This window comes from Bos indicus, chromosome 2, assembly GCF_029378745.1.
Source record: "Bos indicus isolate NIAB-ARS_2022 breed Sahiwal x Tharparkar chromosome 2, NIAB-ARS_B.indTharparkar_mat_pri_1.0, whole genome shotgun sequence".
NCBI lineage: Eukaryota > Metazoa > Chordata > Mammalia > Artiodactyla > Bovidae > Bos > Bos indicus.
In genome coordinates, this window is record NC_091761.1 from 112537356 (window position 1) to 112680809 (window position 143454).

A 143454-nucleotide genomic window follows, 5' to 3' on the forward strand; every position below is an offset into this window, starting at 1 on the left:
GCTTTAAACATTGAAGCAGTTGTCATTCCTCTTCTGGAACCGCTTTTAAAAGCTACTGCAACCTTTCACTCTTCTGAGAATGGATTGAATTATTTTTTAATCAGCTCAAGTCAGTTTGGTGAATTAGATGTCTTATTACAAATTTCAATAATACTAATTTCGGTCAAAGAATAGTAAGAATGCTCTTCTTATGAGTACTGTAAAATGCCTAAGGGCGAATTTTTTTTAAAGTGATACTATAAACATAGTATTTATAGACTTTCTTAAGGGCCTTCTCCTTCCACCTCCCCCCTCACTCAGAAGTTGCAATAAGCTTTTGACAATCTCTAGTGACATACACTGGCTGCTGACTGCTAGAACTACACTGCAGTCCTATTCCTCACTCAATTCCACGCCCTTTAGGTAAGTTTTCTCCCTCCACTTACAATTCTATTCCATTAAATCAGTCCAGTGGCTATCTTTTTTTAATACAGAGGATATCACATCAGGCAGGAAATAAAAGATTAATTCTAGAGATATTGATACATCAGTTCTATGAACTTATTATAGACAAAAAGAAGTCACATATACCACATACAGTGATATGCACAGCTGATAATTGCCAATTTTTCTCTTGTGCAGGATCTATAGAAGTTTCACAACATCAGATTCTCCACAGAACACTTTCAGAAGAAGCCAACACAAACTTTCACCAAAATACTCACCAAAACAATCACCTTTCGAATCCAAATCCGTCAAGTTCTGTCCACTGCCTGCCGAAACCACCGAGGACACACCAACACTCACTGGAAGCACGGGGTTTGGACTCAGAAACTCGGGCCTGAACTCCTGCACCTCATTAGCTCTAAGTGGGCTCGTGAGTTTTTAGATCACTAGTTCTGAGTTTTTTCCCATAGGATGTTGAGTCAAGAGGACAAAAATAAGTATTTAATACCGTCTGGAGCAACCCAGCAGTTGATCTGCATTTCCCACTTTTTACCTAGTTAAAAATCAAAGGTCAAGTGATTTCATTTATAAAAGTATAAAATATACATAACCCTTATACCATATTGTCATCTCTCCCTAGTATGAAGTATGAATTTCATAAAGCTCAATTCTTCTAAGACTTTCTTTCAAATCATTTCGTGATTATTGTGCACATTCATCTGAGATTTACTGAGTGCCTACACCCACCACATGCCAGACATTATGCTGAGGCATTTCCTCAAGAATCACAACTACAGAAAGAATTTTAAGGCTTAAAATTTTAATTTTCCCACACTGTAAAAATTCCTACAGTTTTATGTATTATTTGAACTGTACTTTACCTGAATATTGAAATTTGACAATTTCACTGTGACTAAAACGTTAAGATTACTCTGAGCTCTTCACATACAGAGTTATTTTGGTGTGGCTTACTGGAGGTTCACTTTAGACCCCAATACTGAGGATCAAATCACTCAGATGACTCATTCACAAACAAACTGGCTATATCTAAAAATTATTAAATGAATGGGGTTTTAAGTTGTTGTAACTGCTCATGTTTCTCCAAGTTAGCTTCATGACCATTATTACTTGTTAATTTTTAGGTCTCCTTTTACTTCTGGCTAAATGATTTGGTACAGGACAGGCATACAAAAAGTAAAGTGTTTCTTTAAATCCAAGATTTAATTTTAAATAAAGCATCTATCCATGTTGCCCACTATAATATGTAAGAAATTCACTGAGACTCCAGAATAGCAGCCATTACCTTCCCTATCACCCTTCCTACTAAAAACTGTGACCAACAAATAATGTTCAGTCGCTTAGTCTATCTGTGACCCCATGGACTGTAGCCTGCTGGCTCCTCGGCCCATGGGATTTTTTCCAGCCAAGAATACAGAGTGGGTTGCCATTTCCAACTCTATCAACAAATAATATAGACAATAAAAAAGTCTTTTAAGTTCCATGCTCATGGGTAACAGCCTTGTCCTGGTGAAGGGGTTGGTGCAACTCATGAAGCTATGAGCCATGCTGGGCAGGGCCACTCAAGACAGACCAGTCTAGTGAATTCTGACAAATCATGGTCCACTGGAGGAGGAAACGGCAAACCACTCCAGTATTCTTGCCGTGAGAACCCCATGGACAGTATGAAAAGGTAAAAAGATATAACACTGGAAGGTGAGCCCCTCCAGGTCGGAAGGTGTCCAACATGCTATTGGGAAAGGTGGTGGTTTAGTCGCGAAGTCGTGTCCAACTCTTTTGACCCTGTGGACTGTAGCCTGCCAGGCTCCTCTGTCAATGGGGTTCTCCAGGCAAGAATACTGGAGTGGGTTGCCATTTCCTCCTCCAACTGGGGAAGAAGGCAGGGTGATTACTTGTAACTCCAGAAAGAATGAAGTACCTGGGCCAAAGCAGAAATGACTCAGTTGTGAATGTGTCTGATGGTGAAAGTAAAGTCCAATGCTGCAAAAAATAATATTGCATAGGAATCTGGAATATTAGGTCCAGGAATCAAGGTAATTTGGACATTGTCAAGCGGGCAATGGTAAGAGTGAACATCGACATCTTAGGAATCAGTGAACTAACATGGACAGGAATGAGCCAATTTAATTTAGATAACCACTGTATCTACTACTATGGGCGAGAATCCCAAGAAACGGAGTAGCCCTCATAGTCAACACGAGTCCAAAATGGAGTATGTGGGTGCAACCTCAAAAACAACACAATGACCTTGGTTCATTTCCAAGGCAAACCATTCAACATCACAGTAATCCAAGTCTATGCCCCAATCACTGATGACAAAGAAGCTGAAGTTAAGCAGTTGAAGAACTAGAACACGTGCACACACACAAAATGTCCTTTTCATCGTAGGTGATTGGAATGCAAAAGTAAGAAGTCAACGGATACCCAGAACAGCAGCAAGTTTGGCCTTTTGAGTACTAAATGAAGCAGGGCAAAGGCTAACAGAGTTTTGTCAAGAGAACATGCTGAGTGTTCGTTAAGAACACTTTTCCAATAACCAGAGAGATGACTCTATACATGGACATCATCAGATGATCAATACTGAAATCAGGTTATGTTCTTTGCAGCCAAAGATGGAGAAGGTCTATACAGTCAGCAAAAACAAGACATGGAGCCAACTATGGCTCAGATCGTGAGCTCCTTATTGCAAAATTCAGGCTTAAATTGAAGGAAGTAGGGAAAGTCACTAGGCCACTTAAATACGATCTATGTCAAATCCCTTATGACTATACAGTTGAGGTGATGGGTAGATTCAAGGGATTAAATCTAAGAGTGCCTGAACTATGGACAGAGGTTCAAAATACTGTACAGTAGGCAATGACCAAAACCATCCCAAAGAAAAATAAATGCAAGAATGCAAAGTGATTGTCTTAGGAGGCCTTACAAATAGCTGAGAAGTGAAAGGCAAGGGTAAAAGGGAAAGATACACTCAATTCAATGTAGAGTTTCATAGAATAGCCAAGAAGAAGGCCTTAATTGAACATTGCAAAGAAATAAAGAAAAACAATAGAATTGAAAAGACAAGATCTTTTCAAGAAAATTGGAGATATTGAGAGAACATTTCATAAAATGATGGGCACAATAAACGACAGCGTGAAGACCTAACAGAAGAAGTAAGAACTATACAAGAAAGATCTTTAAGACCCAGATAAACATGATGGTGTGGTCACTCACCTACAGCCAGACATCCTGGAGTGTGAAGTCAAGTGGGCCTTAAGAAGCATTACAATGAACAAAGCTAGTGGAGGTAACAGAATGTCAGCTATTTCAAATGATGCTGTTACATGCTGTATTCAATACGTCAGCAAATTTTGAAAACTCAGCAGTGGCCAGAGGATGGGAAAGGGAGTTTTCATTCCAATGCCAAAGAATGTTCTAATTATTATACAATTGTGCTCATTTCACATGCTACCAAGGTATGCTCAAAATCCCTCAAGCTAGACTTCAGCAGCGTATGAATCAGTAACTTCCAGATGTACTAGCTGGGTTGCAAAGAGGCAGAGGAGTAAACGATCAAATTGCCAACATTCACTGGATCACGCAGAAAGCAAAGGAATTCCAGGAAAACATCTACTTCATTGACTATGCTAAAGCCTTTGTGTGGATCACAGCAAACTGGAAAATTCTTAAAAGAGATGGGAATACCAGCTTACCTGTCTCCTGAAAAACCTGTATGCAGGTCAAAATCCAACATTACAATCAAACGTGGAAAAACAGACTGGTTCAAAACTGGGGAAGGAGTACAAGGTGCCTGTATATCGTCACCCTGCTTATTGAACTTATATGCAGAGTACATCATCCAAAATGCCAAGCCAGATGAAGCTAAAGCTGGAATTAAGACTGTCAGGAGAAATACCAATAACCTTAGATATGCAGATGCCACCACCCTAATGACAGAAAGCAAAGCAAAGAGCCTCTTGATCAAAGTAAAAGAAAGTGAAAAAAGCTGGCTTAAAACTCAACATTCAGAAAACTAAAATTATAGCATCTGGTCCCATCGGTTCATGGCAAACAGAAGGGGAAAAAGTACAAGCAGAAAGATTTTCTCTTCTTGGTCTCCATAATCACTGCAGATGGTGACTGCAGCCATGAACTTAAATGATGCTTGCTCCTTGGAAGCAAAGACATGACAAACCTAGACAACGTCTTAACACCACTTTGCCAGCAATGGTCCATATAGTAAAAGCTATGGTTTTCCAGCAGTCATGAATGGGTGAGAGAGCTGGGCCATGAAGAAGGCTGAATGCCCAATAATTGATGCTTTTGAACTGTGGTGCTGGAGCAGACTCTTGAGTTTCTAGGGCTCTAAGATCAAATCAGTCAATCCTAAAGGAAATCAACTCTGAATATTCATTGCAAGGATTGTTGCTGAAATTCCAATACTTTGGCCACCTGATGGAAGAGCCAACTCTTTTGCCCACTGATGCTGGGAAAAAGGATGAAATGGTTAGATCACCACCTCAACGGACATGAACCTGAGCGAACTCCAGAAGACAGGGGAAAACAGAGGAGCATGGTGTGCTGCAGTCCATGGGATTGCAAAGAAACAGACACAAGTGACTGAACACGCAGTATTAAGCTTGGGCAACACTAGTATAATCAACAGTTCTCATCTCATGGAGATCATGTTTCAACTACGTTAAATAACATACACAAAGCACTCAGAATAGTGTCTGGCACATGGTGATAAGTTATTACATCACTGTTTAACACCTATATATTTGTTTCTGCTTTGGGGAACAGAAATGATTTAAACTATACCTGACCTGCCTCTTGAGAAACCTATATGCAGGTCAGGAAGCAACAGTTAGAACTGGACATGGAACAACAGACTGCTTCCAAATAGGAAAAGGAGTGCGTCAAGGCTGTATATTGACACCCTGCTTATTTAACTTATATACAGAGTACATCATGGGAAACGCTGGGCTGGAAGGACAAGCTGGAATCAAGATTGCCGGGAGAACAAAACGTCAGAAATGCAGATGACACCACCCTTACGGCAGAAAGTGAAGAGGAACTAAAAAGCCTCTTGATGAAAGTGAAAGAGGAGAGTGAAAAAGTTGGCTTAAAGATCAACATTTAGAAAACGAAGATCATGGCATCTGGTCCCATCACTTCATGGCAAATAGATGGGGAAACAGTGGAAACAGTGTCAGACTTTATTTTTGGGGGCTCCAAAATCACTGCAAATGGTGGTGATTGCAGCCATGAAATTAAAAGATGCTTACTCCTTGGAAGGAAAGTTACAACCAACCTAGACAGCATATTGAAAAGCAGAGACAGTACTTTGCCAACAAAGGTCTGTCTAGTCAAGGCTATGATTTTCCCGGTGGTCATGTATGGATGTGAGAGTTGGACTGTGAAGAAAGCTGAGTGCCGAAGAATTGATGCTTTTGAATTGTGGTGTTGGAGAAGACTCTTGAGAGTCCCTTGGACTGCAAGGAGATCCAACCAGTCCATTGTAAGCATCACTGACTTGATGGACATGCATGAGTTTGAGTGAACTCCGGGAGTTGGTGATGGACAGGGAGGCCTGGCGTGCTGTGATTCATGGGGTCGCAAGAGTCGGACACAACTGAGCGACTGAACTGAACTGATTTTGCTAACCTGAAATGGTTTAATGTTCTTACTGATAGTGTACAAAATACTTATTGCCTGACTATATGCATCATACTGAATACATGATCTACAACTGTGGTACGTTAACTGCTCTCCTCCCTAGACTTGGACAAAAATAGCATTCATGAGATACCAGGTGATAATCAAGGCTATAAGGCAGGCAAAGATAAAACCCTGTAATGCTTATTCAAAATATGTACTTAAAACTGCAAACAAAAACAGCATTATTTGGAATGAACATACAATTATTTTCTAGAACTGGGAACTAAATACTTAGAAAGCTGAGATCATGCAAACTAGTCTCCTAGGGATGCAGACGTAATTGTAAGATCACTGCCTGTCACCTAAGCCTTTCCTGCTACCCAATGTACATTCTGGCGGGCGGAGCATCATCAGTGCTTTGCTGACAAGATTTTTGCCAAGAGAATACACCAGCATCTTTGGGGGTGGTGGTGATACCGGTCTATGTTTACAGTGCTACATGGGTGATTTTAGTATATTCTTTAGCAAGAAATACATCCCTCTCCCACCCCCTTTTAAAATTCACTGACATAAGAACCTTACAATCACAACCACAGTTTATTTTGTGAGGCTGTGTGTTCCCTAATTGCAATGAGTTTTCAATCTTTAAATAATATAACTATATAACAATTCAAAATAAACACTGTCCTGGATTCAAAAATGATAGCAGAGAATTACAATTAAACAAGTGAACAAAGAGTACATCATTTTTGCAGTTGAAAAACTATGTATCCATCCTCCTTAAAATTCTTCAAGTAAGTCACCAATATCTATTCACATCAACAGGATTAAATGAATGGTTAGGATCATTGTTTGAGATTAAGACATTAAAAAACAAAGAAGAAAAACAGCATGAATGACCTCTCCTGAAAAGAAAGCAACGTCAAAATGTATCACTATGAGCTTTATGAACTAAAATAAAGCTAATGCACTAAAACATTTAAAACACGTTGGGTGATCCAATTTTGTTTTTCAGTACAGCATCATTTTCTGACCATTCAACTCAACTGCAATTGACTGAAATGCAACTGAATGCAAAATGGCTGCATTCGCTGACTGTTCAACTGCAATTGAGAAATGTTTTAATGTATTTATAAGCATTTAGAAGCATAGATATCAAACCTGTTCTCCAAAACTAACAAGTGTGTCTCTGAATTCTACATGTGATTTGTATATCCATACTTGAGACAATGACACAAATTTAACTTGACTGATTTTTAATTCAAACCACAACCTAAATTTTTGTTTTAATGTCTCATTTAGACTTCAAATGGAAGTTTTTACATCTTTCATATTAACTTGACAGTATTCTATTCCCTAAAGTTTTATATATATATATATATATCAATCATTTAATTGGAAACTGAGACCAATAAAAAAAAATAATGAAATGTGCAATACCAGTATTTTCTTGTAGATAAACACCCTATCATTATAGAAATTCCAATTGTGTAGTCTGAAAGGGAAACCTTTCATCTTCCCATGTCACACCTGACTGACTACCGCTCAAGTATGGTCAAAGCATCCTGAGAATAATGTTCATGATAGCTTTCACTTGTATTTTAACTCTATCATGCAAAACTGGAAAGCACTGAGAAGAGCAGGCGGCCTGTATTTCTACAACACAAATGGAGACGAAATTAAATGCAATAAGAGCATATTTCCAAGTCTGAAAGGAAAATTATAACCCAAGACGCATGGGGAAAAAATATTGACGTGGAGTTTTTAATCCATATTAGAATTCAGTTTTAACTTGACCATAAATTTAAACAGATATCATCTTCTGAGACATACATTCTAATAAATGTATCAACAGTTTACCATAGTCAACCAAGGGTCAGTTGGTTACTCAAACTTATTAGTAACATTTCATCTTTCTATCAACAGAAATCTATAGTGGTTTGCCCCAATTACATATCTGAAACATTGTCTTATGAAAACAGAATGAAACAAAATTAAATAAAATTGAAGATAAAAATACTCTGAAGTTAAAATAAAGCAAACTATAATCCTTGGCAGATCAGTCAGGTAAAAAATATTGGTGAAAGTTGGAAGCACAGGATAACTGACGTGAATCTTCAGCACAGAGCACATCTTTGAAAACATAAAATGATGACTCTTTGGATTATAAGAGCTAAATATCCAAGAATCATCATGTTTGAAAAATATTGCTTAATCACTTTCCAAATTGCAGCTGTAAGAACTGAAGATCTTATTAAAAAATATTAAGGTAATCATATTTATTGCATCTTTAGAATGCATTCTGAAGCAGAAAATTAACAGTGCATCCCAGCTTCACCAAAATATATATATTTGAGAGGGGGAACCTAAGATATTCAGAAACAAAGTGTAGACCACATGTGCTTTTCAGAAGGGCTGAATTAAATATAACCAGCTGCCAACTTTGTGCTCTGACATACTTGAATTAGTGAGTATATGTATACTAAACTCATTTATGTTTGCCTACAATAAATGAAATAAAACACTGCCCTATACAATCCACTATTAGCAGTGAGTACAACAGCAAAAAATTATTGTACAATTTATACATACTAAAATATTTTCTTTCTCTAGAAATAATGCAGAACAAAACCTAATCATTGTTAAGAATTTGGGACATCTCAAATTACAGTAGGGAAAAATCAAATCAGGGTGTGTACTGAGCCCAAAACAAAGGTTCCTGGTCATAAGGCTATTAGATTAGTAAGTGCAAGTGGTAGAATAAAGCATGCTCAAATTTTATGCTTGGGTCTCTGTATATAATCAAACCTTTAAATTAAACAAGACGAGCTAAAGAAATGCCTTAAGCAGAGCGAGATAACTGGGAATCGTGTCACTGCTTTTACCATTATTGTTACCCAACTTATACAATGTGCAAAGTGCTAAGCAACGCTACAAAAACACAATTATATGAACACTGAAGACCTGGGGAAATGAAATCCAACAATTTTTATTTTAATGAGCTGTATTTTCTAAATTTTGTTTTATTTTTTCCTGTTTTCATACAGTATTGAAAACAAAACTCAGCACATTCACATTTTCCCGAGGAACTGTAAAGATGATCTCTACAGGGATAAACGCTGTAAAGCCTGAAGCTCAATCAACTGATGTTGAAAACTCTCAAAGGGAGTAAAGGCTTGATCTGAATGGTCTAGAACATGTACTGTAATTTAATAGAAGAGATGGTCGTCTTAATATTTAATGATTTAAAAGAACTTCCCAGTCCATGCGAAGAGTACAGTCCAATAATAAATCAAGTTTCTGAACGCATTTTATGCTACATATGTGTATACTTTGCGATCCTCAGGTGTTCGTGCCAAATATTCTCTCTCAATAAGTCCTTCAATACGTTTTTTAATAACAACTGGACTTGGTAAGAATCGAGCCTTCAACTGCTGAGTTACCTAAAAGAGAAGGTTAAAAAATAAACTAATTTCTACCAGAAAATCGGAAACAAAAAATATTTCCATATAAACACACAATTATCTTTGAAAAGAAATTGCACCATTTTAAGACTCAGATCAAACTTCAGTAATTTGATTATGAAAATTAAAAATGATACTACTGAAAACGTCCTGTGTGGCTGGCTAGAACATATCTCCTCATATGAGGATGTAAATGCTCAAATGGATTAGTAGATGAATTGGAATATATTCATATCAATTTATACAACCTTATAGTTTATCCACTTTGAAGCTATAATTTAATGCCTTCTAAGTTACTATCCTAATTCAGAGATTCAAATTCCAGCTCTCTCACTAGCTCTGGGTCCTTGGGAAATTATTAACCTCATTAAGTTGTGTGTATTAAATGAGTTAATAGATGTGATGCAGAATAATGCGTTGTCCCACAGTTAAGTGCTACTGTTAGTATTCTTTTCTTCAACAGCTGTCAGGATTTCAGGTCTTGTTACATCAGTAATAACCAAACAGTAACTCCAGCACAGTAGCTGCAACCTGAGTATACACTCTATATATATGTCAGTTTTATATATATTTATTTGATACTCTTAACCCTGCAAAGTTGGCTGTCTCATTTTACGAAAGTGGAAAATAAGCCAGAGAAGACAAATGATAAGTTGTAAGTAGCAAACAGAACCAGAAGAGATGAGAATCTAAATCTTTCTGATCTTGCCTCCTTCTTTCATGTAAGATCACTTTAGCTACACTTGCAACAGTACCTTCAACTCCCTGATTCCTTTGGTTCTATTCCATAAGCACCCATTCTAGAACACTCCAAAAGCCACTATTCAGTCCTTTACTAAGTTGTAGTTTTTATACCTTTTGTGTAGACCTGGAGTCAACAAATTGCACCCTACAGGCAAATACAGCCCACTGCCTGTTGTCAATTTTTCCTGGAACAGCCACCCTCATTTGTTATCTATGGGTGCTTTCATGCTACAACTGGCCATTTAAAAAAGGCTGCCAATCTCTGCTACAGACTGATAACACAAATTTATAGTATTCAAGTATAGCAAGTTTCCAAGCACCATAAACTCATATCCTGTTTTACATAAGAAAAAAAGTCATTTTCATTTGAAACTCCTCTAACTCCCACCACATTGCACTTAACCAGTTTATCCAAGCATGTATCCACCTTTCATTAGAACCACCCCTGCCTCCTGCCCTGGGTTTCAGGAAGAGGTATTCAGTAGCATTCATTAACATTGACTGCCTGTGCGTTCTCTACACAATTCTCTTGTCTTTCTTTTTCTAGACTTTAGTACATCAATTATCCCTCATCCCTGTTCTTTCCTTTTGTTTTTAAGCATCCTTTCTTTATCCTTAGACTATAAATGCAACACAAGGTGTTCCGTGTTCCCATTTGAAAAAAAACTGTTCAGATGCCCTCATCTCAACACATAATCCTCTAGATGTTCTTCTTCGTGCCCTTTCCCACAAGACAGCATCCCAAAGGACAAGCCACTCACTTGGTGGTTTCAGCTCCATTTATTCTCAAGGCACTGCCACCAAATGCTCACTCTTACCAGTCCAATGAAAATGGGAAAACTAATCAGTCACCTAATTGCCAACACATATTAAATGTTTACTTGATTTGGTTTTTAAATGATTTTCGAAATTACTAACTGACCACTCACCCATAATTCTCTTCCTTTGTCAACATAATACAAAGTCAACTTATAAAAAAGATTTTAACTGACCTGTGGAACACAGCAGTACATACCCACTCCCTTTTCAGTTAAAGAAACCAACCTCTATCTAGACAATCAAGCTAGGGGCCTAAGAGTCACCTCCACTCCTCTTTTTCATTTCCCATGCTGTCAATTTCTCTTCCCATTTGTCTTCATTCGGTTCTCTATCTTCACCCAATACTTTATTCAACCCTAATCACCTCTTTCCTCACTATTTCAATGGCTTCACATAGATCTTACATCTTTACTACAAGCATGTTTGTTTTTAAGGTGTGCACATAATTTGATGCTCAGCTATGTTTAGCTATCAAGAAAGTGCCAGATGTTTAATACTGTGTGAATTGACTACAGTTTTCAAATTTGAAGATTGTATTTTAAAATACAACAGTACTTTCCTAAATTTAAGCTGTTCAAGTAATTTTGCCTTTTCCACATCAGTGCTGTCTGGAAGAGTCCTCACCTCTGCTACTAACACATTGTGCTGCATCTTCTTCCTAGATTTCATTATCCGCACTATAGCAGCTTCTATCTCATGTTTTCTGTCGTCGTCTACTTTCTGCCTTGTTTCTTTCCTTTCTGGGTCGGATTCACCTTGCTTGGCAGCAACTAAAAGAGAAATAAAGACATTTACCATGTGATTATCATGCAAATTTCACACACAATGAAAAATTATTTATAAACAACCTTAACCTAAAAAAATCAATTTCAACCTCTGAATATACACTACACACATACTTCTATTCAAATAAACATACAAAAAGTACCTAATTCAAAGTTTACTGATTAAATTTAATTCTGGATTTTTCTTTTTAAATATTAGGAGCTTAAATTTATAGAGATAATAAAACCAATTTTATTTTTATAGACTAGAATGATTCCTTTCCTAGAAGAAAAATGGAAGCCACATTTAGTTAGCAGTAAAATTATCAGTAAAGAATTTTCACTGCTTGTGACTTCCAGAAGTTAAGTAGTATCTTACCAATATGACTTCAAGTTAAGTCTCACCAAAACCACCTCAAATGGGAGAAACGTGGGGACTTTAAGAGGACAAAAGAGCACGTATTGCCAAGATTTAGCTAGCTAAATTAAAAAATTTTCAAGTATCACCAGAATGTCTCTTAACAAAACTCCATTTGGACACCTCATCAATTATTTAACAATTTCTTGTTATTTATCTTAGTAATTCCTAAATGTCACAATATCACTAATTTGGCTCCAGAATCACTGGGGAGGGTGACCACAGACATGAAATTAAAAGACACTTGCTCCTTGGAATACAAGTAATGACAAACCTAGACAGCACATTAAAAAGCAGAGACATTCTTTGCCTACAAAATCCATATAGTCAAAGCTATGGTTCTTCCAAGTAATCACAGAGAAATGAGAGCTGGACAATAAAAAAGGCTGAGTACCGAAGAATTGATGCTTTAACTGTGGTGTTGGAGAAGACTCTTGAGTCCCTTGGAATGCAAGGAGATCAAACCAGTCAATCCTAAAGGAATCAACCCTGAATATTTTTACTGGAAGGACTGATGCTGAACCTGAAGCTCCAATACTCTGGCCGCCTGATGTGATGATCCGACTCACTGGAAAAGACCCTGATGCTAGGAAAGACTGAGGGCAGGAGGAGAAGGGGGCGACAGAGGGTGAAATGGTTGGATGGCATCACTGACTCAATGGACATGAGTTTGAGCAAACTCCGGGAGATAGTGAAAAACAGGGAAGCCTGGCATGCTGCAGTCCGTGGGGTCACAGAGTCGGACCTGACTGAGCAACTGAACAACAATGTAAACTACATTCCACTCTTGCAGAGTAGTCTTGTCTTACTGTGTTATTCCCCAGTCTTCAAGCCAACTTCTCAAGAATTAAGTATACAAGTTCTTTCTCTTATAATTTGCTCTAATTGAAGTAGCAGAGAAACAAAGTGGTAACTGATGCAGTTTATTTGGTTACCAACAGTAGACAGATGTGAAGTTTCTGGAGTAAAAACTGAAATATTACAAAGAACCACATAAAATATTGCTGACTTAGGCCTGGGCACACCCATGAGACAGCAGACTATAATTCAGAAGATCATTCTGGTGTGCCCATTCAGTTATTTCTAATTAGAATTCCTTGGTTAAGAATTCTACTTTCAGGGTCTTCTCCCAAGTTATCCACAAACTAACAAGAAAAAAAATAAAATTAGATTAAAATGCTCAACTAAAGAAGAAAAATGCTTTTCTTCAATAATTCCATACCATAAGGGGAAAAACAAAGATAAAGACACTGGTTTAAATAGAACTAAAGAAACATTAAAATCACTGTAATGTGGAGCTCTTGAGTGAATCCTGGACCCAAAAAATAAGATCATGAAAATTAGACAACCGTGGACATGCAAATATGGGTAATGCATATAGATGTTTGGAATTTCTAATTAATAATTAATTTCTAGGTCTGATATAGTACAACAATTTTGTGGTAAAATCTTAATTCTGAGATAAGTATATTCTCAAGTATTTAAGGGATAAGTGCTATGATGTTTGCAAATTATGTTATGATGTTTGCAAATTAAGTCCAAACGCTGTAGGAACTATAAACATATATGAACGGAGAGGGAGAATGGGAAGGTAGAAATAAAGGTGCTTAAACAAATGTGGCAAAATTTAATTGAGTATCTATTACAGCATTTTTCACTTTTTCTGCTGATGTGAAAATAGATAAAACAGTGGAGGGAAAAAATTTTTTAACAACTCACTTAGTTCATCTAAATTTGGTCACCTAAATAAATATACTCCAAGACTGTGGATTATGTTTTTAAAAACGTGAGGACAGAGCTCACTCCCAGACCCTGGCATGATATTATGTGTTTAAGAGAAGCATAACAAGGATATTTGCTGCGTAAGTGGGTACGTAAGTATCTAGATGTATCAGGAGAAATATACTTAGCACCAGAGAGAAAATTTGAACTTCCACAAAAATCAGTAAGAGCCAAGATAATCTAAGTACCATTTCAAAAATAAAACATTTTTCTTTATGGAATTTGATAGCTGAAAAGAATTGTAAAAAGGGTCATCTAGTCAAATTTTTCATCACATTTAACTGTATTTCATACTATATACTTAACACCAAAAATTAAAAATCTAAGAAGAAGACTTTTAAAAATAATCATAATACTACCTGACAATATTAGCTGGGCATGATAGAATCTTGAATTACAAAGACATTTATTTAGGATTAAGCAGGCTGAGGCTAGGTAATTCAGATCTGTATCACCACACATCCTTCAAATCTGAGATACAAGTAACTTCTGAAATCCAAAACCTACCTCTGCCCAAAACTGCAGTCTTATGTCTTACACTAGTGAAAAAGATATTTTATTCCACAACCACCCTTTAGCACTGTTCTATTTTTTAACATACATCTGTGTCCCAAACATAGGGATCAATGATATGGTTTACAATGAATAAACAAAGTAGTCATGGCTGTAAAAAGATACCACTTTGCTGTGAAAAAAATATCCTATTTAGAGTCAAAAAGAAAAACTAAAGTGTATATACAAAGTTCTTAAATCAGTGTATTCTGGCAATCAACTGTATACTTAATATTAAAAAAATTTTAACACTATCTTTTATTATTAATATATAAAAATCAGAAAAGTGAAGTCATTTTAAATGCTTAACTTATTTTAAAATACGGTTTTATTACACAGATACATTACATGTATTGGATAAATTATCACTGGGAAGCTCACCTAAAAACCAGGTAGCAAGCAACACTAAGACTTTTAAATATTCAGCAAAGGTGAAGTACCTTTTTGCCTTCTTAAATACATAGAAAATATACACCTTACACTGTTAAATATACAATAGATAGGACGTTTACTGTCATCCTAAAAAAAGCTGAAGCAAAAACTGTTCACAACAGGGTTATCTCTGTTTTTAAATTAGAGAAATCATATGGGTTTTTAAAGTTTTGAAATTTAACAAATATTTATCAGAATATAAACAGCTGCATCTAAAGATTAAATTTTAAATAGATAACTCACAATTTTGAAAAATTTGTACATCAGTTTTAAAAACAGACTTCACTATTTGTTAACCAGTTAAAAACAATTTTTTTATAAGAAAACATTCATAAAATTGTATTTCACTTGCTGAAAACCATATGAAAACAATACTTGTTCACAATATGAATTACTTTTTCAAATGTTTACTGAACTTGGATTCAACTGCATTTTGACAGGAAGATACAATGATAAAAGTCACTTTATCTTGTAAGTCTATGTATCATGCAGCACACAGAAAAACATTACTTTTTAAAAAATAGAAATCCAACATTAAGAACTTCTAAGAAAAAATATGTATGTAATTTTTAAGAGAAAAAGATAATTTCAGATACCTGTTTGAATCTTGACTCTGTGTAGTTTGGATGTGAACTGATCATTAACTGTAAATATGTGACCATTTTCTATCTCCTTTGACTTGGGCTCCTTGGTGAGGACCCGCTGTGTTGGTTTACCACAGGCGAGGGATTGCAGGGCTCTAACAAGTTCTCGTTCAGGGATATCTGTCTCCTGTTGAATTTCCTGAAATTTCACCAGATTAACAGAGTTTAACAGGCCAGATTAACAGTGTGAAAGATTAAAATAGTTAATTAGTAAGTAAAATTGACCAGGCAATAGTTAAGAGAGTTAATTCCATTTAAGAAATAATTCACAACAAAAATCTTTCTATTATGACACTTCACTAAAATCTCACTTATTTGAACACACTAGAGAAAAAGGTGGTTCAAGTCACTGAACATCGAAAAGCTATGTTTTTTCCTGCAGGGATATAAAGCCCAGTCTAAGAATGTCATCCAACAGAGATTAGTAGGGGCCTACTTTAAAATTTAGGTAAAAATAAAGTGTTAACCAACATACTAATGCTAACTTTAGAAATAGTCTACAATCTTCCTCCCAAGTTTATCCATACTACTCTTTGCTTAGCAACTTTTTCCTAGAAATAACCAAAGTATACCATCAAAAATTTACAATCCAAGTTGACCATATTTACTGCCTGTATAACCAAATGAAAAAAAATTTAAATACTTGGTAATTTATATTAAACATGAAAAGCAGTAAATTCATTGTATACTTTTTTATGTCAGTGGGACAGGAAGAGAATTGTACATGTATATGATATACATCGACAGGTACTGCATGGCTCAAGTCTTCACATTGGGATGTATCATTTTGATTCACTGTATAAGGCTGTTTTTTTCCCTCAAATGGAGCACAGGAAGAATGGGCATAAAGACGGTGTTATTTAGACTGTGTAACCGATCTGGAGCAAGTCGTCGTCCTTTCACAAGATCCTGAGGAAGAGTTTTAGGCTTTTTCAGAGCACTACAGGTAGGTGAGGACTGAGAGACATGTCAGTTTTAGTGGTGATGATGCACATCCCTTAGCTTCCAATGATCTCAGTATGTCTACAAACTTTAGACACATCAATGTCAATCCTAGCAAATTAAATACGTGCTCTTAATAAACAATGTTAATTTTAATTATTATGTACATGCTAAAAGTGGCTTATTTATATTATTGTTTAACCAGAGTCAAAGAACCAGAAATGCCTTTTTAGGTAGAAATTCATGTTCCATCAATAAATTGGACAGTGTCAAATCTCTATTATCTCAATAGATCAGTGGAATTTGATTATGATTTTGCATTTGATATGACATATGGAACTACTCTCTTTCCATTCTCACAAATGAATTAGCAGTTATTTCAATTCCATTTATTAGAAATGGCAAATTTATCACATCCCAAACACTTCTGTATTTAACACTCTGTTTCTGGACTCTGTTTTGTTCAAATTGAGTTATTTGTTCACACATGTTAAAAACAATTTTAACTTCGAGTTATGTTTGGATATTAAGACATATTCCTTTTCCTCTCACTGGGCTTTCCCATCTCCAAACCCCTGCCCCTCCTTGCCTATTCTTGTGCATTCTCTTGACCAGACGAATTTTGGGATCAGTTGTCAAATTTCATAGAAAATAAATCTACAGGTTTGGATTGAGACACTGAATTTATAGGTGACTTAAAAAAAAACAAACAAATTCCTTTATAACACATAGCTTTCTCATTCAGATACATTTACCCTTCCGTATTCTTTTCTCTTATTGCCTTTTTGGTTTAAGTCTTGTACTTTCTGTGTTTAGAATGATTCCCAGAAAGATTATAATTATTAAAATATCTCTTTCCTCATGTTATTTTCCAATTAATTCTGATGCAGAGAGAAGGGACTTACTAACAGTAAGTCTGATTTATAGAAAGATTTTTCAACCCCAAATTCTCCTCAAAAAATAATTTCTTAGTTATTATACTTGACAGTCATACTGTCTATAAACTTTGTCAACTCTTGATATTTGTAAATTTCATTCCTTTTTCTTTTTTAGTGTGTTCATTAGGACCTGCAGAACAAGGCTGGACAGTAGGAGTAAAGGCAGGTATAAATTGTTCCTAACCTTAAGGGGAAGGTGTCTAATATTTTAATACTAATTACTGCTTCCTTACTAGATCTCTCATTAGGTACACCTTTATGCCATTAAGGTACTTTTTCTATTCTTAGGTGGCTAAGAGTGCCCCATCTGGAATTAAGAAATCAGGACTGACCTTTCTCATATGCTTTGCGTACATCCATAGACATCATTGATTTTTCTCCTTGAACTGATGTCTGCTCAGTTAATTGTATTATTATTATAAAATCTCAATAGCTCTCTGTTGACAAACTCCTTCTCTGTATTCCAGGAAGAAACCCCACTTGGACAGGGTGGATTATTATTTCAATACACTGCTGAATATAACCTGCTAATAATATTTTATTTAAGATTTGTATATTTATTTTGAATAACCTATAGCTTCCTTATCTTTTTTGTATTTTCCTAGTTCAGTTTTAGTAATAAGGTTATGTAGCCTAAGGTATTTCTCAAGAACAATTTGTGTATTTTGTTTTCTGGTTCAAAGTTCCCAGTATAACTTTCAATTTTAATTTGCTGTGTTAATTCAGATCTTTAATATCCTTTTTTATTGTATAGTCAGTACATATGTGAGGGCTTTCTGTAACAATGGAGTTAACCTATTTCTCCTTGTACTTCCAATCATTTTCCTTTATGCATTGTTATGTCACAATAATGATATAATTTCTCGGTGAAATACCACTGGCGTTTAATGATTGTCTATGTAAATTCTGTCTGACATTAATTCTGCTACTGTCAATAATTAGCTTTTAGTCTCATACTCAGAAATTTTTCAAAAGTATTAATAAAGAACATTCAGAAAAACATGTATTAATATCCATACCTCTTTCAAAAATTAAATGCTAGTTACTAAAATCTAAGGTACAGACTACCATTAAACATATATTTTGGTATTTTAGCTGTTCTACATCACAATATGGACTACATTCCAAAAAATACATAAAAAGAGGAAAAAGTCTCTGCAGCCTGACTACTATGGATTAAATGTGACACTATAATAAATGCTACCTTTTGAAGGCAGTTCTCAAGATGGCCCACAGTGACCTTGGTACGTTTTAATCTTGTGTGGTCCCCTCACTTTACTGGGGTGATGTTAGTGACCAACAAAATAAGGAAGTGATAATATGTGATTTTCAAGGCTGGATCATAAAGGCACTGCAGGTTCTGCCTGGGTCTCTTGGATCACTCACTCTAGGGAAAGTTAGCCACCAAGATACAAGGACAATCGAACAGCCATGTCTGGTAAAGACCACATGGAGAGAATCTAACACCCCCTAAGTTTGGTTAACAGCCAAAACAAACTTTCCAGTCATGTGGAAAAAGGTGCATACCAATAGTATTTTCCAATCCTGACAACATTAGATGACTGAAGCCCCAGCTGACATATTAACATAACCTCATTAAAGATTCCAAGCCACAAGTCAATCAAGCCGCTCCTGAATCCCCAACCCAAAGAAACCACAAAAGATAATAAATTGTTAGTAGCTGTTTTACAACATGAAGCTGAGATTTGTTATGTAGCATTAAATAAAAAATACTCTATTTTATGGAACTCATAAAGAATATTTGAAGAGATCAGCTTCCTTTAATAATTATTAAATACTTTTAACTATCTTTTCTAATATGTGAAGATTTTTGCAAAATAGCTGTCTAATAAAACTTATGCAGCAGACTCTAAGCACACAGTGTGAATGTGTGTCATGAGCCTTTTCACCATTGCCTGGTTCGAGATGCAAGCAGAGGTTTTGGAGCCACAGGAATGGCATTTTACATATGCCACTTATGCTCAGGATTCTGGTTTGACACAGCTAAAATTTAAAATATTAGAGCAATTTTCTACTTAATTTTTCCTTCTACCTAAGTCACTTCTTGTTAAGCCTCAACGATCCCAACCAGACAGGGAAGGAGAAAAGCCTGAACCACTAAAATTACTAGCAATTCCAATAATGGTTTAAGAAAATGCATTCATGATTTTGTTTATCCTATTATTTTTACCAGCTCTTTATAAAGTAGGACTCTGAAAACCAAATCTAGTATTTATTAAGCAGCTTATTTGTTTAAAATATATTATCCATGATAGCTCCAGACTAAAACATCCAAGCTGTTATAGATAATTCAGTTCTACCTGCCTGAAAAGCTTTACAATGTTTGGGTAAGGTACTCAATACTTACTTGAAATCAATAATCTTAGGATTCAATCACATATAATTTTGTGTTTGGAAATTAAGTTATTCCCGAAGTTAATACACACCCGGAAATTTACAAGAGCAAAATCTCTTGGCTTAGCCACTGGCTTAAAACACTAAGGTTTCAAAATATTTCTCTGAAGCATTATCATGTAAAAATAGTCATCTCTGAACTATATTATCATCACATAAAGAGAATATGAGTATTAAAATAGGCCTAGAATTTAATTGTTCATTTCAAATTTAAAACTTCCAATGTTCACCTGTATCTGAAAATTCTTTTTCAATTAAGTGTAAAAATGGCAGTAACTCTACAGCTTTTAAAATATTCATTATCTTTCATTTAAACTTAATTTAAAAATATCACATGATCCTCATTTCAACTCCAACCTACTCATTAAACATATGGGAAAAGACTAACTGAATATAATTCAATCAAATCATGACTTAATGGGAGAAAAAAGTAATAAGAAGTATATTTTTATAGTTACTCTAAAAGAAGAAAGTTGACACTATCAAGATAGTGTAAAATTACCAAAAGGACAGACAGAAACTAATGAAACAGAGATCAGAGTGTGTAAAAATACATACATATGGTCAACTGATTTTATTTTTTCTAAATAAAGGGGCTAAGGTAATTCAATGAGAAAAGAATAGTTAGTGCTTTTGACAGATGATGTTGAATGAACAAGTGAATATATGTGGGCAGAGGAAATAATTCTTAATCCTTCCTATAACCATACCAAAAAAATTAACTTGAAATTGATCATATATCTAAATGCAAAAAGCTAAAACTATAAATCACTTAGAAGAAAATGTAGAAGAAAATCTTTGAAACCACACAACAGCCAATAATTTCTTAGACTATCAAAAGTACAAACCATAAAACAGCGGCTACTGGACTTTGTCAATATTAAAAAGTTCTGCTCTTAGTAAAATTAAGAAAATAAAAGGGCAAATAACAGACTGTGAGAAAATATTCATAGTACATAGAGGTGACAAAGGATCTGTATCCAAACCTTATAAAGAATTTTTAAACAACCCAATAAAGTTATATGAACAAAGAACTCATCAAACAAGACACATTAAGTGGCACATGAATTAACAAAAAAATGGTCATCACCATTAGCAATCAAAGTAAGAAATTAAATTCACAACGAATAGGTATAATTGCACACTAGCTAAAATGGCTAAAATTTAAAAGACTGAGAATATTAGATTTTGGAGAATATGTGGGGCAAGCAGAACTCTCCTACATTGCTGGTAGAAATGGAAAAAGTAAAATCACTCCAGGATGCAGCCTGGTAGCTCAGTGGTCTGTGATGACCTAGAAGGGTGGGATGGGCGTGGGAGAGAGGCTTAATCAAGGGGTAGAGGATCTATGTATACATACAGCTTGATTCATGCTATGCCCCAGAAACAATACAACACTGTAAAGCAATTATACTCCTCAATTAAAAAAATAATCGTTTTCAAAAATTGGATTTGCAAAGCACAGTAGTGCAAAGTGCAAAAAAAATTTAAACATACAGCTCTATTCACTACGATCTAAATTCAACCCAACAATCGAAATGCCTATCAAGAGGTGAGTGGATAAAGAAACCATAACAGATCCATGTAGCAGAGTTATCACTCAGCAATAAAAATAAACTACTGAACTATATACTCAACAACATAGATTAATCTTAAAAATACTAGACTATGTAAAAGAAGCTGGAAAAAAGTGATATGTATCATTTGGTTCCAATTATAAGAAATTCTAGAAACCCAAACCTAATTTACATTGATACAAAGCAGACAACTGGCTGCCTGAGTCTGGAGATACTGTGAGGGAAATGACTGCAACAGAGTATAAAAATTGGGGAAGATATTCTATGGGGGCTTCCCTGGTGGCTAGGTGGTAAAGAATCCAACCGCCAATGTAGGAAATGTGGGTTCCATCCCTGGGTGGGGAATATGCCCTGGAGAAGCAAAGGGCAAACCATTTCAGTACTCTTGTCTGAAAATTTCCATGGACAGAGGAGCCCGGCAGGCTACAGTACACAGGGTCACAAAAGAGTTAGATACAACTTAGTGACTGAACAACCAAATAATATTCTGTATCTTGAGTTCAGTGTTTGTTACAGAGGTGCATATATCTGTTAAAACTCATCAAACTGTGAACTTAGATGGAGTTATGTTTTACTATATAAAACGTACTATTTCAACAAAGTTGACTTAAAAAACCAAATGAAACATGACCCAAGAAGCGTATAACGTTCATAGTTTCATGGTTCCATGGTCCAATTTTATGCTATACATATTTCTCCGATTATATTCTGAAAGGTTATTACTCAGATCCTTTTCAATAATAATTCTGCATTAGATTATTCAAACAAGAAAAAGACTCAAGTAACAACACAACAAGGTAAAATCCACAAACCAACCCATACCTCAAATGTGTATTTTTCTCTATTATTGAAAAGCATTAATATGGTCATCTGGAAAGTGGAGACTTGCAATATATGCTTCCGTGTATTAGAGCCAGTTACTTGTGCGCCTCCAACGCCAACTTCAGATCCATCTTCCTGTTTAATTTTTAAACATAAAAATAGAACCAAGATATAATTATCTTCTGATAAGTTTACCAGTATGCTTGTGAAATAAGCTCTGCATTGCCCAAACCCGCCTTAACAAAATGACAGGACTCATTCCTACATAAAAAAGAAATGTTATTTTAAAAGTGTATATGTATATATATGTGTGTGTAAACACACACACACACACAGTCTTTATTTGGGACTGTCTCATTTTTTCCCATTATGAACACGCTAATGTATCTGAACAAGTAATGAATCAATAATTCCTTTTATTTATAGCTAAAATTTATGGTAATAGGACATACAAGGATAAAACTGGACTTTTAAGATATCACTGCCATTATACTGCCACCCTAAGTAATAGGGTTAGGTTTCTTTTTGCATGATCTGATCATTGTAAGAGATTAAATAATAGCATAGGGTGGAGAGGGGGGAATCTGTCATCCTTAAAGCCTATTGCTGCTCTATGATTTAAAAGTACAAATTTAGTCCTCAATAATTAACATATGAATTATCTTTTCAAAACCTACTTATCTGTTTAATAAAACTGCAGAAGCTAACATGATTATTTAAGAAAAAACCTTTTCCTTAAAAAGAAGCAATCAAGCAAGAAGAATTAAAAGCTGAGTGAGCCTCGGTAAATTCAAAAAAATAGAAATCATTCCAAGCATCTTTTCTGACCACAATGCAGTAAGATTAGATCTTAATTACAGGAGAAAAACTATTAAAAATTCCAACATATGGAGGCTGAACAACACGCTGCTGAACAACCAACAAATCACAGAAGAAATCAAAAAAAGAAATCAAAATTTGCATAGAAACTAATGAAAATGAAAACACAACAACCCAAAACCTATGGGACACTTTAAAAGCAGTCCTAAGGGGAAAGTTCATAGCAATATAGGCATACCTCAAGAAACAAGAAAAAAGTCAAATAAATAACCTAACCCTACACCTAAAGCAACTAGAAAAGGAAGAAATGAAGAACCCCAGGGTTAGTAGAAGGAAAGAAATCTTTAAAATTAGGGCAGAAATAAATGCAAAAGAAACAAAAGAGACCATAGCAAAAATCAACAAAGCCAAAAGCTGGTTCTTTGAAAGGATAAATAAAATTGACAAACCATTAGCCAGACTCATCAAGAAACAAAGGGAGAAAAATCAAATCAATAAAATTAGAAATGAAAATGGAGAGATCACAACAGACAACACAGAAATACAAAGGATCATAAGAGACTACTATCAACAATTATATGCCAATAAAATGGACAACGTGGAAGAAATGGACAAATTCTTAGAAAAGTACAACTTTCCAAAACTAGACCAGGAAGAAATAGAAAATCTTAACAGACCCATCACAAGCACGGAAATTGAAACTGTAATCAAAAATCTTCCAGCAAACAAAAGCCCCGGTCCAGACGGCTTCACAGCTGAATTCTACCAAAAATTCAGAGAAGAGCTAACACCTGTCCTGCTCAAACTCTTCCAGAAAATTGCAGAGGAAGGTAAACTTCCAAACTCATTCTATGAGGCCACCATCACCCTAATATCAAAACCTGACAAAGATCCCACAAAAAAAGAAAACTACAGGCCAATATCACTGATGAACATAGATGCAAAAATCCTTAACAAAATTCTAGCAATCAGAATCCAACAACACATTAAAAAGATCATACACCATGACCAAGTGGGCTTTATCCCAGGGATGCAAGGATTCTTCAATATCCGCAAATCAATGTAATACACCACATTAACAAATTGAAAAATAAAAACCATATGATTATCTCGATAGATGCAGAGAAAGCCTTTGACAAAATTCAACATCCATTTATGATAAAAACTCTCCAGAAAGCAGGAATAGAAGGAACATACCTCAACATAATAAAAGCTATACATGACAAACCCACAGCAAACATTATCCTCAATGGTGAAAAATTGAAAGCATTTCCTCTAAAGTCAGGAACAAGACAAGGGTGCCCACTTTCACCATTACTATTCAACATAGTTTTGGAAGTTTTGGCCACAGCAATCAGAGCAGAAAAAGAAATAAAAGGAATCCAAATTGGAAAAGAAGTAAAACTCTCACTATTTGCAGATGACATGATCCTCTACATAGAAAACCCTAAAGACTCCACCAGAAAATTACTAGAACTAATCAATGATTATAGTAAAGTTGCAGGATATAAAATCAACACACAGAAATCCCTTGCATTCCTATACACTAATAATGAGAAAACAGAAAGAGAAATTAAGGGAACAATTCCATTCACCATTGCAATGGAAAGAATAAAATACTTATGAATAGATCTACCTAAAGAAACTAAAGACCTATATATAGAAAACTATAAAACACTGGTGAAAGAAATCAAAGAGGACACTAATAGATGGAGAAATATACCATGTTCATGGATTGGAGGAATCAATATAGTGAAAATGAGTATACTACCCAAAGCAATTTATAGATTCAATGCAGTCCCTATCAAGCTACCAACAGTATTCTTCACAGAGCTAGAACAAATAATTTCACAATTTGTATGGAAATACAAAAAACCTCGAACAGCCAAAGCTGTCTTGAGAAAGAAGAATGGAACTGGAGGAATCAACCTACCTGACTTCAGGCTCTACTACAAAGCCACAGTTATCAAGACAGTATGGTACTGGCACAAAGACAGAAATATTGATCAATGGAACAAAATAGAAAGCCGAGAGATAAATCCACGCACATATGGACACCTTATCTTTGACAAAGGAGGCAAGAATATACAATGGGTTAAAGACAATCTCTTTAACAAGTGGTGCTGGGAAAACTCATCAACCACTTGTAAAAGAATGAAACTAGAGCACTTTCTAACACCATACACAAAAATAAACTCAAAATGGATTAAAGATCTCAACGTAAGACCAGAAACTATAAAACTCCTAGAGGAGAACATAGGCAAAACACTCTCCAACATACCTCACAGCAGGATCCTCTATGACCCACCCCCCTGAATATTAGAAATAAAAGCAAAAATAAACAAATGGGATCTAATTAAACTTAAAAGCTTCTGCACAACAAAGGAAACTATTAGCAAGGTGAAAAGACAGCCTTCAGGATGGGAGAAAATAATAGCAAATTAAGCAACTGACAAACAACTAATCTCAAAAATATACAAGCAACTCCTACAGCTCAACTCCAGAAAAATAAATGACCCAATCAAAAAATGGGCCAAAGAACTAAATAGACATTTCTCCAAAGAAGACATACAGATGGCTAACAAACACATGAAAAGATGCTCAACATCACTCATTATCAGAGAAATGTAAATCAAAACCACTATGAGGTACCATTTCACGCCAGTCAGAATGGCTGCGATCCAAAAGTCTACAAGCAATAAATGCTGGAGAGGGTGTGGAGAAAAGGGAACCGTCTTACACTGTTGGTGGGAATGCAAACTAGTACAGCCACTATGGAGAACAGTGTGGAGATTCCTTAAAAAACTGGAAATAGAACTGCCTTATGATCCAGCAATCCCACTGCTGGGCATACACACCGAGGAAACCAGAATTGAAAGAGACACATGTACCCCAATGTTCATCGAAGCACTGTTTATAATAGCCAGGACATGGAAGCAACCTAGATGTCCATCAGCAGACGAATGGATAAGAAAGCTATGGTACATATACACAATGGAGTTATTACTCAGCCATTAAAAAGAATACATTTGAATCAGTTCTAATGAGGTGGATGAAACTGGAGCCTATTATACAGAGTGAAGTAAGCCAGAAAGAAAAACACCAATACAGTATACTAATGCATATATATGGAATTTAGAAAGATGGTAACAATAACCCTGTGTACGAGACAGCAAAAGAGACAGTGATGTATAGATCAGTCTTATGGACTCTGTGGGAGAGGGAGAGGGTGGGGAGATTTGGGAGAATAGCATTGAAACATGTATAATATCATGTATGAAACGAGTCTCCAGTCCAGGTTCGATGCACAATATTGGATGCTTGGGGCTGGTGCACTGGGACGACCCAGAGGGAGGGTATGGGGAGGGAGGAGGGTTCAGGATGGGGAACACAGGTATACCTGTGGCAGATTCATTTCGATATTTGGCAAAACTAATACAATATTGTAAAGTTTAAAAATAAAATTAAATTAAAAAAAAAAAAGCTGAGTGAGTTCTTTAATATCCTTGACCTTCCCACTTACAACTAAACATGTAACAGTCTTAAACCTAATTCAACTAAATGAATTCTAAGGAATATTTCCCACTTCAATTAAATATAAAAAACTACAATATGTAGTTTTTTAACTATAGGCATTTTCAACAATATTAAAAAAAAAAACCTTTGGTGTTACAGTGACATATAAAAAAAGTTAAGATTTTAATTAAAATGTTTAATAAAACTTACTTGCTGCCTAGATAACAACTTGGGTATTTTTTTCTTCAATAATTTTTTTAAAAGCTTTTTATTATTTTGCCATTTTAAGGCAAATGACTGATTTTATTTATACCGAGCAATGGAAGTAAATTAAAGCTCACAATTTTACATACAAAAAAGAAGTTACTTTTTTAAAAATGAAGGCAATTTACTAGTGTATTGCTAATTTTTAAATAATCACTTTGGTAACATTTTGCACATTTCACAAATCTTGTTAGCTTTCCTGATTTCAATTTATTGGAAATAAGGATTATAGGAGACTGAGAATTCTGAGAAAGGACTGATGGGTTTTGTATGCTCTCAAATCAATTTGCATTTTATTATCTTAAGCAATACTATCTCAAGTCTAATCTCATAAATAATGTAATTATATTACTTATTCCATAAGGAAGGCTACTGGCATAGTCTTCGTAATGTCAAAGGAAGTTAGTAACTGAAGGAATAGAAGTAAAGAATCAAAGCTGATGTTTCCTTCTTCTAAATATTTGAAACAGGCAGGGAAATAAAATAAATAAATAATTTACCCAAATCAACAAAACTCACTAATCAGTTCTAAGTTATTAAATAAAAATATGCTCAAACTATTAATATTTACCTTTTTAACTGGTCCATAGAAGGTGGCATTGAGATCTGCAGAACCCATGTGATGCTGGAGTGTGAGCTGTCGACCACTGTGTTTGGCTAAGTAAAACCTTCAGCAAATCAAACCAGGTTTTTGAGAATTACACAACTTATTTATTTGAAATTATAAACTTCCAATCTTTAACAAACATTTATGTAAGGGAGACTTCAAAAGCAAAAAAAAAATCTCAGGAATCAAGTTCAGTTCCAATTTTTTATAGAAAAGAAACTATAAATTAAGGGGTGGGGGAAAAGAGACAGAAAAAGACAGACCTAAGAAACTTAGCTAGACAGTAAGTGATAAAAGTAGTACACTAAATACTTTCTACTTGTATATTTATTTGTCCTGGCTGCTGCTCAGCCACCGCAGTTCTTAAGACAACCTTTCTCCATAATTAACCCCAAAACAATTCACCCCCACCTAGTGGAAAACATCAATACAAAATATACTCCTAACTATGCACTAATGCTGAAGAAGGGTATTAGTATTCCTCTGAAAAGAGATTATGCAATTCATCCTTACATATTGAAAGCATAAAGGGTAATAAGATTAAAAATGGAGTATATTCCTCTTCAATCAGGGACACTAACTGCTCCGATTCATCTCAATTCTGGACAATTTGTACTTAGAAATACAAAGTTCGATCTACATTTACCTTCTGAATATCTCAAAAGCATGTCTTGGTGCTGGTGGGATGTTGCACTTTGGTGTGGCTGACTGAGTGGGCCAGTATCCTGTTGTGAGCACCCGGACTGTGAGATCAACACCACCTAAAGATACCTGCAGCAAAAAGAAGAAATTGTCCCCGCGCCAAGTTAGCTAGGATGTGCTATCTGTTGCCAAGCCACTGTGAGAGTTATCAGAGTTATCAAAGTAGTTATCTCCAGGTCCAACAGCCAGCAAATAAAACACATCTTCTTAAAAGTTAGACTCATCCAATGTTTTCCTAATTTTAACTATGGTAAATTTTATTGCTTAAGATGTTTGCTTAGTCTTACTGGTGTCACTGAAATGTACAAAGTTTGAGGCCTTTAAGATTTTTTCCAGATAAAATGCCAAGGGGTCATATCAGTATCATTTTAGAGAAAACTCCAGAATAATACCTTTCATCTCAGTTTTTAAGTACCCCTGCCATCTTAACACAGAAACAAAATATTTCTAACATCCCAATCACATTTCAACTAAACTGACCAAAACTTTCAGGTTTTCACATGTAGCTCACATTCTATCAATCTCTGCATAGGACGCTAGGCCCAGTTCTACACAGTCGGTGCTCTGTAACTATTTGCATGTTTGACTACCTCTATAAAATACATGCTAGCATTACTGTCACAATGAGGTTATTTTTTCCCTTTAAACAGATCTCTTAACAAGATAATTTTTTAAGAAAACAGTAACAAAGCATATCAACAGACATTATTAAGGGGAAAAGCTCCAATACTCTGGGCCACCTGATGTGAACAGCTGACTCATTGGAAAAGATCCTGATGCTGGGAAAGATTAAGGGCAAAAGGAAAAGGGGCAACAGAGGATGAGATGGTGGATAACATCACTAACTCAACGGACATGAGTTTAAGCAAATTCCAGAAGATAGTGGAGGACAGAGGAGCCTGGAATGCTACACTCCATGAGGTCGCAAATAGTCAGCTGAACAACAATCACTGTTCAGCTTTATCATTAAGATTCACAGCTTGTTCCATTTTTATGTATCCTGAATGATTCAGTGAAATTTTAAAAAAAGAAGAACAAGTTTATAAATATCAAGATGTATTCCACATTTAGATTTCTTCATAATTATCTCTTAAATGGGTTACTCCATTTTAAAGAATTGAACCCAGAAACCTTAGATGACACATAGGAAAGATCACAGCAAAGATGCTTAGATGATGAATCGAAGAGGCCTGAGAACTGTTTACACATTTGCAAGCAGGGAAGGGGCACCCAAATAACAATGTCTTTTATCTCTTTTCTCATATCCCCAGATATCTTGCTCCCTAATCTTCCAAGTCTTTCTTCAAAATGTCATTTTTTAAAGGAGGCCTTCTCTGACCACTCTTCCTGGCTACAGTGTTCCTCTACATCTCCTATCACCAGCTGAAGTGTTCTGTAATTAGAAAGAAAGCTCCATCAAGGTAGGGATTCTTGCCTATTCTCTGCTGTATACCCGGTGCCTAGAACAATGCCTGGCATAGAAACAGTGAATTATTTGTTAAATTAAAAAGAGAAAGAACCTCAAGAACTATTGCTCTAATGGTTTGGACATTTATTTCTAGCTATTGTAGTAGTATTTTTAAGCCATTCAGCTTATTTTCAAAGACACTACATGACAGAGACAAGTACACAAAGACAAGGTACTAGAAAAGTCTGTCTGGATACAATTTGTTGATATAAATGAACAGAAATATGACAGCAAGGTGGTTTTCCCGTCCTTATCCCCATGAAAAAAGTAAAACACAGGAAATAATGCACAAATACTTAAATTTCCTTCAGCATAATAAATATGACTTGTCTAAATAAAGTATACTACAAGTATTCAGAATTTTAAGAAAGTACTTGTTATATGACTTCTGAAAGTAAACAGAAGAGTCATTCTATTTCAACAAGTCAGGAACCTTTAAGATAGTAACAGAAATATCTGAGGATTGGTGATGTTTTAAAAGGGCTCCAAGATTTCACAAAGTTCAAGATTTGTTTTTCTCTGTCACTTTTCATCAAATCTTTCTAATGAAAATAAAGGTTTAGGAGACTTAAAGCTTAAGATGCTTATTGTATAAACAATTACAAAATAGCCAGGAATTGTATGCAAATAATGGCTCTACAAAGTGGAAGATGCAACAAGATCAGCAGATATATAACTCTGAGCATCTCGACAAGTACTCTACTTAATGGGTTAACAATTATAAAAAAAATATTCCACCATAAAGTGCAGGATGTATCTGAACAGTCAAAATGAAAGAAGAGAAAATGCACAAACTTCACAGAAAGAAAACAGAAAACAGAATCTGATGAAATGATCGTGTTGAACAATCCCAGTGCAAAAGAATCAGTTCAGTTCAGTCGCTCAGTCATGTCAGACTCTTTGTGACCCCATGGACTGCAGCACACGAGGCCTCCCTGTCCATCACCAACTCCTGGAGTCTACCCAAACCCATGTCCACTGAGTCAGTGATGCCACCAACCGTCTCATCCTCTGTTATCCCCTTCTCCTCCTGCCCTCAATCTTTCCCAGCATCAGGGTCTTTTCAAATGAGTCAGCTCTTTGCATCAGGTGGCCGAAGTATTGGAGTTTCAGCTTCAACATCAGTCCTTTCAATGAACACCCAGAACTGATCTCCAAAGAATGGTCAACAGTAAATAAAGATGGCAATTTTTCAATCAAAAGACCTTCAACTATCATAGAAAAGGTACTTGGACACTTAAAACAAACAAAACAAAATAAAACAAACAAACAAACAAAAAAACAAAACCTTAAGGTGAATGCAGAGTTGAAAAACAGTTTAACAAAAAAGAGAAAATTCTGAACTTCATCATACCCTACTGAAATCTTCTCAAAAACTTCACTGGACTCCAAAGTCTTACTGTAAGTTGCAGCTCACTGAACTTCTGGCAATCACAATACAAAAGCACACTTACAACATACCAGCATCAGCATTGCTATTCTCAGCTCACCCTTTACCAACTCTGAGGATGTCAGGCCCATTTATCCTAATCTTTCACATGAATAAGAATAATGAGGTACAAGAAGCTCAGGTAACAATTATAAGACAATACCATCCTAGGGTAAAGAAAAAGTATTAAAACTCAATAAGCTTGCCTAGGGAGCTTCCTTGGAGGCTCAGCAGTAAAGAATCCGCCTGCCAATGCAGGAGATGCAGGTTCAATCTCTGGGTCAGGAAGATCCCCGGGAGAAGGAAATAGCAACCCACCCCAGTATTCTTTGGAGAAGGCAATGGCAGCCCCCTCCAGCACTCTTGCCTGGAAAATCCCATGGACGGAGGAGCCTGGTGGGCTGCAGTCCATGGGGTCGCTAAGAGTCGGACACAACTGAGCGACTTCACTTTCACTTTTCACTTTCATGCATTGGAGAAGGAAATGGCAACCCACTCCAGCGTTCTTGCCTGGAGAATCCCAGGGACGGGGGAGCCTGGTGGGCTGCCGTCTATGGGGTCGCACAGAGTCGGACACAACTTAAGTGACTTAGCAGCCAGTATTCTTGCCTGAGAAAATCCCGTGGACAGAGGAGCCTGGCTGGCTAGAATCCACAGGGTCACAAAGAGTCAGACACGACTGAGCGATTAAGCAACAAGAAGTTTGCCTAAGCCTGGTATTGTTTCCATAATCTGTAAATGGTTATAACATAACTCTATTTATTAAATATTCAGTGCATTCCTTCAAGTAGGGAGGATAAACTAAGTTGTTTAAGAATAAGAGAATATATTTTAAGAATAGAAAAGTTAGAAAAACAGGTTGTATGGGTGAAATAATTTTTAAAGCACTCACAAATACATATGTTGTCTCTAATGACATTTAAAGAAATGACACCAGCAATTCAGTTATCTAAATGGATGAAAATGCCTATTACAAAAGACTATATATAAAAATCATTTACATAAGTAGAAATTAATGAAGAGTCTCACCCCAGTAGCCTGTAGATGTTGCCTGAACTCATCCATAGTTGTGTTTGAGATGCTCATATCCCTAAACATTCCTTCCAGTTTTGATGTGAATTGACATCCACATTCAGTCTAGAAGAAAAACACAAACATACACAAACAAATGATGGATTCTGTTATGAGGAAACATACAACCTCTTCCATGTTACTGTCATCCTTTCTGAATCTTTCTAATAATAGTTGTTCTATGCCTGTAGGCACCAACTTTAGTGGGATTAATAACCTAAGAATTTTATTTTAAAACGCAAATTTCCAGACTCTGAGATTTTCATAAAGCCAACTGAAGGTAGGGCCCAGAACTCTGTGTTTTTAACAAGAAACACCCATATCAGGTGATATGTGTACAGGTGGCCTGTGGATCACACTGTGTGAAACAGAAGTGTATGTCATATTCCACTTACTGCTTTCCTTGTACTGATCCTCCCCCAGATCGCCATAAATGTATCTGCCTCACCAAGAGAAATTTCAGTACACTGTGAACGTCCCAGAACTTGAACAAATCGCAATACAACTTTCTCTTTAAAAAACAAAACAAAAAAACCACAGGTCCCTCAAAATCTAGCTTTGTTCATTTACAGAAACAAATATTTTAAATCAATTATTTCCCAATTACTTGTTTGTTGGTGCTCAATTATGTGATAAACATTAGTTAAGGGCACTCCATTCCATCCTAAATACACCTTACCTTTAACTTAGAAATCATATTTTTTTCAGAGTCATCAGAAACACTTTTATTTGTAAGAAGTCTCCTTGCCAAGTGTTGCTTATAATAACGTTCAAATACATCTTTTTCTTGCATAAACCTAAAAAGGACCATTGCCTTATCCAATATTGTTTCTACTTCTTGTTCTGTTAGCTGCAAATCAATTAGAAGACAATTAACAATTACATAGCTTTAATTCTACAAAAACAGTATCACAGTTCAGTTTTAAAACAACATTAATAACAAACATAAATATCTGGTTGACCATGTCAGAAAAGAGATCTAACATGAGACAATATGGCCCACTTCCTACAGCTCGGTTCTTACATTCTGAACCAGTGCAACACGAATCAGAAGTTGGAATGGCACTCCACTCCCCAGTGGGCTAACTCTGAAAGGGAGAGGCTGATACATGGCTGGAGGATGACTGAGAATAGCTGAAATTAAATTTTAATCACATAAGAGAATTTTACAGTGCCCTTGTACTGTAAAACATATTGGCCAAAAGACAGTTATTTTTATATGAGCTCATTCAAAATCTAAATTGTTCAAACAGAAGCATAACAATATGTTATATTTCCCAAAGCAAAAAGGCCTCTTGCCCCTAATCTTTTAAATAAGGGCAAGATGATACTGTGGCAGGTTGTATTCAGTTTATATTAAAAATTACGGAAGACTATTTAGATGTGTCTCTTCTATTCGGTGTCCATGGTAATATTCCTCGTTTCTGTTATTACTACCTACTTGCTGCTTTGCCCTTATGTCTCACAAATCCCAAGATGAAGTCAGCAAGACCAATTTACACATAATCCCAATCTGTTTATTTTGATTTTCTGTGCTATAGTGCACTTCCAAGATCCCAGATACATTATAAACACTTGAAATTGAGCTGCCATATATGCTATCAAAGTATTTTCTGATACTTATTCTAGACTAGGTCTTCAAATTCTTGACACTCAAGTACTACTGGATAGATAACCTCCAGAACCAGATAAGAGTAAGCAATATTCTATGTGCAATGTATACCTGTTTTCTAGTTTCTTATTATCACTTATATATAACCCTCACAATCTAAAAGTTTATGGCTGTGTGGTTGTTTCTGACGCCAATGACACATTAAGTGAAATGTCAAAGCACTTCTGACCACTTCAAGCACTTAAAACAAGCCTTTCAAATATCACAGTGCACATTTAAGCATAGCAAAAGTGAAAAGTCAAAGTGTCAGTCGCTCAGTGCTGTCCAACTCTTTGCAATACCATGGACTGTAGCCTGCCAGGTTCCTCTGTCCATGGAATTCTCCATACAAGAACACTAGAGTAGACTGCCATTCCCTTCTCCAGAGGATCTTCCCAACCCAGGAATCGAGCCCGGGTATTCCACATTGGAGGCAGATTCTTTACTTTCTGAGCCATCAAGGAAGCCCAAGCATAGCAAAAGACTTTATATATACAAAATTGTCTAAATTATGTTTTATTTCCTAATGTTACATCTACAAATAAAACAATGTACTTTCAAATGCTTTAACACTTACCCCTTTGACTCCCTTTTTCAGCTTATCATCAATAAATAATGAGAGGTATTCAGGGGACCTGGAGTTGAGGTTGAGAAAATACTCAAAGTCACCCGCAATAGTCTGTTTAAAGAGCCTGTCGTTATTGAACGATTCCTGGAGGAAGCGATCAAACCTACTCTTCAGATCCAACAAGCCCTTCCAAATAAAAAAAGAAGAAAGAAATTTAGGATACATGTTAATATATGTTCTATAAACACCACATGTGTAACTACACACTTACCTTTGACTTCGCTAGTAATAAATGTGTGCACTCAGTGTTAAATTTACAGATTCTACGTTGTTATTTTCGAGCCTGTATCTAAAAGCCTGTATTAAAAACATCAGTGGTGAGAGAAGTATTCTATCTTCCATTTATGTATTACTCTACTGAAGGTGAAACAAAGATCCGTTTCACCGTTTCTCCCTACCTTCCTCTATCTTGACTGAATGGGTGAGCCTAAGAAAATCAGCTTTAAAAATACACACAGAGAAAGCTGACTGTTGATACTAAAACATGAAAAATTTGAGAGCATAATATATTCATAATACTGTTTGAAAGCAAAATATCTTGAAACAAAAAGTCACTAAAACAGTTATTTTTTCTAACACATGAGGGTATATAAACACTAAGGCATACAAAGAAGAACAAACTTTCATTCTTGACACTATTTAAATAAGGTCTTCATCAGATAAGCTAATACATAAAAAGAAGTGGCTGAGTTTGGCTCCCTGATATAAACATACGTACTTTCCAAAATTCCTGAAATATTTACGATAATTACACATATTAACCTACCACTGGAACAATTCAGTCAAAATACATACTACATCACTTTGTAAAAGTGATCTTTTTAGCACGACAAAATTACTTTATGATAAAGAGAATCTTCTGTATTTACTTACCTGGATATAATCTACCGGATTCTTTCCTTCTCCTTCCTCAGAAACAAGGGCTTTACCTTGTTCCCTTAAATAGGAACTCATACACTCACACATCGTTTTCAAACCATTTGGCACACGACTAAATAACTTGTACATGCAAGCAAGGTCTGCAATCAGAATGAACACACAAATTGGCTACATTAAAGATTAAGAAAAAAAAAACTGAATATCTGTTCATGCTGATTTGTGATATTTAAAGAAGCTCCATTATGATAATTTGATGACCCCATAAAAAAACTACTAAAAAACAAAATTGCAGCAAAATGGGGCTGGGATGGGGGAAAACTAGTTAATGATTATTATTGCAACTTACAAAATACATCATACAGATGAGATACTAAGCATCAATAAACGGTTGTGGCAAGTTTTGGTTTGCATGGAAGAGATGTCCAAATAGCATAAGAAACAAAGTCACAAAAAAGGAAAACTGAACTTTTGGGTTCCTATGTAATTTATCCAATATAATTCTAATTTAGAAACTAGTAATACAACAAAACAACTATCAAAAGAATAACTTTAAATTTGGTATGTCCAATTAAAAAAATAAATGTGGTTTAACTGACAGTTAATGTAAAAAGAGGAACTTTAAAAACCAAGAAAAGTCTTACAGGTATTTTTGAAGCATGTCTATCTCAAAAGTTCAATGCCAATAGTGGCAAGAAATAAATTTCATTACACATCATGGTAAAATTCATGTGAAACTTACAGTATAAACTCCTATGTTTTAGTATTTTCCTCGGAGCAATCCCTGGTATTTTTTAGGAGGTGATCTAAGCCAATATCTGTATTTGAAAAACTGGCGTATCTCACTACATTGTTTTTATTTAGAATGAAAATTCTAGACTGCCTTTTACAGAAATAAAAGGTGGAGTTGAGATACTGCTTTCCTGTATGTCTAATGTATCTCTGAAATAAGAACTTACTGGAAGAATACAATGTCAAAACTTTACAATGATATAAAAAAAGGTTTTATAACTGAGAACTTTTAAAAATGGAGTTAGAACAGCACCTTCTAGATCAGGGGCTGTTTTCTGTAAAGCATCAGACAGTAAATGTTTTAAACCATGGATCATATGGTTTTTGTTCCAACTACTCAATGTTGCCATTGTAGCCAGAAAGAAGCCATGGCTAATACATAAATGAATGGTCATGACTGTACTTCAATGAAACTTGATTTATAGACACTGAGATCTAAAACTTATATAATTTTCATATGTAATGAAATATTACTCTTTTGACTTTTTTTCCAGCCTAACTGGTAGTGGGCCAGATCTGACAGGCTGTAATTTGCCCACCTTGTCTGTATTTATAAGAGCAATTTAGATCCTAAAAATACATGGATGCAACTTTTATAAAAAGGGCTTCAAAATTTGTTTCAATGACTTTCAAAAGTTTTTGGACAAACTTTTTTTGAAATGACTTTCAAAATGACTTTCAAAAGTTTTTGGACAAAGTATTCTCATCAACAATGTATGTCCAAAATAATCCACACAGAGCAAATCTTATAGTATCTCACATTTGGTATAAATTATAACCAAGTTGGCCCATGTTAAAAATAAATATTATAAATGCAACAGAAATTTATGGATATGTACTACAGTAAGCTTTTGTTATCAAATACCTCTAACAAAACAGTTTCCAATTTTGTATTCTTTATTCCTATGCTATTATAGTTCTGTTTATATGTTGTATATTTAACTGTATATAAACTAATAAAATTTCATTATATATAATCCACTGTAAATAAATGGATGGCATAGTGGAGAAAGTGAAAGAGAAGAAAAATTATTTGGCAAGCAATTAAATATTATTTGTTTACACTGAAACAATAAAATGATACTATGTGAACTTAATTTCATAGTGCCATATGCATTTCATGATCAATCCAACTAATCCTCTACTCATGGTGGGAAAACACTTTCACTTTCTGATCTATAAGACATTTGGCTTCATAATGGTGAAGTTGCATCTCTGACATATTCTTGACATATTGTTCAAGAGCAGGTCCTAGCATAATTAAGACATTTTGCAATTAGGTTTCTAGTGGAAAGCCAGGAAAACTGAAGCCATGATTTTTAAATTTAATTTAGCATCACAGAAAGCTGCTTACTTGCTGAGAACATTAAGCACTAAACAGAAACTATGGTAAGTGGCTATTCTGATACTCCACCATTTAGGTGCTTATTAAGCAGTTGCCACGTGTTAGATATACTTAATGCCTTTAACACAAGTCTCCATGCAGGCTACAGATACTATAATTCAGGTGTGCTCAATCATCTCTCCATCAAACATTTCCTAGCCTCTTAATCTTCAAGCACATTTAATCTCCCAACTCTTAGCCACCCCCACCAAACATGAATAAGAAAGCATTAACTCAGTAACTAAACAATACATTAGAAAATTGATTCTCATTCTGTTTAAGTAAGGAAAACTGCTTTTCATAAAGTCCTCATCTGCCAGAGATCATTAAGATTGGGGTCATCAAACTATAGCCCATGGAACAAGTATAGGCCACTGCTTGTTACTAAACAGTTCACAAAATAAGAATGCTTTTCACATTTTAAATGGTTGAAAAATAAAAATCAAAATTTTATAAGAATACAAGTTTATTCATTTATGTTATTGTCTATACCTACTTTCTATTATAGCAGAGATGGGTAGTTTACTGTATGGTCCACACCCTAAACTATTTATTCTCTCTCCTTTTAGAAAAAAATTTTGCCAATCCCTGACTTAAGACAATGGGCATCCAGGAGTAGCTTATTTTGGAAAATATCCTTAAAAATGATTTTTGTTTTGCTTTTACAAAAAAGCTTTATCGGAGTGTTTTTAAAAAGTAACTTTCTCTAGCTTAATAAAGACAACAAATTTACATGCAACTTTTCTGGAAGTTAAAACATATATAGAAACATAATCATCTGAAAATACAAGGCAAAGATTCCACTAGAAGAAGAATGGAACAACCTCTCTTCCTACTATCTTTCTTTTCCCTTCTCTTACGTCTTCCTGTCTTTTAAATTATTAACTTAAAAAATTGTTTCACTCCCTACCTAGGAAGTCAAGGTAGGGTCATAGGTCATAGGCAGTATGTATTTCTTTTATAAGTACGTGGCTATAATGTTGCTAAGACTTCACCCAGCACCAGATTTACTTTTTAATACCATGTGCTCTATGTGCTCGTCTGCTCAGTCATGCCCGACTCTTTGCAACCCCACAGACAGTCCACAAGGCTCCTCTGTCCATGGGATCTTCCCTGACGCAGGGACTGAACCCACATCTCTTGTGTCCCCTGCACTGGCAGGCAGATTCTTGATCATTAGCACTACCCTTTTATTACTGTATCAGTGACTTAGCAAGTTCCAGTTTTAATGCGAAGCTTCAGAAATTAAGAATGAGGACAACATAACTGTTCTTCGTAATTTGTCCCAGGGTATTCCCTATCACTTCAGGAAAATAAGGTAAATAGTCAAAAAAAGAGTAAATGTTAGTTATCTCCAAAATGTTTACTTGTAAGCAATACTCCTTTCTCCTTGTTCAGTCTATAACTTAAGAGTTCATCTAAACATGTCAACATGGAAGACACACAAATTTTTGCATTTTTGGTACCCTTATCACAACCAACTCCCCAAAGGAATGCATACAAAAATTTAAGACTGGAACTTCAGACTGTGGAGAGTGTGGATGAAAAAAAGACTCTAAATGCCCTGGCATAAAAAAATAAAGTACAGGAGCAGGTCAGGAGCTCACCAGCCTCATCAACATCATTAGGCTTTATCTTCTGGGTTAAGAAAAACACAAAGTGAGGAGACTGAAGATGAAAGAAAAAATCAGCTATTCAATTCACTAGCAACATCTAGAAACCTTATTAAGTGTAAAGCTTTACTGTAAAATCCTATCAAAGTACCAACAGTGATAAAGTGATCAAACATCATGACTTCTTGAAAACTGATATTCATAATCTTCAATAGAAAAAAAAAAAAAACGAGAACCTGGCAGACCTACAAGAATTTAATTGTTTTTCAATTGCTAACACTTACCTTCTGTCTTGCCATTTTTCAACATATGTACTAGTCCCGAATTCTCCATTTCTACTATAGTTTTCATGTGCTTGGAAATGAGTTCCCTCTCAACCACCTTTACAATCGGCTCTTCAGTTGATTTGTCAAGGCAGTGCATCACTCGTTCTATTTCTTCATTAATTCTAGCTTCTACTTTCTTTATATATACTGAAGCACTGTTTTCTGCTAGAAATTTCTGGCTTTCCATCTGCAAACAAAAAGCATGATTTTTTTCTTTTTTAAACAAAGCAGCAAAATGTGCTTCTGCTTTCAACTCGGTTTCTACAGTGTTTCTCATAAACCAAACTAAATATCCCAAGCGCTATTAACATTTTATATACTGTCTATAAATACTCCTAGCATCAGCATATCCTTTAAAGCATTACATACAACTAAATTAATACATTATCCTTAAGCAGCATTTTTCAAACTTTGCCAGTGTATTCCGAATAGCAGAAAAAGTAAGCATATGCCAGTAAAAGTTGAAACTACACAATGAAGCATCTGACTTCAAGTGAGAGTGAAAAATTATTTGTTTTAATGTAAAATTATGCCTAAAAAGATTCATCCGATTTATCATAGTTTTGCTGCCATACTGGTAGTTACTAAAGTCCTCCTGCCACCCTACTCCCACTCTCAAAGGAATATATATAAAGTCTGAGAAAGAGCTTTTCAATAACTATCAATCTTGTCTGCTAACACCAGTCTTACAGAGAAATCTCAGTAAGTTTTAAATGCTGACCCTGACTTTAACCTCATAATAAAATTAACAAATATATCTAAAAATTATATAATGTTAGACATATTAATATAAATGATATACAAATGTAATAGTATTTTCCATTCTCTTAATAAAAAGTAGTTTGAAATAATTTAAGTTTTTAGGTGTGTGTGATAATGGTGTGATACACATTATCACACCAAACAAAAATCATGGTGAGACAACCACTTCACTATTACATTAATATATATATCACTGTAATATATTTTGGAAACCTGACAATTTTCTACTTTATTTCTACACTGTAATGAAAGAAATTAAAACAAATGCAAATGTAAAAACACTGTAAAAAATATCCAGAACTAGTTGTTGCATTATTAGAAAATAGTTTCCTACATCATAAAATTAGCATTTCATAAAGCATGGTTCAGGCTTACCAGTACAGGCCATAAAAATCTTCCTGATAGGTTACAAACTGATTTTTAAAAACCGTGGCGGGGGTGGTGGTAGGGTGATGTGGGCGGCAGTGTGCAAGTACGTTCGTTTGTTTCTTTACTGGTAAGTGACAGCAAAATTTCAGGAGTCCCACATTTATATACACCCAATGCCTGGAGATGGAGAAGGCAATGGCACCCCACTCCAGTACTCTTGCCTGGAAAATCCCATGGACAGAGGAGCCTGGTGGGCTGCAATCCATGGGGTTGCAAAGAGTCGGACACGACTGAGTGACTTCACTTTCACTTTTCACTTTCATGCATTGGAGAAGGAAATGGCAACCCACTCCAGCATTCTTGCCTGGAGAATCCCAGGGACAGGGGAGCCTGGTAGGCTGCTGTCTATGGGGTCGCACAGAGTCGGACACGACTGAAGTGACTTAGCAGTAGCAATGCCTGGAGAATCCCAGGGAGGGGGAGCCTGGTGGGCTGCTGTCTCTGGGGTCACACAGAGTCAGACACGACTGAAGTGACTTGGCGGCAGCAGCAGGAGAAGGGGACGACAGAGGATGAGATGGCTGGATGGCATCACCGACTCGATGCACATGAGTTGGGGTAACTCCGGGAGTTGGTGACGGACAGGGAAGCCTAGTGTGCGACGGTTCATGAGGTCGCAGAGTCGAACACGACTGAGCAACTGATCTGAACGGCTCTTAAAAATGACCTACTGTAGAGTAATTGTAACTTTCTGCTTATTTTTAAAAAGTTTATTACTGAAATTGAATAGTAAAGTTTTAACTGAGTCTACTTTAGCAGTACTACAAAGCTCCTACTATAAACTGCTCAGATGGTTGAGGCTTTCAGGAAGAATGCCCAATTACCATGACTCTATAAAGACTGTCTTGTCTGTCACAGTACTCAGTCATTGTTATTTCATTACAAATCAGTACTAGTTTATCCTTACTTTTGGCCATTCAGTTGGTTTGGGGTTGTAGATACAGCTGCAAATTTGTATCTTATAATTTCCTCATCAATAGCTTTTAAGACATATAGATGCACTACAGGATCATACCTATTATCTTATCTATATTTACTAGTAAATTACCAAAAGCCTGAATAATGAGACTTCATTGGTGATGTACTGCCTGTGAATTTATGGCAAATTACAGTAACATATAAATATTATAAAACTTAAGGTTATTCCTTAGTTTCTATGTTTTAGAAACATATAAACATAAAATTTGTTAAAGATTTTTCTTTTTGATGGAGACCATTTTTAAAGATTTAATTAAATTCGTTACAACACTGTTTCTGTTTTACATTTTGTTTTTTGGCAGAGAGGCACGTGGGATATCAGCTGCCTGACCAGTGACTGAACCCACATCCCTGCACTGGAAGGCAAAGTCCCAACCACTGGACCATTAGGAAAATGCATATAATTTCAAAAAATCATAAAACAATGAAATCCTATAAAGCAATTATCCTTCAATTTAAAAATAAATTAAAAAAAATCATATGTCTAAGTCCAACCTCTTCGATTTATTTCCAATAAGCTCCTTCACTGGAATGTGAGCATGTAGGGTTGGTGTGCTGAAGGGTATAAAATTTGCATTCTTTTCCCCAATGGGCCTCAGGACATAAAGGTCAAAGTGTTTAAATTAGTAACTATATTTGGTAATCTTAAGAACATCTTAAAAGTATGTATTTATATCTTATACAAATAAATACATAAGATATTTGTATCTTATAACTGATTACCTGAAAAAACTCTGCAGACATTTCCAAAAAAGGAGCCTCAAAATCTTCTTCATAGACTGATCGTCCTTCGAGACCTAATATCATTAACATCTGGCAAGCATTTCTTATTGCGCCTCTGTCAAAAGAAGTTAAACCACTTGATAGTAAAAACACATTAAAGATTCACGTGAAACATGCAACAGAAGTAGCGAGAAAGACTTTCAGAACAACTTTAACGAAAGTGCTCAATTTCCCATAAGCAACCGATTTATAACATGAGGATTTAGAACAATTTTAATTGGAAAGCACACTGTACAGTTATTTATCTCGAGTTGTCCTCATGCTGTTGTAACTTAGAATATGACTTAACAAAACGGGTACAAGTTCTCAGTCATTTTAGACTATGTTCGACATTTTTTTCTTCACATACATTAAAAATAAATGCTAACCAAAAGCCCCTTCAAAAAAAGACAGACAAACATGTTATCAAACAGAAAAAAGAACAAAATGTCAGCATTAAAAAATACACAAAAAATAAAAAAGATTAATGGTTGATTTGCTTCTTAAAGATATATTAAACAAAAGCTTTAGGATGGTTTCTTCTAAAAATAAATGTCTGCTTTTCAGTTAAAATCTAGCTAACTTTGCTAACTGTGACATAACGTTTTTGAGTATTTTTATAACATGCTGCTGCTAGACAAACTTAAAATTAAGACAGTGAATCAATTCTCAAGATATAACCACTAAAAACCTAAACCCAAAGAGTTTAGAAAGACTGTCATACCGGTCTACAACCTCTCCTTTCCGCTCCCTGGCAATCATATCCAATAGCGTCTGCCGGAGATGATCCCTAATACACCCATAGCGTACAACTTGATCTCGGAAAATAATTAATCCCAAATTGTAGACATTCTCCACATTATTTTGTTGTACATATACACGGTCCTGCAGTTAAAAGAAAATCATAATATAAACATTAGTAAACTCTTGCGTACAGAAAAATAATCATTTTGTGTTACAAAAGCAAAGGAAATACAATTTCAAAAGTGGTCAATTTTTCAGGTGAGAAACACTTCAGGCAGCATGGAATTTTCTAGTACCTCCCAAGTTATATAAAAGTTATACATAGTTAAGTATTTACTATTTACAATGGCTACTGAAACAATGGTGATAGGTGAAGATGACCCATTTACCATAAGTAAAAGGGAGGAAAAAAAAGCACTCCACCCAGGGAGAGAGACAAGTCAGCAGAAAGGAGACAGGAGAAAGGTAGACAGCAGGCAGGCAGGTCTTCCCTTTTCCCCAAAGCCATAACCTGCATGAACATGGTTCTTATTTTCCTAAATACTGTACCTGAAGGTGATATTCTTTAAATAAAATCGAGAGCTAAATGAAATAGAGATACATGTGACTTAAGCTGGCTGCTTATTGGTAAATGTTGCTGCTAAGCCGTTTCAGTCGTGTCCGACTGTGTGACCCATAGACGGCAGCCCACCAGGCTTCCCGTCCCTGGGATTCTCCAGGCAAGAACACTGGAGTGGGTTGCCATTTCCTTCTACAATGCATGAAAGTGAAAAGTGAAAGGGAAGTCGCTCAGTCGTGTCTGACTCTAGCGACCCCATGGACTGCAGCCTACCAGGCTCCTCCGTCCATGGAATTTTCTAGGCAAAAGTACTGGAGCGGGGTGCCGTTAAATGTTAAAAGTTCCTAAATGCTTATAACAGAGCAGCATTCAGTATTACATAATTAAAACACCCCTGGCTAATGCCATTTCGGATTATTTACTAGTAGTCAGTCATCTTACTTTCAAGTTCTTACCAGCATGTTACCAGTGTTTCACTTAATATAGCACAGATAATCCAAAATTATTGGTCATGGAAGGCTCATTTTGTGAAATACTTAGAAATCTGTATTTACATCAAGATACACTGAAATAAAACTACTCTTTTTCATTCACAAAAGGATTAGTAACAGAATTCCATTCTGTTCTTAACCAGGATGTCTCTGGGCTTTGGTGGGCCCGCAAACTTCGGAAGTTTTAAAAATTATTTTGTGTTTGTTCATATTAATACGTAAGTATTTTGGGAAGAGTCCATAGCTTTCACCAGATTCTTAAAGGAATCTGTAATCCCCAAACAAGATCCACTAAACTGTATCTCTGAACTTTCAAAGGAACACTGTACTAAAAGCAATACCAAATAAAGTACAAGCTAAGTAAACATGAACATCATATCATAATAGGCATTAAATGGCACTCATCTTTTTTTTTCCAATGGCAGGAAATGACATTTCTGTTTTTATGTAAAAATACAAATATACAAAATGCAAACATATAAAATTATAGTTGTACATAAAATATACATGTACTCATGACCTTTCTAACCAATTTTTATCTAATTTTTTGAGAGTAGTATAGCCTCTCTTCAGACACTAGTCCTCCAACTTTCATTCATCTCAAACAATGGTCCATTCCTACGCTACAAGGAAAGCTGCTCTTTTGTTAATCTTTGGTGCTTACTTTCTACATTTTATACCACATTTTTCAAACTGTGGTAGCAACTTCAGTTAAGTTCAAAATTTTCACCGGTGACTTCAATAAATTCCTGAATTTCACACTTCTTTCCTTGAGATCTTAAATTCTAAGTTTCACCCTGTGCACATCCCTCTTTTTTTAACGGACTCACTTTTACTGAAGCTTACTCATGAACTTCAAGGTCCAACTCTCCCCCACCCTCCAGTATCATCCTGATTCTGGCTTACTTTTCAGCATAAAACAAAACGTATTCAATGAAAACTGACAAAAACCCAGTAATTCATAAAGCAATGAGAATTATTTTTATTATAAAAATAGTCACTCCAATTAAAGCATAAATTATTTATAAATTTTTTTCAATTTTGAACATAAATATCTATGGCACAGAATCTGGACCAAATATAGAATCACTCTTACCCAATGCCACCAAAACCAGTTAACTGATTAATTAAAGTGGTGAAACAGGAAAACCATTACATACATACACACACCACACTTGCACCTTAAACATTTTACTTTAAAACATGTGCGTGTTCACTAAAATACTTTTTATTTGAACATGCGTCCTGTTATTAGAGGTCAATGCTGTCTTTCTCAAATATACTCATTCAATGTAAATTGTCTAGCATTTCCACTTTCAGTTTTATTAAGATGGATCGTGACCAGAGATAATCGTGAGGCAATCTAACTGTAAAAGGCCTTCTAAATTTTTAGTTTCCACCCTAGACTTTTAAATTACCAAATAACCCAATATTTAGCGATTTGCCTTTGTCAAGTCTTTCCAAAACATTCAATCTAGTCTGCCAAATAACAAACTGTATTGTTTTACACACTATTCTACTGATTGACACAATATAAAATTATGTAGAAACAGGAAGTACAATTAGCATAATTTGAAAACAAATACAACTGACTCTCAGTAAGGAAAGCTCAACTGAAAAGAACAAGACAAAGATATACTGAAAAGTAGTGGGATAGCACTGAGAGAATGTCTACCAATCAGGCTTTTCACGGCTAGAGCAGAAAGTACTGTCAATTCCAGCAAGTACTGTCAAGCTTCAATGTATTACATGCCTCTGTAACCGTCAGCACATCTTGTAGGAGATATATAACATACATATACATAATACATATTAGCAAAGTTAACATATGCCTTCTAAAATACCTCTTTCTTAAGAAACCAAATGTTTCTAATTTAGGATAAGAGAAATGTCAAAGAACTAGATCGGATTTTATTGGTTTTGGTGAAAGGCAATTACCTTTAAGAATTACAGAACAAAAGATGCAGCAATGTAACCTTCAGAGTAAATTAAAAGTGTTAAAGTGAAAATTTTTAATGTTCCCCCTTTTGGCTTTATTGTAGTTAATTTATATGCCATAAAAAATTCACTCATTGTTAAGAGTATGGTTCAATAATTCACAGTCCATTTCTATACTGTGTAATCACTGCAATAATCCAGTTATAGAATATAGTTCCGTCACTCAAAAAATCCCTCCAGCCCTTCTGACATTAATTGTCACTATCAGCACCTCTGCTTTTTCTATAATTTCCTTTCCTGGACATTTCATAGAAGTGGAATCATATAATATGTAATCTTTTTGAGTCTCATTTTTTACTAAGCGTTAAGATTGCTAAGGTTCATTAATGTAACACATATTAGTATTTCTTTCCTGTTCAGTGCTGAATAGTATTCCACTGCATGGATATGCCACATTTAGTTTACCCATTTATCAGCTAATGGATATCTAGGGCTGTTTCAGTTTACCAGTTGTTTCCAGTCTCCTACAGGTAATGCTGCTATGCACACTTGGGTACAATCTTCTTGTAGGATGTATGCCTTCTTTTTTTTTTTTTGGATAGATTTCTATGAGCAGAAGTATTGGCCACATGGAAATAGCCAAATTGCTTTCTAAAGTGGACATGTCAGTTACAGAATTCTTCTTAAGATGTCTGGCCCTACCATTAACTGCTGGTTTGATTCTGAGTAAATCATTTATCCACTCTGGTCCTGGGTAACACAAAGGGCTGGTAAAAATACTCTCTAAAACTCTGATTTCCTTTGAAGCTTAACTCTCTGATCAAGGCTTAGCATATACTAGGGATCAAGACATGTATCACTATTACTTCTTTCCTTCTGTTATCCGTCTCCTCTGGCCTGGGTTTTTCCCCTCTCAATCCTAAACACAGTGATGCTATCATTCTATAACCATATGGCCTATGCTATGCTATGCTAAGTCACTTCAGTCGTGTCCGACTCTGTGCGACCCCATAGACGGCAGCCCACCAGGCTCCCCCGTCCCTGGGATTCTCCAGGCAAGAACACTGGAATGGGTTGCCATTTCCTTCTCCAAATGCAGGAAAGTGAAAAGTGAAAGTGAAGTCACTCAGTCGTGTCTGACTCTTAGCGACCCCATGGATTGCAGCCTAACAGGCTCCTCCATCCATGGGATTTTCCAAGCAAGAGTACTGGAGTGGGGTGCCATTGCCCTCTCCGCATATGGCCTATAGAAACTGCTATCTTAAGTCTTCTGGCAAAAAGACAGAAAGGGAGCCTGGTGCAGCTAATAAGCTCTTCAGGTATACTGCATACAGAGACAAACAATGCTTCAGAGTAGGAGAAGCCAGGTATAATGGGACCACATGGCTAGGGTATTCAAGGAAATCACACAAAATTTACATCCATGGAAAATAACTGAGGACATGGGAAATACTGATGCTAAACCCTGTCTTTCAATGTGAGACTGTCAAGGTGTATATAATGATCATAATTAAATGACATAATATTAAGAAAACCTGTTAACCCTGAAATTTGACTATGGATACCAGAGAACTAACAAAGAGAGAAGGAAAACCTGCAACCTTGAGTGTGGCTACTTAAAATGAGTAATACCAAATGGTCATTTATATTGTTTGGTACATGTGATTGATAGCCATCAAGCAAAGTAAAAGCTACACATGCACACATTTAGGTGTTTACATGTGTATGAACAATAACGCAGGCACACATTCACAATAAACTTGTGATCTGAACATGATAAATATTAAAATATTTGCTGAATGAACGTGCTAAATCTTTTTACTGTTTATTAAGCACTATCAGAAGGACTTCAGCCTGTGGGTACACAAGAGCATTTCATAACAGATTCTAATAGGAATCTTTGTTAAAAAAATAAATGGCTAACTTTATGTTAATACAGTATCTATTTAGCTGTAATCATTTAAATCACTGCAGGACTTTTTATTTTGTATATGTGTCTATGTGATATTTAATTTGACCAAAATGTAATTTGTATGAGTTCAACTTCAGTCAGTTATCTACTAGACAGATAAGCACAGGTAGAAAGTTGGTGGTTGCTTCTATTTGACTTTTTAAAGCCAAAATAAATTCCTTTTTAAGGCATTTTGAATTCAAAAATGTTCTGAAAAATCCATGTTTCATCACTACGGAGATAAAACTACATTTAAAATCTCTATGGTTCCCTCTCGGGAACTGCTATTCCTAGGCTAAGCAAACCTTTTCCCCTTAACTGACAGCTTCACCGAGACACCTAATTCACCTCGATACCTAAATACCTAACTAATATATAAGAGGTCAAACTCAGAATGCAAAAGTATTCTCAGATGGTCCAAGACACACTATGCAAAAAGAAAATTTTTTAGGAAAGCTAAATCTATGCAAAGTCAAGAAATGACTGTGTAAGTGGGCTAAATAGTTTCATGGAGTCAGGGATAAATAAAAACAGTAACAAAAATTTGGTAATGAAGTTCAAAAAGTAACTCATACTATTTAATTTACCCACAATAAATGGTTTGGGAAATATTTTCAATCAACAGTCATCATGTCATGAAACAGCCAAGGAAAGAACAAATTATAAGCTCTTTCAGTATCATTCATATCTAGTCTCACCGAACAATGTTTTCTTGTAAGATTAAATGGGTACTCAGGGAGCAAATTCTAACCTTTGGGTAATATTCAAGTCTGAAAACTTAGTACTATAAATATATATACAACATTCCTTTGCCTCAATTATAAAATTTAGGGCAGATCTTCATCATTTTTTTGCTTCAAATTCCAGTAGTTCAGTACTTTCGGTAACAACACTAAGGAACTAGGAGCAGTTATGGTTTAGTACTCGTTTGTCTACACTTCCTGCTTGATCCCACTTATGACCAATGGCAGCTCTTTAGGCAAAGAGCACTTTTTGAATCTAAGTGTATAGCTCTGAAAGTTGGTTTATCAAGTACATTGCCAAGATGGTTAATAAAACTTAATTCTTCTCTCACTTTCACTCATTTTTCTTTCCCACATCTCAAGGCAAGATGACCTATAACTGCTTTCATTTATTTTTTTTACAAGAGAACAGAAAAATAGGAATGTAAATCAGGTTAAAAATCTTTATCAATACTAAATATTTATCCTACTCATAAACTAGAGATAAATCCTGAAAAATTAGACTCATTTAAAAGAAAAGACACACACAAGAAAATACCGCTATAATAACTAGCTACTGTAGGTTTGAACCTACTTTCCCAAATTTAATCACCAGGCAATCTTTTACCAACAAGTTATAAATTTAAGTGTTTTCAAAAACAGGGTTCACTTTCTAACCACAAGTTAAGATGGATTAACACAATGAAGACAGAAATAGAAAATTTAAAAACAAAACAAAACCCCAGAAAAGCAACAAAAAGGTTCTATGGCAGAGTTTACAGTAGGGGTAAAACAGTCTAATCAGAGCAACGGTTGAAGAAGTGTCCCGATATTTTTACAGAATGCTAGTGTCTGACTACATTGCTGAAAAGGCATCCATAAGATATGAAATAGTAAACTGCCCAGATTAATACTTCTGAATTTAACAGAAATGTTACTGGTTAATTCTGGATAAAGTGAATGAAAAAGCACAGGATACAGTGTCCAAAAACCTGGCTTGAAAACTTAGCTGCATAACTAAAGTTCAAAGTCATAATTTCCACCAATATAAAATGGGCCCCAATCTCCCTCTTGGGAACATGAAGGCCGTTTAAGGCTGTGCAGCTCCAAGAAATTCTATTATTTAAAAAAGTCTTTTTACTGAATGTTACAATATTACTTCTGTTTTATGTTTTGGTTTTTTGGCCATGAGGAGTGTAGGATCTTAGCCCCCTGAGGAGGGATGGAACCCACAGGTCCTGCATTGGAAAATGAAGTCTTAACCACTGGAACGACCAGGGAGGTCCCCAAGAAATTCTACTTTACAATAATTCCCGTTCATCTCAAGAACTTTATCTTAGGATATGTGACAAAACAAACCCCTAGTCATGTTTCTCTAAAGCTATATAACTTGCACCGAATCACAAAATAAAAGCACTGTTTCCTACTGCAAAATTTCACCAATGTAATGGTGGGGAATAAAGCAACAACGCTAGAATACTGTCCCTATTAGAACCATACCAATTTTAATAATGTGATTATAAGATTTTTAGAAAAGAAGACCTGTATCAGAGAAGCGATATCATTCAGTGTTCATAAGCACAGATTTATGAGCCAGACAGGCTGTCTTGATCCTATCTCTACCATTTACTAGGTGTGACCTTAACATCTGTGTTTGTTTCTTCAATATAAAATAACACGTATCTCAAAAAGCTATTATCACGTACTTTCACTCTTTGTCTTGAAAGAATACCCTTTATAAAACAAACTCCTTTCACAATAACTATAAAAGTAAGCTACAATATTACCACCTCACAGCCATCAAGATAGTTACTATTAAAAAGGAATAATTATTCAAAAAGATGCATGTACCCTAATGTTCACTGCAGCACTACACGGAAGCAACCTAGATGTCCACTGACAGATGAATGGATAAAGAAGACGTGGTACATATATACAAAAGAACATTGTTCAGCCATAAACCGGACTGAAATCGAGCCATCTGAAGGGATGTGGAAGAACCTAGCGGCTGTCATACAGAGTGAAGAAGTCAGAAAGAGAACAACAAATACTGTATATTCACACACATATATAGAATCTAGAATAACGACACTGATGAACCTATCTGCATGTAGAGCATGAACTTATAGACATAGCAGGTAAAGGAGAGGGTGGGATAATGAGAGTAGCACTGACACATGTACATTACCATGTGTAAAACAGATAGCTAGCAAGAAGTCATTATATAGCCGAGTTCAGCCCAGGAGGAAATATACTATGTATACATACAGCGGATTCACACTGCTGTACAGCAGAAATTAACACAATATTGTAAACCAGTTATACTGCAACTTTAAAATAAAAGGTAAAGAAAGGAAAAACAACAAGCACATAGTGAGAATACGGAGAAATCGGAATTTTTGAATCTTGCTGGGAATGTAAAATTGTTCAGCTGCTATCGAAAAATAAGATGGTAGTTACTTAAAAATTAAGAATAGAATTATCATGTAATCCAGCAATTCTACTGTCTGGGTTTATACTCAAAAGATGGGTCTTAAAGAAATATTCTTACACTCCTATCCATAGCAGTGTTATTCAAAATAGGCAAAGGGTGGGAAAAAAATCCAAGAGACCATTGACTTGCGAATGGAAAAGCAACTGTAGCATATCCATATGACTGAGTATTACTCAGCCTTAAAAAGAAAGACAATTTTAAAAACTGACGTAACACATTTCACGTGTAAAACATTATGACTTCTGTATACACTACAACGTGCTCACCACAAGTTCAGTTTCACCATCTTGCCTTGCCCTCACTCCCCTTTCCCTCTGTTAACCACTAATCTGTTAAGGAAAGAAACTCAGACTCAGATTACAACATGGATGAAACTTCAGTTGCAAAAGGACAAATATTCTATGATTCCACTTTTAAGAGGTAGCTAGAGTGGACTACTTCATACAGTCAGAAAGTACAGTGGTGGAGACCAGGGGACTGAGGAATAGGGTGGGGGGGGATGGGGAGTTACCGTTTAATGGGTATCAGTTTTGCAAGGTGAAATTCTAGAGATGAATGGAGGCAATGATAGCTGTGTAACAGTATGAATGTATTTAACATCATATGTATTTTAAAATAAAACAAACAAACAAATACTGTTTAAAAGCATCAAAGAGCACCAAAAGCCATCTGGATTTGCGGGACCAATGTTCTGGGAAAAAGGCAAGTATACTGAGAAGAGTCCTACATTTGCCTTCACTCATTCCCTTGGGTCATCTGTTGTTCTCACAATACTTGGAGGCCAAGCAGAAAGTCACAGGTGGAATGGCTATCAAGTAGCCAAGGCTTCTGAGGCAAAAGTCTAAAGAAAAGAACCAAAGTTGTGCAAGCAAACTTCACTGAGACGTTTACTGACACATCATCTAAGCATGGATGAGACACCAAAACTCCAAACAGAAAGCAGCGCAGGGAGACTAAGAGCTGAACAGAGACTGCCAGAAGCCCTGCAGTGAGGTCAAGTCAGTGTTATCTTAAGGCGCACTAATGTGGAGACCAAACCGTAAACAACTCAGGCTTCTGACTGAGACCCCAGAAGGGATGGTCTGAAGAAAACAAAAAGGCAAACTAAAAACAGATCAACCTTAACAAAGCCTAAAAGCCAGTTTCATCTAGATTATGGTGATCTGCCCATACTGTGCCTGTCTGCCAGAAGAAAACTGCATTTCCTAAGAAGGAAGGTTATCATCACTCAGGGCCTCCACAAATTTTCATATACAATGTTGGAAAAGTTACCAGGCACAACAAAACAAACACCCCAGGATCCAATGTCTAAAAACTAAGACGAAAAGGCCCCCGGAAGTCAAAAGTATTCTATACTCAAACTATCCAGAAGTGTTTAAGAACAAACCAACGACAAACAAATTTAAGTAAACTGTAAATCAAGGGTCTGTGTTGTAATCTCTAAATCCCTAAAATGATAATAATAAAAGCATATATAAATAATAGTTAATGGGGGAAGGGGGTATAGTAATAAAACATACTTGACTCACCTAAAAGAAGTAAAGAAAACTGAAAGAAAAAAAATCAATAAAGAACAGATGAGACAAACAGAAAAAAGAAAACCACAGCAGGATGGCAAACATAAACCCCAATGTGTCAGTAATCACATTAAACATAAAAGAACTACATGCTTCATTTTAAAAACAAAGATAATCAGATGGGGTTAAAAAGCATGTTACTATTTGGTACTTACAAGTGACACACCTTAAATATAAGCAGACAAAAAGGTGAAAAGCAAACAGTTGGATGAAGTTTGCTATGAAAACATTAATTATAAGAAAGCTCATACTAATACTAGACAAAGTAGTCTTTTAGCAGGAAGTATTACTAAAGATAAAGAAGGATATAATCCTAAATTTATATTCACTGTATAACAAAACTTAAAAATATATAACCTAAAAGGAGAAATAAGACCCAAATCAAATCTGAAGATTTTAATATTTCTTGGTAGTTGATAGAACAGGCAGACAAAAAAATTAGTAAAGATGGGTAAGATCTGAACTTGATTAGTAAATCTGACCAATTGATATATACACAACACTTTCTCCAACAACTGCAGATTGAAAAACTGAAACCAACTGAAATTAAAAACTTCTCTTCAAAGACACCATTAGGAAAAAAGATATCTAGAATGAAAGACAATATCTCACAATACATTTATTATTTGATGAAGTATTTTTATCCAGAACATACAAAGAACTCTCTCAAATTTTTTAAAAAATCAGAAAACCCACATTAAAAAAAAAAGGGCAAATGTGTAGTTTAATTTGTTATACACAAGTGTTCATCATTCAGTCATCTCCGACTCTTTGTGACCCTATGGACTGTAGCCCGCCAGGCTCCTCTGTCCATGGGATTCTCCAGGCAAGGATACTGGAGTGGGTTGCCATTTCCTTCTCCCTGTTATAAATTGTTTTTAAAAAAATTAAAAGGGGACTTTTGAATTAGTGGTTAGAATAACTGCTGTAACTGCTACAGTATCTAATATTTTTGCTGAGTTTCTAAGTATTCTAATAATAATGGTTTTAAATAACTTCTGATGACAATTTTTGTCTAAATCCTTAGAAAAATCACTTCTTTAATGAGAATTTTACCATCAGATTCAAAATTTAAAAATGAGAAAACAGTGCTAAAATTTCTAATATGCTTTCTTAGCTTACACTTGGATCATTGATAAAAATCACTTTTCTTAAATTATAGGCTTGGGAAAACAGGATTATCTACCCAAATGCGACGTCCACATCATAAAACTGCCCAATGACAGAAGAAATTGGAAAAAGAAACCCAGTTGTTTAGAATAGTGTTTGACATATAATACACATTCACAGCATACCTGCTGAGTGAATTTATCCACATAAGCAACAAAGGTGAATAAATGTTAGCTCAACTCTGTGTAAATAAATTATCATAAACATATAAGTGTGTGTGTATGTGTCAGTGTGTGTGAGTGTGAAGTCTCCTTTATTGACAAAGTTTCATCTTCCTTTCCTACACCAAGGTATCTGTGCTCTATGAGTGCACCTCCACAGGACCTACCCATGATGGATTAACCTGCTTGCAACCCACTCCTGTGTTCTTGCCTGGAGAATCCCAGGGACAGGCAAGCCTGGTGGGCTGCCGTCTATGGGGTTGCAGAGAGTCGGACACGAATGCAGTGACGTAGCAACAGCAGCAGCCTCCCTCCCTAAACTCAATGTCATGGATTGCTACATCATCACTGCACACACAAAAAAACAGTTCACAGGGCATAAGTAATCAAAAGTGTTTATGGTTCTGTTAATTTGCTGAAAGGGGAACTTAAATGGATAGCAAGGAAGGAAATCCAAACTATCAAGCCCAATATTTGCTTGTTAATTTGCTGAAAGGGGAACTTAAATGGATGGCAAGGAAGGAAATCCAAACTATCAAGCCCAATATGCTTAACCTTTACAGTACTTATGATGTTGCCCTGGTTTTATTTTACATAAATGCCCAGTACTCGGCTTCTGAACTAACCATAAAAAGACACCAAGGTATTATACTATCAGTCACAAATGCAAAAACTAGAGCACATATGGGGAGCCCGTCTTGTACAGGCCCTTCTTGCAAAAGGAGTAAGTTAAAGAAAAAAAAAAAATTAAAAAGTGTGAAGCTTAACAGCCCAAAAGCCACATCCTATTTTCCTCTAAGATATCATTTTGAAAGCAGAGAAAGTACCAAGAAGACTTTAAACACCTATCTGTGCTCCTCTAGAATACAGCTGTTTTCAAACTTTTCTCAGTGCTCAATCTAGAATACAGTAAAGAAGAAATATTTTTTTGGATCTAAAAAGTACCAAAATCTACAAAAGAAAAGGCAGACTCTCAAATTCTGTGATCTCCATGTTCTCATCCTATCTTCTGGTATCCAAGGACATACAAATCCTTGGTAGCTTTAGCCAACAGCTTATATTATCTCTCAACTTGGTTCCTTGATATCACCTCTGATAACTGTAATTTTCATAATAATGACCAATTTGACACACTCCTTACAGATGCCTAAATTTTCATCTCCCATCTTATCAGGAATCCCTTCACCCACATATTGAGATGGACAGACTTTCAGCTTCATCATTATAAGACCTCAAATATCTCTTGTATTAAAGGTCCTCTTTTTCCTCCCACCTCTCCCTGTGTACATTTCAACAGCTCCTCACTTCAACTAGAACTTCATGTCTACTGATCTCTAACATGGAACACTTGTTTCCTGGGAACTTGTGATTCAATTGCCCACTTCTTAAAATAGCACAGATTGACAACCAACAATTTTAACAATGCTACGATCTTAGAATTATTCCCCGTACCCAATAAGCCAAATTGAATTCGTAGGTTTTCCTTAGCTTTTGAATATTCTTCTCTGAGATTGCTAAGTCCCTCCAAAGAAAGTATGAAGGCTACTGACTGCCGTCACTATACAAACTTTGTGCCAACTTACTTAAATTATCCCCTCACAATTACAGATGACCCACTTAGGTGGCTGACCCAGCACAGGGGATATTCCAAACCTCCCTGTGTGTTAGTTTCCTATTGTTGCAGAACAAATGACCAGCTTCAGTACCTCGTTTACTCTGTAACAGTTCCAGAGTTGACAAGACTGAAAACAGTTTCACTAGAAGAGATTATGATGTTAGTAGCACTGGTTCTTTCTGGAAGCTCTGAGGAGTTTCACTTCCCTGTCTCTTTCAATCTCTAGTGGTCACCTGTATTCCTGGACTATAGCCCCTCTATCTTCAAAGCGCATGACTCCAATCTCTGTGTCTGCCATACTGCCTTCTCTTACTCTGACCCTCCTGCAACTCTCTTATAAAGACCCTGCAGCAGGATAACCTAAGACAACTATCATCTCATGATCCTCAACCTCACCACCTCTGCAAAGTTCCTTCTGCCGAATATGGTGACAACCTCTACGTTCCAGAGATTAGTCGTGGGCGTATCTGGGAGTCCATTACTCAGCCTACCACATTCCTCAGCACCTCACATGATTCTGCGACCAGTAACGACTGTCGCATGCTCTACTTTATTAAGGAGACCATCCTCGCTTCTCTCCTCTTCACAAAGTTCTTCCTACATTCTACTTCACCTCTTTACCCATCCTAATGACTTTCCTAATAGCTCAAAGAAGCAGTGATCCATTTTTAACCTGGGTCAACTCTCCCCCCATGACTTTGAATTTATAGCTTCTAGTCTTTAAGGATAACCTTAACAGAACTGTATCTTTATTATTTGTAAAAATGACTGGGAATATAGATAAATAAGTAAAAATATGAAAGTATCTTGGAAAATCATCACAAAGTTTTATGCAGAAAATTCTATTAACCTTCCACACAATAGGAAATGCTTTTCTATTTCTTTTGAAATGAATTCTAATTGCTCCAAAGCAACCTACAGAATGCCATCCATATAATAGCTATTTTATAGTTTACAGGGGGAGAAATGCATGAATATTAATATATCTGTGGATTATTTTGATAATTAAAGCTATTATATAACCTATAACAAATTTTCTTCATAAAATTACAAAACTTAAAAGATAACATACTAAGTAGCCCCAAACCAATCTTAGAAGTTTAACATGTTAACTTTTCTTAAAGAAAAGGATGAATTAAAAATAAAGCAGATTACAAACTCCAATGCTTTCAGGGACAAAACAGGTAAATTAAGTCTCAAATGTTAGAAAAAGTATAGTGGCAGAATCACATGTTCCATTTTGAGATATGTGTACACTTTTCTTTCCAGAACGCTGAACCTGCCAACAAAGTGTTCAGGGACAAATTTTGACCAATAGCTGCCTCCATGTAACCTGTGATTCCATTTTCACTTTCAAGAGCCAGTGCTTCCCACGTTATCTATACACTGAGGCTGGTGCAGGGCATTTTAGATACAGACATCTCCCTGTCAGAGTAAAAGTCAGCTAGCTGAGGAGGAGGAAGGTGGAAGACAGTGCAGCATCTTCTCTTCTCCCATGAGCCTAAGTTCTAATATTCCAACAGTCAGAGCCAGTCTTCACAGGAAGAAGAAATCTGCCTAGGTATATGTCTTATCTAGCAGGTAAAGTGATCTGATAAGTCTGGAATGAGGGTAAAAAGCTTCATAGAAAATAACGGGGATGTCAATATAAAAAAATTGGGGGGGAGGAGAGGAGTTTTGGGAAAATTAGAAGAATTTATCTTGACTGAAGCTCTGGTTACACATGTGCATACATGTGTCAAAAATAACTTTGTACACTTTAGTTCTGCACATTTCAATGTTAACTGAAATTAATTATACTTTAATTTAAAAAAAACTTATTTAGTTAAGCCCAGAATACTACACATAAAAAGGCAAAACGAAGAGAATGAAAGATGAAAGAATTATACCTGTGGAATATGAAAATACATTATCAACACTTTAACCTCTTTCTAAATCTAAAATTTTGCATTTTTTAATAAGCATTTTGAAAAAAATGCACCATCTATTAAAACACAACGTGTATAGTAATTCTAAGATGTAGTGAGTGCCTAGGTTGTGCAGGAGGCTGTGCTAGGTGTTGGAGACAGAGCCGTGATACAAACACTGTCCCGTCCCCACCCCTCCCAGTCCAGTCTAGTGAGGAACTGAGGCTTTAAGCACTTGTTAGTAATGATAAATACTACAAAGAGAGTAGCGCTAGGTACAATGAGAGCAGCTGGGGCCACGGGCAGTACAAAGCATGTAGCAAGGAAAGCTTACCAGAAATCTAAGCAAAGTCTTAAAGGATAAGAAGAAACACATGACAAAAGAGAGGAAACATTCTGCAAACACTTCCCGACAACACAGGTATGAAAATTCCAAGATGAGAGAGAAGGATAAGAGAGAATCATGCACTTTAAAGTAATAATTCTAGGAACCATGTGAAAAAGAAGAGAGGAGAGCATGGTTAATGTTCTATGACTAGCTACTGAGAAATCAAAGTGCTCTGGTCTTGAGTGGCAGATATGAAAATAGAGAAATTACACATTCTAGAAATATATGATGTGGGAAAAAAGGGAGAAGAAACTGACAAAATAATTCCCAGGTTCCTGTCATGACCAAATGGAATAACACTGATTATGAGCTCACTTGGAAATGCCAAGTTTGAACTATCTCTAGACAGTGAAGGGAGCCACTAGCTAGATCAATGAATTTATGAGTCTGAATCTCAGAGCATGAGACTGGAGAGATAAGGTGAGAATCATTTACACAAAGGCACTACAGAGAGTCAAGGTAAGTAAAAACCATGTACCAGGAGAGGGAAGCCTAGGGTAAGCCCCAAGAAAGGCTCTATTTTAAGGGGCAAGAAGAGAGAGAAGAGTGACTGAGAAGAAACAGTCAGAAAGGCCAGAGGTATACCAAGGGAGTACTTGATGACAGAAATTAAGCACTCAACCATGCCAGAATAATAGTACTCAAGCGTGCCAATGCTGCTGGGAAATCAAGGCAAGTGAGGATTAGCAGTGCGCTTTGTTTTCAGAGATGTGCAAACATGGTGATCCTAGTAGGAGCAAGACAGAACAGAAGAGCTGAGGTAGAAGCGTGACTGAAACATACTCAAAATGAATGGTGGTGGTTTAGTCGCTAAGTCGTATCTGACTCTTGCGACCTCATGGACTTGCCCACTAGGCTCCCCTGTGCATGGGATTTCCCAGGGAAGAATACTGGAGTGGTTTGCCATTTCTTGTTCCAGGGGATCTTTTCGACTCAGGGATCAAATCTGGGTCTCCTACCTTGCAGGCGGATTCAAACCGATGAGAAAAGAGAGAAGCAAGTGTCAACACTTCCTATGAGACATTTAGCTGTGAATAGCAATGGGAGATCCTGGGTGGCAGTGGAGGGGGTCCAAGAGAAAATTTAGTGGGATACTATTCTGAGAAGGGGGAGAAAATAGAGGGAAACTTGCAGACTCAGAGGCAAGAGATGAATACAGCTTCTACCTGATGCTTTCTCTTTCTCTAAAAGGCAGATGAGATTGTTTATTAAGAGTAAGGGGACCAGCAGGATAGCAGGAGGCTTGAAGAGAAAGAATTGTTTCAAAATGGTAGAATGAGCTGACTAGAGACTTCTGGGCAGTGTGGAAGGTTGATAGAGGACGTTCACGAAAATGGACACATAGTATGAGGTTTCCCAAGTGGGGTTTCTACCAGCAGAAGCCCAGGGAAGGCAAGTGGCTGGGTTTATCCAGGGCTGTTACACTACTAGATGGATTCGATGAAAAGATGAAGGGAAATATTACTACCAATTTTTACTGAACACAATACTGCAGTCCAGGCCATATAAATGCTTCACATGAAGGGCTCCTTTAAGCCTCACGGCTACTCTACCCATGAGTACAATATTATTTTCATTTTATAAATGAAGCTAAGGAATAATAATTAGTTCCCTGATTATCATAATTAGCTCCCTGACTACAGTCACGTAACAGCTAGGATTCAAAGTGTGAGATTTCTTTTGTGCCCCCACCAACAAAAAATGTGGTGTGTGTGCTGAAATAAAATAGAAATTCTAAAAAATCACAGAGTATAAAGAGTAAGTATATATTATTTCAAAATACTCATCAATAGAGCAATGGACTATAAAATCACAAGTGATTTTCTATCTCAGTGTCTGTGTTGAAACTCAAAGACTCAACAAACTGGAACTTAAAAAAGACAGTAGTAAGCGAAGTCATTTCACATTTAAATCCTAAACATTATAATATGTTTTCACAGGCTACCTCATTTACCTCAAAATGTCTACACTGCGATCACTATTGTGAAAAGGAAAATGAGGCTCAGAAAGGCTAAATAATCTGCTAAACCTTTTCCCAAAACCCTGAAAAATGAAGTAGCCCCTCTTTGATGCTCTTGCCAATCAGTTCAGTTCAGTCACTCAGTCATGTCCCCACTCTTTGTGACCCCATGGACTGCAGCACTCCAGGCCTCCCTGTCCATCACCAACCCCCAGAGCTTACTCAAACTCACGTCCATAGCATCAGTGATGCCATCCAACCACCTCATCCTCTGCCACCCCTTCTCCTCCCGCATTCAATCTTTCCCAGCATCACAAATCCTGGGGTAATAGGACTGATTGAATTCACTCAGCAGAACAAAAAACTTTATAGTTCTTTGATCTCACTGGAAATTCTTTTCAAAGACTGCCTCATTCTACCAAGTAAAGAAACTAGGATACACTCTCACCATTACAACTAATAATCAAAAACTAAAGAAACTGAAAATAAAAATTCCAAAGCAGAGAGTAAAATCTTAGAAGAAAATCATTAAGTACAATTCCCAAACATAAGTTCAATTCCCAAGCACAAACACTGAAGAAACAAGTTATTGGGCTTGGTGACTCTGCAGACACAATAATTAAGCTTGACGAATCTTTAATAATTGTATTAAAAAAAAAAACCTGACAGTTTTTAATCTCCTTGAAAGCTATTAAACAGTCTAGCTCAAGTCAATGTTTTCCTAATTGTTCTGATCAACAAGGTATTTTTTTTTGAATGATAAAAACAAAAAAGTTATACGTGAAAAAGGGAATACATATCTGAAGAATATATATACACATATGTGTGTGTGTGTGTGTGTGTGTGTGTGTGTGTGTGTGTGTGTGTGTACACATGTACACATATACACACACATCCCTAGAGGAGAAAATGGCAACTCACTCTAATATTCTTGCCTGGGCAATTCCATGGACAGAGGAGCCTGGGAGGGCTACAGTCCATGGGGTCACAAAGGGTAGGACACAACTGAGCACACACACATACCACTGGGAGAGACAGATGGCAACTATTAAGAGTACAGTTATTACAAAAAAAGTTGCATTAATACGGTAACTGAAAACATAAGGACATTAGGGTTTAAAAATCTGCAAGAGAATATTTAGCTTTCATCTCTCATGTTGTCACTCAACTCCCCTTACTCAGAGATGGGCTTTTCAGTATTTCCCATATTGAAGCGTAAGTGCTTGATTACATCTTTTCCTTTCTAATCCTTAAGTATACGAACTAAGATTTTATTTATATAAGCTAAAGTTGGCCCTTATGACATAAATGGTATTAAAAAAAAGAAGAAAAGTTTCCCACACCGAGTTGCACAATCTAACTAAATGTGACAGAAATAAAGACAATGTGTTTTGAAATGCTTAACTTAAAAACAACAAAGCTCTACTTACCATATACATTAGTATGTCTCTAATCATCACCATAGCTGTCTGATGATCATTCCAAGCTTGATTTAGCGTTTGAAGAAAGTTGTTATTCAATGAATTTAGTACATCTTCTCGCACCTATTAACAGAAGGGTTCATTACAGTTTGTTTATACACCTAACGCACACTCATATGTATACGTGCACATTATCTGTTCAACAAAATAATGAAGTGAAATCTTCGATTTTAAATCAAAGAAACATGTTACAGACCAGTAGAAATATTTTAAGCTATAATATAACCTATATACAGATAACTAACAAAACATGTTTTGTACAGTCCAGACAGGTCTCTTGACCTCCAGAATCATAAAGCAATCTCCTGGGCATTTCTCAACCCTCCAATGATGTAACTTGTCAGCATAAAATCCTAAAGACTTACAAAAGAACTACAAAGGTGCCACAGAACTGGTCCCAGGCTCTATCGCTCCAGTTAAACCTTCTACTACACTACCCCTCCCCCATCTTTGAAAAATGGTCAATAATACTGACTTTGGAGTCAAACTACCTGGGCTTGAATCCCAGTTGATTAGGAGTGCAACCTTGGGTAAATTATTTCATCTCCGTGCTTCAGCTGCCTCATATCTAAAACAGTATCCATTTTATAGGACTGTTTTAAGGACTGAATTACCACTTGAAATACACATAAGACAGTGCCTAACACTCAGCAAACACTCAACAAGCATAAAATACATTAACTTAATGTACTCCAGCTACCACAAAGCTGCATACTGCAAATGTGCTCTGCCATCTCCTCTGCTTAGTTCACACAGCTCACTCCCCTCCTTTTCTTCTACTGAAGTTTAACCTCCACAAAAAGGTCTTTCCTGACTATCCTATTTTAATAACAATACCTCTACTTCTTCACCCTGCACTTTATTTTTCCTCACAGTATTTGTCACTAATTACCAGTATATTACATATTTATTTCTTTACTATTGCTCCATTGCAGCAGGGATTTTCTCTTCTCCGTGTGTACCTCCCACATCTACAACAGTGCCTGGCATATAAAAGACCCTTTATTTCATACCCACCCTCCAATACCATGATTCACCTCCAACAAGGTATGTTCTTTCACCATTTCCGCCTTTGCATAAAGTTCCTTCCAGTCTGAAATACCCTTTAAAGGCAATTCTGATAAGAATTCAGGAATTTTTTTCCACAATCCACAAGTATATTCACACCTTCTCCAGTAACAGGTTACTGCCCATTACTTCTTCCTGCTATGTTATCAGTTCAATGGAAAAATTCTTTGACTAGGAAACAGAATCTAGACTCTGGTTTTGGCTTCGTCATGAAGTACTGCATCTGTCCTCTAAGTTCCTATGACACTTTGGGACTATTAATGCCAGTTTTTCAAATCCAACCAATCTTCCACGGTCCACCTCAACTCTCAGTAACTCCAGCCTAAAGAGACATATTTTTTTTTTTTAATCTCTAAACATTCTTCACCACAGATAATCTACAGCAATGGTTTAACTTTTTCAGGCTGGAAGAATCTGAAGGCACAGAACTTTCTGACACCTAAAACCCAAATTATAAACACATGTAAATCAAATGTCATTGTGTATTAGAACTAGAATAAAGTGATTTTAAGTGCCAAAGATTAAAACACACACACGTTATTCTGAATACATGGGAGAGAAAGCTGAATCTGAGAAAACTGTAATTTATTTTTTCTTACATGTAGAGGAAAAATAGTGGGAGATTTTTACTGGTGGGACAATTAATCTCTTCTACCAAACACACAATATGAAAACCACTAGTCTATACCACATAATTCAAAATTTCATTATATACTCTTGTTCACAAGACTCAGCTACTTGACTTTAAATATATCACTAAGAGATTACTCTATAAATATGTTGACAATATTAAAAGTGATAAACACCCATGTCAGTTGACAGTACTATGTTAAACATTTTCATGCAAAGTGGTAAAACATCATATTTCAAGTAATTAAGTCTACCACACATCATATGCAAGCTCCCATATGCTAAACAAATTAAAAAACCCAGCAAGCTGAAAATGTACCTATTTACAAAATTCTTCATCAAGCTTCATATTCTTTCACTGACCCTCTAAACTCTGAGTAGCAATTAAATTAAAATCATGACAATACTAGAGAAACTGTATTAGACATTCTAAACACTGGAAAATCTAGAAATTAATCATTTGAAAGGATTTAAGTGAAAATATTCCCTTTCTTATAAAATCAAGTTATATGTTAACTCTATTTATAAAGTCATTCTGATTTTGGAATGCAAAAACATGTTTGGTATATTTGCTGAATAAATGAAAAATTTACCTATTAAAAGTTATAAAATAAGGCATGTTTTCTAAAACCACTAATTTATACACTAAAAATATTATCAGCAAGTATAAGATACTGCCTTTCAACAATATTAAAATGTAACCAACTAGCACAGTGTGTCAGAAATAATAACACTACTTTATTTGCATTATACTTCAAAAAATTATCCTGACAAATCAGTAATAGTGAATTCTACTTAGCAGAAAGGAAGTTGCTATTAAGAGTTAATTTTGTTAATACTTATTTTTGAATGATCACACACAGAGATGACTAAAAGATGAAAGATAAATGCCCTTAAATATACTTGCTGCAATCATCTCTTATTCAGATCACTCTATGATCAAGAAATTGTTCCTTTAAAACTGTTTCCGAAAAGGATCTTTGTACTGATACATGAAAAGTGAAAGATTATTTGTCCAAACTTACAATAAAATGGTAGAAGGAGATGAAAATTTAATGTTTATGAAGATCAAAACAGGCTTTTTCAAGACTAAGCTGGCATATAAAGCAAAATACACATAAAGTGACAAAAGATTTAACCTTTATCTTACAAATTATTAACATAACAATACAGAAAGTTTAAAACAGAAAGTGGGGGATATGTAACATTATCAATCTCACACCCTACCAAAACCATAGTTAGTTTTTGCACTAGCAAAGGCAAAGGGGAAGAAGAACCCTGAAATAAAGGTGGTACCAGAACCAAAGGGTCCTACCAATCATATTGTGACCCGATCCATTACTTAAAAAATCTATATGAACATTATGCAGATGAAAAGCTGTAATGTGAAGAATGAGATGATGAACAAGTTTAATAAGATCATGGAAGCTGAGAGCAGGATGATGCACCAGCTGTGACAAGAGCCTAAAGTAGTAGCTGAAAACTGATGACTTTGCAAAGCATCTAGCCTTGCAAAGGAGAAAGCAAGACACAGTAATTTAAAACAATAAATCATAAGCCTGGCAAAGAGACAGAATCCCATAGAGACTAAGAGATTTCAATCAAGAAAATGAAAAGATAAGACAGACTGGAAGAAAATATTTACAAAAGACACATACACCTGATTCGATTCAATTCAGTCACTCAGTCAAGTCCTACTCTTTGCAACCCCGTGAACCGAAGCACATCAGGCCTCCCTGTCCATCACCAACTTCCGGAGTCCAGCCAAACCCATGTTCATTGAGTCGGTGATGCCATCCAACCATCTCATCCTCTGTCACCCCCTTCTCCTCCTGCCTTCAATCTTTCCCAGCATCAGGATCTTTTCAAATGAGTCAGCTCTTCGCATGAGGTGGCCAAAGTATTGGAGTTTCAGCTTTAGCATCATTCCTTTCAAAGAACACCCAGGACTGATCTCCTTTAGAATGGACTGGTTGGATCTCCTTGCAGTCCAAGGGACTCTCAAGAGTCTTCTCCAACACCACAGTTCAAAAGCATCAATTCTTCGGCACTCAGCTTTCTTTATAGTCCAACTCTCACAGCCATACACGACCACTGGAAAAAACCATAGCCTTGACTAGACAGATCTTTGTTGGCAAAGTAATGTCTCTGCTTTTTAATATGCTATCTAGGTTGGTCAATAGATGGGGAAACAGTGGAAACAGTGTCAGACTTTATTTTTCTGGGCTCCAAAATCACTGCAGATGGTGACTGCAGCCATGAAATTAAAAGACACTTACTCCTTGGAAGGAAAATTATGACCAACCTAGACAGCATATTCAAAAGCAGAGACATTACTTTGCCAACAAAGGTCCGTCTAGTCAAGGCTATAGTTTTTCCAGTGGTCATGTATGGATGTGAGAGTTGGACTGTGAAGAAGGCTGAGTGCCGAAGAACTGATTCTTTTGAACTGTGGTGTTGGAGAAGACTCCTGAGAGTCCCTTCGCCTGCAAGGAGATCCAACCAGTTCCATTCTGAAGGAGAGCAGCCCTGGGATTTCTTTGGAAGAAATGATGCTAAAGCTGAAACTCCAGTACTTTGGCCACCTCATACGAAGAGTTGACTCACTGGAAAGCTGGGAGGGACTGGGGGCAGGAGGAGAAGGGGACGTCAAAGGATGAGATGGTTGGACGGCATCACTGACTTGATGCACATGAGTCTGAGTGAACTCCGGGAGTTGGTGATGGACAGGGAGGCCTGGCGTGCTGTGATTCATGGGGCTGCTAAGAGTTGGACGTGACTGAGCAACTGAACTGAACTGAGGTTGGTCATAACTTTCCTTCCAAGGAGTAAGCATCTTTTAATTTCAATACACTTGATAAAGGACTGTTAATCAAAATACACAAATAATTTCTAAAACTCAGTAATAAGAAAATAAACAATCCAACTTTTAAAACTGGCTAGACCTGGACACCTCACCAAAAAGATATTCAGATAGCAAATACGCATATAAAAAGATGTTCAACGTCTGAATTAAAATAATGGGATGCCACCACACATCTATTAGAATGGCCAAAATCCAAAACAAGGACAACGACAAATTTGGTGAGGATGCAGAGCAATAGGAACGAACACTCAATCACTGCTGGGAGGGATACAAAATGATACAGCCACTTGGGAAGACAGTGGCAGTTTCTTACAAAACTAGACATACTCTTACTATGTGATCCAGAAAATTATGCTTTCCAGAATAAACACCAAAGGAGTTGACAACGTATGTCGACATAATGTTTATAGGAGCTTTACTTTAACTGCCAAAACCTGGAAGCAAAGAAAATGCCCTTCAGTAGGTGAATAAATAAACCGCAGTACATCCAGACAATGGAATATCACTCAGCACTAGAAAGAAATGAGCTATCAAGCCCATGAAAAAAAAAGATGCAGAGGAACCTTAAGTACATACTACAACGTGAAAGAAGTCAATCTGAAAAGGCTACATACAATATGATTCCAACCACATGACATTATGGAAAAGGCAAAACTAAAGAGACTGTAAAAAAGATCAATGGTTGCCAGGGCTTAGGGTGAAAGGAAAAATGAATATGCCGAGTACAGAGGATTTTTAGGGCAGTGAAAATATTCTGTATGCTATTGTAATGGTATTTCATTATACAGTTGCCAAAACGCATAAACACCACCAAGAATAAACATCATGTAGATGATGGACTGTAGGTGATAATGATAAGTCAGTGTAAGTTCAATACTGTTCGCACCACTCTGGCAGGGATGCTTGTGGTGAGGGAGACTGTACATGTGTCAGTGGACATATAGGAAATCTCTATTACCTTTTGCTCAATTTTGCTGTGAATCAAAAACTGCTATAAAAAATAAGAGTCTATCTTAAAAAGCTTCTCTGGTAGCTCAGATGGTAAAGAATCCACCTGCAATGCAGGAGACCTGAGTCAGGAATATCCCCTTAAGAAGGAAATAGCAACCCTCTCCAGCATTCTTGTCTGGAGAACTCCATGCACAGAAGAGCCTGGCTGGCCACAGTTTGATGGGGCCACAGAGTTGAATACAACTGAGGGACTAACACACACACAAAAAGTCGGGGACACACACACAAAGTCGGGGGCCCACACAGAATCTAAGAGAAAGAGAATCTGGGTATTCTTGTTTTTAAAGAGCTACCCAGGTGATTCTGATATAACAGCCAGGATTAAGGGACCAATGACTTAAAGAGCCACACCAGCTATTTTTGTTCCTTCCCTTTGCAAAAGTTCCTCAGTATGAATGTTTTTATATAGTTATAATACCTATATGTGGTTCTAAGTCCTGATTTTCTTAAGCCACTGTTAAAATTCAACATTAACCTTTACTTTAGGAGACAAGTTTCTTGCTTTATCATTTCCAAAGCACAATAATTCAAAGAAAAAGGGTATAGCAGAATGAAATGTAAGGAAAAAAATATTATCTGAGATTTAAACAGTTTTCAACCTAACACCAAAATCATGAGCTATAAAAGACAAAAATGATAAAATGGGCTCCATCAAAATTGAAATCTTTTGTTCTGCAAGTACTGTTAAAACAATAAAAAGACAAACTATTGACAGGGAAGAAGTATTAAATGACTTGTACCAAAAATAAAAACAAAAAACCCCAAAACTCTTATAAATCAATAAAGAAAGCAAACAGAATTTTTAAATGGGGAAAAGACTTGAACAGACACTCAACCAAGTAAGATATAAAAAGGCAATCTGGCACATGAAAAGATGTTCACCAACATTAGGAAGGAAGGAAAGGCAAATTAAAAGCATGATGAGATACCACTACACACATCCATTACAATGGCTACAATATTGACATTACCAAGTGCTGGCAAAGATTCTGAATAGCTAACTTTCATACATCGCTAGTGGGAATACAAAATGGCACAATCCCACAAGCAGTCAGGCAGTTATCTTACGAAGTTAAATATACACTTACCACAAGACCCAGCAATCCCACTCCTGGGAATTTATCCTAGAGAAAGGAAAACATGTATCCACACAAAAACTTGCACAAAAATGTTCACAGCAACTCTATTCACAACCAGAAGAAACTATACAACCCAAATGTCTTGCAATAAATAAATAAGTAAAAGGATAAGCAAACTGATACACTGATAACAAGAGTATCACCCAGAAATAACAAGGAACAAACTATTGATACACACAACAGACTGGTTCAATTGCAAAATAATTATGTGAATGAAAGAAGTTAGTCTGTATGATTCCATTTATACAACATTGTTGACAAAACAAAACTACACAGACAGATCAGTGGTTGCCAAGTATTAACGGTGGAAGAAGGACGTGACAACAAAGGAAAAACAAATTTTCTGGGGCTGAAGGATATTCCATACTGACTGTGATAGCAATTACATAAACCTATACATGGGAAATAGATGGAGAAACAGTGGAAACAGTGTCAGACTTTATTTTCCTGGGCTCCAAAATCACGACAGATGGTGACTGCAGCCATGAAATTAAAAGACGCTTACTCCTTGGCAGGAAAGTTATAACCAACCTACAAAGCATATTGAAAAGCAGAGACATTACTTTGCCAACAAAGGTTCGTCTAGTCAAGGCTATGGTTTTTCCTGTGGTCATGTATGGATGTGAGAGTTGGACTGTGAAGAAGGCTGAGCGCCAAAGAATTGATGCTTTTGAACTGTGGTGTTGGAGAAGACTCTTGAGAGTCCCTTGGACTGCAAGGAGATCCAACCAGTCCATTCTGAAGATCAGCCCTGGGATTTCTTTGGAAGGAATGATGCTAAAGCTGAAACTCCAGTACTTTGGCCACCTCATGCGAAGAGTTGACTCATTGGAAAAGACTCTGATGCTGGGAGGGATTGGGGGCAAGAGGAGAAGGGAACGACAGAGGATGAGATGGCTGGATGGCATCACTGACTCGATGGACGTGAGTGTGGGTGAACTCCGGGAGTTGGTGATGGACAGGGAGGCCTGGCGTGCTGCAATTCATGGGGTCGCAAAGAGTCGGACACGACTGAGCGACTTTTCTGATCTGATCTGATACATGGGTTAAAATTCACAGAATCGTACATAAAAATTAAAAGGCTAATTTTATTGTATATTGATTTTTTTAAATTGCAACGTTTATGTTCTCAAATTGGGTCTTGTTTCCTTATTGTATAAGCTATGATGCCACAATTATTATTCATAAAAGCAACCTGAATGCCAAACAATGAAGAATCATTATTTTGAGTACACCAACCTTTACAGAGGCCTCTGCAATAATTCAAATGGACATACTACATCCTCCATTTCTGTGAACACAGCTTTCCCTGTCCTTTTTATTACACCCTCAGCAAAGATTAAAGTGGATTAGTAAATCAAAACAAAACCTTTATTTTTCAATGCCATAATAACGTAAGTTCACTGTGTTCAATGATAAACTGACATCCAAGTTGTAAGAAATACATTCTCACATCAATCAAATTACTGGCGAAGGGAAGAAGGTGGAAAGGGTAATGACAGGAGAGGGCAGCAGGTAGGAGCATGAGTGGGAGCTCAAAGGACAAGGAGGCTGCCCTTGGGCCAGCAGCTCATGGCTAGAGAGTTGAAGGATTATTAATAATCTATACATTAACTCCCCACCCTCTAACACACACACACATATTTATTCTTAATCATTAATTAAAACTTTTTCATGCTCTAAAGTTTAAATGCCTGGGGCAAATCCCAGCAAGCCCATCCTAATATCTAGGTAACACCAAGAAATTTTATCAACTAAAAGTAATAACTAAGATTTTAATTCTCAACTTTACTGAAACGAGAACTAAGCCATATAATTAATGATGATATGGAATACTGAGAAGGACTTTCTTCTTTAAAAAATCTTCAAACTCAGGACAAAACTTAATTCCAATATAGATAAACCTATGAAAAATACGGACATTTGTATTTGACATTATTTTCCACTGAAACATACACCATGTATTAAAACATCAAAAGGTACATGACTAATATGGTTCATGTGCTTAAAAAAAAAAAAAAAAAAAAGAAAGAAAACATTTAAGGATACCACAGAGAGACTATCATGTGACTTCTTAGAAATCTGTAGCATTTCAGTGTTCACTCAGGAACTAAAGAATCAAATTTGTATTTGCAGACAGTTACCCAGGGCAGTTACAAGGACTTTGATCAAGTTACTTAACCTATACATTCTGTAGTTCCTCTTCCTGTAATATGACAGGTTGATCAGATCAATGGCACTCATGCAATGCCTTAGAACCATTCCAGGGTGGGCTGTTTCCCCTAATTAATATCATTTATACCAGTGACTATGCCGAAGCCTTTGACTGTGTGGATCACAATAAACTGTGGAAAATTCTGAAAGAGATGGGAATACCAGACCACCTGACCTGCCTCTTGAGAAACCTATATGCAGGTCAGGAAGCAACAGTTAGAACTGGACATGGAACAACAGACTGGTTCCAAATAGGAAAAGGAGTACGTCAAGGCTGTATATTGTCACCCTGCTTATTTAACTTCTATGTAGAGTACATCATGAGGAACACTGAGCTGGAAGAAGCACAAGCTGGAATCAAGATTGCCGGGAGAAACATCAATCACCTCAGATATGCAGATGACACCACCCTTATGGCAGAAAGTGAAAAGGCTAAAAGGCCTCTTGATGAAAGTGAAAGAGGAGAGTGGAAAAGTTGGCTTAAAGCTCAACATTCAGAAAATGAAGATCATGGCATCTGGTCCCATCACTTCATGGGAAATAGATGGGGAAACAGTGTCAGAATTTATTTTTGGGGGCTCCAAAATCACTGCAGATGGTGACTGCAACCATGAAATTAAAAGACGCTTACTCCTTGGAAGGAAAGTTATGACCAACCTAGATAGCATATTCAAAAGCAGAGACATTACTTTGCCAACAAAGGTCCGTCTAGTCAAGGCTATGGTTTTTCCAGTGGTCATGTATGGATGTGAGAGTTGGACTGTGAAGAAAGGTGAGCGCCGAAGAATTGATGCTTTTGAACTGTGGTGATGGAGAAGACTCTTGAGAGTCCCTTGGACTGCATCCTAAAGGAGATCAGCCCTGGGTGTTCTTTGGAAGGAATGATACTAAAGCTAAAACTCCAGTACTTTGGCTACCTCATGCAAAGAGATGACTCATTGGAAAGGACTCTGATGCTGGGAGGGACTGGGGGCAGGAGGAGAAGGGGACGACAGAGGATGAGATGGCTGGATGGCATCACTGACTCGATGGACGTGAGTCTGAGTGAACTCCGGGAGTTGGTGATAGACAGAGAGGCCCCACGTGCTGCGATTCATGGGGTTGCAAAGAGTCGGACATGACTGAGCGACTGAACTGAACTGAAATGAACTGATACCAGTTTTGTGTGATTTTAAAAGTAGGGTTTTCCACTGTTTTAAAAATATAGGCATACCTTGAAGATACCATGGTTCTGATTCCAAACCACTGCAATAAACTAAGCATTGCCAACAAAACAAGTCACACAGACAGTTTTTGTTAAAGCAAGTCTCATGAATTTTTTGGTTTCCTATTGCATATAAAACTTATGTTTACATTATACAGTAGGCTATTAAGTGGGCAATAGCATTATGTCTATAATAAACAATGCATATCTTAATTTAAAAATACTTTGTTGCAAATAAATGCTAACATTATCTGAGTCTTCAAGGTGTTATAATCTTGTTGCTGGTGAAGATCTTGCCAAGGTGTTGATGGCTGCTGACTGATCAGGGGTGACTGGTGAATGCTGGGATGGCTGTGGCAATTTCTTCAAATAAGATGACAATGAAGTGTGTCACGTGAATAAACTCTTCCTGTCAGGAATGATTTCTCTGTAGCATGCAACGCTGTTTCACAGCATTTTACCAACAGTAAGAAGTGGAGTCAGTCCTTTCAAACCTGCTTCATTAACTAAGTTTATGTAACAAATCCTTTGTTGTCATGTCAACAGCCTTCACAGTATCTGTACCAGAAGTACATTTCATCTTAAGAAACCATTTTCTTTGTCCACCCATAGGCGTCCCTGGTAGCTCAGCCAGTAAAGAATCTGCCTGTGATGCTGGCGATGCAGGAGACGTGGGTTCAATCCCTGGGTCGGGAAGATTCCCCTGGAGAAGGAATGACAACCCACTCCAGTATTCTTGCCTGGAGAACGCCATGGACAAAGAAGCTTGGCAGGTTACAGTCCTTGGGGTCACAAAGAGTTGCACACAACTGAACCACTAACACACTTTAAGGTTCCAATTGTAATTCTAGTTTTTCTGCTACTTGCACCACATCTGAAGTTACTTGTGAGCCCTTCAAAGTAATCCAAGGAATTAACCTCTTCCAAACTTGTGTCAATATTGGTATTTTGACCTCTTCCCACCCATCAGGAATGTTCATCAGAAACACGCTGAAGAGGGTTGCCATAAACCTTCAATTTGTAAAAAATGCTGTCATCTGCTAAGTGCAGTAAAGCAAAAGCACAATAAAACAAGGTGTGCCTGAGACTGACAGAGCCACTGGATACGCGCTAAGTACCTTTTTCTTGACTCTAAATTTCAAAGCACACTGCTTGTTTCACTTGATGAAACCAAGTATTTACAAAAATATGAAACATTTACCATGATCAAAAATAGCATTTAAGTTCTCACAACATTTGAATTTTTCAGAGCCCTGCGTATATAATCTGGGAACTTATCGTTTTACAGATTTTACCAGTTATATAAATCCTGTTTTTCCTAAAAATGGACTACCCTGGTGGCTCAGTAGGTGAAGAATTCGCCTGCAACGCAGGAGTCACAGGATACACAGGTTCGATCCCTGGGTCGGGAACATTCCCTGGAGAAGGAAATGGAAACCCACTCCAGTATTCTTGCCTGGAGAATTCTATAGACAGAGGAGCCTGGTGGGCTACAGTCCAAACGGTCACAGTCAGACACAACTAAGCAAGCAGGCAGGGATTTCCTAAAAACGTCATTAAAAAATAATTCCTGAAGATCTCAAAATATGAAGTGATGTGATATAAACCTATCAATAAACATGGCTTAATATATAAGTGAATCTCAACAGAAGCCAAGCCATAAAGTGTAGAAGATATCTCTCCTAATCTGATGCATCCTTTGAAAAAATGCTCCACAGCTTTTCCCCTTATGCAAAGATTCTTGATCTAAAAGATTACATGGTAAATAAAGGCAACACAGGAATACAGATGCTTTTTAAAAAGCCCATCTGCCTGATTCAAATCATAGAGCTGACATCAGGTAGATGTGTGACCCTGAGACTTCATTTGTGTGAAAATGATAGTGTGTGTTAGTCACTCAGTCATGCTTGACTCTTTGCGACCCCATGGACTGTAGCCAGCCAGGCTCCTCTGTCCGTGGGATTCTCCAGGCCAGACTACTCGAATGGGTACCTGTTCCCTTCTCCAAGAGATCCTTCCAACCCAAGAATCAAACCCAGGTCTCCCACACTGCAGGCGGATTCTTTACCAAGCCACCAGGGAAGCCCAAGAACACTGCAGTGTATAGCCCATCCCTTCTCCAGTGGATCTTCCCAACCCAGGAATCAAACTGAGGTTTCCTGCATTGCAGGTTGATCCTTTACCAACTGAACTACCAGCGAAGCCTTCATTTGTGTATCAGTTTTTATAAAACAGCACTTATTTCAAGGAGTTATTGTGTGGATAAAATGAGTCAACATGCACAAAATACTTAGAACAGTGCCTAGCCCACATTAAATGCTACATAAGCATTTGCTTCCATTACAATATTACTTGTGTTACATTATTTATAAAATTATTGGAATCTTGCTGAGAGTGTCGTCTGCACAGGGTAGAATCATGGTCAATATCCTCATTACCACATTCATCATCTGTAAGCTTGACCCACTGAATCATAATCTGCATTTTAACAACATGCTCAGAAAATTTTCTGAAACACAAACACACATACATATACATTCACATATTTTATACACTGTTGATTCTCAACTCTCCATTTCCACTTGATTACTGCTTTCTTTCTCTTCTTTTAAAGAACAAAATCTCTCCATAACTAGAAGGAATTACTTTACTTCATATTTTGAGGAGTTCATAATGCAGCCAACCTCCATTAAATCTGATGAATAGATATAGCTAATTAAAAATACATATAACAAGCTTAAGACTTGTATTTCAAAGCAAACTTCTACTAATGGTTGCTTTGTTTAGTCGACCAATCGTGTCCAACTCTTTGCAACCCCATAGTCTGCAGTATGCCAGGCCTCCCTATCCCTCACCATCTCCCAGAGTTTGCCCAAGTTCATGTCCATTGCGTCGGTGATGCCTTCCAGCCATCTCATCCTCTGATGCCCTCTTCTCCATCTGCCCTCAATCTTTTCCAGCATCAGGGACTTTTCCAATGAGCCGGCTGCTTGCATCAGATGACCAAAATAGTGGAGCTTCAGTTTTAGTGTCAGTTCTTTCAACAAGTATTCAGGGTTGATTTTCCTTAAAACTGACTGGTTTGATCTTGCTGTCCAAGGCACTTTTCAGGAGTCTTCTCCAGCACCACAGTTCAAAGGCATCAATTCTTTGGCGTTCTGTCCTCTTTACAGTGCAGCTCTCACAACCACATGTGACCACAGGGAAGACCATGGCCTTGACTATATAGACCTCTGGCAGCAGAGTAATGTCTGTGTTTTTCAATACACTGTCTAGTAGGTTTGTCCTACTAAAGATTAGGAGAATTAATTTTTACTTTTGTAGATACTTTAAGAATTCACTAATGACAAGAGATTCCTGAATGGAATAAAATCCACTGCCCTTTTGATATCTTCTAGATTCACAGTACTGTTCTCATTATCTTCACTTATTTTTAGGATAAAAGTTGGCCACCTTTATCAGAGGATTTAAACCAGTATCATCAAAACTAAAGACAGCCATTTCAGGGAAATGTTTTTTTGACCACTGTCAAAAGATTCTTCTGTAAGTTTACTAATGTATACATAGTTATTAACTAAGTTTAAGAATTTCACAAAGTGTCCAAAATGAAGGTCTTAATTTAAATGGATACATAAAATTTTTTCCCCCGAGCTGACAATTCTAATATTTAAAGATTAGTTTCAACAAGCAAGCAGGATGTTAGGCACCATGGGGAATATAAAATGCACTCACTTAACAATCTCTACAAAGGAGGGTAGAAGGGAGGAGCTTAATATTAGCATTCATATGACCTCAATACAAAGTAGAATTCAATGAACAGTACTAAAGAAGTCAAAGCAGGGGCACATGATGCCTATTAGGACAACAGGTTTTCATAGTTTCATAAAGAAAATCTGCTACATGTTAAAGAAGATTTTAAAAAAACACCTAAATCTGGGATTAAAAAAAAAAAAATACATTCTTACTTCAAAAACATTCTTCTTAAAAACTTTAAAATAACACAACTTGGAAAACCAGGATTTAAGGATGAAGTCATGCCCTGAAAAATGGTAGCTTTTTACCTAATGGATGGAAAGGAAAACAAAGAACAAAGCAGTATACCACAGGACAATATGATTATCATTTGTCAAGTACTTCATTCCCAATGTTTAAGAAATACATTAAATACATTACATTAAATACATTAAAAGCACCAGTACATTATAGCATTAATGCCATAGTTCAACTCTGAACAACAGGGACACTGACAAAACAAATAGTAAAACATATACAAAGTATGGCAATAAAGCAACTACCCTCTCCTAGGTATCATGAAGAGAAAAAACACAGTTCTGCAAGATCACACAATCTAGAGTTCCCACCAAACTGACAGACTCCTGACTCAAGAAATCAAAGGTAGTCAGCCCCAAAACTAAACTGCACTTTAAAATGGTGAAACACTGCTTTATAGTAGTTAAGATTCAGTAACGAACTTGGGTAAGCAGAAGTATTACTTCATATACAGAAGACAAAACAGATGTCAGCGGTTCATACGGTTCATAGATATAAACCATAATGGCTTCCATTTGACTACTAGTGTTCTTAGAGATTCATTTCAATAGACAATTATTGATGCCAAGTATATGGAGAGCAGAAGACACAAAGATGAATGAAACAGGCCCTAGCTTAATAAATATTAAAAGAACATCACTAGAAAATACAATCAAGATTATGAGCACTGAGCTCACAGAATTTATAGTCTACTCCACAATTTAAGTAGGAATAGCTGGTGTTTAACATGGGTGAACTTAACTAAATAACACTCTAAACTTCGCTCTTCCCCAGCATTTCTCTTTCAATCCTTTTAAAGTAGAAACTACTCAATTTCCTACCCGCCTCATATTGTGACTGCTGTCTTTCTGATTCTCCATTAATCCCTACTCCTCACCCTATCCCTATCCTTAATAATCTCTATCATCCTATTTATATTCAAGTCATTCTTTCCACTCCTATTCCTTAAGGGTTTGTACACCTAGCTGAGAGCCTTCCTCTTCTTTCTGACTGTCAGTGTCACCCTAAGTGACTCTAACATTCAGTGGGTTCTTAAGTTTCTTCCAACAACTTTAAATTTAGAAAAAAGGACAAGATGGCACGAGAATGAAAGATAAGTAGCAATGAAGGACTGAAAATGGAACTTCTATTTAAACATTTTACTCCATCTTTTCCACTTCAGGCTTTTTGAAGATTAAAACCCAATAGCTCCTAGCACCCACAGAATAAAAGCCAAATCCCCTACAAAGTTAGGCCAGCTAACTTTATCATTCTCATTTCCTACAAATCCAAGTGAAGTCCTTTATGTTCCCTTTAAACTTATACTGGTCCACCATACTATGCTCCTACCTACCTACCTTTTTATTTATTCATGCCATTTCCCTTACTGAGATTATCTTTTGCCTATGTTTAACATGATGAATCTTCTATAATACTTTAGGCTCATCAAACATGACCTCCTCTTTCTACTTTGCCCTGAATTCTTCAGGCAAAATAATTCCCCTTCAAATCTGATTACCTCACTAAAACTGGGAGGTGAGGTTTCCTGCTGATAGGCACTGTGTCTTAATTCTTTTCTGGTGGGTAAGCCACAGGAGAGACTCAGTATCTATGGGACCTCTGAACTTTGCTAATGAAAATCTTATTCCCTAGTGTTTCTATCAATGTCCTTTTTAATTCACAGCAATCACTATATTTACGATATATTTTGTGCATACAATGCTATTTAAAAGGTGCTTCTACATCCATTTATATTTCCCTAGAAAGGAAAAGCACCAAAAGAACTTTATTATAAAAGCTAAGTCTACTTAAGTAAGTGGCCTACAAAACAGTCTAGAGCTTACCATAAAATTACCAACTTCATTCTCTCAATTAGTACCACTATATAAACATTTAAATTTACCTATGAATAAACATAGTATTTAAAACTCCAGTTCTTCCCATTCTCCCTCTAAAGATGAGGAGAAACATTAATAAACTGAGGAAGTAGTTTACATAGAAACATCATTTTCAGCAAAATAAAAGCAGTAGCATATGTTATTCTACAAAGAGAATTTACACACACACACACACACAAAATCAACAGGAAGTCACTTAAAAATTGAAATTATTCTCCTTCGAAGCATCATTTTTCCTACCTGAAAAACAGAGTGCTTAGAACTCATCAGGATTACAAGGCACAGATTCAAGTATATAAGTCTGTAACCTAAGTTTCAGAAAGATGGAGACCTTTGATTTAACACAAATGCATAGCCCAGTGCCTGGCATTAACAGGTCCTCAATAGGCAGTTTTCTGAATGAATGAAAAGTGAAGAGGATGAAGCTCCTCTTACTCTGCCTTCCTCACACTGATTCCATCAAAGTAAGACATTATTTGAAGAACAAGATAGGACTTTGAAAACCACTGGAATAAATATTTCTTTTAGCAATAATAAACTTTCTAGTAGAGTTGAAAAGTCAACATCTTTTCTGTTCAGCTATTTTCCTAAAAGAACTAACTTTTACAGTACAGAAATTAGTTTTTATAAACTCACTTATGAGGCTATCTTACTATTATTACTAAAAAGTAGAAATTTGGGGAAAAAGGAGGAAATTAACCTTAAGGCAAATCTAAGAAACTTGTTATTCATAACAAGATTAGGATAATAAAGTTTTTTCTATATTAAAACCAAAGAGTTTCTCCTGACCTTAAGAAACAATTAAAAATGGAAAAACTTTTATTCTAAACATGTATTATGGCACATGAAAGGACAACAGTAAACTCAAAAACTATCATTTTCCTAAGGAACTAAAATTATCAAGGTACATAATCATTATATAAATTTAATGCTCATTCAGGCTAACTAATTCCAATCATTTTATACATTAATAATCTTAAGTTCAGAAAAATTTAGTAATTTGATTCAATATTTAGTGGTAGAATCAGGTCTAATGCCTCATTCTCCCTACTTTCTATCCAGTACTTTTTTTCACTGCATCTACTTCTAAATTATTTATTATTAAACTATTATTATTTATTATTACGGAGTTCTTAGCAGTGTATAGAAGAAAAGCTAAGTCCTCTGTAGAGACTTTCTATGAACTTTGATACCACAGAACCCTAAACCATTCTCTTACCTTCCAGGCAGAAGGTGCAATGTAGAAACAGGCACTACTGATTTACATGCAAACTCTCTCTCTGCACATTATATCAGTAACATCCCTAAGTCCTATTTGGGAGAACAAATGGACTTCCTATATCAGAGGACAAACATTTTACACTACTGTATGATGGCTCTGTCAGTTAAGACTTCGGTAATAGTGTCCCCTGTAGACAGTACTGTATTTCTATGATTTTTTTCAAGTGTCTTATAAAATCAAACTAAAAATGAAATAAGATCAACAGGAAACAGAAAAATGAAAGCACAGATATCACCAGAGGTTCAAAAACTTAATTCAACTGAAACAAAGAAATCATCAGATATGCCGATACTGGCACATTTCCTAGTCAGAAATTAACTAGCTTAACGTGGTCAAATGAGTATTTGTGAAAGAAAAAAAAAATTAAAGAACATCTTCAGATGCTGCTGCTATTTCATTAATACTTATAGGAGAAATAAAAGTTCAGCAGATTCACTTTTTAATTCTTTAGCATAATCAACTTGAATACATGTTTTCTGGAATATAATGTAGAGAACTGGCTATATTTTGAAATAACAGTTAATCTTAGATATGGGACCACTTTAAGAGACTATATGAAGCTCTTAACAATTACCACAGAGTTATTGTTCACATGACTCCAATTTCCACCTAACCATGTTTCAGAGTCCAAAAATCTGTCACATTAACACTGACCTCTCACTCTGACCTTCCCTCCTCTCCTCACTTTTTGAATCAAAGCACATAAATATAGAGGTTTTTTCCCTGCATCTGTGCCCAAGCTGCAAAGCACTTCTTAAAAAAAAGGAAAAAAAAAAAAAAAGGAAGAAAGATAAATCATACATTCAGGCCAACTCCCACAGAGATATCTTTTCCCTCACTTGCCAATTCCTTAGTATATTCCCCACAGGAGCTACTCCAAGCCTCTTCATCTCATTTTCAGAAGATACACTGCTTAATTATTAGATTTGCAGTAGTTTTAGAACTAAAGCATCTCAAAGATACTCCTGCCAACTCCTTGATTTTAACCATAAATAAACCAAAAACTAAAATTTAAAGGACTACAGTTTTATAAACACTGAGGCAATATTCATGAAACTCCACATGCACCCTCAATTTCAGCATCTTCATCCATTCATTATGCCTCAGGAGCAGATTTATAGAAAAGTTAGGGATTCAGCCTGAAGCCACACTGCTTGAATACTGTTTTCAGCTAGGATACTTACTAACTTTGTGAAAGTGAAATGTTAGTCGCTCAGTTGTGTCCAACTCTTAGTAAACCCATGGGCTGTAGCCTGCCAGGCTCCTCTTTCCATGGAATTCTCCAGGCAAGAATACTGGAGTGGGTTGCCAATCCCTTCTCCAGAGGATCTTCCTGATCCAGGGATCGAACATGGGTCTCCTCTATCGCAGGCGGATTCTTTAGAATCTGAGCTACCGGTAAGTCCCTAACTTCGTGTATCTGGACAAATAACCAACACTGTGTGCCTGGGTTTCTTCATTTTTAAACAGAGGTAATAATAGTAGTATCTGGCTCCTTGTGTTGTGACCATTAACTAAGTGAACACATCCAAAAGCACTAAAAGTGGACCTAGCACATAGTAAATGCTAAATAAGACTTAGCTGGGATCATTATCATCATGCCCTGTGAGAATCTGCTCCCCTTCTACCTTTACTTCTCCACTGTTCCATTTCACATTCCCTTCATATCCAAACTTCAGCTGCTCCAAACTTCTCTTCTACAGCTTTAAACAAACCTCTTCCACTCTACTTTTGTTTTTTTGATGCCAAGATTCTTAAATTAGTCTTCATTTCTCACACCTGTTTACCATAGTTTGCTTTTGAAGATTCATCCCTCAGCTCTGGGATTTTCGTTTTTGAACTCCCAACACATATTCCTCAGTGCAAGCTACCAAATGTCAGATCTCACTCTCCAGTTCTGAGTTCCTGCCAAGCTCCAAACCCACCATATCTCTACTTGGACACCTTATTATAATCTCTCACACAAATTTCCTCACATGTAAAATGGTTTCTAAGTTGACTTCTAACTATAAAAGTTTCCAATATTAACCTAAAGCAAAATTTTTCATCTCCTCTACCCATTCTAAATCCGTTTTCCACCGAAGTTCACAATAATTCTTTTGGTAGCACCGTAATTCTCTCCCAGTAACTAAATTTTATCTTATTTCAGAATTGTTGACATCACATTTTTAGACTATCATCTTAATTAGCTTTTTCCAGGTCTTCCTCTGTTTCTAGCACACACATTCCCTCAATTCTACTTTATATCACTCTCATCTTAATCTTAAAATATTCTGTCATATTATCATCCACTTAAAAACCTCCAATAAACCTTCATTGTAAAGTTCAAATTCCTTAGCTTGGCATTCAAGTTTTTCTCCAATCTATTCCCAAATCAACTCTGCAACACTACACTCCACTAATCCCCATGAATTGTTACACACCTCAATCCAACTCTACTTACCACCAAGTTTATTTCTGTATAATCATGAGACATCTGACATCCTGGAAACACCTGCTGCATCGTTCACTTATATTCGAAATTTTTCATGGTTCAGTTCAATTTCATCCTTTCCTATGAAATGTTACAGCCCACGGTAGTATCTCCCTCATTTGAATAACTAAGCCATTTATTGCCTATACAACTCATTTGCCCTTTAATTATGTAATGCCACACACTGTTATCTAAATATGTATATCATCTCTCACATCAGAATAAAAACAAAAACAAACCTGGAAAGGGACAGCATCATATCTGTTTGCATCTACTACATTTTCTTAGAAAGTTGTACAGTTAGGCACTTAACAACAACAACAAAAAAAACTACTGAATGAATGAAGAACTTAATCCCCTTGCTTCATGAGACACTAGCTACCTGCTCATGTAATTCCATTTAAGAGAAAAGAATTACAGAAGAGTAGAAATATAAAGTGATTATTTTGTAACCATTGTAGAAATAATGATTCATGCAAGAATCATCAATGGATGCTAAAACCATCACATGAAAAGTTTCTTGGGGAACAGGATATTTACACAGTCTCAAAATATATCTGAACAAATTACTTATGAATTACAAAGGGAAAAAAGGTACCTTCACAGTGGAGAAATCTGGCGGACACCAAGTGATCAAAGTTAACATCACCAATAATGGGATAAACTGACATCATGTGCCTCCTGATGTGTTGCACTGAGGACACAACATCACTTATGTATAATTCCTGCCAAAAACGCACAACCTGAAACTAGTCATGAGGAAACAATCAGACAAACCAAAAACCGAGGGACAATCTACAAAACAACTGACCTATACTCTCAAAAATGTCAGTGTGCTCAAAGACAAAAGCAGGCTGAGAAATTGAGTGAGTGATCCTGGATGAAGATCCTGGATCAGGAAACATACTGCGATAAAGGACATCACTGCCACAAAGGACACCGGTGAATCTGAATGTGGATCATATTAGGTAATAGTTTTATGTTCATGTTAAGCTGCCTGGTTTTAAATATTGTTCTTTGGTTAAGTGAGAGAATTTCCTTGTTCTTAGGAGAAATATTCCAAAGCATTTGAGTGTAAACGGATCCAAAACTAATTCTCTGTCTGGCAATAATAATAATACCAATAATAGTAATAACAAATACCAATAGAAAATTGGCTAAAATGTGGCAAAATCTTGACAACTGGTAAATCTACAATATAAAGAAATTATTGTACTACTGATGCAACTTTTCCATTTTTTTTTCAGAACAAAATTTAAAAAACAAATACCCTAATACCACGCAAAAACTCTGAGACGTTTTTATTTATCTGTGGTATTTTACATCTTATCTGACAATCTTAAAGCAGGACATACTTATAGTGGAAGAGTCTGCTTTATAAAAAACATTTGTTCTAAAAAAAAAACAAATACATCTTTTTGGAACCAAAGAACCATTTTATAATGTTAACACTCCAACACTAATTTATCTTAAAAAATTCCTATTCGTTGTAATAAAACTCAGTTAAAATGAATAAGGCCAATTTCATTTGTAAAAAGTCTTAGACATCATTTTTTAAACAATGTAGTCATCTTACTTTCAAATATACAAAGACGACAAAACTAAAATGGGCAGATAAGCATTTTAAAGAAAATGATAATCTATAATTAACTTATTCATAAACAACCATATGTATATTAAATTTATTTCTGAAATTATACTTATCAAAGATCACAAATTCCACCTTCCCTTAATTATCAAAAATTCTAATTTAGCTGAATATAAGTTTTTAAGTGAGGTTTTACAACATTGCTACTATTATTTCTATAGGCTTCCTGGAACCTTTAAAAATAATTCTTCTAGGTTCAATACAGTTAGCAATAGTCCTTTAAAAGTTGGATACCTTATTTATGAGATGTTCGGTAACAACTTCTCTTAGTCCAGTGTAGAGCTTTTCTCCATGTTTATGCAAAACCATTGTATATGCATTTCTATAGAGCTCCTCAAAACTAAGACCACTGTTATTCTTACGCTGGATTTCTTGAATTGCATTTTTCAGAAGGTCCCAAATGCTGTTTACATATTTTTCATCCATGGTCATCTGTAATATCCAAAAGAGAGAAAGAGACAAAAAAAAAGAAAAAACCAATGGTTGAAAATCTTTCTGTATTTGTCCATATAGTAAATATTTTATTATATGATTATGATTTGTCCACATAGTAAATATTTTATTATGATTATGATTACATATCTCTATGACTTACAAGGATGCTAACAATCTATTTTAACAGAAATAATTAAATTTAAAATACATTTAAAATAGTTTTTAGAGCTGAAAGAAGCAATTTTAAAATATCATTTTAAGACCTCCCTCCTTCCTTATCTGCAGCACAACCCTCCACTTTAAATAAAATCGTAATTCCAGATGTTAATACTTGTTTTAGCCAAAAATATAGGACGTCTTTTCCCTAAGTTTATTTAGTAGATACAAGCTCATATGTTCCTTGATGAAAAAACATTGGGGACATGAACACTATTTTCCTCTCCTGAAGATCTGCAGAGCTCCTTAGCAAATTAAAGATGAGGAGATCTGCAATTAAAAAACAAAACAACAATAAATCCACACATTTTCTTTGTTTAACCTAGTATTCTCTCATTTTCCACCTTTCCCAGTTTAGATTCCATGGTCTGTCATTTCTGAGCCCTGTTGCATACACCCATAAATAACTCGTCTCTTTCCCCCACTTCAAAATACTTGCCATTCTACACCCCAACTGCCCACCTACCCTCACAGGCACTCACAAAGCTGAATGTAACTACAGACATACATATATACAACCGTATTCAATCCATCTCAATTTAAATTCATAACCACAAACCATATGTGGGCCCTTAATACAATCCCACGGTTCTACTTTTCTAGTCTAACTCTACTTTCCTAGATGATTTTATGCTGTCTCCTCCATCCTCAACCCTAGGATAATGACTTGCTTCCTGTTCCACTGAGAAAACAGAAACAACCTGAAGAGAGCGTCATATCCACTAACCTATATGACTGTACACCAACATAACCTGCTAGCTCTTGTGCTTGAAGTGCCAAGTTCTTATACTCAAATTACAGCACAGGTACCAGAAACAGACATCATCAAGGGACTTAGAAATGCAGAATTTCAGGCCCCATCCCAGACCAATGGAACTGTATCTGCAGTTTAACAAGCACCCCAGGTGATACCTGTACAGAACAAAGTTTAACAAGTATTACTCTAGGTCCATCCCAAGTCACCTATTCATGGACCTCCCTATAGCAATCTACCTTTCCAGCATCATCAAAATTTTCCTCTGTGCTAAGTAATTTCCATCTGCAATTTATATCCTCAGTTTCCCACCTTAAAAACAAATCCTCACAATCCCACATATTTCTCCAGCACCATCAGAAAACCTTTTTTCATTTACAACACAATCACAGAGCTAGGGAGAGGACTTCTATATCTATTATCCCCAGGTCACATTTTGCCCACTGTATCTTGAATCCATTCTAATAAGGCTTTCATATCTACCGTTTCACCAGCCCAGGTGGAGCTAGTGGTAAAGAACTCTCCTGCCAATGCAGTAGACGTAAGAGATGCAGGTTCGATCCCTGGGTCGGGAAGACTCCATGGAGAAGGAAACAGCAACACACTCCAGTATTCTTGCCTAGAGAATCCCTTGGGCAGAGGAGCCTGATGGGCCACAGTCCATAGGTTCGCAAAGAGCTGGACACAACTGAAGCGATTTAGCACACACACACACTCCACCATTTCACAGAAACTACTCTACAGAAGGTCACCAGTGACCTTCCACACTGCTATTTCTAACAAAGTCTCACTTCTCATCTTACTTGACCACTCTGGTAGCAATTCAAAGGCCCAATTATTCAGATTGATACAGATTCCTCCCTTGCCTTTCAAGCACTACCATCTCTTGTTTTTCTTTCTATTCCACTCGCTCCTATTTTGCCAGCCTGCTTACTGATTCTTACACATCACCACAACCTCCAACTCTTGTCAGAACCTCTTATCTATCCAAACTCAGTTTTCAGGTGAAGTTAACTCATCTGGTCTCCTGGCTTTAAGTCAACCTCAAAATTTACATATCCTGTTGGGAGCCACCCTCTCCCACCAACCACTTAATACCAGGTTCCCATATCCAGCCCTCTAACTCAATACTGATACTTGAAAATCTACTAAGGGTCTCAATCACATCTAGAACAGAATGGCTAATCTTTCCCCCTAAGTTGGCATCCCTACAGTCTTCTCCAGCGAGAAGACATCCACTCCATCTTTCCTGGTGCTAAGGCCAAAAAGTTTGCAGTCAGTCCCCTTTAGTCTATCACCTCACTACTAATCCAAGAGGAATTTCTGTTGTCTCTATCTTCAGTCTTCAAGATGGCAGAGTAAAACGATGTGCACTCATCTTCTGCTGCAAGAACTCCAAAATTGCAACTTGCTGAAGAACAATCATCGACAGGATAATGTTGAATCCCACCAAGAAAAGATACCCCCCACATTCAAGGGCAAAGGAAAAGCTCCAACAAGACAGTTCAGTTCAGTCGCTCAGTCATGTCCGACTCTTTGCGACCCCATGAATTGCAGCACGCCAGGCCTCCCTGTCCATCACCAACTTCCGGAGTTCACTCAGACTCACGTCCATCAAGTCAGTGATGCCGTCCAACCATCTCATCCTCTGACGTCCCCTTCTCCTGCCCCCAGTCCCTCCCAGCATCAGAGTCTTTTCCAATGACTCAACTCTTCACATGAGGTGGCCAAAGTACTGGAGTTTCAGCTTTAGTATCATTCCTTCCAAAGAAATCCCAGGGCTGATCTCCTTCAGAATGGATTGGTTGGATCTCCTTGCAGTCCAAGGGACTCTCAAGAGTCTTCTCCAACACCACAGTTCAAAAGCATCAATTCTTTGGTGCTCAGCTTTCTTCACAGTCCAACTCTCACATCCATACATGACCACAGGAAAAACCATAGCCTTGACTAGACGGACCTTTGTTGGCAAAGTAATGTCTCTGCTTTTCAATATGCTATCTAGGTTGGTCATAACTTTCCTTCCAAGGAGTAGGCATCTTTTAATTTCATGGCTGCAGTAGGAGGGGCAAAATCAGATTCAGAATCAAACCCCATACCTGCCAGAGACGCTCAGAGGGCTCAAACAAAATCTCGTGTGCATCAGGACCCAGAGACCCCAGAGACCGAGCCAGACCTGCCTTTGAGTGTTTGAGTGTCTTCTGAGGAGATTTGGGTCAGCAATGGCCTGCCACAGGGACAGGGGCTCTGGCTGCAGCAGACCTGGGTCATGCAGAGTGTGATGTTAACCCCTCTCGGAGGAGGGCGCCATTAACCCCATCACAGAGCCGCCAAGCAGATGACCCACAAACTGCAGAACAATTGTACCAAAGAAATTCTAGCAATGTTAAGAAAGTTCTAGGACCCACAACAGACTCCCTAATCTGGGGATCTGGCTAAGGGACTGAGAACGCTCGGGGAATTTGACTTTGGAGGCCAGTGGGATTTGATTATAGAACTTCCAAAGGACCAGGGAAACAGACTCCTGGAAGGCACAAACAAAACTCTGTGCACGCCAGGAGAAAGGAGCAGTATCCCCACAAAAGACTAAGCCAGAATTGCCTATGAGAGTCCACGAGTCTCTGGTGGAACCGTGGGTCAACAGTGGACTGTTGCAGGGTCAGGGACACTGAATACAACAGTGCATACACAAGTCCTTTTGAAGGAGGTCACCAAGACTGTAATTGCCCCTACCATAGTTTGGCCTCAGGCTAAAAACAACAGAGAGGGAACACAGCCCAGCCCATCAACAGACAATTGGATTAAAGATTTACTGAGCATAGCCCCTCACCAATACCTTCTCCCACAGTCAGTCTCTCCCAACAGGAAGCTCCCACAAGCCTCTTATCCTTATCCATGAGGGAAGACAGAATGAAAGACAGACACCACAATCACAAAAAAATAACCAAACTGATCACATGGACCACAGACCTGTCTAACTCAACGAAACTATGAGCCATGCCATTTAAGACCACCCAAGAGAGATGGGTCATCTTGGAGAGTTCTGACAAAATGTGGTTCGCTCGCGAAGGGAATGGCAAACCACTCCAGTATTCTTGCCTTGAGAACCCCATGGACAGTACAAAAAGGCAAAAAGATGGAGCAATGAAAGATGAACTCCCCAGGTCAGTAGGTGCCCAATATGCTACTGGAGATCAGTGGAGAAATAACTCCAGAAAGAATGACAAGACAGAGCCAAAATGGAAACAATGCCCAGTTGTGGATGTAACTGGTGATGGAAGTAAAGTTCCATGCTGTAAAGAACAACATAGCATAGGAACCTGGAATGTTAGGTCCATGACTCAAGGTAAATTGGAAGTGGTCAAACAGGAGACAGAAAGAGTGAACATTGACATTTTAGGAATCAGTGACTAAAACGGACTGGAATGGGTGAATTAATTCGAATGACCATTTTATCTACTTCTGTGGGCAAGAATCCCTTAGAAGAAAAAGAGTAGCCCTCAGAGTCAACAAAAGAGTCCGAAATGCAGTACTTGGATGCAATCTCAAAAACGACACAATGATCTCTGTTCATTTCCAAGGCAAACCAACCATTCAATCTCACAGTAATCCAAGTCTATGCCCCGATCAGTAACACTGAAGAAGCTGAAGTTGAAAGGTTCTATGAAGACCTACAAGACCTTCTAGAACTAACATGAAAAGAAGATGCCCTTTTCATCACAGGGGACTGGAATGCAAAAGTAAGAAGTCAAGAGTCACATGGAGTTAACAGGCAAGTTTGGCCTCAGAGTACAAAATAAAGCAGGGCAAAGGCTAACAGAGTTTTACCAAGAGAATGCTGGTCATAGCAAACATCCTCTTCCAACAACACAAGAGATAACTTTACACATGGACATCACCAGATGGTCAATACAAAATCAGACTGATTATATTCTTTGTAGCCAAAGATGGAGAAGCTCTACACAGTCAGCAAAAACAAGACCGGGAGCTGACTGTGGCTCAGATCATGAACTCCTTATTACCAAATTCAGACTTAAAATTGAAGAAAGTAGGGAAAACCACAAGGCCATTCAGGTATGATCTAAATCAAATCCTTTATGACTATACAGTGGAAATGAGAAATGAATTCAAGGGATTAAATCTAATAAGAGTGGCTGAAGAACTATGGATGGAGGTTCATGACACTGTATAGGAAGGCAACAGTGATCAAGACTACCCCCAAGAAAAAGAAAGGCAAAATGGTTGTCTGAGGAGGCCTTACAAATAGCCAAGAAAAGACGAGAACAAAAGGCAAGGAGAAAAGGAAAGATATACATACCCATCTGAACGCAGAGTTCCAAACAACGCAAGGAGAGATAAGAAAGCATTCCTCAGTGATCAATGTAAATGGAGGAAAACAACAGAATGGGAAAGACTAGAGATCTCTTCAAGAAAATTCAGATACCAAGAAAACATTTCATGTAAAGATAGGCACAATAAAGGACAGAAACAGTATGGACCTAAAAGAAGTAGAAGATATTAAGAAGAGGTGGTAAGAATACACAGAAGAACTATACAAAAGAGATATTCATGACCCAGATAACCACGAAGGTGTGATCACTCACCTAGAGCCAGACATCCTAGAGTGCCAAGTCAAGTGGGCCTTAGGAAGCATCACTACAAACAAAGCTAGTGGAGGTGATGGAATTCCAGTTGAGCTCTTTCAAATCCTAAAAGGTGATGCTGTGAAAATGCAGCACTCAATATGCCAGCAAATTTTGAAAATTCAGCAGTGTCCCTAGTGGCTCAGACACAGTAAAGCATTTACCTGCAATGTGAGAGACCTGGGTTCTATCCCTGGGTCGGGAAGATCCCCTGGAGAAGGAAATGGCAACCCACTCCAGTACTCTTCCCTAGAAAATTCCATGGATGGAGGAGTCTGGTGGTCTGCAGTCCATGGGGTCGCACAGATGGACACGACTAGATGACTTCACAGCAGTGGCCACAGGACTGGAAAAGGTCAGTTTTCATTCCAATCCCAAAGACAGGCAATGCCAAAGAATGTTCAAACTAGTGCACAATTGCATTCATCTCACATGCTAGCAAAGTAATACTCAAAATTCTCCAAGCGAGACTTCAACAGTACGTAAACCAAGAACTTCCAGATGTTCAGGCTGGATTTAGAAAAGGCAGAGGAACCAGAGATCAATTGCCAACATCCTTTGCATCATCGTAAAAGCAACAAAGTTCTAGAAAAACATCTACTTCTGCTTTAATAAATACACCAAAGCCTTTGACTGTGTGGATCACAATAAACTGTGGAAAATTCTGAAAGAGATGGGAATACCAGACCACCTGACCTGCCTCCTGAGAAACCTGTATGCAAGTCAAGAAGCAACAATAAGAACCAGACATGGAACAACTGACTGGTTCCAAATTGGAAAAGGAGTACGTCAAGGCTGTGTATTGTCCCCATTTCCTGTTTTTTCAACCTCTATGCAAAGTACATCATGTGAAATGCCAGCTGGGTGAAGCTCAAGCTGGAATCAAGATTGCCAGAGAAGTATCAATAACCTCATATATGCAAATGACACCACCCTTAATGGCAGAAAGTGAAGAGGAACTAAAGAGTTTCTCTTTAGTGAAAGAGAAAGAGCAGAGTGAAAAAACTGGCTTAAAACTCCATATGCAGAAAACTAAGACCATGGCATCTGGTCCCATCACTTCATGGCAAATAGATGGGGAAACAATGGAAACAGTGACAGACTATTTTCTTGGGCTCCATAATTACTGCAGATGGTGACTGCAGCCATGAAATTAAAAGACACTTGCTCCTTGGAATAAAAGCTGTGACAAACCTAGACAGCATATTAAAAAGCAGGGACATTACTTTGCCAACAAAGGTCCATCTAGTCAAAGCTATGGTTTCTCCAGTAGTCATGTATGGATGTGAGAGTTGGACTATAAAAAAAGCTGAGTGCCGAAGAATTGATACTTTTTGAACTGTGGTGTTGGAGAAAACTCTTAACAGTCCCTTGAACTGCAAGATCAAACAGTCCATCCACAAAGGAAATCAGTCCTGAATAGTCATTGGAAGGAATGATGCTGACGCTCCAGTGCTTTGGCCACCTGATGGGAAAAAATACCTCACTGGAAAAGACCCTGATGCGGGGAAAGACTGAAGGCAGGAGGAGAAGGGGATGACAGAGAACGAGATGGTTGGATGGCATTACCGACTTTATGGACACGAGTTTGACCAAGCTCTGAAAATTGACTACGGACAGGGAAGCCTGGCATGCTGCAGTCTATGGCATCACAAAGAGTCGGACACAACTGAGCAACTGAACTGATCTTCAGAATGCATCCAAAACTAAGTCCTCACTTCTTCCCCTGTTACTAGCCTAATCCAAACCACCATTATCTCTCAGATTACTACAACAGTGTCCTAACTGGTCTGCTTCTGCTCTTGGCCCACTATCATAAAGCAATCAGAGTGACCCTTCTGAAAAACAAGCCAAATCATGTCACTTGGTTGCTCACAACTCTCAGTGGGTGACTTCTCTTGGAGATAAGAGTCCTAAACACTATCCTACAAACTCTTACTCGACCTGACAGTCTCTGTGACTTCATCTATCCTTCCCCCTTGCTTTCTCTGCTCCAGCCCTATAAGCCTCCTTGTTATTCCTTGGAACATGATAAACAAGTTCACTTCAAGGTGGTTTTTGCTATTCTCTCTGTCTGGAAATGGTCTTCCCCCAGATATCTGCATGTCTCATCCCCCTATCAAACACAAACACTGCTCAACCTTTAATGAAGTCACCTTAAAATGAAGTTTTAACTGTCTACTCTAAAGCAACAGCCTCCTCCTACTTGCTGCTGTTGTCTCCCACAACAACATGCAACCCCATGGACTGCAGTCCATCACGCTCCTGTCACTGGATTTTCCAGGCAAGAATACTGGAGTGATTTGCCATTTCCTTCTCCAGGGGATCCTTCCTGACCCAGGGATGGAACCCGTGTCTCCTGCATTGATTGGCAGGCAGATTCTTTACCACTGAGCCACCAGGGAGGCCCCTCCCTCCTACTAGTGACCATCAAATGCCAACTTCACATTATCTCTTTTCCTGGTCTCTCTCTTTCCAGTCAAATATCAGTTCCATGAAAGCAGGGATTTTCCTCACTACTGAATAAACTCAGCCATTAAAATAATACCTGGCATTTAACAAGCACTTGTTGATAAATTTTCTACTTATCTCTGACTTAAGCAGCCCTTTTCATGCCATATAAAACCTACAAGTTCTCTGTTCACAACCAGGGAAACACTACATCAATTACTCATCTGACTCATGTCTACTTCTGACTTGAAATGAATAAGATACTGAACGAATAAAATCCTCTCCAAAGAGAGCTGTAAGAAAATTTGGAGGTGATGGATATATTTACTGCATATACTGCGATCTCTTCACAAATGAATACTTACCTCCAAGCTCATCAAATTGCATACATTTAATATGTACAACTTATCTCAATAAAGAGATTTTTAAAAAGACATTAAACAAAAAAAGAAAAAAGAATCCTCTTCAAGTCCTGTCCAAAGGGTATGAACGTGAAAAGAGGAAGGAGTAGGTAGGTAGGCAAAACAGTTTTTTCAGTCAAACAATTTCAACTCTCAGTCAAGAGGATTCTTAGGCAGGTAACTCAAACTAAGTCTTATTATTCTAATCTTTTCTGGAGAGTTTAAAAAGGAACTCTTTAGAAAACAACAACTTTCTTGTTTCTCAAACCTTATTCAAATCCAGGTCTATCAGAGACTTCTCTGAAACAGCCTTAAGAGACTTTACCGTTGTATCTAAAGTACAACCTAAGGGCGGCGGCGGCTGCTACCGGCACACTAAGCGCGGCCGAGAGAAGCTACCCCACGTCCGAGGTCAGGGGCAGAAGCCAGGAGGACCCCATGCCCGAAGGGCGGCGGCCAAGAGGAGTTACCCGACATCCGAGGTCAGGGGCAGCAGCCGAGAACGCCAGGCTGCGTCGGCGCAGGAACGGCCTAGAAGAGCTACCCAACTCCGAGGTCAGGGGCAGCAGCCGGGAGGAGCTACCCCACGTCCAAGGTCAAGGGCAGCAGCCGCCCCAACGCCTGAGGCCAGGGGTGGCGGCCGGGAGGAGCTGCCCTACGCCTGAGGCCAGGGGCGGTGGCCAGGAGGACCAACAGAACCTCCAAGGAGCTGTGGCTGCGCAGGCACAGGAGGGCCTTGAGGAACTATCCCACGCTGAAGGTCAGGAAGGGCGGCGGTGAGGAGATACCCCTCGTCCAAGGGAAGGAGCGGCAGCTGTGCTTTGCTTGAGCAGCCATGAAGAGATACCCCACGCCCAAGGTAAGAGAAACCGAAGTAAGACGGTAGGTGTAGCAAGAGGGCATCAGAGGGCAGACACATTGAAACCATACTCACAGAAACTAGTCAATCTAATCACACTAGGACCACAGCCTTGTCTAACTCAATGAAATTAAGCCATGCCTGTAGGGCAACTCAAGACGGGCGGGTCACGGTGGAGACATCTGACAGAATGGGGTCCACTGGAGAAAGGAATGGCAAACCACTTCAGTATTCTTGCCTTGATAACCCCATGCTGCTGCTACTGCTGCTAAGTCACTTCAGTTGTGTCCGACTCTCTGCGACCCCATAGACGGCAGCCCACCAGGTTCCTCTGTCCATTGGATTCTCCAGGCAAGAACATTGGAGTGGGTTAACATTTCCTTCTCCAATGCATGAAAGTGAAAAGTCAAAGTGAATTTGCTGAGCCGTGTCCGTCTCCTAGCGACCCCATGGACTGCAGCCTACCAGGCTCCTCCGTCCATGGGATTTTCCAGGCAAAAGTACGGGAGTGGGGTGCCACTGCCTTCTCCATGATAATCCCATAAATAGTATGAAAAGGCAAAATGATAGGATACTGAAAGAGGAACTCCCCAGGTCAGTCAGTTCAGTTCACTTCAGTCGCTCAGTCATCTCCGACTCTTTGCGACCCCATGAATCGCAGCATGCCAGGCTTCCGTGTCCATCACCAACTCCCGGAGTTCACTTAGACTCACGTCTATTGAGTCAGTGATGCCATCCAGCCATCTCATCATCCTCTGTCATCCCCTTCGCCTGCTCCCAGTGCCTCCCAGCATCAGTCTTTTCCAATGAGTCAACTCTTCACATGAGGTGGCCAAAGTACTGGAGTTTCAGATTCGGCATCATTCCTTCCAAAGAAATCCCAGGGCTGATCTCCTTTAGAATGGACTGGTTGGATCTCCTTGCAGTCCAAGGGACTCTCAAGAGTCTTCTCCAACACCACAGTTCAAAAGCATCAATTCTTCAGCGTTCGGCCTTCTTCACAGTCCAAATCTCACATACATACGTGACCATAGGAATAACCATAGCCTTGACTAGACAGACCTTTGTTGGCAAAGTAATGTCTCTGCTCTTCAATATGCTATCTAGGTTGGTCATAACCTTCCTTCCAAGGAGTACGCGTCTTTTAATTTCATGGCTGCAGTCACCATCTGCAGTGATTTTGGAGCCCAGAAAAATAAAGTCTGACACCGTTTCCACTGTTTCCCCATCTATTTCCCATGAAGTGATGGGACCGGATGCCATGATCTTCGTTTCCTGAATGTTGAGCTTTAAGCCAACTTTTTCACTCTCCTCTTTAATCAAGAGCCTTTTCAGTTCCTCTTCACTTTCTGCCATAAGGGTGGTGTCATCTGCATATCTGAGGTTATTGATATTTCTCCCGGCAATCTTGATTCCAGCTTGTGTTTCCTCCAGTCCAGCGTTTCTCATGATGTACTCTGCATATAAGTTAAATAAGCAAGGTGATAATAAACAGCCTTGACGTACTCCTTTTCCTGTTTGGAACCAGTCTGTTGTTCCATGTCCAGTTCTAACTGTTGCTTCCTGACCTGCATACAGATTTCTCAAGAGGCAGGTCAGGTGGTCTGGTATTCCCATCTCTTTCAGAATTTTCCACAGTTTATTGTGATCCACACAGTCAAAGGCTCTGGCATAGTCAGTAAAGCAGAAATAGATGTTTTTCTGGAACTCTCTTGCTTTTTCCATGATCCAGAGGATGTTGGCAATTTGATCTCTAGTTCCTCTGCCTTTTCTAAAACCATCTTGAACATCAGGAAGTTCACAGTTCACGTATTGCTGAAGCCTGGCTTGGAGAATTTTAGGCATTACTTTACTAGCATGTGAGATGAGTGCAATTGTGTGGTAGTTTGAGCGTTCTTTGGCATTGCCTTACTTTGGGATTGGACTGAAAACTGACCTTTTCCAGTCCTGTGGCCACTACTGAGCTTTCCAAATTTGCTGGCATATTGAGTGCAGCACTTTCACAGCATCATCTTTCAGGATTTGAAATAGCTCAACTGGAATTCCATCACCTCCACTAGCTTTGTTCGTAGTGATGCTTTCTAAGGCCCACTTGACTTCACATTCCAGGATGTGTGGCTTTAGATGAGTGATCACACCATCGTAATTATCTGGGTCATGAAGATCTTTTTTGTACAGTTCTTCTGTGTATTCTCGTCACCTCTTCTTAATATCTTCTGCTTATTTTAGGTCCATACCATTTCTGTCCTTTATCGAGCCCATCTTTGCATGAAATGTCCCCTTGGTATCCCTAATTTTCTTGAAGAGATCTCTAGTCTTTCCCATTCTTTTGTTTTCCTCTATTTCTTTGCATTGATCGCTGAAGAAAGGCTTTCTTATCTCTTCTTGCTATTCTTTGGAACTCTGCATTCAGATGCTTATATCTTTCCTTTTCTCCTTTGCTTTTCACTTCTCTTCTTTTCACAGCTATTTGTAAGGCCTCCCCAGACAGCCATTTTGCTTTTTTGCATTTCTTTTCCTTGGGGATAGTCTTGATCCCTGTCTCCTGTATAATGTCACGAACCTCATTCCATAGTTCATCGGGCACTCACTCGATCAGATCTAGGCCCTTAAATCTATTTCTCACTTCCACTGTGTAATCATAAGGGATTTGATTTAGGTCATACCTGAATGGTAGGGGCCCAATATGCTACTGGAGATCAGTGGAGAAATAACTCCAGAAAGAATGAAGGGATGGAGCCAAAGCAAAAACAATACCCAGTTGTGGACGTGACTGGTGATAGAAGCAAGATCCGATGCTGTAAAGAGCAATATTGCATACGAACCTGGAATGTGAGGTCCATGGTTCAAGGCACATTGGAAGCGGTCAAACAAGAGATGGCAACAGTGAATGTCGACATTATAGGAAAAAGCAAACTATAATGGACTGGAATGGGTGTATTTAACTCAGATGACCATTATATCTACTACTGCAGGCAGGAATCCCTCAGAAGAAATGGAGTAGCCATCATGGTCAACAAAAGAGTCTGAAATGCAGTAGTTGGATGCAATCGCAAAAATGACAGAATGATCTCTGTTCGTTTACAAGGCAAACCATTAATTATCACAGTAATCCAAGTCTATGCCCCAACCAGTAATGCTGAAGAACCTGAAGTTGAATGGTTCTATGAAGACCTACAAGACCTTTAAGAACTAACGCCCCAAAAAGATGTCCTTTTCATTATAGGGGACTGGAATGCAGAAGTAGGAAGTCAAGAATCACCTGGAATAACAGGCAAATTTGGCCTTGGAATACGGAATGAAGCAGGGCAAAGACTAACAGAGTTTTGCCAAGAAAATGAACTGGTCATAGCAAACACCCTCTTTCAACAACACAAGAGAAGACTCTACACATGGACATCACCAGATGGTCAACACCGAAATCAGATTGATTATATTCTTTGCAGCCAAAGATGGAGAAGCTCTATACAGTCAACCAAAACAAGACCAGGACCTGACTGTGGCTCAGATCATGAACTCCTTATTGCCAAATTCAGAATGAAATTGAAGAAAAGGAAAACCACTAGACCATTCAGGTATGACCTAAATCAAATCCCTTATGATTATACAGTGGAAGTGAGAAATAGATTTAAGGGCCTAGTCTGATAGATACAGTGTCTGATGAACTATGGAATGAGGTCCGTGACACTGTACAGGAGACAGGGATCAAGACCATCCTCATGGAAAAGAAATGCAAAAAAGCAAAATGGCTGTCTGGGGAGGCCTTACAAATAGCTGTGAAAAGAAGAGAAGGGAAAAGCAAAGGAAAAAAGGAAGGATATAAGCATCTGAATGCAGAGTTCCAAAGAATAGCAAGAAGAGATAAGAAAGCCTTCTTCAGTGATCAATGCAAAGAAATAGAGGAAAACAAAAGAATGGGAAAGACTAGAGATCTCTTCAAAGAAATTAGAGATACCAAGGGGACATTTCATGCAAAGATGGGCTCGATAAAGGACAGAAATGGTATGGACCTAACAGAAACAGAAGATATTAAGAAGAGGTGGCAAGAATACACAGAAGAACTGTACAAAAAAGATCTTCATGACCCAGATAATTACGATGGTGTGATCACTCATCTAAAGCCACACATCCTGGAATGTGAAGTCAAGTGGGCCTTAGAAAGCATCACTACGAACAAAGCTAGTGGAGGTGATGGAATTCCAGTTGAGCTATTTCAAATCCTGAAAGATGATGCTGTGAAAGTGCTGCACTCAATATGCCAGCAAATTTGGAAAACTCAGCAGTGGCCACAGGACTGGAAAAGGTCAGTTTTCAGTCCAATCCCAAAGTAAGGCAATGCCAAAGAACGCTCAAACTACCACACAATTGCACTCATCTCACATGCTAGTAAAGTAATGCCTAAAATTCTCCAAGCCAGGCTTCAGCAATACGTGAACTGTGAACTTCCTGATGTTCAAGATGGTTTTAGAAAAGGCAGAGGAACTAGAGATCAAATTGCCAACATCCTCTGGATCATGGAAAAAGCAAGAGAGTTCCAGAAAAACATCTATTTCTGCTTTACTGACTATGCCAGAGCCTTTGACTGTGTGGATCACAATAAACTGTGGAAAATTCTGAAAGAGATGGGAATACCAGACCACCTGACCTGCCTCTTGAGAAATCTGTATGCAGGTCAGGAAGCAACAGTTAGAACTGGACATGGAACAACAGACTGGTTCCAAACAGGAAAAGGAGTACGTCAAGGCTGTTTATTATCACCCTGCTTATTTAACTTATATGCAGAGTACATCATGAGAAATGCTGGACTGGAGGAAACACAAGCTGGCATCGATTGCCGGGAGAAATATCAATAACCTCAGATATGCAGATGACACCACCCTTATGGCAGAAAGTGAAGAGGAACTAAAAAGGCTCTTGATGAAAATGAAAGAGGAGAGTGAAAAAGTTGGCTTAAAGCTCAACATTCAGGAAACGAAGATCATGGCATCCAGTCCCATCACTTCATGGGAAATAGATGGGGAAACAGTGGAAACGGTGTCAGACTTTATTTTTCTGGGCTCCAAAATCACTGCAGATGGTGACTGCAGCCATGAAATTAAAAGACGCGTACTCCTTGGAAGGAAAGTTATGACCAACCTAGATAGCATATTCAAAAGCAGAGACTACTTTGCCAACAAAGGTCTGTCTAGTCAAGGCTATGGTTTTTTCCTGTGGTCATGTATGGATGTGAGAGTTGGACTGTGAAGAAGGCTGAGCACTGAAGAATTGATGCTTTTGAACTGTGGTGTTGGAGAAGACTCTTGAGAGTCCCTTGGACTGCAAGGAGATCCAACCAGTCCATTCTGAAGGAGATTAGCCCTGGGATTTCTTTGGAGGGAATGATGCTGAAGCTGAAACTCCAGTAGTTTGGCCACCTCATGTGAAGAATTGACTCACTGGAAAAGACTCTGATACTGGGAGGGATTGGGGGCAGGAGGAGAAGGGGATGACAGAGGATGATGAGATGGCTGGATGGCATCACTGACTCGGTGGACGTGAGTCTGAGTAAACTCCGGGAGCTGGTGATGGACAGGGAGGCCTGGTGTGCTGCGACTTATGGGGTTGCAAATTGTCGGACACGACTGAGCGACTGAACTGCACTGAACCGAACCCTTATACAGAGAATGCCATCCATGTGAAATATAAATAAGATGTGACTTTTTACAACTTTGCACAAATAAAGGCCACAAGACAATGTGAGAATGATGGCCTCGAACAGTCCATACATGTGCAATGTGGTTTTCTTAACAGTTTGCCGACAGTATATATAGAGGTTACAATAAAGCAGACTAAGACACCATTCCTGAGGTTAAATCCTGAACATATAAAGAATGTTGAAAACACTTTCAAAGAAAGAAAAGTTAACTGTGGACTGAAAATGCCAGAGATAATTATACTGCTAAATAAAAGTTCAGCAAAACCTTAAATGATCTTTTCAGGCTCTGTAACGAAGACCCCATGGAAGCTAAAAAAAACATACACGAGGGTCTCTACTCAGCATGAATTACTAAATTTTCTATTAGAAAGTAAAGTATTTTTAACATATTTTTAGTATAAAATATAGAAGTTACAAATATAAACTAAAATATAAACAAGTTTCAAATATTGTACAAATACTCTTAAAGAATCATTTCTCACACATATAAATTATTTTAAAATCCAAGATGTTATGTTTATTTTCCTCAGTATTTGTGCATTATAGGTACAAGTGGAAGACACAGGACAAAATGTTTCTTCTCATGATTGCTGAAGCATAAAAATGCTCAAAGACGAAAATAGACCCAGAGAAGTTAAATGACTTACCCAAAAATCACAGAGCTGGAATCAGAATCCATATTTTCAAATCTAGTCCAAACCACTGGACTCACCTACCATTCCTCTGTGCTAACTAAGTAAAGCAGCAGTATCAGTAATCACTGACAATCCTGGTAAACACGGTACAGTATATTATTCATAGCAGAGAACACAGATTTTGCTGCCCACCATGCAGTGGAAACAGTGGCTGACTTTATTTTTCTGGGCTCCAAAATCACTGCAGATGGTGACTGCAGCCATGAAATTAAAAAGACGCTTACTCCTTGGAAAGAAAGTTATGACCAACCTAGACAACACGATAAAAAGCACAGACATTACTTTGCCAAAAAGGTCCATCTAGTCAAGGCTATGGTTTTTCCTGTGGTCATGTATGGATGTGAGAGTTGGACTGTGAGGAAAGCTGAGCATCAAGGATTTGATGCTTTTGAACTGTGGTGCTAGAGAAGACTCTTGAGAGTTCCTTGGACTGCAAGGAGATCCAATCAGTCCATCCTAAAGGAGATCAGTCCTGGGTGTTCATTGGAAGGACTGAAACTCCAATACTTTGGCCACCTGATGTGAAGAGCTGACTCATTTGAAAAGACCGTGATGCTGGGAAAGATTGAGGGCAGGAGGAGAAGGAGATGACAGAGGATAAGATGGTTGGATGGCATCACCGACTCAATGGAGATGAGTGGGTGGACTCCCGGAGTTGGTGATGGACAGGGAGGCCTGGTGTGCTGCGGTTCATGGAGTTGCAAAGAGTCAGACACGACTGAGTGACTGACCTGATGCCTAGATTTGTCATGGCTTTGCTAAATGCATAAGCCACACAACCTTGGGCAAAATTACATAACTCCTCCAAATCTTTATTAAGAGGTTTCCCTAGTGGCTCACTGGTAAGGAATCTGCCTGCTAATGCAGGACATGTGGGTTCGATCCCTGAGTTGGGACGATCCCCTGGAGGAAGAAATGGCAATCCAGTATTGGAGAATCCTTTAGACAGAGGAGCCTAACAGGCTATAGCTATAGTACACAGAGTAGCAGAAGAGTTGAATATGACTGACTAAATAACAACAAACCTTTATTTCCTCACTTTTTAATAACAACATCTATCTCAAAAGACTATCATGAGGATTAAACGCAAATGTTGGTAAATTCTGCCCAGGCCAAGGCACAGTATAGCCAGCCCTCCGTATCCACGGACCTCACAGATACAGAGCAGACTGTACTCCGGCATCTTATACAAGGGACCAGAGAACCCTCAAGGGCTTCCCTGATACCTCCGCTGGTAAAGAATCCGCCTGCAATGCAGGAGGCCACAGTCTGATCTCTAGGTTGGGAAGATCTGCTGCAGAAGGGATAGGCTACCCACTCCAGTATTCTTGGGCTTCCCTGGTGGCTCAGCTGGTAAAGAATCCACCTGCAATGCAGAAGACCTGGGTTCAATCCCTGGGTTAGGAAAATCCCCTGGAGAAAGGAAAGGTCATCCACTTCACTATTTCGGCGTGGAGAATTCCATGGACTGTATAGTATAATCCATGGGGTTGCAAAGAGTCGGACAGGATTGAGCGACTTGCACTTCACTGAGCACCCGCAGATCCTGGTATCTGCAGGGGTCCTATAACCAGTCCCCTAAGGATACTGAGGGACTACTATATAATCCCTCACATGCTGACCATCAGTGACAGGATCTCTTGAACTCTCATCTATGGAAATCAAATGTCAGGGAAAAAACAGTTTTTCAAGCTTAGCAAATAAACAGCTAAAACAGAAGTACCTTAAGAACACAACTGTGATTCTGAAGCCCAAGAAAATAAAGTCTGCCACTTTTCCAGTGGGCTTTAGTCCATGAGGTAGCAAAAAAGTCAGACACAACTTAAGGGACTGAACAAGAGCACAACTATGCTAAATGCAAGTCAATAAAATGTAGCCTTCTTTCAAAAACAGTATCCCCCTACTTCATATCTCCTATTCTTCCAGTGTCATTTACATGATTTTAATCCCCAGAGCTCTGTCCTTGGTTCTTCTTTTCACTCTACACTGGGTCTGCATGCATTTCCATTTATTATAATGGTTACGACTACTATGAACACTTTCAGGATTCTAAAATGTACAAAGTTTTAGACCAGCAAGGGATTCTGAAGTCCCCTAAAACCACATAGAAAATTTTGCAAAATTTTGTGTGTATACTTCTTTTCTGGATGGTGAGTCAATAGCTCTTACCAGATTTCTGAAGAAATTTGGTCCGTATCTCAAAGAAGATAAATTAGTGGCTTACGTGTTAATTGCTCCCAATCTATACTGCCAGCCCGGCAGTAACCCCAAAGTCTAAACTATGGTATTCAACTACCTGCTGGACATGCCCAACAAAATCCTCCAGACACAAATCAAATTTATCATGTCCAAACTTTCTGGTAAACTCACTCTTCAAACCCACCCAAGTCTTCTTTCTATATTCTCTAGTTCAGTAGTGGCCAACACAAACCACCTAGTTATACAAGCTGGAAGCATAAGCCTTAACTTGTCTTCTTTCCTCTCTCTCATCCAATCATCAAGGGCTACCAACGTCAGGCTCAAGAGATTTCTCAAACATGCTTCCAATCTTTCAATCTGAATACTGCTGCCCTAAAACTTTCTTCTAAATCACTGCAACAGTCTTCCAGGCATCATGAAATGAACTCTAATAACCTTTTAGAATCTATTTTCCTCAAAATCCACCCTTTAAAATAAAACACTTGAGCATCATGGCCCTGTTCAAAACCCAGCTCCTATTAGCATGGGTGGGGGGAGGCAGTGGCCCTTTTAAAAGCGAACACAACACTTGATGATCCAGTCTATGCCTCCTTCTGGAACTTCATCTGTCACTCACTGCAACCTATCTTACATTCACTTCCTGCACTGTCACACCTCCCTTCCACACACCACCCTCTCATTCTTGATACACCCCTCTTCTGCCTCTTGATATCTTACATAGCTTCTGAACACAGTTCAAGTGTCACATCCTCCAAAAATCCCTCCCTGAAATCCTCAAGCAAAGCTAACAACTCTTAACTTTTTCACAACACTCAGGTTATATCTATCACTACACTCATACTACTCCATAATTATCCATTTGCGAATCTTTTTCCTCCATTAGACTATGAGATACTTAACGGACTGTGCAGCATTTTTCTTCAATGTCACTTAGAAGGCCATAAACAAATGTCTGGGGAATGCTGTTTTATCTATGTTATACCAACGCAATTTTGAAAACACAAACATTTGAATTTACTAAGCACAATGAAACAGAAATATTTTGATGTGCTTATGTAATAGTGTAATTTTAATTTTAAAATAATCAACTATCTTTTTTCAAATAATGTACAAGCAAAGGATTCTCAAATTTCATATATCAAGTATTTTCATATTTTCCCATTCACCTAACTAAATGCCTCAGAAGGATGTTTAATCATTAATTTTATTAATTAACGTTAACTAGGAGAAGAATCAGAGAAGGCAATGGCACCCCACTCCAGTACTCTTGCCTGGAAAATCCCATGGACGGAGGAGCCTGGTAGGCTGCAGTCCATGCAGTCGCTAAGAATCGACACAACTGAGCGACTTCCCTTTCACTTTTCATTTTCATGCATTGGAGAAGGAAATGGCAACCCACTCCAGTGTTCTTGCCTGGAGAATCCCAGGGACGGGGGAGCCTGGTGGGCTGCCGTCTATGGGGTCGCACAGAGTCAGAACAACTGAAGCGACTCAGCAGCAGAAGCAGCAGCAGGAGAAAAATAGTGGATAAAAAAGCTCTTCAGGAGGAGTCCACAACTACAATCTTCCTCTAAATCAACTAAGTCCAAAAACCACACACCCAAGGAAATATGCTTCAAGTGCAGGTTCCTACATGCTTTGGTCTTGGCATCAGTGAACATGTCAACAACAGCAGCTAGATAACTGCACTGGTGATGAATTGATGCATGAATGTCTCACCCATCTTTGATAGAGAACACAACTTTAACTGTCAGCAAAAGTTAAAAGAACTAAATGTTAAACTCTGAAGTCATCAATGTTAACCATTAAAAAACACCAGAATCATTTAAAAGCCCTAATACTTTAAAGTAATTTTCCAAATTATTTGAGTAGAATTTATCCCATTGGAGAAACCGACTCACTCAGGTTGCAGTAACTGCAAATACACTCAGGAAGGAATGTGCTAACAATGCTTCAGCAAAACAATAAAATGCACACACACACACACACACACACACGCCTATATACACATTTAATGTTTGCTAATTTTAGGTATATGGAGCTTCCCAGGTGGCTCAGTGGTAAAGAACCTGCCTGCCAATGGAAGAGACATAGGTTCAATCCCTGTGTCGGGAAGATCCCCTGGAGTAGGAAATGGCAACCCACTCCGGTATTCTTGCCTGGAGAATGCCATGAACAGAGGAGCCTGACAGGCTACAGTCCATGGGGTCACAGAGTTGGACACAACTAAGCGCACACAATTGCAGGAAGACACTGCATGCTTCCCCAACAAGCTCACGTTACAAAGTGGTCAGCAAAATAAATTCATTTAGCAAGTAAAGAAAGGTTTAGTGAGACCTCTTAGAAACCAAATTAACACTACTTTTTAAAAGTAACCTTCAAACAAATAAAATATTAAAAAAAGAAAAGAAAAAGAAAAAACGGACTTCCCTGATTGTCCAGTGGTTAACACTAGAGCTCCCAATGCACAGGGCATGGCTTCAATCCCTGGTTGGGGAACTAAGATTTCACATGCCGTGTAGCCATAAATAAATTTTTTTAAGTGACCTTTAAAGAGTAATAAAAAGAGAAAAGAAATAAAATAGTGAACTTCACCCCCTTACTGTACCCAATCCAGGATTATAATGTCCCCGCTAGTAAGCATAAATAAGAAAAATAACACTAACAGTCTCTTTTCTTTCACAAACATCTCTGCCTTTTCATCTACATTAAAAGATATAAAAGCATAACCTTCAAAATGCTACATTTAAAAGGATGTCAGTCTATTATATACTTACACATCTTGAAGATTCTGTAATTACTGAGAGCTGGAGAACTGCAGCATGAGCCAATTAAAACTAAAATGAAGAAAACTGTATTCTTCACATTCACTACACACAGAGGACAAGAAGTCTTTAGTCCCCTGTGAATAATTTTCAACAAGAAATTTAGAACAGGGTGGGTGGGGGGAAAGGGTGAGAATTTCAAATTCCAGGCAATTCAGAATGACACAGCTAGAAAAAAATAAACAAGGAAAAATGCTTGATTTTAATTTTGAGCTTCAGCTTCAAAAAAAAAATGTTGTTTTGGTACAAATATCTGAGGAATGGCAATATTCTAGACAAATACAACTAAAACTATAAATTTTGTAAGGACATTCCCTCCCAGATTATAAGCATCTCAAAGTAATATCAAGCCTGTTCTCTTATTTTACCGTATCCTTTTTAAAACATGTCATGACGCCTAGATAATTTGAAGGCAGTCCCGTTAAGAGTTAGTAATAATGATGAATCTTATTTAATGACCCATAGCTCACACAACGACTTACGATGTCTAAAATAATCCCATTTGCTCATCACTTAATCTTTAAGTATCCTCAACCACAAAAAAGATAGTCAAAGATCCAAGCTTTGAGGAAAACAGCGCAGTGGGACACACTCAGACTTTGGGCAAGTTATTTAAACTTTCCAACTTCACTTTCCTCATCTGCTTGTAACAAGAGAAATGGGAAAAGGTGGTATATTGTGTAGCAATTAACAAAGTTTGTGAAAGCATCTGACATATAACCCTTGCTCAATAAATTTCTTTCTTTCCTACAAAGAAACAACACACAGCCTTCTGTGCTGGAATTGTGCTGCCAAAAGTAATGACTGATGTCAAGGATGGAAAGAAAGATTATCAATTAGAAAAGCACAGTAGCCTGAAACAATACTATGAAATTACAAATTAAGTCTGACCTACACTCAACTGGCATCTAACATCACTAAATTACAGAACAGTAACATTTATAATGAGAAAGCTAAATCATCAACAGAAGGTTCAATTATTATAATCCGCATTTCAGTTCTCAACATGAGTAGGCTGTTCAAAAATCAATTTAAGATTTTGAAGTAATTTCTTTCAAAGGCATAGGTTAAGTTTTCAGATTAGCCTGTAAAGTTCAGTTAAGTCACAACTGACGAGTATGAACAGTATTCTTTCAACTGTTATCTGTCAGTGATTTTATGTGAAAAAATGTATATCTAACATTTCATAGTCTGATAATGACCACAAGATGCAATTGTTACGTATTCTCATTGAGTCAAGAAGTCTGTCACTATCCTATTGGTGCTACTTCTCTGATAAAGATATGTTACTTGGCATCCTAAAACATCTTTTATCCCGAGAATACAATATTTATATTCACTAGAACTCTTCAAAGACTCTCCTTGTTGAGAAAATTAGTTATTACACCTATAAGATCAACAATTTAAAATAAAAACATTTCCTATTTTCTTAATATACCATTAAATCCCAATCATTAACAATAAGAGGTCATGAGTATAAACTAGCTCTTTAAACATCTATCTGGAAAACAAAAATAAGAGAAAAGCAAGAATCATATATTTTGGATGGAATCTCAAAGTAGTAGTAGCAATGCTTCAGACAGAAATACTTCATGTCTAAATGCATATCTGAGTTTCCTATTTCTACCCTACAATCTAAAACTATGAATTTTAATTTAAAAATGATAATCCTTTGTTCTCTGTAGCTTCATCTCTAAAGTTTCTCTTTTTTTTAGTGGGTAAACCCAGTTTTTCTAAAACTATGATAACGTGTGGGCTTCCCTTGTGTCTCAGCTGGTAAAGAATCCACCTGCAATGCCAGAGACCTGGGTTTGATCCCTGGGTTGGGAAATAATGCGTACAGCTGTATAAACTGTTAGACAATAACAAATTAGTTTACACCATTATAAGCTACACATGATCCAAAGAGGGAAAAAAAAAAAAAGTAAAACAGTATAAGCTGCCACAGTTACTTAGCTTTGTCTTTGAATGACTCTAATTATAAACCACATGTGATAATGCAAAAGGCCTAGCTCATAAAATTATTACAAAAATCTGACAACACATCTCAAAATTTCTCTAAAACTGACACAAAAAGAAGTATATAAGAACATAATCAACTTTTCCACTCCTTCATATTAGCATTTAATCATCATCACTGAAACATACCATTCTTATTCTAAAGAAATTCTAAAGCTGAAAAGACAAGTGACATTTGCAACATCACAAAATGTTCTAGGGCACAGGAGAACACACCAGCATTCAGTTTCTAGACTGAAATTTTAAAAACAGAAATGAGCCTAAGGAAACCCCAATTTAAAATCTCTTAATTTTACAAATGAAGAAACTGAAGCTAGGGAGTTTATCCAAAATTATTCAGTTAGTTAAAGCAATGAAGGAATCCATGTGTCCTAAGCTAAGGATCCTTCTGTTCAGTTCAGTTCAGTTCAGTCAGTCATGTCTGACTCTTTGCGACCCCATGAATCGCAGCATGCCAGGCCTCCCTGTCCATCACCAATTCCCGGAGTTCACTCAGACTCACGTCCATCGAGTCAGTGATGCCATCCAGCTATCTCATCCTCTGTCGTCCCCTTCTCCTTCTGCCCCCAATCCCTCTCAGCAATTTTCCAATGAGTCAACTCTTCGCATGAGGTGGCCAAAGTACCTGAGTTTCAGCTTCAGCATCATTCCTTCCAAAGAAATCCCAGGGCTGATCTCCTTCAGAATGGACTGGTTGGATCTCCTTGCAGTCCAAGGGACTCTCAAGAGTCTTCTGTTAAACCATGTTAACCCAAATCACCTGAGTGTCTGATACTACAAAATCAATTAATAATTAATAGGCTAATATTAACACCGAATTATCAAGGCTATATGCTTTTTTCTAGTTTGGCCTAGAGAAAAAAGTTTTTAACCAGAAACCAGGCTTTTAAGTCATGGTTCTTCCGTAAATTCAAGACATGAGTATCCTCTGGGTAAATCACCTTCTCCAGTTCTCCACTTCCCCATCTATTATGTAAGATCTAGAACAGATTCTCTCTGAAGTCTTTTTAGCTTTTAAAGACTAAAATTAAATATGAAAACAATAGGACCAAATTAATTATTAAGACCAGAGATCTTTTCAAGAAAACTGGAGATATATTTCATACAAAGATGGGAACAATAAAGGACAGAAACGGCAAGGATCTAACAGAGGCAGAAGAGATCTGCTTCCAAGAGGTGGCAAGAATAAAGAGAAGAACTGGACAAAAAAAGGTCTTAAGGACCCAGATAACCACAATGGTGCACTCACTCACTAGAGCCAGACATCTTGGAATGTGAAGTCAAATGGGTCTTAGGAAGCATTACGACAAACAAACCTAGTGGAGGTGATGGAATTCCAGTTGAGGTATTTCAAATCCTAAAAGATGCTGTTAAAGTGCTGCTGCACTCAATATGCCAGCAAATATGGAAAACTCAGCACTGACCACAGGTCGGAAAAGGTCAGTTTTCATTCTAATCCCAAAAAAAGGCAATTCCAAAAAATGTTCAAACTTTCATTTCATGTGATAGCAAGGGAATGCTCAAAATCCTTCAAGCTGGGCTTCAATAGTACATGAACCAAGAACTTCCAGATGTTCAAGCTGGATTTAGAAAAGCCAGAGGATCCAGAGATCAAATTGCCAACATCTCTTGGCTCATAGAAAAAGCAAGGGAATTCGAGAAAAACATCTGCTTCATTGACTATGCGAAAGACTTTGTGTGGATGAGAACAAACTGAAAAATTCTTCAAGAGATGGGAATATCAGACCACCTAACCTGCCTCCTGAGAAACCTGGTCAAGAAGCAACAATTAGAACCGGACATGGAACAATGGACTAGTTCAAAATTGGAAAAGGAGTACATCAAGGCTGTCTACCGTCACACTGCTTATTTATCTGCAGAGTACACCATGTGGATTGCTGGACTGGATGAATCCCAAACTGGAATCAAGATTGCCAGGAGAAATCTCAACAACCTCAGACATGCAGATAATACCATTCTAATGGCAGAAAGCAAAGAGGAACTAAAGAGTCTCTTGATGAGGGTCAAAGAGTGAAAAGGCTGGCTTAAAACAAACATTCAAAAAACTAAGATCATGGTATCCAGTCCCATCACTTCATGGCAAACAGATGGGGAAAAAGTGGAAACAATGACAGATTTCATTTTCTTGGGCTCCAAAATTACCGCAGACAGTGATTGCAGCCATAAAATTAAAAGACGCTTGCTCCTGGAAAGAAAAACTATGACAAACGACACATACTAAAAAAAGCAGACATCTCTTTGCTGACAAAGGTTTATGGAGTCAAAGCTATGGTTTTTCCAGTAGTCATGGATGGATGTGAGAGGTGGACCATAAAGAAGATTGAGAGTCCAAGAATTGATGTTTTCGAATGGTGGTGGTGAAGAGAACTCTTGAGAGTCTCCTGAAGCTGTCAATCCTAAAGGAAATCAGTCTTGAATAGTCATTGGAAGGACTGAGGTTGAAGCTCCAATACTTTGGCCACTGGATGTGAAGAGCCAACTCACTGGAAAAGACCTTGATTCTGGAAAAAACTGAGGGAAGGAGAAGAGGCAAGAGAGGATGAGATGGTTGGATGGCATCACCCACACAATGGATATGTTTGAGCAAACTCTGGGACACTGAAGGACAGGGAAGCCATGTCCTCTACAAAGAGTTGGACATGACTTAGCAACTGAACACTGCTCATCAAAATACACTTCTTTCATATCTCATTTGCATATGGCATGAAGAAAAGCAAACTATTTTAAGTATCTGATCCTTGTACTCCAAAATTCATACACTCTTTAACCTACTTCTTAGTATATTCTGAGACACAAAAAATTATATATAAAGGTATTTAAACACATTCCAGTACTCTTGCCTGGAAAACCCCATGGACAGAGGAGCCTGGTAGGCTGCAATCCATGGGTCCCTAAGAGTCGGACACGACTGAGCGGCTTCACTTTCACTTTTCATTTTCATGCACTGGAGAAGGAAATGGCAACCCACTCCAGTGTTCTTGCCTGGAGAATCCCAGGGACAGGGAAGCCTGGTGAGCTGCCGTCTATGGGGTCACACAGAGTCGGACACGACTGAAGTGACTTAGCAGCAGTAGCAGCAGATGGTAAAGCATCTGCCTCCAATGCGGGAGACCCAGGTTTGATCCCTAGGTCGGGAAGATTCCCGGGAGAAGGAAATGGCAACCCACTCCAGTATTCTTGCCTGGAAAATTCCATGGATGGAGGAGTCTGGTGGGCTACAGTTCATGGGGTTGCAAAGAGTAGGACATGACTGAGGGACTTCACCTTCACTTAAATACATTAACTTCAAGGAATCACTTTTTAAAATGTTTAACAAGATAAATTTCTAATAACTGAAAAAAGTTTAAAAATGTGTACTATGAATCTTCAACTTAAAAAGAAAAGTGTTAACTTAGAAATACATCAACTAATGTATCTTTCTTATAGGCTATTATTTTGACTGCTTTATTAAAGTCAATACACACTAGGACCCCCTTAATCAATATATACAGTCAAATTTTACTGAACAACATAGGATTCCATTGAGTCAAAGTTCTTATAACTTGTATGTGAGAGGTACACACACTTTGAATCTAGTGAGGTTTAAACTTGCAAAAGCTCCTTCCAAGACTTGGAAACTAATTTTAAGTTCTTTTTATAAAGAGAGTACTGAAGTGTATAAGCTTCAGGGGCCCTGGATTAACCCCTGGGTAATCATTTAAATGGCAAGCTTAGAATTAACTTCCCAATATATTCCTATTAGGAAAGTAAATATCAGAAACTAGTAAATTTTTTTTTAAAACCAGTACTTTTATTATATATTGCAAGGCGGTTTAGTCGCTAAGTTGTGTCTGACTCCATGCGACCCCATGGACTGTGGCCTGCCAGGCTCCTCTGTCCATGGGATTTACCAGACAAATATACTGGAGTGGGTTGCCATTTCCTTCTTCAGAATCCAGCAAGTTTTTGACTGAATATAATTAAGGCAGTGTGATGTAATGGAAAGAACATGATTTTCTGAGTCAGATACACCTGGGATTTGAATCCCAGCTCTGCCCTTCCGTAGGTGTATATGTAATACACATTATTTTACTGGAAATGGCAACCCAGTCCAGTATGCTTGCCTTAAGAATCCCATATACATAGAAGCCTGGCGGGCTACAGTCCATGGGGTCGCAAAGAGTCGGACACGACTATGCGACTTTGACTTCACTCTGAGCCACAGGACAGATTTAAAACAGTTCAGTTCAGCTGCTCAGTCATGTCCAACTCTTTGCGACCCCACAGACAGCAGCACACCAGCCCTCCCTGTCTGTCACCAACTCCTGGAGTTTACCCAAACTCATGTCCATTGAGTTGGTGATGCCATCCAGCCATCTCATCCTCTGTCGTTCCCTCCTCCTCCTGCCCTCAATCTTTCCCAGCATCAGGGTCTTTTCTAATGAGTCAGCTCTTTGTATCAGGTGGCCAAAGCAGTGGAGTTTCAGCTTCAACATCAGTCCTTCAGAAGTAACATCTAAAGATTGTTGTGAGGATTTGAGATTATAGTTCAAACAGCCTAAATCAGAGCCTAGCACAAAGTAGACATTCAACACAATGCAGTTATTAATCTTATAAAGCAATTTCTCATACTATTAAACTGAAAAGGAGAGGAGGAAGAGTTTTTCATTATTACTTTCAAGAGGATAGGGAGAAGAGAAGAGGCTAAGTATTGCTCAGTTAAGAGCTGCTTTAGATAAGAATGACTTGCAATCAGGATGTTAAAGCATTCCTCTTAGAAATGATGGCTTGCTTTTACAGAAAAGCATCTCTAAGGAATCTTGTATTTTCTTAAAGTAGGTAAAAGATATCTCTTTGAAGTCTTTATTCATTTGCTTAGCTGTAACCTTTCTCATCTAAAGAGCAAACTCAGCTCCAAGCCCTACTCAAAGTTCACTTAAATAAACGGAAGTCAAATTAATAAATTTTAATTATATTTTCAACTTTTAAAAAAGAAGGAATGTTTTCTTGTAGCAAAAGGCTCTGGACTAGTGGTTAAAGCAACTTTAGACTGTTCTCAATTTCTCATTAATGGCAGCAACTTAGGAAAGTAGGACTCTCAACTTTAAAAACACTGGATTGGTCACTGATTCTAAAACAACAGAGAACTTTTTAAAATGAAGTCTTCTATACAAAGAACAATACAAAAATGGCTCTAAATGGCTAGAGAGGGAGATTTCTGAAGATACCTACTCCACCCCTCTTAGGCTTCCTGAGTCCTAGGGCTTCCCTGGTGGCTCGGATGGTAAAGAATCAGCCTGCAATGCAGGAGACCTGGGTTTGATCCCTCGGTTGGGAAGATCCCCTGGAGGAGGGAATGGCAACCCACTCCAGTCTTCTTGCCTGGAGAATCCCCATGGACAGAGGAGCCTGGCGGGCTACTGTCCACGGGGTGGCAAAGAGTCGGACACAACTGAGGAACTAAGCAGAGACCCTGTAAGAGTTTGACAATAACTGTTCTACATTAACACACTACTCTTATGCTTGAAAATACTAACTTTATGATTAGAAAATGATTTTAGCAGTCTCAGTGATGTTACTGTTTATTAGCAAGCACTTTCTAATATTATTTTTATTCCTCACAATTAATCTGTGAGAAAGATTGCTATAGTGCCCATCTAAAAGATGGGCAAACGAACTATAAAGAGTCTGTCAGCTCATTCACTCAACATTGTTGGTTGCTACTGTAAAGCACTGACAAAGATCAATACAAAGAGATCTGCTGCCTTCTGTAAAGAAAATCATATTCTAATACAGGAGATACTGACTATTCTCTGAAGATGGGGCTATGAAAGGAGATGGAATGGTAGTTACCATGGTAGAGAAGACAGAAAAAGGAACATCCTACTTCTCTGAGACCCAAGGGAAGGAGTTGAGAATAAGTAAAGATACAGGTTAATGAATGAAACTGCAAGAGATCAAAGCTGAAGGTACTTACACAAGATAACTTTGGTAGTTACATTTCCTGAAGAAGAGAGATAAGAGAATTCTCAATAAAGAGCTTGAGGACAATGACTAAAGTTTGAAATAGTTCAAGCAGGAAAAAGGGAGCCAAAGCTCACAGGGACACAAAAAATTGCCCAGAGGCACTGAAAAGTCCAGCAAGGTTAGAGCCCACAATCTTGTAATTTTCTCCAGGAGTACCCAATAGTCTTAAAAAATATGAGCAGTGAAGACAGATGAATGGAATGGTTCAAGATGCTTTTTGCTGATATTTCTGGCCTTACCCTGGGAGACAACAGGAAAGAAGTGGCAAATGGTATCAGGCCCCACATCCTGGGAGAATGAAAAGGGTCTTCTTGAGATCCCACAGCACATTTAATGTGAGAAGAAAACAAGCAACACGTAGGATAGAATAATTCAATAATAACAGGTTGGATTTATTTATAGTGTTTATTATGTGCCACTTGTAAGAACTTTGTATGTATTAACCCTATCCTTACAACTGCCTTACGAGGTAGGTACTACTGTTTTCTTCTCTTTTACAAAAGAGAAAACAGACAGAGGTTAAGTGATTTGCTCAAGTCCTATACCTAATAAATGAAGGAGCTAGGACAGACTGTAGTATGAAGTTTTAAGATTTCTAAAGTAGCGGATAACAAGTTTCAAGACAGAGTGAAGACCACAGTAATAGAGAAGAGGCCAGATCTGTCCCATCGTTACCATTTAGTGCCAGTAGGAACACGTAATAAACATGTATTAAAATAAATAAATGAATGCCTGCCCACACACACTGGATAAAGTTAGTTTAAACTAGAGAGAATATCTGTGAAGAATGCATGCAAGTCTTCAATGACTGAGGGAGCATGTGGAAGAAGTTAGGAGACAGTCACAGGAATCACTCAAAGAACGGTACAGAAGGGCCAAGCCGCAAGAGTGATAGATGTTGCAATCATTAGCATCTGGGCCCAATGATTCATGGATTATAAGGAAAGAGGACACCTCAATTCAAGAAGATAAGCCTGTATCCTCAGGTCAAAGGTAAATTACAGATGAAAAGAGGGTGAAGAATTCCCAGAACAGGTAGAGATGACAGATGGTAGTCAATCTGCCGTGAAAGAAGGGCCTTACCAGCTATGGTTAACTGGCTGGGAGGAAGAAGTCATGGTGGAGGGAGTAAAATGTAGAGAAAGCTCGTGAACAGAAAAGACTAGGCTAGCAAGTAAGTCTTCCGACACGCAATCCAAAGTAACTGCTAATACATACCTACATCTTTACTTTCAAGTCACTGTTTTAGGAGACTAGGCTAACTAACCTTTAAGGAAAAGTGCCACATGATCAGTAATGACCTACAAATTAAGGCTTCACTTACAGCTGAAAGAGTTCAAATATTTTGGAATACTCCCAGAATCGACTTAGCTAAGTCATTGATTACTGTGGTTTGGCTTCAAGGACTAGTTTCTCATTTAATCAATCATTTCACTAACCATCCACACTGTGTCTAACACTTCAAGATTGAAAAGGGGATCTGGTATAAACTTTGGGCAGGAACCATAACCTAGTTCATGAGTGAAAAAAAAAAAAAAAGAGGGTGGAAGAAAAGAAGGAAGGAAATAAAAACAAAATGTACTTTTAGATAAACACTTAATGTACATATCTGGAGTAGGAAATGGCAGCCCGCTTGCCTGGAGAATCCCATGGACAAAGGAGCCGGCGGGCTACAGTCTAAGGGGTCACAAAGAGTTGGGACATGACTGAGCGACTAACACTTCCTTTAATGTACATATTAGAATGTACACACCAAGTGAGTGTTTACTCCTTCAATAAAGTTATCCCAGAAAGGTTATACACTTACCCCAATGAGTAACCATCACTATCGTATTTTCTCTTTTCAATCTACCCCCACCCCACAAGAGCCAGTGGCATTCTTTTCAAACACCCCAGCAGTAACCAAACCCATATACTTTGAGACTGATTTCTTAATGTGGTCCACAAATTGAATCTATAAGCTTCTCAAAACCTAAGTTCTAAAAATTTAAGTACCCAAAACTGGCAGCATCACTAAAATAACTGTATAAATAAAATTACTTGCAAAAATAACCTTCAATTTTAACATAAATTGTGGCATGAGTGCTCACTTAGTTGTGTCCAACCCTGGCGATCCCATGGACTGTGTAGCCCACCAGGCTCCGCAGTCCATGGAATTTTCCAGGCAAGAATACCGAAGTGCGGTGCCATGCCCTTCTCCAAAACTGTGGCAGAATCATGACTAAATACTGGTATAACAATTGTTCACTGTATGTTAGGTCCAGTTCTAATGCCTGACTCTCTTTATCTCACAACAGCCATGTAAGACAGGCCCTACAACCTCATTTTACAGAGGAGAAAACTGAGGTTAGAAGTGGTTAAGTAACGTGTTAAAGGTCACACAACTAGAAAGAGGCACAGCTGACATTTAAACTCTGATAGTGTATGAGCCCACACTCATGCTCTCTAGTCTTTTTACTTTTTAGTCAGGTTTCTAAACCTATGCTGAATACTCAAATGTGAAACTAAATGAAAATTCCCTACAGACTATCCACGGTTTTATATGTAGGCAAAGAAATAAAAATTAAAACATTCAAGTACTATTTTTTCACCTATGAAATTAAAGATATCTTATCTAAGACACTGTTACAGGGTAGAAGTACAACCTTGAGAGATATAATTAATTCCTACAGCCTTCACTTTAGAGCCAGACTGCCTAGGTTAAAAAGAACCTTAGGTTCTCGTACTTCCAAGCAAAGTGACCTTAAGCAAATTACTTAACATCTCAAGACCTCTTTTGTAAAAAAGATGATAATAGAACCCTATAGAGTTATGCAAATTAAATTAGTTTACACATGCAAAGCAGAGAGAGCAGTGTGTGGCACATTATAAGCATTCAGCAAGTGGAACTATTATTATTCCTACCTTTCTGGAGGTCAATGTGGTTGGTCAATGTATCAGTTATGTTGAGTCCAGTAATTCCATAATCATAAGTGAAAAAGTGAAACTGTTTAGTCCCTCAGTCATGTCCAACTCTTTGCAACCCCATGGACTGTATAACCTGCCAGGCTCCTTTGTGCATGGAATTCTCCAGGCTAGGAATACTGGAGTAGAGAGCCATTCCCTTCTCCAGGGATCTTCCCTACCCAGGGATTCAACCCAGGTCTCCTGCATTGCAGGCAGATTCTTTACTGTCTGAGCCACCAGGGGAAGCATTCTTTGTAATAGAGAAAGCATGTATTCACTGGAATCAATCAAACCTGTCAGCAAGGAAATGGATAAGCCAAAGTACTGCAGATTCAAAATCATGTTTTTGATATATTTAACATGGAAATAAATATATATAGTACAGAAATAAAATTAATGGAAATAAAATAAATATAGTAAGATACTGTATTTAAAAGGCAGTATATAAAAAGATGGTACCTCAATTTTACTGTGTGCTTACACATGTATGAAAGATTATAAGGAAACACATCAAAAGGTTAATACAGCTTACTTCCAAGTGGCAGGGTTACAGGTGATTATCTATTACTTTACTTAGAAGTTCAGATACTTATTAAGTTTTCTATCATGAATATGCATCACTTTTACAACTAGAAAACCTACTAAAATGAATTCATAGCTTTGCTAGACTACAACTGAATAATTTTCACAATATACTTACAGACATTAACTGTAATTCATGTTTCAGCTCAGTGATTACTTACTAGTAGCACCTTTTTTGTTGACTTTATAATGATAAACAAGAACTATTATGAAAGTTCCGTTATTTAAAGCTATAAATTGTCCAATAACTTTTTTTTTTGGGGGGGGTGTAATTAGTTTATTTAGGAAATGATCCTAAGAAGCACAGTGAGCAAGTGAGGAAGTGAGATAGGAAATGAAGGAGAGACAATGGACGGAGCATGAATGACATTTCAGATTTGGGTTCTAGAACTAGGGCTCAGTTCTGTTGGGGGCGAGGTGTGAATAGTCTATAAAGGGCATACATCACCTTGTCCCACCTAAGGGCAAGGAAGCTGGGGCACATATCCACTAGCTTCCTCCTCCCCTGGGCTGAGGGATGCTCCTCTGCAGTGGCCAAGGATGCCAGGACCAGAGAAAACCCTGAGGCACAGAGTGGCTGAAAGCCATTGGCCTGGATGTGACCTGTCTGGAGGTGACCTCCAGGATGGGTAGACTATGAGTGGGCTGTGGACAACTGTGGCTACATAGGCTGTGCCTTCTTCCTTGCTGTATCCTTAGCACCCAGGCAGCGCTTGGCACATCATGGATGTTCAATAACCACTAGTTGAATGAGCAGATGGATAAATGAAGAGCACATATGCACAAATACAGCTTAATGGTTCCTCAAATGCTGCTCAGTTGTCAAAAAACTTTTGCGACCATTTGAAACCAGCTCAAGTGTCAGTGACAGTGGATATTAGTGGGCAGGGCAAGATAATCTGCTTGCGGTTTGAAGTCCTTGACCAGAGTAGGTGGGAAACAAGCAGCAGGGCCATCAAGTCCAAAAGAAAGGGAAGCTCCCTATAAAGCACCTTGGAAATCATAAAGTGGATGTAAACCAAAGATGTTATTGTATTATTACTTCTTTTCCTGGGTGTTCCTGGGCACAGGGGATTCAGAACCCCACTGAGGTGCCTGTTGTTATGAAACTTTGGTAGTTAGACAAGTCGTAACTATTATATTGAATCACAATTTGCCTCCTAATTGCTCATTAGTTTCCAATGGCTTCAAATGACACTTCATCTCTGTTAACTGTGGTTCGGTGGCTCACAGTTTCTGTGTGTTATCGTCCTCACCTGTAAAGTGCCTATGATAACACTGCATAAGACCTGGACTCTGCCTTTCAACCGCATCATTCAAATTCAGAACTTTTATAAAAATCTAGCAAAACTTCAAAATTTTGTTTTGCTGTTAAGATTAACAGATAATTTTTTTTCGAATAACAGCAAAAAATTATCTCTGAGGTCTCCCAATTTATAACACAATGAGAAGATACACTATTTTTTCTAGCCTTAATTATATAATCTTGTTGAAATAGAGAAAACACTATTATTACCTAGCTGCATTTAATGAATGAAACTTTCTCTATTTTGTTTGAATGAACTTATTGTGTGACTACTGTATTATTTAACAAGTCAAATTCACACATTATACTCTATACTATTAAAACTGTTTCAAATTCAGTAACTTTAGTACTAATAATTTGGTAGTAATAATTTTCTTGGCTCCTCAGAACTGCTTTCTAAGATAATACAAAATAGACACTTTGTAACTACTTATCTTTTTATTTTTAAGCTTCTAAAGCCTGTGAGGTACTAACTATAACAGCTGGCTGTCCTAAAACCATTATAGAAAAAAAAAAATCAGTCTAAGTGAAAGCAATACTTTAATGAATGCTATATCTCCATAACATCCCTATAAGAAAATATTAAAGAATAAAAAACAAACCAAACTTGAGAGGTTAATTCCGCACCCTGTGTGATTTGCAAAACTCTTATTCAATCTCTCTGTATGTACAGTCCAGGTGGTAAATAAAAGAAACCTATTTTGAACATTAAAGCTGTTCCCTTAAATCTAACAAATATCACTACAGCTAGGAGAAACAAAAACATTAACTTTCCCTCTTGTCCTTAAATTCTTGTGCTCTTAAGTATTTAAGAACATAACAAATGAGTATCAGTCATTCTGTGGGTTCCATTTAACAATAACTTCTCTTATTGTCCATGCCACACAGGTGGTGCTCATCTAGAATTACTGCATGCACATCACAGACAGAGATTCCTTATCATGATTGACGATGCTTCTATAAACCAGTAAGTGAAACCATTTTCAGATCACATTCTAATGAAAATCACTTTCACAATTTGTCTCCTAAACTCTGAAGTCTAAGTCAAAAAAGGCAAATCAGAGGAGACCAGTATTCCCATTCAACCATATCCCCTCCAATACAATCAAGCTTTTCAAGCCCATGTGGACAAACAACCCAACTACAGTACAGACGGTGAGGAATGACTATTATAAAGATAAGAACAAAAAGTTCACCTGACAGCAACTAATCCTACAGAGTGAAACACATGGCAACAGTAAGGAAATAAGGGCAGGAACTTCTTGGGACAGCATTCTTTGGTCCAAAGCCACAGAGTTTCCAGGAGTTTCACAACTACAGCTTCCTTTCTTAAAAAAGTGTTGTGTCACTTGCTGTCATTTTGGGTACCAAAAAACTCCGAAAGATATGAGATGCTATATATTTTGTCCACTGCAGCAAAGTTTACAAACTGGAATAAAATATTTCCTCCATCGTCAATCTGTTACATACAGAAAGTTCTGCATTGTTTTCCATCTTAAAAAGAACCAACTTCTCAGAACCTGATTTTATTGATGAGACTACAGCTGGGGTAGGTTTACACATTTACAAAATATCCTGTACCATCACTTACTATTTTGTAAAGATAACAAAACAATCTTCAAACATATTTTTACACTGTTTCACCGATCAGTTTTATAAAACACTTTGAAAGGAGTATTTGAGGCCTCTGCTTACACTACAATTTCCCTTAGAGTAGCTGTTTATCTCAAATGGTAAAATATAGTAGTTTTGCACACATGAATACACAATTCCATATTTTCTTTATGGAATAACATGCATTTATTACTTCTGACTTGCAATCCATGCAGACTACAGTTAGGTAAATGACTGCTAACCTGGAAGGAAAAAAAAATTCTGAAAGTCTGTAAGTATTCATTTACCAAATAATCAGTGAAATATCACACCACTGAGGTTTTATGTAGCCATTCTTAATGAAAGTTGAAAGAACTATGATTTTTAAATTTATGTATTAAAGAAATGCAATGGTTCTCATTGTAGGAACTACTTATGAGTAATGTTAATACCCATGAGAAAATTTAAAACTCTTAGACACTTTTAAAAATTAGCAGATACTAAGTACTGAATATCAAACACTAGCTACTTGCAAACTTCATTTAAGGATTTTAGACAAACTTAAGAGGGCAACAAATTACAGATAAGAAAAGGCCTACATTAGCTCATGACCATAATGCTCCTGAAAAAAAAAGTCAGTTTCAGTGCTGTATGGTAACCTGTCACATACTCTGATACTCTTTAGCTAAAAGAAGAACAAAATTCTCTCCCACAGCTTCTTCCCAACAGTACAAGATCCAGAAAAGAGGGATATTGTTTTCTGAAGCTATACTGATACATCCCAAGACCCCAGAACAGTACCTGGCACACAGTCCTCAGTATTTCCTAAATGAATGGAGTGGAAGAACAGGTAGGGACAGGCAAACCAAGAGATCAAAGAGTTGATTACACATAGATAAAGACAGAGCTGATTAATCAGAATATCCACAACAGTGAGTTGATGTCAAGTGTGAGCTATTTCACCTTTTAACAATAATCTGTATTAGAAGTCAGACTTCAAGAATAGCAAACTTTTCTTAAAAATGTATAAAATTATTTTAAATTCTGAATAATTCTAGATTCTGCTCACTTAGTAGGAACTGATTCAGTAGGAAAACTATCCCTACTCACGAATTCATAAACCCAGTTCATTGTTTATCATTATAAAGGAAAACGTGCAAGTGAACTTCATTAGTGCTCTTCTGTCAACATTTCTTACTTTCTTTGTACTTTCTCACGATTACTTAAGGAAAAAAACTTCAGAAATTAAAAATCCCTTTAATGTGCATTAAAACATCTAATTCTCCTGATTATATCCTACCTTTATTTACGTAAAGTCCCAAGAGTTTTCACATAGGCATTAACATTTTTCTTATTACCATCTGGGAATTCTGCATCAGGTGTATTTTTTCGAAAGAATTCAGGGAGGTCCTCAAGTTTTCTAAGTCAGTTTCTTACTCAACTAGGACAATTATATTAATCTCTCCACTAAAGTGCGAACTACACTTTAGAAAAAGCATGCTTTAAGAAGTGAATACAAACCCTCTCTTCAATGCCCCCCACCACACAATATAATGTGCTTGTGATTCTAAGACAGGAAACCACAGCTTCTTCTCTAGTTTTCCTGGTTTAAAATCTTCTATTCAATTGCTAGTTTGTCCACCTTGACGTCTACTTGTTACAGAAGCGGCCATGAGCAAGTATGTCCAGTTTCTCTGTCCCAAGAGTACACTCTAATTGCTTGCCATTGGCTATCTGATTCAGATATGACATCCAAAGTTATACCCTGTAATACTAAACACCGCAGGGGTATGACTTAATTTAAGGCCAAAAAAGTTTCTAAACAAAAATACTTTTGCTGTCACTAAAACCTAGAGTAAAGCAACTCACGGTGGTGACTACTTATTCTTTTGGGCTTCCATGGCTAAGAAATGAAGAACCAATCGTCCCATTTGTTTTCTCTTACTTCCCCTTGAGTGGCTAGGCCATTCCTGCACAGGAGAGTTTGTAAAGTGCATTGGAAGGTTGCGGATGAAAGATTCTGTAAACACACCGACGTTGTTAGTGTATTACTACAGAGCATTACGCGGAACGTCTGTCAACGCGTCGAGGGTAGGTGAACGGCAGAGCCCTTCCTGGGGAGGGGAAGAGCGGGAGAGGTCCGACCTCGGCATCTTTTAGCAGGCCATCCTTTAGGCATGGTGATTTTTTTTCAACTGCTGCGAAACCTCACGTGAAAAGTTACACACACGCCCCACACCGGGAGGACGTAGACGGTCCCCGTCCCTGCAGGGCTGAGAGCCCCGGGGACCGAGCAGGAGCGGGGTGCTAGGGGTTGGGCCTACACCCCAAGAGCGCGGCGAGGTGCCGGGACCGGCAGAGGGGCCCCGGCCGCAGCCGACGCCCGCGGGGCGACCGGAGGCGCAGCTCTGGGGCGGGAGCGCGGCGCCGGCCTCGGACGCCGGGGGCGCGGGGAACGGCCCGGGAAGGCGGCCGTGCCGGGGCCCCGCGCCGCCCCGTTGCCGGGAAGGCTCGCGCCCCGCGGCCGGCGGCGTGGGGGATGGGAGGCCGGGCCTGCGGCCTGTTGGGGGGAGTTCAGCCCGGGCCTCGCGTGCGGCTGTCGGCCGGGCCCCCAGACCCCGGGTCCCAAGCGCCGAGAAGAGACTCACCGGAAAGGCCCGGATCCGCATCTTGGTGTCCTTCCGGCTGCCCGTGCCTTTGCTCAGATTCGACATGGTGCTCGTCCCCTCCCCGGCGGCGGCTTCGGGTCGCACTCCGAGGCGCCGGTGTCACATTTAAGGCGGGCGGGCAGGCGAGGGGCGACGCTGGGGGCGGCGGCGGCGGCGCGACCCCCGGGCTGGGCTGGGGAGCTGGCCGGCCCCTGGGCGGCCGCGGCGGGGGCAGCGGCGGCTCGGTATCCGGCGGCTCGGGCTCGGCTGGGGGACTGCGCTGGCGCGGCGGCTCCGCGGGGTCCCCCTCACGCCCGGCTCGGCTCCCTTTATCGCGCTCCTCCGCGATGGCGGCGGCGGCGGCGACGGACAAACATCTCACTGCGCAGGCCGAACGTCCTCCTCCTCCTCCTTCTCCTCCTCCGCCTCAGCGAGACGAGATCCGGCCCAGAGGGTGGAGAGGGGAGGAGGGAGGGAGGAGAGCCGGAGAGTGGAGAGATTGGGGGGAGGGGGGGTGGGAGGACAGGAGGGGGAGGCGGGCGGCCGCGGCAGGAGGAGGGGGACGCTCAAGTCTCGCGAGAAGAGGGCGAGCGCGCTTTCCCGGGCGGGGCGGGGCGAAGCCTGCGAGTGGGAGGGGGCAACGGGAGAGGAGGAAGGGAACGGGGATTTGGGGAGGTGGGAGGGGCCAGCGGGGAGGAGAGGTAGGAAAGGGGCGGGACTGAGGAGGGAGGAGTGAGCTTACTTTTTGAAAGGGGAGCGTTGGAGACCGGATCCTGGGTGAAGGGGCTGCTGATTGGTGGAGCGCCGGCGAGGGGGCGGGGTCCTGTTCACGTGGACCGAGAGGGCGGGGGAAGTTCCGAGAGCCGGAGCCGGACTGTAGTAGGCAGTGTTCGGCTCTGCTTAGCTGGGCCGACCTGGATGGGCTGGGCTAGAGCGGGAGGAGGGTAGTCTCGGGGTGGAGCGTAGGGTGCTAGGTGGATAACCACGTCCTGAAACTGGTTCCTGTGTTTTTCTAGGGCATGTGGACTAGGGATGGATACTTGACCAGAAGCCAGAAAGTTGAAAGAAGAGTTTGTGCAGGAGTTATTAATATATGCAGTGTCAGAAAGTAGAGTCCTCTATGCCTAACAAGGTATTCGGATTGGATGTGCACACTCCAGCTGTCAGGATTGAGGGGTGGAAATCCATAAAATTTCCTTAAACTGCACAAGCTCTTGATTCACTATTGTCTGAGAGACCTAGAACTTACTAGTATTAAAATTTGTATTTCTTTGCCATTGAAATAACAGCTCCCTTAACGCAGTGCAATATTTTGGTAAATGGTGTTAAATATAAAATAGAATGATAGAAACCTAACCTTAACCTGCCAAATCATTTTTACCATTTCAAGAGTATGATACATTTTGAAAGCCAAAATTTTTGTCTTTCATTTCAGTTTGCTGATAATTTGGGGGAATAAAAGTTTGGCATTGCGTTCAAAAAGTCTAGTTTGATTCATCAGTTTTGCTTTTCATTATGAATTTTACATCCTAATTTACTTCTTTGTATTGTTATATTTGGATTTCTGACTGCAGAGGAATATGTGAGTTCCCACTAAAGTTTACGATATCATTTTAAGTAAGAACCTGTTGTTGGAATGAATATTAATAGAATATTAATACTTTTAAATTTTATTTTTAATGCCTTTTTTAAGATGAAGTTTAAATCTTTTTAAGCATTTGGACTCTGGGGGTTTTTATATTATTTTTTTTAATAAATGAACTGGAATATACCTTTTTGATTTGTTCACTGTAAGGTTGGATTTTCCCTAAATTAACTTAATCCTGATAACTAGATTCACCAGTGTTGTGCTTTCACCCCTTACTTGGTTGAAATGCCCCATTGAAAACATTTTCTTGTTTTGTTTTCTGGTATTTGCTAATAAAACAGAGCTTAAGAAACAAGGATATTGCTTGAAGCAATATCTATGTAAATACTGAAGCTAAAAATATGTCAAGAATTTTGTTGATAAGCTAACAATGGGAGGGACTCTGATTTAAATAATGGCAACCCACTCCAGTACTCTTGTCTGGAAAATCCCATGGATGGAAGAGCCTGGTAGGCTACAGTCCATGGGGTCGCAAAGAGTCGGACAAGACTGAGTGACTTCACCGTACTAAAGCTCAGTTGGTAGAGAATCTGCCTGCAGTGCAGGAGACCCCGGTTCGATTCCTGGGTCAGGAAGATCCCCTGGAGAGGGGAAAGGCTACCCACTCCAGTATTCTGGCCTAGAGAATTCCATGGAAACTCCATGGGGTCGCAAAGAGTCGGACACGACTGAGCCACTTTCACTTCACTTCACATGAGTCTTGGATAGAAGTTTATAATCTATGTGCTGATTGAAACTTCATTTCCATAATCATTAGATGATACTAACAACCAATGTTTTTGTATTGGTTGCAGGGTCAGGTGGCTCAGTTTCTTTCTAATGTAAGAAGACTGCTCTGACCAAGGGATCATCCAGGCGAAAATCCTGGAGTAGGTTGCCATGCCCTCCTCCAGGGGATCTTCCTGACCCAGGGATCAAACCCACTTCTGCATTGCAGGAGGATTCTTTTTTCACTGAACCACCTGGGAAGCCCTTCTACTCTCACTGGATGTATTCTGTGTCTTTAGGGGCAAGGGCTAGGCTGTTTGTCTAGAGTTCCTTATCTGTGAAATGGAGATAAAAAGAATGTTTCTTCCTTGGGCTACTCAAATTTAGATGATAAATACATTTTTTAAAACCCTGAAAGCAGTGTTCAGCACAAAGTAGTCACTCAAAACCTGTTGGCTGCTATTATCTTTGGTAATTAAGGCCCAGCTTATACTGTCTTCCTTTATTCAATATGTAGGTTTCTTTAAGAATGCTGTATGCTTTTACAAAATGAATCTTACTTGGATTTCAGAAACCAATAAAGTAGTTTTTTCAAACATTAGAGAACCAGTGTTATTTGGCAAGTAAGAGTATTAAAGGGCTTCCCAGGTGGCTCAGTGGTGAAGAATCCCCCTGCCAACGCAGGAGTCACAGGAGATGCCAGTTTGATCCTTGGGCTGGGAAAATCCCCCAGAGAAGGACGTGGCAATCCACTTCAGTATTCTTGCCCAGGAAATCCCAAGGACAGAGGAGCCTGGCAGGCTACAATCCATCGTGTGGCAAAAGAGTTGAGCGCAACTTAGCCAGTAAAACAGCAACAACAAAGAGCATTAAAAGAAAATAAGTAACCGGAAGTATAGACTAGCTTCATTATTTTATTTTGCTTTTTTATGTATTTTAACCACAGAAATGGAGGAAGATCAGTTTGTGAATGAAGAACAGTTCTTTAGAACAATACATTGAGGTGATTTTTCTTCTTTCAGTGTGAACCTGAGAAAACACCAGCATTAACACCACACTAAAAGCCAGCATTTAGGAAACCCCCCTGCATTAAAGCATATATCCATGTAATTGTGAATCGTATAATGTCCTTTTGTTTTGTGAACTCAGATTTTCATATTATGGTTTTACTTAAGCAAAATTTAGCTGCATTTAGAAGAATCACTCTCTACTGTCTCCCTTTAGGTTGTTAACCACAAAGACCCAGAAAAATTCTTAAAAATGAATTTGTCTGCCACTGCCATAGAAAATTCTACTGCTCATTTATTTAAGAAATATTTATTTAATGGCTGCCATATATCGGGCGGTAAGGTAAATAAGACAGATGAGACCTACCATCACATAATATATAGTCCTTCCTCCCTCCGCCATCCCCAAAACTTGGAAACGACAGGTCCACGCTGGATTTGGCAATAACTTTTTTATACACTGTAGTCCAGAAATCAGAGCTTTTCCTTCCTAGAAAATAAACATCCTCAAAATGCCTATGAAATACCCTCTAAAGCAGCAGTAGGCCCCTAGTCCAGTCGTGTTCCCTGCCCTGCAAATAGCAAATGAACTTTCAGGATATTCCTTTTTCTGTCAACTGCCACCTGATCCAGCAAAGAAAGGAGCGCGGGACTAGGAACCAACTAGATGTTACATGCCTGCCAGTTGGTATTCCCACTTATGCTGACCGTGTCCTGACACAGGAGAATTGTGGCCCCATTTCCATTTATTTGCAGGGAGCACGTGCAGTCAGAGAAGCCAGGAGGCTGAGTGGACCAGCCTCTTTTCTACATCCCAGTCTAGAGATGGGCAGTACAGACTGTGAGAAGCCAGTGAAAGGCAATAGCTTCTTCTTGGCCATGAATTTCCAGGTATCCAGGATACCAAGCCACATTAATCACTGCATCATACCTAGTGATTTGATTCTGCAGATATTGCTTATTAAAACAGCTGACAGCCTACCAATTTATTTGGAAAGATCTGCTCATTGGCTTTAAACAGCAAAGGCTGTGTTAGGGGAAGATGCACATTCTTCAAATTGGAAGGGAAAGATCTGTAGATATTATCACGTCCTTGAAAAGAAGGGCTCAACCTACTTTCTTCCTTGTCTCCACCAGGCAACTAGTAAGTATTGTAGGCCATTAAATTTGTACATGTTTAGAGCAGTAGCATTCATGTTTGCTTTATAAGATGACATGTCATAGGAGTATTGGATTGACAACATAATCACAGACATAAAAACTGTAGATCTTTTCTACTTTTTACTGTTTTTTTATATGTATATCATCTATACAAGAGCATGTAAGACCTATGAGCATAGGAAACAAGTTACATCTTGAATTAAAATCTTAAATGCCCGTTGTATCATAAAAACCCATCTCAATTTTTTATCACATGTCATGCTAAACAAAATCATCTCACTGGAAGCTCTGGAAATCTTCTAGTTAGCCTGGACAGTGTTCTGTTTACTCCACATTTATCCAGTAAATTAATATTTTGAAAATAAAAATGTCTATATATACAACCGACAAACCTAATTTAACAGAATACATATTCTCAATTAAAAATTATAGGCATCGTGTCAATGTAATTTTATTTTGAAGACAAATAATTTCCTCTTACTGATAACAGTAACTATATCAAGAATCCTCTGGGGGACAATTATGGATATGTATTGCTCTTTCTTTCGTGATGAGTAAAACGCATGTTGAAATTTATAACTCTTCAGCTCTGTCTTTGTGAAGTAAGTTAATTTTGAAGATGAGATAAAATGCAGTTCCAAAGGACTATAAATGTAAATAGTCTAAATTTTATGCTACATTTAGTAATTGTGTGAACTATAAATACAACAGTCAACAAATAAAATAGTATTATCTTTCAATTTCTTCAATAAACTGTTTTGAGTTCACAGTAAACCTATATTCTTTATTGTTACATTTTCAATAGTGCTGGTAGAGATGAAGAATTACCGTTAAGAAACTTACAGATTATTGTTTTAAATTGTTGGGGCCGATTTCTAGCCCCAAGTTGATATAATCAATTAATTCCCACCAATAAGTTGATTTGAAGTTAGTTACTGGTATCTGAACCTCCTGGTTCTTGAATGGCTAGTTTTGGGGCAGACAATCCACTGAATGGATGGTTCTAAGAAACGGACAATGTGGACACCCTGTTAAGATGAAACAGGCAACTTTATATCTCACCCAGGTTAAAACCTTGTAAAAATTTTTCATGTGTAAGAACTTTAGATATTGTCCTTCTCTGCTAAGGGACTTTGTTGAGAAGTGCTTATCTCTGCATGAACCTTCATTTTTTGGGGAAAGTTGCTTTAGATGCTCATATTGTTAAGGCAGTTTCACGCTATTTTATTAATTTTTATAGTTATGTTTGTGCTTGTTTGGGGGGTGGTACTTCCTATTAGCATCTCCTGATTTCTTGTTTTAAAGGATTCAACTGTTGAGTGTGGTCTTGGTGGGTAGTGGTGTCCATTTCCTATCGCAATAGCCAAGGGGGCCTGATGCCCACTTTCCACTGCCCAGCTCAACATGGGGATGTATTATGTAGACTCAGGCGAGTGGGCCTTCTCCTTGAGTTGGTGGCTGAAGGACACAGGGACATTTGGTGGGCATACGGGCAGTGGCAGTGGGTGGCCTAGGTGCCTCCCACTGAATGACTTCAGTGTCATTTCTGCTCTTCAGCTTTCCAGAGATCCCTGGGTTCCTGCTTATTCTCCAACCCTGATCTTCCCACCTCCCTGGCCTTTCTGTGACTCCTAACATGCTTTCCCCAATTTCCATTTTCACTTAAAATAGTTAAAGTTTGTTTCCACTGTGTATCAGTCAGGGTCCTGGCAAGAAACAGATGGCTCACTCATACAGGGAAATTGAGGCGAGTTTAATTCAGAAGTTTAATTCAGGCGACTATTTACAGAAGTGTGGGCAGATTTAGGGAGTGACCACAGGATGATGAAGCATCTCAAGACTAACAACAGAAGGGAGGTTTGCATCCCTTCCAGACTAGAAGGGCTATGAGAAATGGCAACCAGAACCTGGAGGCAGAATTCTCTCTGAAGCCTTGGAACAGGGCTGTCTGAGAAGCTGAGACCTTAGGAGAGGACCCAAGCTGCTGGCTCAGTAGGGAGGCAGACGGGAGAAAATACCCGAGCCTTACTCTTCTCCTTCCTCCAGATTTCTGGCTGGTAACCTCCATTGGATGAAGCTAACTGGAAGCCAGAAGGCAAGGAAGCTCATTAATGGATCCCATAAAGGTTAGCCTTCCTGAACACAGAGCAGAATGGAGAAGGGAACAGGGAATATCTGTGTAGAGTTCTTGTGAATAAGACTTAACTGATAAAAATAAAATACACATTTTTTTAAACCCCTTCATGTAGTTGTAAAGTCTGTGCACAATAAGGAGATGCCTCGCTGAGGAGGTCAATAGAAGTGATATCCAAAGCAGGTGTGCTTGCAAGGGCTGTCATTACTTGAAGGAAGGAAACCTATTTCCTTGATCAGAAGTGCCAATTGCCCTCTAAACTATGCAGCTGTGAGTCTGTGTTTCCCTCGGTGGTGGGCAGGACCCTTTGGTCTTTTCTAATTTGTATTAAAACTATCATATAGGGTTTCCTGGTGCCTCGGTGGTAAAGAATCCACCTGCCAATGCAGGAGATGCAGATTTGATTCCTGGTCCGGGAAGATCCCACGTGCCACAGAGGAACTAAGTCCACGTGCCACAACTCTTGAGCTTGTGCTCTAGAGCCCGGGAGCCACAACTCGGTGAGTCCCAGAGCCTGTGCTCTGAAACAAGAGGAGCCACCACAGCGAGAAGCCCACGCAGCACAACGAAATAAAATTATTTTGAAAACCTATCATGTAGACAAACAGTGATTGCATTACCTATACACTAAAGTTTTAAACTATGAAAGAAAATAGCACCGTGGTTAAGCATGCCCATGCTGGAATCAGAGCACCTGGATTCTAAACCAAATTCTGCAGTGTATCAATTTTTGTTGTTGTTCAGTCACCTAGTTGTGTCTGACTCTTCGAGACCCCATGAACTGCCACATGCCAGGCTTCTTTGTCCCTCACCATCTCCTGGAGTGTGCCCAAGTTCATGTCTGTTGTAAATGTACCATTTATTTTCATCAGTGAAATCAGGTTAATAATAATACCAGCTTGACAAGGCTAACATGAGGATTAAGACAAACAGTGGAGGTAAAGTATTTGGCACAACACCGACATGAATTGTTCCATGATTAATTTCTAACCCTGTGTTTTGACTTTCATTCCTGCAGCCACCAGTATCCGGTTTGCTTGATCCTTTCCTTGGTGGCACCAGTACCATCAGCACTTACACAGTAGCCTTTCTGTCATCTGTATCTGGTTACCTATACTACCATCACCCTGTCAATCATATCACTTTCCAATCAGCTTTCATTTTCCCTGCAACTTTCACTTCTCTAGGCCTATTTCCTAGCTGTCTCTTACCTATGAACGTTGCTCCCAAGGTATCTGTCTTCCCAGGGAGACCCAGGAGCAGCAAGTCTTCTAAAACGACTGAAAAGGAGAAACAATGATGGGAATTTTGCTTTGACTTTCCAGTCATGTCAAAATCTTCACTAACTTTTATACTATTAGGATATCCTTTCTGTAGTTTAAGATTTGACTTTACCATAATTCTAGGATTAAAACTGTAAATCTACTATGCTTATTTTAAGGGCTGAAAATGGACTTGGAAAAATAAACACACAAAGCAATATAACCCTACTGTCCCTTGTCATGGTCTGTCTTATGCTGTGTTCTTACCTTCCAAAGCATACAAAGCACAAACCTTTGGTATATACATTACACGTGGTGCAATTCATCATCATTTGCACTTCCGCTTTTCTCTCTCCACTGCCATGTCACTTTTGCTGTGCACAAGAGAGCAGCAAGGCTCGAACCGACATCCTGACAACTGAAAAATTATGTCTCATGTCAGTGTTAAGTACATGACAAATTAAATTAATCCTTAAGCTTTTTGTGTTCTCATCACTTTTCACCTTTATTATATTTCAGCACATGTTTTTAAATTTTCATTTAATCCTAATACTTGCCAATAATATTAACAGAATGCAAATTTAAAAGGCGTTCGTGCTTAGTCGCTCAGTCGTGTCCAACTCTGTGACCGTGTGTACTGTAGCCTGACAGGCTCCTCTATCCGTGGGATTTCCCAGGTAAGAATACTAGAGTGGGTTGCTATTTCCTTCTCCAGGGGATCTTCCCAGCACAGGGCTCAAACCCACATCTCCTGCATTGGCAGGAGGATTCTCTACTACCGAGCCACCTGGGAAACCTCAGTTTAAAAGGAGTGGATAGAAAACTCCCCTTGACACTCTTGCATTGATTTAATCTCAGATAACAACTTCGTCCTTAAGGTTTTGATTGAAAGTATGATGCTATATCGGAGAAGACAATGGCACCCCACTCCAGTACTCTTGCCTGGAAAATCCCATGGACGGAGGGGGCTGGTGGGCTGCAGTCCATGGGGTCGCTAGGAGTCGGGCATGGCTGAGCGACTTCACTTTCACTTTTCACTTTCATGCATTGGAGAAGGAAATGGCAACCCACTCCAGTGTTCTTGCCTGGAGAATCCCAGGGACGGGGGAGCCTGGTGGGCTGCCGTCTATGGGGTCGCACAGGGTCGGACACGACTGAAGCAACTTAGCAGCAGCAGCAGCAGCATGATGCTATATTAAAATCTAAAGTATTTTTATATCTATTGATAAGTAGGCAGTTCTTTCCATAATTGTGTCCAGACTTTTAGAAGTAATAGAAATGGTCCACAAGACTCTCGTTTGATCAACTTATTCACCATCAATTTTTGGTGCATTTACACATCTACCATTTGAACTAATGTAACAAGTGACCATTCGTAGGAATGGGGAAGGATTATGAATGAATTGATTATGAGAAACATCACTTTTCAAAACAAGCCAGCACACTCTCCTTTATAGAAATACCTGGCATATGGTCTAAACTTAAAGAATATTAGCAGTTATCAAGTGGTTATACCAAAGCCAAGGAACAATTATGGTTGTCCATAAAAATAGTACACTTGAGGAGTTCCTTGGTGGTGAAGTGGATAAGAATCTGTCTACCAATGCAGGGAACACAGCTTTAATCCCTGGTCCAGGAAGAGTCCACTTGCCGCGAAGCGACTAAGCCCATGTGTCACAACTACTGAGCCCATGAGCCACAACTACTGAAGCCTGCCTTCTCTATGACCCATGAACCACAACTAAGGAGCCCCTGTGCCACACTATTAAGCCCATGTGCCTGGAGCCTGTGCTCTGCAATGAGAGAAGCCGCAGCGGTGAGAAGCCCACACACCACAGCTAGGGAAAGCCTGCGTGCAACAACAAAAACCCAGCACAGCCCAAAACAAACAAATAATATATAAAATTTTAAAAAGTAGTGCATCTGAATCAGCCAAGTTAATTTTGTTGCAAGTAAGAGAAAACTCAACTCAGACAGGCATGTGCAACAATCAAATCTGCTGTCTCACATAGCAAGTCCAAAGTTAGCATGGGTTCTAGGTAGGAACATCAAGGCTCCAGTCCAGCCTGTGACAATCTTCCTGGCCCTGGTCTTGGACTGATGGAGAGGTGGCTGCAGTCACCTCTGTATCTCTATGTGTGTCTGTATCACTTACAGACACAACAAAGTCAACAGAGCAGGAAGGAGAGAATTGTCTCTCTGTGTAATGAGCCAGAAAGTGTTCCCAGAAGCAGGAGACTCTCTTGTGGCTCATTGGCCAAGACTAGATTACATGTATATTTTAACCCACTCAGTAGCAAGGAGAGTGACCTTAGTTTATGCTAATCATTGGGGTAAAATGGATTTTTGGAGTCAACTATTAGTATAGAACACATTTATTTATCTGTGAAGAGAGTCTACATGGAGATTAAGGAAAGGGAGTGTGTGTGTGTGTGTGTGTATGAATAAAGGGGCATGATCTCAGGCCTCAAACTACAATGAAATGAAAGGATAGCTCTCAAACACAGAAAAGGAAATCGAAGAGAAGTGTATCACAGCCAGGGATCCACAGAAAGATGTTGCTTGTTTCAAAAAGATGCCACGGGCATGCACATGTACGCAGACACTTTCACACTTCTCTCAGGGGTCACAGGTTTCTCTTTCAGAGGTACTGAAGAAACCTTATTCTCTGCTCCCTGTTTTAATGGGATCTATAGATCAGGACCATCACAGGCAAATGCACACAAGGTGGGTGCCCACACAGAGCAACATGACAGGCAATGGAGAGGCCTCTCCACCCTCCAGAATTCTCCCCTCAAAAACAAAGGAAATGAAATGCACAAAAACACAGAGAAATCAAACTAGCCATCTGCTTAGATGGACAAGGAAGCTAGCTAGCCATGAAATATGGAGAGAGTTTCTGTGCTGTCTCTCCAAGCCCCCGTGGTACCCCCTTCTCAGCCCAAAGACATCAGTTTCACTACTGTATGCTGCTGCTGCTGCTGCGTAACTTTAGTCGTGTCCAACTCTGTGTGACCCCCATAGACGGCAGCCCACCAGGCTCCCCCGTCCCTGGGATTCTCCAGGCAAGAACACTGGAGTGGGTTGCCATTTCCTTCTCCAATGCATGAAAGTGAAAAGTGAAAGTGAAGTCGCTCAGTCGTGTCCGACTCCTAGCGACCCCATGGACTGCAGCCTACCAGGCTCCTTGGTCCATGGGGTTTTTTAGGCAAAAGTACTGGAGTGGGGTGCCATTGCCTTCTCTGACCACTACTGTATAAAGCATGCCTACAGGTTTTTTCAAAAAGTAATGCTTTTTCTAGATTCCACATATATGCATTAATATATTTGTTTTTCTCTTTCTGACCTGCTTCACTCTGTATGACAGACACTAGGTCCATCCATGTCTCTACAAATAACCTTATTTCATTTTTTTAGTGGCTGAGTCAATATTCCATTGTATGCATGCAGCACGTCTTCTTTGTCCATTCATCTGCCGTTGAACATTTAGGTTGTTTCCATGTCCTGCCTACTGTAAATAGTGTTGCAATGAACATTATGGAATCTAGAAAAATAGTACAGGTGGGTATATTTCCAGGGCAGGAATGGAGATGCAGACTTAGAGAACGGACATTTGGACACAGGCAGGGAAGGGGAGGGTGGGATGACCTGGGACATTAGGATTGACATATACACACCGCCATGTATAAAATAGCAAGTGGGAACCTGCTGTAAAGCACAGGAAGCTCAACTTGGTGCTCTGTGATGACCTGTGATGATCTAGAAGGGTGGGATGGGTTGAGGGGGGAGGGAGGGAGTATATGTATACATATAGCCGATTCACTTCACTGTACAACAGAAACTAACACAACACTGAAAGCAATTATATTCCAATTAAAAAAAGAAAAAAAAACATCGAAAAAGTAAATGTCTATGGGAATTAGACTACATTAAGCCACCAACACCCTGGCATTAATTGTTACATCACAGAAACTAAGTGTACCTGAAAACAAGCAAATTTCCTAGATGGATAGCATCTTTAAAAAGGGAGATACAACTGCTCTATCAGTTTGCTTAGATTTCCAGTAAGACAAGCATGTCTATGTAAAACACATGAGAAAATAATGTGATGATGAAATTCAAACGTGTGTCCTACTTGAACCAATATATGAGGAAGAAACCAGGAACTAAGCCTGTCAGGAGAGGGTCGGTGGCCCTCTGGGATCTCCTCTTTCCCTGGCTTGTCTTCCAAGGGGAATCCTGGGATTGTGTTCTTTACCCCATTTCCTGCTTATTGGTGAGAGACTGGCTCCTCTCCACACTACAATGGAAATTAATCAATATTCCCAAGAATCAACTATGACTTTGGGATCACTTTAGACCCTCCTAAGGGAGTGAGTGGGCTTTCCTGGTGGCTCAGTGGTAAGGAATCTGCCTGCCAATGCAGGAGACATGGGTACGATCCCTGGGTTGGAAAGATCCCTTGGAGAAGGAAATGGCAACCCACGACAGTATTCTTATGTGGTGCTAGAGGTAAAGAACCCACCTGCCAATGCAGGAGCCTCAAGAGATGAGGGTTCAATCCCTAGGTCAGGAAGATACCTTGAAGTAGGAAATGGCAGTCCACTCCAGTCTTCTTGCCTGGGAAATCCCATGGACAGAGGAACCTGGCAGGCTACAGTCTATGGGATTGCAAAAGAGTCAGGCATGACTTAGCCACTAAACAACAACAAGGGAATGAATAGGAATGTGAGAACTTTGTATCGGGATATTTAGCTCAGAAATGTTTGTACTTCATTGATGTCAAAAGGTTTTTTAATCATTCTGGAGCCCTTCTGGCTCTTGATCCTGTCTTTACTATTTGATAGCAAAGGTGTGTGTCCCCCAAAGATGTAAAGAGCCAGGGTAACAAGGAAGCTTTCCTTTGGGAATAGAAGTTCGTACTTTATGTTTAGGTCAGATCGATTCTTGATCTATTGTTGTTTTGTTTGCTTGATTCACTAACTTCCTAAGAGTAAGAAAGTATCTAACCTTTAGAAATTGTGAATCACTATATTGTACATCTGTAACATACAATATTGTACATCAATTATACTTCAATAATAAATAGATTAAAAATATCTAAAGTATAAGTTCTGGATGTTCTGATTCAGATTGCAAAGGAGAGGGGGTTACCGTTGATTGAACATCTACTACATGTCTTTCACAGAGAAGGCAATGGCACCCCACTCCAGTACTCTTGCTTGGAAAATCCCATGGACGGATGAGCCTGGTGGGCTGCAGTCCATAGGGTCGCTGAGGGTCGGGCACGACTGAGCAACTTCACTTTCACTTTTCACTTTCCTGCATTGGAGAAGGAAATGGCAATCCACTCCAGTGTTCTTGCCTGGAGAATCCCAGGGATGGGGGAGCCTGGTGGTCTGCCGTCTATGGGGTCGCATAGAGTCGGACACGACTGAAGTGACTTAGCAGTAACACATGTCTTTCATGCCTCAGTTTTGCCCACTTCTCTTGAAAGCAACCCTGTGCAATTCCGTTTTACTAGGATAAAATGATGAAGAGCTCTGGATTCAAACCCAGGTACTGCACTCAAGCTGAACGACCTGGGCTCTCCTACAGAAGAAGATAGTAACCTACCTCATGAGATTGCTCTAAAAATTAAATCAGTTAAGGAATCTTCAACACTCTTGGTTCAAGTTTAGACTGTGCAATAATAAGAACTTAATAGAAATCTGCTCTTGTTTTATTGTTTTTCTTATTTTACCTATCAGAAAGTCGTATCTCAAAGAGATTATGTAACTTGTCATATCCGAGAGAGGTTATTTGCCTAAGGTCACTGCATTAATAAATCATGAGAGAGGAATTCGAGCAATTTTTTCTAATTTCAGGTTTGTCCATTTCTAGAGTCTGCATCTTTCACAAATAGTAAATTTTCCTGCTGAATCATCTATTTCACTGCTCTGTTCCACACAGGATAATAGGATGAAGCTCCCTAAAATTTGGAGAGTGGAATTTTTTTTTTTTTTTGTATCTTCCTTAGTGATCTGTACTTAAGGGCCCTAAGTGGATGTTGCCAAATGCTGAATGATGGAGAGTCCATGCCTAAAACCCCCTTAGGGGTCTTACTGACAAACTACAATTGACCCCCTGTATCCAAGGTTTCTGCATCCAGGGATTCAGCCAATTAAAGGAATGAAATAATTTTGGCGAAAAAAATTCCACCAAGTTCCAAAAAGCAAAACTTTGCCACACATTGCAATTATATTTGCACTGAATTAGATATCCTAAGTAATCTAGAGGTGATTTTATATACACAGGAGGATGTACATAGGTTATATGCAAATACTTCACCACTTTACAGAAGGGACTTGGGCATCCGTGGTGGTCCTGGAGCTTAATCCCCTTTGAATACTGAGAGATAACTGTATTTTGTTGCCATTCTCAGTGATGACCTGAAAATGTAATAAGATTGCTGTGATCTTTACTCACAGACCATCTCTATGTCTTTTAAGATATAAGTTAGCTAGGAAAAATTGTTTTGCTGAGTATGTTCTTCACATGGTAGAGAAAAGAACTGAAGTTTCAACAGAGATTTTGGAGTGAAATTCATTTCTTTAGCTCACCAGAATGTATAGATAGATAGATGAGACGGTCCCAACTGTGATTATGTGTTGCTTTTTTCATTAACAGTACTGGAATGTTTTTGTTTTCTGTCCAGGGTTTACTTTCTACATCAATTATATTATGAGAAGAAGTAGGTGTGAATTATAAAATACGCTGAGCAGGCACATGTTAGAGGATAATTTTGTTGAAATCTTTTTTCTTGGAGCACACATAAAAAGACTAAGATTGTCAAAACCCTTCCTTTGGTAGGGGATCTCATCAGTCATTGTCCACATTGTCCCCATAGTGTTACATGTGGGAACTATTGAGTTAGGTGCTCTGACATGGTAGAATCAAACAAAAGCTGGAGAACCAGAACATGACCCTTGTCATCATGCTAATTTTATTGACTTGCAATATTCATTGTCTTTTCTATTTTCTGAGGTTTTATTACATATTTATAGGTTTATTTCCTTTTCTTCTTTCTAAAAATCAAGATATAATTGACACGGTAACATTCTATTTATTTTTGGTGTCCAATATGATGATTACTGTGAAATGATCATCACAGTATGTAGTTACAAATTTACAATTTTTTTTCTTGTGGTGGAACTTCTTTATGTTTTAAATTACAAATGGATATACCAGATGGATTTGGATTTATGACACAAGATCAAACTGAAAATGCCCAAATCAAACAATCAGCAAAGAGAAACTTGATATGGTTCAGCTGACCTATCAGACAAGCTTGCTCTTTGATACCAGGATTTTGAAGGCATTTCAATGCATTATATTATGGGTTGTAGCAAATATAATTGGCGATTTAACTTGAGTATTTAAGTCACCACAAAAGAGTTGACTTGAAATATTTAAATCACCCTGGAATATAAGAAGAAATGCATCAGATCAGATCAGTCACTCAGTCGTGTCCGACTCTTTGTGACCCCATGAATCACAGCACGCCAGGCCTACCCTGTCCATCACCAACTCCTGGAGTTCACTCAGACTCATGTCCATCGAGTCAGTGATGCAATCCAGCCATCTCATCCTCTGTCGTCCCCTTCTCCTCCTGCCCCCAATCCCTCCCAGTATCAGAGTCTTTGCCAATGAGTCAACTCTTCGCATGAGGTGGCCAAAGTACTGGAGTTTCAGCTTTAGCATCATTCCTTCCAAAGAAATCCCAGGGCTGATCTCCTTCAGAATGGACTGGTTGGATCTCCTTGCAGTCCAAGGGACTCTCAAGAGTCTTCTCCAACACCACAGTTCAAGAGCATCAATTCTTCGGTGCTCAGCCTTCTTCACAGTCCAATATGCTATCTAGGTTGGTCATAACCTTCCTTCCAAGGAGTATGCGTCTTTTAATTTCATGGCTGCAGTCACCATCTGTCTTGATTTTGGAGCCCAGAAAAATAAAGTCTGACACTGTTTCCCCTGTTTCCCCATCTATTTCCCATGAAGTGGTGGGACCGGATGCCATGATCTTCGTTTTCTGAATGTTGAGTTTCCCTATATGTAAAGTTTTACCCCAAGTGGGAAAAAAAGACTCCCAAACAAAGTCTGGATTCTATTTAACAATAAGCAGGCTGATATTTTTTGGGAGAGAAGTGTACTGATGTTTCCCATAGAATATGAACTGCATTAGAAAAGAAGCTTTGGTGGATGGAATAAGTGGACAGATAAGTGATAATATAAATATCCTTGATAATCATGGCAACCCACTCCAGTATTTTTGCCTAGAGAATCCCCATGGACAGAGAAGCCTGACGGGCTACAGTCCATGAGGCCACAAAGAGCTTGGACATGACTGAGCAACTAAGCACAGCACAGGGAAATGTTAATTGTACGATCCAGGCCATGGTTGGATAGGTATTCATGGCATATTTCTTTCAACCTTAGGTAGATTTAAAATTTTTCAATAAAATGTTAGAAAAAATATGAATGTGTGGATTAAATTACTTATTTTGTTGTTCAGTTGCTAAGTCGTGTCCAACTCTGCGACTCCATGGACTGCAACACACCAATCTCCCTTGTCTATTGCTACGTCCGGAACTTGCTCAAATTCATGTCCATTGAGTCAGTGATTCTATCTAACCATCTCATCCTCTGCTGCCCCCTTCTCCTTTTTCTTCAATCATTCCCAGCATCAGGATCTTTTTCAGTGAGTTGGTTCTCTGCATCAGGTGGCCAAAGTATTGGAGCTTCAGCTTCAGCATCAGTCCATGCAATGAATATTCAGGACTGATTTCCCTTAGGATTGTTGGTTTGAGCTCCTTGCAGTCCAAGGGACTCTCGAGTCTTCTTTAGCACCACAATTCAAAAGCATCAATTCTCCCATGCTCAGCCTTCTTTATGGTCCAACTCTCACATCCATACGTGACTACTGAAAAAAATTGCTTATAGTCAGATTTAATTGAAGAGTCCAAAAAATGTATGTGTTATAGGAAGTCTCACTGTAAGTGAACTTGATACATTAAAATGTAGAATTAATGGTATTGACTACAATTTATTGAGTGCTTAGTATGTACAAACTGCTTAATAAGTATTATCTAATTTTGTAGTTGTTCTTTAGTTGCTAAATCATGTCTGACTTTTTGCAACCCCATGCACTGTAGCCCACCATGGTCCTCTGTCCATGAAAATTTCCAGGCAAGAATACTGGAGTGGGTTGCCATTTCGTTCTCCAGTGGATCTTCTAGACCCAGGGATTCTGAACCCGTCTCCTGCATTGCAGGCAGATTCTTTACTGCTGAGCCACCAGGAAGCCCATTATCTAATTTAATATAATACAATTACTATTTGAAGTACATATTATCATCCTTATTTCACAAGTTAGGATAAGATATAAAAAGGTTACATGACTTGCAGGAAAGTGTATATCCAGTAAGCGACACAGTTGAGAGGCAAACCACATAAGTCATTGCACTCCAGGAAAGGCAAATCTTTTATTATTAAAGTTAATTTATTTGGCTGCGTCAGATCTTAGTTGTGGCTTGTGGGATCTTCATTGCCATGCGTGAGATCTATTCCCCTGACCAGGGATTGAAGCTTGGCCCCCTGCTTTGGGGGTGTGAAATCTTAACCACTGGACCACCATGGAAGTCCCCAGGAAAAGGACATTTAAATTAGAGACGTTTAGAGATTATATTTTCCCGTTCCTTTGTAAAAATGACACAAAGGGGATGTAGCACTAGAATCCCAGAATTTCTACTCTTTGATCAAGGTTTTTGCCACAAGTCATAATATCTCTCAAGGTACAGTTTTTTTGTTTTTGTTACAAAATGGATTCACTATAGGATTCCTTTAAGTAACAGATTTCTATAATGTACTCCAACTATCATACAATGTAGCAGAATTTGATCTGTGTACTTTTTTCAGGTATTGTATATGTCATAAACAGCAGCACCAAGATGCTATGAACCGTATGTCCAAAAAATGTAAATTCCCTTGAAGTTTTGAATGCACTGAAATTGTGCATACTTCCCCGGTGGGAGAAACACACAAAATTCTAAAATAAATATGTATTGCATCCATCCATTTGAATGAAAATGCTATCATTCTGATAACTATGGATTTTTTTTTCACAGTTTAATTCCAAATTCATGTCGTTGTGGGATTTTTTTTTTTTAAGCAATGACTGATTTATGTAGTGCAAACCACCAAAAGGAAAAAAAAATGAATGTAGAAAAGGGAAGTTGAGCATCAAAAGACAAAGAGGGCATATTTATATCCTCTCCTCCACTTGTGTTCCCTCCAGCTTATGTCTTCAATTCTGCTCCCAAAATTCTGCCATGGGAGTGTGGCAGCACTGAGGAAATGAAGAGACTCACTAAAGCTTTCAGGTTTTAAGTTCTCAGCAAATGTTCATCTGCTCTAGTGCTATTGGTCAAGTGTTTGGCAGTTTGGAAATAAGAAATCCTGGGTTTAACCTCTGGGCCCACCACTCACTAGAGGAGTATAATGAAGCTCTTTATCTTCCAAGTCATTTTTCCGTCAGTCATAAAATAACTACTTACCTCACAGGATTATTGCTGGCATCAAAGGAAAATGTGTTTATACTTTGAAAAGTGAAAGTGTTAGTCGTTCAGTTGTGTCCAACTCTTTTCAATCCCATGGAGTGTAGCTCCCCAGGCTCCTGTGTCCAAGGGATTCTTTAGGTAAGAATAAGTGGAGTGGGTTGCCATGCCCTTCTCCAGAGGATTTCCCTGCCCCAGAGAGGGAACCCACGTCTGCATTGCAGGCAGATTCTTTACCATCTGAGCCACCAGGAAAGCCCGCTTATACCTTGAAAACAAAATGACAAAACCATAAAAACTAAGACCATGCAATGAACAGTTCTTAAATTTTGCCATTTGTTTTTGCCATTTTCTGTAAGGCATAATTATGTTTCCATTGTGTGATGAAACTAGGAACAAACTTTTGTGATTTCAGAACAAAGAAGACAGTTCTTTATGGGTGGCTTGCATAGCTGCGCACATTCAAGTGAGACGCTGATATCCTCTGTTACGGACTATCTTTTCAAAGATTTTAGTATAGGTAACAGCCTTGAAAGACAGAAGTAGTGACTATCTCTGGAGCAAAGAACAGTCATGTTTATTGTCCTGTATAAAAGGTTTGGGTTTTCTAACCTCAGGGTCCTTTCTCTCATAACACAGTCCTCTGTGTGTGTAGTTATCCATCTGGGCCTGTTTGTGTCATCCTGTGAGAAATGGACCTTGGGGAGCAAATGCAGATTTTTTAGCTACTATCATTGCTGTATATAATAGAACAGAGCTCTTGTTTCTGACCCAGGAGTTTTGTGTCTTCTGTCAGTCTTCATGAAACTGCTGTTCAGTCACTAACTCATGTCTGACTCTTTACAATCCCATGGACTGTGGCATGCCAGATTCCTCTGTTTTCCACTGTCTCCTAGAGTTTGCTCAAACTCATATCCATTGAGTCAGAGATATTATCTAACCATCTCTTCCTCTGCCAACCCCTTCTCCTTTTGCCTTCAGTCTTTCCCAGCAACAGGGTCTTTTCCAATGAGTCAGTTCTTTGCATCAGGTGGACAAAGTGTTGGAGTTTCAGCTTCAGCATGAGTCCTGCCATTGAATATTCAGGGTTGATTTCCTTTAGGATTGACAGGCTTGATCCTTGTTGTCCAAGGGACTCTCAAGAGACTTCTCCAGCACCACAACTTGAAGGCATCAGTTCTTCCATGCTCAGCCTTATTTCCCTGGAGAAGGAAATGGCAACCCACTCCAGTATTCTTGCCTGGAAAATCCCATGGACAGAGGAGCCTCGTGGGCTACAGTTCATGAGTTTGCAAACAGTCGAACATGACTGAGCAACTGAGCACACCAGCCTTCTTTATGGTCCAAATCTCACATACATACATGACTACTGGAAAAACCATAGCTTTAACTATATGGACCTTTGTCAATGAAGTGGTATCTCTGCTTTTTAATACACTGTCTAGGTTTGCCATAGCTTTCCTCCAAGGAGCAAGCATCTTTTAATTTCATTACTGCAGTCACTGTCCTCAGTGATTTTGGAGCCCAAGAAAATAAAATCTGTCATTACTTCCACTTTCCCCCCTTCTATTTACCACGGAGGAGGGCATGACAACCCACTCCAGTATTCATGCCTGGAGAATCCTGTGGACAGAGGAACCTGGCAGGCTATAGTCCAAAGGGTTGAAAAGAGTCAGACACAACTGAAGCGACTTAGCAACAGCAGCAAATGGGACCAGATGCCATGACCTTAGTTTTTTAAGGCTGAGTTTCAAACTAGTTTTTTCACTCTCCTCTTTCAGCCTTATCAAGAGGTTCTGTTGTTCCTCTTCACTTTCTGTCATTAGAGTAGTATCATCTGCATTACTGAGGTTGTTGATATTTCTCACAGAAATCTTGATTCCAGCTTGGGATTCATCCAGCCTGACATTTTGCATGGTGTACTCTGCATAAAAATTAAATAAGCAGGTGACACTATACAGCCTTGACATACTCCTTTTCCAGTTTTGAACCAGTCCATTGTTCCATGTCTGGTTCTAACTGCTGTTTCTTGACTCACATACGATTTCCTGAGGAGACAGGTAAGATGATCTAGTACTTCCATCTCTTTAAGAATTCTGCAGTTTGTTGAGACCTACATAGTCAAAGGCTTTAGCATAGTCAATGGAGCAGAAGTATATATTTTTCTGGAATTCCCTTCCTTTCTCCATGAGTCATCGAATGTTGACAATTTGATATATAATTCCTCTGCCTCTTCGAAGCATAGCTTATACATCTGGACGTTCTGGGTTCATGTACTGATGAAGCCTAGCTTGAAGGATTTTAAGTATAACCTTGCTAGCATGCAAAATGTGTGCAACTGTAAGGTAGTTTGAACATTCTTTGGCATTGCCCTTCTTTGAGACTGGAATGAAAACTGACCTTTTCCAGTCCTGTGACCTCTGCTGAGTTTTCCAAATTTGCTGACATATTGACTGCAGCACTTTAACAACATCATCTTTTAGGGTTTGAAATAGCTCAGCTGGAATTCCATCATGTCCACTAGCTTTGTTCCTATTAATAACAATGTTGCCTAAGGCCCACTTGACTTGGCAATCCAGGATGTTCCACTCTAGGTGAGTGACCATACCATCATGCTATTCAGGTCATTAAGACCTTTTTTGTATTATTCTTCTGTGTATTCTTGCCATCTCTTCTTAATCTCTTCTGCTTCTCTTAGGTCCTTACTGTTTCTGTCCTTTATCGTGCCCATCCTGGCATGAAATGTTTTCTTGATATCTCTAATTTTCTTGAAGAGATATCTAGTTTTCCCCATTCTATTGTTCTCCTCTATTGCTTTGCATTGTTCATTCAAGAAAGCCTTCTTATATCTCCTTGCTATTTTCTGGAACTCTGCAGTTAGTTGGATATATCTTTCCCCCTTCTCCCTGCCTTTTACTTCTCTTCTTTCCTCAGTTATTCTTAAAGCCTCCTTAGACAGTCATTTTGCCTTCTTGCATTTCTTTTCTTTGGGGATCATTTTGGTCACTGCCTCCTGCACAGTGTTATTGATCTTAATCCATAGTTCTTCCGGCACTCTGTCAATCAGATCTAATCCCTAAATCTATTCATCACCTCCACTGTATAATTATAAGGGATTTGTTTTGGGTCATTCCTGAATGACCTAGTGATTTTTCCCTACTTTCTTAATTTAAGCCTGAATTTTGCGATAAGGAGCTCCTGATCACAGTCAACTCCAGGTCTTGTTTTTGCTGACTTTAGAGCTTTTCCATCTTTGGCTGCTAAGAACATAATCAATATGATTTCAGCATTGACCATATGGTGATGTCCATGTGTAGAGCTCTTGGGCTGTTGGAAAAGCATGTTTGCTATGACCATCATGTTCTCTTGGCAAAACTCTGCTAGCCTATGGCAGGCTAATTTCTTTGTTGGCAAGAAATGTAAAATCTCAGACCCCTCACAGTTCTTGATAAGAAGTTGGGATGTATAACAGAGACAAAACTCTTTTGCCTCTCATGTCTTGAGACCAAGTTTACAAAATATATATCATCTTTTGGGGAGAATAGGAAGCATGT

The 143454-nt window shown here is 38.4% G+C and overlaps 1 protein-coding gene across 3 annotated transcripts; it reads right to left on the reverse strand.

Annotated features, from left to right (window-relative positions):
* Positions 1–7821: 7821 nt before the first annotated feature.
* Positions 7822–121606, reverse strand: CUL3 (cullin 3). 3 transcript variants are annotated; one of them, XM_070773164.1, is made up of 17 exons: positions 121386–121606; positions 83329–83526; positions 61582–61695; positions 43199–43359; positions 42436–42550; positions 39502–39730; positions 35426–35571; positions 34502–34678; positions 32953–33123; positions 32232–32339; positions 28250–28374; positions 27568–27664; positions 22398–22532; positions 15656–15842; positions 12688–12735; positions 11736–11881; positions 7822–9527 (listed from the first exon to the last, which is right to left on the reverse strand). In XM_070773164.1, exons 1-17 carry the CDS (start codon positions 121449–121451, stop codon positions 9396–9398), a joined length of 2355 nt encoding a protein of 784 aa, XP_070629265.1. In that variant the 5' UTR covers positions 121452–121606; the 3' UTR covers positions 7822–9395. The 3 variants fall into 3 exon arrangements, with proteins under 3 accessions (XP_070629265.1, XP_019833305.1, XP_070629273.1); XM_019977746.2 differs by lacking the exon at positions 12688–12735 and having other exon boundaries at positions 121386–121601; XM_070773172.1 differs by lacking the exons at positions 83329–83526; positions 121386–121606 and adding an exon at positions 82045–82195.
* Positions 121607–143454: the final 21848 nt, after the last annotated feature.

Bases quoted from the DNA above. Each gene is read 5' to 3' on its own strand.
- CUL3 (XM_070773164.1), bottom strand. From the start codon at position 121,451: ATGTCGAATCTGAGCAAAGGCACGGGCAGCCGGAAGGACACCAAGATG. The intron at 43,360-61,581 runs GTAAGTAGAGCT...TTTTAACTGCAG, and splicing joins GAGACATACTAATGTATATG to GACCGTGTATATGTACAACA. The intron at 27,665-28,249 runs GTAAATGTAGAT...GATTTGCTGAAG, and splicing joins GCTTTTGAGATATTCAGAAG to GTTTTACTTAGCCAAACACA.